The following is a 144179-nucleotide window of genomic DNA, read 5'->3' on the forward strand; positions in this document are numbered from 1 at the left end:
CGGCAGCGGCGCCAAAAACTTGATGTGTGCAGCGGGGTGTACGAAATAGTATTAAGTTAAATACGAAATACGACGAAATATTACACAAGTTTTAATTATTTATTTACAAAATGGATATAACTAAACCTTGCTACAACACTATAGGCAGTGTACCTAATCGTAGAGTAGTATAGTTTTTAGTAAGTCCGGTTCGTTCCACAGGGATCGGGCTTATTGCACACTATATTTTTAAACAATTATATTTGTATCAAAATATATTATATTGATAATATATAAAAAGGGGTTTACCGTTTAATGACTGGTTTGTCGATTTTATATTTTAAGTTTCAATTAAAACCTAATGCAAAATATAAATGACGATAATTAAAGTAGCGAAAAATAAATGACAATAAATAAATGACGTTAAATAAAATAGCGAGTAAATAAAAGTACGATGAAATATGAAATAAAATATATTATGCTTATTTAAACTTCCGTAACCATGATGGTTGACGTGTTGATTTTAATTTTATGCCCATGGGTTAATTGTCCTTTGTCCTGGATTATTTAATATGTCCGTCTGGTTTTTGTCCATAACAGTCCATCGGTCATAAATTTAAAGTGCGAGTGTCCTCGTCAAATTATCCTTATACCCGATGTCAAATATTCCAACTAATTGGGGACTTAAACTGTAACAAGGTTTTAATACTTTGTTTAATAATTACACCAGGATATCGACTGCGTGTAACCCAAGGTTTTAATACTTTGTTATCAATTATGCCAAGTGTCCTTGTACATAATTTCACCCTTGCTTTAATAATCCCATAGACTATTAATCCATTTCCGTGTCCGGTTAAATGAACGATTATTCGTACATATAAATATCCCGCCCATCGTGTCCGATTGAGTGTATATGGTTATTTATAGGGACGTCCAATTGTAAATCTTTATATTAAAATTAACAAACTATCATTTAGTTAAACAAATATAAAGCCCATTAATAGCCCATAGTCTAATTTCCACAAGTGTCGTTCTTTTGTCCAAACCCCAATTAAGGTACAAAGCCCAATTACCCCGTCTTTAATATTTAGTCCAACATAATGATTACTTTGGCTCAAATAAGCATAATAATAACTTAAGTACGAGACATTAATTTAAAAAGGAGAACATAGCTTACATTGATTATTTATCGCGTAGTGTTACACGGACAGAGCTCTGACATTAAAACCCGTAAAATAACCTTTACATAACCCGAACTAATCTAATATAAAACTACCCTATACTATATATATTATATATATATTTATTTATTTATTTATTACAGAGTATTATTATTATTATTTTTTATATTTTTAAACTCGGCAGAATGCATGGCCTTTTATAGGCATTTCTGATTTTTGCAGCTCCGCGAGTCGTGGAGTTTTAAGCCTGCAAACTCCGCGAGTCGTGGAGTTTGAAAATCCAGCTCACATAATTTTGGAACCTTGCTTGTCGACATATTTTATATATAAATATAAAATATAAATAATTAATATAATTATTTATATATTATATTATATTCTTGTGCATAGTAGACTTGTAATTTTTGGTCCATTGCGTCGGGCGTTGATAGTTGGCTCGGGTACCGGTTCCGGATTTTCGAACGTCCTTGCGTACAATTTAATATCTTGTACTTTGTGTTTTGTAACTTGTACTCTTGTCATTTTTAGACATTTTTCATCAATAAATTGAACCTTTTGAATTGTATCTTGTACATTTGAGCTTTTTGGACGTTTGTGTCTTCAAATCTTCGTTTTCGCCTTTTGTCTTCGCACTTATTTATTTAAACAATTACAATGAAAATATAATACAATTACATATGAAAACCTATTATTTAGGAGGGATATTGCTATGAAATATATGTTCCTTTTTAGCCTTATCATCCCCAAAACTCATTAAATCTATCCGACACACCGATTTGAACATAATCATAAGAAAACCATTCAATTAAGACTAGAACCCTAACGACCCGGCCAAATTGACACATCCCACACTTATCATTCAAGGCAAACCATTAATTAATAAGACCCATAACCAATTTCCCCCAATTACTCATCTCTAATTCAAAATCAAATTAACTATGAACCTTAGAATCAAAGATATGCATTAAAAATACTAAAAGATTATGAATTTCATTCATACTAATCATATTCAACAAATACCCATGATTAATTTAAGCATTCAAGACCAAAATTAACAACCCCACACTAATTCTCAACCTAATCCGAATTTAAACAACAAATAAGCATGCAATTAGGCAAGAACAAGATAAAGAAAGTCAAAATCGGACCTTTGGTGCCATGGATTAGAGATTTGATGAAGAAATTTAAGCAATGATTGAAGATTAAAGATTAGGGTTTGAGAGGTTTTTGAATCGTGCTTGATTAAGAAAAGATAAGTGTGTTTTTCAAACAGCAAATACCCCTAAATATGTTAAATTCCCGTCGGGTATAACCCTTGGGTCGGGTTTGACCCATTTCCTTTTATATAAAAAAAACGAATTTGGAATTCCCAACAGATGCGGACCTCGCCGCGGTCCCTATAGCCGCGCCGTGGCTTAAAACACCAAAAACTCCTGAAATTTTAAAAACTGTCGACCTGCAAATATAGTGTTAACCCGCGCTGCGGTCTCTCCAGCCGAGCCGCAGCTTAATGAATCAAAAACCCCTGAATTTTTAAAAACTGTCAACATTCATTTGAAGTGTTAGCCCGCGCCGCGGGGTCCCCTGCCGCGCAGCGGCTTAATACAGCCGGATTTTCCTTCACAAATTTTAAGTTTTTCCAACCAAAAACCCAATTATCCACAACCAATGCCTTAACCAATGATCATATTGTACCTGTTTCAAGCATGAAAAATACAAACTACAAAAATTATTATACAAGCTCTACAACAAAGGTTATAACCAAGATTTTCACGCATCGTTAGAGGTAAAGATGAGTTTAATCTCATCATCCACCTCTTGCGGTCCATCGACATAATGTTTTATCCGATGACCGTTCACTTTTAACTCTTCCCCTTTTGAGTTAACCAAATCAACTGCCCCATGGGGATAAACCTTACGAACAATAAATGGTCCCGACCACTTAGACTTCAACTTTTCGGGAAACAAACGGAACCGTGAATTGAAAAGAAGCACACGATCCCCTTCCTTAAATTCCTTAGGATCTTTTAAACGACTATCGTGCCACTTCTTTGTCCTTTCTTTACTAATCAACGAGTTTTCATAAGCATCTAGTCTTAACTCCTCTAACTCATTTAATTGGCTCAAACGAAGGAGACCCACCTCCTTAAGATCAAGATTGCTTGTTTTGAGAGCCCAAAAAGCTTTGTGTTCAATCTCTACGAGGAGATGACACGCTTTACCATAAAGTAGCCGAAAAGGAGTGGTTCCGGTTGGCGTTTTGTACGCCGTTCTAAATGCCCATAAGGCATCATCAAGCTTAAATGACCACTCCTTAGGATTAGAACCAATTGTCTTTTCAAGAATCCTCTTTAAAGCTCAGTTGGTGTTTTCGTCTTGCCCATTGGTTTGAGGATGGTAAGATGTGGAAACTTTATGGGTCACCCCATATCGTTTCAACACCTTTTCAAGTTGGGCATTACAAAAATGAGTTCCCCGATCACTAATTAAAGCTTTTGGGGCACCAAATCGAGAAAAGAGTTGTTTAAGGAACGAAACTACAACCCGTGCATCATTAGTGGGCAAAGCTTGTGCTTCGACCCATTTCAAAACATAATCGATGGCAACAAGAATATAGAGCTTATTATTGGATTTCGGGAACGGGCCCATGAAGTTAATCCCCCATATATGAAAAACCTCTCAAACTTGGATAATATTTTGAGGCATCTCATCTCGTTGGGTGATTTGGCCAGCCCATTGACAAGCATCGCACGATTGACATATTCGGTGGGCATCCTTGAAGATAGTAGGCCAATAAAAACCGGCCTCAAAGACTTTTCGCCCCGTAAATTGGGGACCATAATGCCCACCCGTCGGTCCATGATGACATTGGACAAGAATGCGCTCGCATTCGTCTCCGGAAACACATCGGCGGATCATTCCATCAGAACACCGCCTAAAGAGATAAGGGTCCTCCCAAAAATAATACTTAAGGTCACTAAAGAATTTCTTACGTTTATGATGTGACCAACCTTTTTCTAAGAACCCCCCAACCAAGTAATTAGCAAAATCAATGAACCAAGGGTCTTCACACTCCTCCACCTTCATGAGATATTCATCGGGAAAATCATCATGAATAGTAGTCTCATCCAGAACCTCACGGGACGGATTCTCAAGACGTGAAAGGTGATCTGCCGCTAAGTTCTCGGCACCCTTTTTATCCCGGATCTCAACATCGAATTCTTGCAAAAGCAAGATCCATCTAAGTAGTCTAGGTTTAGCATCCGGTTTAGCGAAAAGGTACTTTAGAGCAGAATGGTCCGTAAAGACTATGGTCTTAGATAAGACTAAGTAGGACCGGAACTTATCAAATGAAAAGACCACCGCAAGGAGCTCCTTTTCAGTGGTAGTATAATTCAATTGTGCTCCTTGCAAAGTCTTTCTTGCATAATAAATGGGTCGGAAATGTTTCTCGACCCTTTGACCTAGAACCGAGCCAACAGCAAAATTAGAAGCATCGCACATAAGCTCGAATGGAAGGGACCAATTTGGAGCAATTATGATAGGTGCATTGATCAGTTTCTCCTTAAGAAGATCGAATGCCTTTAGGCACTCTTAGGAGAAATTCCACGGTGTGTCCTTTTCGAGGAGTTTGTTAATCGGGTTAGCAATTTTAGAAAAATTCTTAATGAACCGCCGGTAAAAACCGGCGTGCCCGAGAAAACTCCGAACACCCTTAACATCGGTGGGAGGTAGAAGGTTCTTAATAGCTGTTACCTTTGCGGGATCCACCTCAATACCATCCCTAGAAATCTTGTGCCCGAGGACTATGCCTCCTTGTACCATGAAATGGCACTTTTCCCAATTGAGCACGAGATTAGATTTCTCACACCTTACCAACATCCGCTCTAAATTAAGAAGGCATGAATTGAAAGTGTCACCGAAGACCAAAAAGTCATCCATGAACAGCTCTATGCAATCCTCTATCATATCATGGAATATGGCCATCATACACCTTTGAAAAGTGGCCGGAGCATTACAAAGGCCAAAGGGCATGCGTTGGTATGAGAATGTGCCATACAGGCACGTGAAAGTTGTTTTCTCCTGGTCCTCGGGCGAGATAGGGATTTGAAAATAGCCCGAAAAACCATCAAGAAAACAATAAAAGCTATTTCCCGCTAACCTCTCTAGCATTTGATCCATGAAAGGTAACGGGAAGTGGTCTTTGCGTGTGGCGTCGTTCAACTTCCGATAGTCAATACAAACACGCCACCTGGTGACAGTCCGAGTGGAAATTAACTCATTTTTATCATTAGTGGTAACAGTCATACCACCTTTTTTAGGTACACAGTGTACCGGGCTAATCCACGGACTGTCAGAAATTGGGTAAATCAGACCTGCATCGAGGAGCTTAATGATCTCTTTCTTTACGACATCTTGCATGTGCGGGTTCAACCTCCTTTAACGTTGCACCACAGGTTTGGAGTTATCCTCCATTAAGATTTTGTGGGTTCAATAGGAGGGACTAATACGCTTAATGTCATGAATTTTTCATGCAATGGCCGGTTTATGGGCCTTTAGCATGGTCACAAGTTTAGTTTTCTGACCTGTAGTAAGAGAAGAAGAAATAATTACCGAGATCTTAGATTCCTCCTGCAAATAAGCGTATTCCAAATGATCTGGAAGTGGCTTCAATTCTAACTCGGGAGGTTCTTCAATTGAAGACTTGCTCTGGTAATCCACATCACGTTCGAGTTCCTTGAACTCCTCCTCAGTCAGCTCATAGCCGTTTTCCATCAAGGTGGTCAAAATATCCACCTCCTCAACCTGCAACTCTTCATCAATTTCAACCAATGAACATTCTCCTGAACCCTGTAACTCTGGGAATTCCTGCAAAAACTCAAACTGGACATTCACAGTGTTAAGAAAATAACATGTATCATCAGTGTAGGTGATGTTGTGCGAGGTGTATATAAAATAGCTATTATTTTTGCAGGAAAAACTATTAAATACGATACATTTTTACACAAGATATTTATTTATTTATAGAATGGATATACTTAAACCTTGCTACAACACTTATAGGCAGTGTACCTAATCGTACAGTAGTGTAGTTTTTAGTAAGTCCGGTTCGTTCCACAGGGAATCTTTTTAAACAAATCTTAACGCTATATTAGTTTACTTTTATAAAAATACAAATATATATATATAAGTAATATTATTATTATAAAAAGGGGGTTTTTACCGTTTAATGACCGGTTTGTCGATTTTAAAACTTTAGTCGCAGTTAAAACCAAATGTAAAATATTAAAAATAAATACAAGACTTAAATTAAAGCGTAAAGTAAATAATGATAATGACATTGCGAATAATAAAAGTGCGATAAAATAAACTTGCGATAATTAAAAAGTACGATAATTAAAAGTGCAATTAAATAAAATAACAATAAAAATGCGATAATTAGAAGTGCAATTAAATATAAAATAAAGGAAATTAAATATGAAATAAAAGAATTATGCTTATTTAAACTTCCGTAATCATGATGTTTGACGTGTTGATTTTAGTTTTATGCCCATGGGTTAATTGTCCTTTGTCCTGGATTATTTAATATGTCCGTCTGGTTTTTGTCCATAACAGTCCATCAGTCATAAATATAAAGTGCGAGTGTCCTCGTCAAATTATCCTTATACCCGAAGTTAAATATTCCAACTAATTGGGGACTTAAACTGTAACAAGATTTTAATACTTTGTTTAATAATTACACCAGGATGTCGACTGAGTGTAATCCAAGGTTTTAATATTTTGTTATCAATTATACCAAGTGTCCTTGTACATAATTTCACCCCTGTTTTAATTATTCTAGTGACTATTAATCCATTCCCGTGTCCGGTTAAATGAACGATTATTCGTACATATAAATATCCCGCCCATCGTGTCCGATCGAGTGTATATGGTAATTTATAGGGACGCCCAATTGTAAATCTTTATATTAACATTAACAAACTATCATTTAGTTAAACAAATATAAAGCCCATTAATAGCCCATAGTCTAATTTCCACAATTGTCGTTCTTTTGTCCAAACCCCAATTATGGTACAAAGCCCAATTACCCAATTTTAGTAATTAGCCCAACATCATGATTACTTCGTTTTAAATAAGCATAATAATAACTTAGCTACGAGACATTAATGTAAAAAGGTTGAACATAACTTACAATGATTAAAAATAGCGTAGCGTTACACGGACAGAATTTCGACTTACACCCTTACAATATTCGCTAACATACCCTTATTATTAGAATTATAATTAAAATTAAAATTAAAATATAAATTATAAATATAAATTTTACGTATGAATGGAGAGAAGAGAAAGATAGATGGATTTTGTGGTGCACCAAAGCTCGATTTTTATAGGCATGTGGGCTGGAACTGGGGCTCATGCGATCGCATGGATTTATGCCTTCCAGGCCATGCGATCGCATGGCCAGCTGGGGAGGCTCATATTTGGTTGTTTTCTTCTGCCGACGGTTTTATAAATAATATAATATATTAAATAATTATAAGAATTATTTAAATATTATATTATATTTATGTGCATAGTTGACTTGTAATTTTTAGTCCGTTGCGTCGAGCGTTGAGAGTTGACTCTGGTCCCGGTTCCGGATTTTCGAACGTCCTTGCGTACAATTTAATATCTTGTACTTTGCGTTTTGAATCTTGTACTCTTGTAATTTCAAGACGTTTCTTATCAATAATTAGAACCTCTTGGATTGTATTTTGTACTTTTGAGCTTTTTGGTCGTTTGCGTCTTCAATTCGTCGAATCTGTCTTTTGTCTTCACCTTTTATTATTTAAACGAATATCACTTGTAAATAGAACAATTGCAACTAAAAGCTTGTCTTTCTTGAGGAATAATGCTATGAAATATATGTTCGTTTTTAGCATTATCAAATATTCCCACACTTGAGCGTTGCTTATCCTCAAGCAATATCGTCTTGAAATACTAGAATCACTTCTTTATTCTTCACACTTTGTACATCAGTGATTTCTATACGGCGGTATAAACAATGGTAGGAACGATATGGTTTACAGTCCCACATGACTATAAAAATTTAGATCCATTAAGGAAATTGGATCTTTATGAAAACATTTGATCTTTTGAAAATTAAATCTAGTTTTTACCCTAGATAAGTTTTCCGGAATAACCCTTTACCGGTGTTTGCAAAATATTTTTGTGGTTTTGGTGGGTTTCAGATTTGAAAATTTTAGCTCAAAACTTGCGGTTTTGTGTCACCCACTTGCTAACCTTGTATTTGGAAAGCAACACATCCAGTTTACTTGTCCCGTATGTTACCTTTCGGTAAACTACCGTCCGGTTGTAAAGGAAAGTGTTGAACAAGCAACTGTTAAGGTAATGTCCCCTGACATGCTTTTAATTATGGTCTATAACGTGTCGGACGCAATTACTATCCTTGGTAGGAGCAATAGTAAAGTTCATCCTTATAATTTTTCGGTCTGGCACAAGGTCCTGTCTTTGACCATGCTATGCAACCACCGTTCTCACGGTTGACACCCGATTTGGTTCAGGTGACCTAATGAATTCCAGGTGAATTCCTAGGATTTTACGTTCAATGGTAATGAACGCATTGAAAATAGGGTTTTCAGAAAACAAATCGGTTTGTAATTTTGATCAAAATATTTTCTCGTTCAAGCTCGAGTTTAGATATCATTGAATTCCATGAGTTTGAATTCTCAATCTTTAAGGTCAATCTCTAGGATTGAGTAATATCAGGCTTAAAAGCTGATTTTTAATCTTTAAGGAGATTATCCTTTCTGGGGATCTAATTCATTAGTCTTATCAAGCTAATTTGCATGGTGCCCCCCATTGTACGAGATAAATCCTTTTCAAGGTTAGGATAAATCTGACCACTTGGCGACCCTGTTTAATGCTGAGGTCCGTGGATTTCCTGCTGATTTTAGTGATGACTTTTCTAGATTTTTTGTCAACCTACAGCTGGTCTGGACGACAACTTCTTGACCTAAATCAAGAAGCGCGTGTCTTTTTCGGAAGACTTTACTTCCTTTTAATGATGGAATTGATTCATCGTGTAGATCCATCTCTTTTTTCTTTCATTGGGTAAAACAGTTTAGTTTAGTCCAAAGCAAAAGTATTTTCAGTTATTTGTTACAGAAATATGTGACATATGTTTAAGATAACTTGGTAATTTTCCCACACTTGGCTTTTATTTTCCTTTTTATCGTCCTCTATTCCATTTTAAATGAATTTTAACATTTTGGTTTGTTTCTTAATTTATGTCCTTTCTGAGGTAACAATAATTTCGGTGTTAAAACCTAGTTTTATCGTTCATAAATATGTATAAACATGATTTTGAGTTCATTTAATTGAAAATTTTGAAAAATTTTACTAGAATTGGGTAGTCAGTATATAAGACTAGGGCTGTTCTTTATTATCAGAGAGCACTAGATTCTAATACAACTAGTGCTTTACTAGTATTTTTAATGGTAACCAAGTGTTTAAGATAAAAATTTTAAAATCCGAAAGAATTTAACCCCTTCCCACACTTAAGATCTTGCAATGCCCTCATTTGCAAGAAATCAATACAATTTAAATTATTGAGGGTGATTAGCGTAGAAATGATTAAATTTTACCAAAGTTTCCAAACATATTGGCGTTTGTTTGCTGAATGATAAATGGTGCATATCATTTGTTCATTTCGTCTTTTGTTACATCACATTTATTCGTCATCTTATCGTCAAAATTAGTAGCTTTTGCTGAACTTAATGCCAGTCTTTGAAAATGCGCTGTTTTACCCTGTTTTGTACAATCGACAATATACATACATACAAATATAATCATGCATGGCAATTTGAAATGGGACTTAATATCCCACTTTCAAATTCTAAATATGAAATATTAGTACACAATAATAATAAAATAATAAAAATTACACAAATATATCCAATAACATAAGTTTAAACATGAAAAAGTCAAAAGATAAAAACATAATAATCATAAAAATAACCAAATGGAACTAAATCAGTCTGGATAGGGGTTCCAGTTCATCTCATCGGGTGGGTTCCATTGTTGGTTATAGGTGTTCTGATAGGCTTGGTTATAGTCATATCGGTTAAAGGGTGGTCGGATATCGGGGCTATGTGGCGGAAAATGAGCAGGTCGAGTAGGTACATAGTTATTTGGTACCTGATATGATAGCTGGCTCATGATTTGGTGCTGATGAACTAACCAGCTATCGTGTTGGCGTCGCCTATAATCCTCGTATACTCGCTCGGAGTTCCACTGCTCATACATACTATGTCTTGCCGCGTTCGTCATTGCTTCCTCATCTATACGAACGTGGACGTCAAGAATAGCATCTCGAAAGACATCCCTAATGTCTTCCGCCTCCTCCATTTCCTCGTCTGAGCCTCTCTCTACCTGAGGATGAGATCCCTCATAGGGTACTTCCTGGTTACGTCTACTTTTCAATACCTTAGCACCCACATAAACTTTCAATCCTAAGGGCTCAACCTGTTCTCTACAAATCTGTAATGGACCCCCTTGGTTCCTATCAACACCTAAATACTCTCCAATGAGAGTAACAAAAATACCTCCTCCTATTATACTCCCGTCCTGCATTCCCTCTACCATTTTAGATAAATAAAAAGCAACACAGTAAGGGATATTGACAAAGCTTCTAGGATCCCGAATACACTTTAGGTAGAATAAATCATATAAGGTAATTTTTTCTTTATTATGACCTCTTTGTGTAATCGAGTTAGCCAAAAATCTATGAATAATACGAAGCTCGGCTCTGTCAATATGTGTATAGGAGTGTCCTCCTGCTCGTGTAAAAACATCAAAATGTGACATACGCCTCCAAATGGCGTCAGTGTCAAAGTTACTATCTACCCGTTCACCATAATGAATCAAGTTTGTACAATCGGGTAATAGCAATTCACCAGGAGTATATATCTGTAAGGCCCTGGCCATGTCCAGCATGGACATTCTGTACATCCTACCGCCAAGGATAAACCTAAGAAATCTTCTATCATCTATTCTAACTATATTTGTATCAAGTGATACAGTACTCATCAATTCAACACACCATTCCTTATATACAGGTCTACGAATGGTGAAAAGACGTTCCCAATCTGTAAAAGAAGAACTGCCATACCTTTGAACTAAAAGCTGTCTAACACGGTCAGCTAGATGGACCGTTTCCAAAGGGGCCCAATCGATTACCCTTGGCACCTCTACATTTTTTGTTACCAATTTGAATTTGTTCCTTTGATATGTCTCCTAATCTCTCCATCTTCTATCAAATCTCATATTAGGATGTAGAGTGTGCTCAGGAATCGTTGGGAATTCTACTGGCGGCCTCATTGGGAATACTATGAATTCATCAACAAACTGTACCGGATCATAATAAGGTATGTGCTGATCAGGCTGTTGTTGTTGTTCATGTTGTGGTTCTTGTTCGTGTTGCATTTCTGGTTCTGGTTCTGGTGCTGGTGCTGGTCGTCTAGATGATGATGCTCCTGAACCTCCAGTATCGGCTCTCTGTAAAACACATTAAACACAAAATTTGTGCATCCAAATATGCATTAGTGTTAGCAAAATAACAACTTAAAACAATCACTATAACATGTTAAATCAAAATTAAACTTATACACATTTTCACAATTTTTCACAATTCTACACTTTTCAAATAAGCACATATGAAAATGTATACAAAATTCATAAGCATTTAACTCAAATAACATGTCAAAATATTCATTACTAATAATTAAACAAGTCTCAAATGGTAAATATATCAAATTAATCAAGTTCATGAATTTTGGACTTAAAAAGTCCACTTTAATCTCCAAAAATCATGTTTAGGATCATTGTTTGGATCATTTAACTATCTAAACATGTTACACTACTCAATTTAGCAATAATTCATGACAAAAATCGGCCATAACCTGTTTATATCAAAAAGCCCCAAATTGCTCAAGAACACAAACCCTAGATTTCTAAAAATTTTGAAGTTTTTGGCTTCAAATCATGTTAAATAGCATCAATCTAGGTTATACATGCATAAAATACTAACAATTTAACACTAATTACACTAGAAATTAACAAAATTGCATTAGGTAAAAAATTGGTAATTATCACAAAAACTAGGAATTTATAGAGTTTAGGGATGTAATTTTTACCAATTTGCTGAAGAATGAGAATCTAGGCATGATTAGAGCAAGAAATTTGATGAATTACGGTGGAAAAATGGCGAAAATTAGTGAATTTTTGGAGTTGGTTCGTGAATGTGTGTGTGTTTTGTGGATGAAGAGCAGAACTCGCTGCTGTATTTGTTTCTGGCCTGCATTTGGTCCCCATGCGATCGCATGGGTTCCAAGTGCAAACCCCATGCGATCGCATGGGGTGCCGGCTACAGTGATTTCTATTTTTATTTTTTTTTTATAAAATCTTATACTTTATAAAACTTATAATTAATTAAATTTTAAAAATTTGATTTCCTTTAGGAGCGAGGGCGTTTCGGATCGTTGTCCTAGTCTGTCCCTCGATAAAATTTTAAAATTTGTCAAATCAAAGCGCGGTTTTTAAAAGTAAAGATTTTTGGGTTTTTTTTTTTTTTTAATGTTTTTGGCATACTTTAATTCAATAAGATTAAAAATAATGATAATAAAAGTTCTCGTCCCTCCCTCGGGTAAAGCAATTTCGGTTCAAAGACCTAGTCTTCAACTCACGACGAATTTTAAAAATCATATTTTTAACTTAATGAGATAAAGTAAATTTTTATTTTTAAATTCACACAATTTAAATATAAAATTCAAAATTAATATTAAAATTCATACCAAACTTAAAATTTAAAATGCATAAAATTAAAAATTCATATTTTAAAAATTAAAAATTCACACCAAACTTAATTTAAAAATTCAAATATTTACAATTTTAAAAATATTGTTTTTACAAAGTTTACAATATTAATTTAAGATTTAAATATTAATTTTGAAAACATGGTAAAAATAAAATTAAAAATCTTTTTGGCTTTTTATCCCACTTTAATCAATCAAATATTATCAAAAATATGCGCCCCTCTTTTCGGTAAAGTAATTTCGGTTCCAAGACCTAATTTAACTCATGACGAATTTTTGAAATATTTTGGGTTGATTGATTAAAGATATTTATACCTTAAGAATAAACGTTAAATTGTGCAGTGATGTAATAAATTTTTGAATGATATCAATAATTTCGGTCGCCAAACCTAATTTTATTCAATACCAATTTAATACTTTTTAGCGAACAAATTAGCGTTTATTATCAAAAGGTTAAAAATAAAAATAAAAATAAAAACTGTACAGACATACCTGTGAAATAGATTTCTTAGTTATATGATCTATCCCATTCATAAGATAGAAGGTTTAATTGGTTTTCCATAGCTACATAGGCGTAACCTCGAGCATCTAGTGTCTTTTCTTCTAAACATATGAACGGTCCGTCTCTGCATAAAGTAACAAATTTGGTATTTGAATAGGTTTGATTATTTGAACATTTACCTCCATGTGACCATTTTCCGCATTTGTGACATCTTTCTAGGTGTCGTGCTCTTCTTTTTGCTGTGGATTTTGATTTTCCTTTACCAAATTGTAACTTATTATCTTCGCATCTGGATTCTTTTCTAACTCCGTCCATTCTTTCTCTGATTACTGAGACTATTTCACTCGGTAGTATGTCATTATTACGTTTAGTGATCAAAGCGTGTAGCATTAGACCATGGTTTAGTTCACATGCAGTCTTCATTTTGTAAAAACCTAAAAAAAAATAAAAATTCAGAATGGGGGGAGAAGACTAGTTCTTTAGGGTCTGCTAGGGAAAGACCATTCGGGTTCCATTTTCGAGAACTACACGAAAACAGACAATCTAACTCTAACAGAAATACATATTATCCTTTAAAGACTTGATTCTCCCCACACTTAGTTAGCTGTGGTGTCGAAATTGTGATTAACTTCGTTGTCGACTTCCATCGGACCATGTATGTAATGTTTAACTCTGTGACCATTAACTTTAAATTCAATCCCATTTGAATTTATCAATTCTATCGTTCCGTATGGGAAAACTCTTTTGACTATGAATGGTCCAGACCATCTTGATTTCAATTTTCCAGGAAATAGCTTGAATCGTGAATTGAAAAGAAGAACTTTGCCTCCTTCTTTAAATTCTTTTGAACTTCTGATTCTTTTATCATGCCATTTCTTCGTTCTTTCTTTATAGATTAACGAACTTTCGTATGCTTCATGTCTTAATTCTTCTAATTCATTTAGTTGACTTAATCGTAGACGTCCAGCTTCATGTATATCAAGATTACATGTCTTCAAAGCCCAAAATGCTTTGTGTTCAATTTCTACTGGAAGATGACATGCTTTTCCATAAACAAGTCTAAAAGGTATGGTTCCAATTGGAGTTTTGTAGGCTGTTCTAAAAGCCCAGAGTGCATCCTCCAATTTAATGGACCATTCCTTTGGATTTGATCCTACGGTTTTCTCTAGAATACGTTTTAAAGCTCGGTTGGTATTTTCAACTTGTCCACTTGTTTGTGGATGATATGCGGTGGAGATTTTATGAGTTACTCCATATCTTTTAAGAACTTTCTCAAGTTGATTATTACAGAAATGAGTACCCCGATCACTTATCAAAGCTTTCGGTGTTCCAAACCTTGCAAAAAGACGTTTTAAAAAATTTACTACAACTCGTGCATCGTTAGTTGGGAGAGCTTGTGCTTCCGCCCATTTAGATACATAATCAATGGCTACGAGAATATAGAGATTATTATGAGATTTTGGAAATGGACCCATAAAGTCAATACCCCAAATGTCAAATACTTCACATACTTGGATGACATTTTGTGGCATTTCATCACGTTGACTTATTTTTCTGGCCCTTTGACAAGCATCACAGGATTTGCAAAGAAGGTGTGCGTCTTTGTAAATTGTAGGCCAATAGAATCCAGCATCATAAACTTTTCTTGCTGTTAGTTGAGGCCCATAATGCCCTCCTGTTGGTCCTGTGTGACAATGGTTTAAAATTTTACTAGCTTCATCTCCAAATACACATCGGCGTATTATTCTATCTGGACAACTTTTAAACAGATGTGGATCTTCCCAAAAATAGTGTTTTATATCACTGAAGAATTTCTTTCGTCTTTGGTACGATAATCCTTTTTCAAAGAATCCACAAACTAAGTAGTTTGCATAGTCTGCAAACCATGGAATTTCTTTATAATCTATCTTCAATAGATATTCATCAGGAAAGTTGTCTTGTATGGCCGATTCATTTAGAACTTCTAATTCGGGATTTTCAAGACGAGAAAGATGATCAGCGGCGATATTTTCTGCTCCTCTTTTATCTCGGATTTCAATATCAAACTCTTGTAAGAGTAAGATCCAACGAATTAATCTTGGTTTAGCATCTTGTTTTGAAAATAGGTATTTAAGAGCAGAATGGTCGGTATAGACCACCGTTTTTGCTAGAACGAGATATGATCGAAATTTGTCAAAAGCAAAGACAATAGCAAGGAGTTCTTTTTCAGTAGTTGTATAGTTTGTTTGTGCTCCTTGTAACGTCTTACTAGCATAATATATAGGTTGAAATCGTTTTTCAATCCTTTGTCCTAAAACGGCTCCCATTGCAAAATCACTCGCATCGCACATTAGTTCAAATGGTAGATTCCAATTTGGTGTTATCATGATCGGCGCATTTGTGAGTTTCTCTTTATTCATAGGAGTGGCAATTTTAGAAAAATCTTTTATGAAACGTCGGTAAAAACCGGCATGCCCTAGAAAACTCCTAACTCCTCTAACATTGGTGGGATGTGGAAGTTTAGCAATTACATCTACTTTAGCTCTATCCACTTCAATTCCTTCTTTTGAAATTTTATGTCCAAGAACGATGCCTTCTTTAACCATGAAATGGCATTTCTCCCAATTAAGAACTAGATTTGATTTTTCGCATCTAATTAGCATACGTTCCAGATTAACTAGACATGATTCAAATGTATCACCGAAGACTGAAAAATCATCCATGAAAACTTCCATGCATTCTTCTATCATGTCGTGAAAAATCGCCATCATACACCTTTGAAAGGTTGCAGGGGCGTTACAAAGTCCAAATGGCATGCATTTGTAAGCAAAAGTACCATAAGGGCACGTGAATGTGGTTTTCTCTTGGTCCTCGGGTGCTATTGGAATTTGAAAATATCCGGAAAATCCATCTAGAAAACAATAGTAACTATTTCCGGCTAATCTTTCCAACATTTGATCAATGAAAGGTAAGGGAAAGTGATCTTTTCTGGTGGCGTCATTTAATTTTCTATAATCAATACACACACGCCATCCTGTTACAGTCCTAGTAGGAATAAGCTCATTTTTCTCATTTGTAATGACAGTCATGCCACCCTTCTTAGGCACGCATTGAACTGGGCTTACCCATGGACTATCAGAGATTGAATAAATTAGACCTGCATCTAGCAGTTTAATAATCTCTTTCTTAACTACATCTTGCATATTAGGATTTAGTCTTCGTTGGCGTTGCACATACGTTTTATGACCTTCTTCCATAAGGATTTTATGTGTGCAATACGAAGGACTTATTCCTTTAATATCATGAATCTTCCATGCAATGGCTGGTTTATGAGCTTTCAACACAGAAATGAGTTGTGATTTCTCATTTTCAGTAAGAGAAGACGATATTATTACAGGTAATTCAGATTCACCATGTAAATAAGCGTATTCCAAATGGTTTGGAAGTGGCTTTAACTCTAATTTCGGTGGTTCTTCTATCGATGATTTATATCGATATCTGTCTTCTTCTTTTAGCATTTGAATTTCTTCTGTTGTTGGTTCATATCCATTAGCTATAAGTGTAGCTAACATTTCAGCTTCATCAATTGGTTCATTACCTTCTCCTAAAGAACATTCTCCTGTTCCTTGTAATTCTGGAAATTCTTCTAACAATTCTGCATGTGCATCTATAGTTTGAATATAATAACATGTATCATCTGCAGATTGTGGTTGTTGCATTGCTCTATCAACTGAAAAGGTAACACTCTCATCCTCTATACTTAGGGTTAATTTCTTACCGAACACGTCTATCATTGCTTTAGCCGTGTTTAAGAATGGTCTTCCTAATATGAGAGGAACTTGAGAATCTTCTTCCATGTCCAGAACAACAAAATCTACTGGAAATACTAAAGTACCAACTTTAACTAGCATGTTCTCCATTATCCCTCTAGGATATTTTATTGATCTATCGGCTAGTTGTATGCTTATTCTGGTTGGTTTCAATTCTCCAAGGTCTAGTTTAGCGTATAGTGAATAGGCATTAGATTTATACTAGCACCTAAGTCTGCCAATGCTTCTATTGAACTAAGACTACCCAGAAAATATGGAATTGTGAAACTTCCTGGATCAGATAATTTTTCTGGTATCTTATTCAACAGCACTGCTGAACAATTAGCATTCATAGTAACAGCCGAGAGTTCTTCCATTTTCTTTCTATTTGAGATTAGATCTTTCAAGAATTTAGCATATCTAGGCATTCCTGAAATCACATCAATGAAAGGAAGATTTACATTTATCTGTTTAAACATATCCAAAAATTTGGATTGCTCGGCTTCAAGTTTCTCTTTCTTCATTTTACTCGGGTAAGGAAGTGGTGGTTGGTATGGTTTAACATAAGGTTTAGCCTTAACTGTGTTATCTTCATTAACCTTTTCAACTACCGGTTCTTTTTCCTTATCTTGATCAGGTTGTGGTTCTTGTGGAGTAGGAATAGCTTCATTAGAAGTTACAGGTATTTCAGGTGGTTTAAGTGTTGTACCACTTCTTGTGGTAATGGCTTTAGCCGTTTCATTCCGGGGGTTAGCATTTGTATCACTAGGTAGACTTCCCGGTTTTCTTTCACCTATTAACCTTGCTAGGTTACTTACTTCTTGTTCCAGATTTTGAATAGAAGCTTGTTGATTTCTAAATGCTTGAGCATTTTGTTCATTGGTTTGTTTTTGAGATGTGAAAAACTGCGTTTGAGTTTCAACTAGCTTCGTCATCATATCTTTTAAATTCGGCTTTTTACCATCGGTTTGTTGTGGTGGTTTGTTTTGAAAATTAGGTCTTTGCTGATTGTAATTATTATTGGATACTTGTTGATTGCTAGGACCTTGTTGGTTGTTGTATGGAATATTTCGGTTATAATTCTGGTTTTGATTGTAAATCGGTCTTGGCGGTTGATAATTATTCTGATAATTATTTCCAGGCCTTTGGTTTATGTATGAAATATTCTCTCTTTGTTCCATTGTTAATTCAATACTGAGACAATCTTTTGTCAAATGTGGTCCTCCACACTGCTCACAACTAATTCGTATTGAGTGAATATCTTTAGTCATTTTTTCCATTCGTCTCTCCACAGCATCTATCTTTGCGGAAATGGAATCTAAGTCATGGCTAGAATCTGCTCTAGCTGCTTTAGATGATCTAACGATATCTTTTTCTTGGTGTCACTCATGTGAGTGGGAAGCAGTGTTATCAATAATTTTGTAAGCATCAGTTTCGGTTTTCTTCATAATAGAACCACCAGCTGCTATATCTATGTCTTTCCTTGTAGTGATGTCGCATCCTTGGTAGAATATTTGTACTATTTGACAAGTGTCTAAACCATGTTGCGGACATCCTCTTAATAACTTTCCATATCTTGTCCACGCCTCATATAGAGTTTCATTTGGCTTCTGTGTAAACGTAACAATTTCTGCTTGAAGTCTTACGGCTTTAGATGCAGGAAAGAATTGTTTAAGAAATTTTTCAACTAAAACATCCCATGTATCAATCGCCCCTTCAGGTAACGATTCCAACCAATCTTTGGCTTCTCCCTTTAAAGTCCAGGGAAATAACATGAGATATATCTGTTCATCCTCCACTTCTCTTATTTTAAATAGTGTGCAGATCCTATTAAAGGTACGTAAATGTTCATTTGGATCTTCCTTCGGCGCACCACTAAATTGGCATTGATTAGTCACCATGTGTAGAATTTGTCCTTCGATTTCATAATCTGGCGCATTAATGTCTGGATGAGTAATTGCGTGACCTTGGCCAGTGCATTTAGCTCTCATTCGGTCTTCCATACTTAAAGGTTCCAGATTCTCCATAATTGAATTTGTTGAATCGGAATCACTAGAGGATTCTGATTTAATGGTTCGTTCCTCAACAATCTCTGTTTGAATGATTGGTGGTTCCGGAGGAAAGTTTAGTGGTTCAAGATCTACGAATCGTTCCTGAATATTCTCCGGATTCTCAATTGTGAGGTCGGGTTCAAAAAATGGATTATCGGAAATTTGAACTGGAGTACTTGGTCGACTGGATGACGATTCTAAAGAGAAATCAACGACAGTAATATTTGCTAAATGTCTTGATCTAGTTACAGGTGGTGAACGTACAAAAGGTGGTGAACGTCTTGCTCGGTGCATTCACTGAATATCCTATTAGTTTTTAAAAGGAAAGAAAAATTATAATAAGTTATCTAATCAATAGTCTTTTCTGATTTTGCCCACGTTTCGAATAGCCAAAAGATGCAGCAGAGGGGCAGGATTCGTTTAGTCTCAATATAATTGAGGACTGTTTGGCTCCAATAACCCGGTCCACGTACAAATCCAACTATTACTACGAACCAGAAAATTTTGATGTCTATCAATTTAACCACTTAAAATAAATTTTCGTAATTTTAAGAAATTTAGATAAGAAGTAGAACAAAAATCTATGTCCTAAAACTAGAATAGCGAGAAATAAGAAAGAAAAAGAGTTCGTCGGAAAAAGGTTGAAAAAGAAAAATGGTTGAAAAATAAAAGGTGACGGAAAAATAAAAGAAACTTATAAAACTTAAAAATACTTGACTAACCTAACCTTATTACTACAACTAACTTAAAATTATAATCGCAAATTGAGATTACTAATTGGAATGATAATTGATACATAGGTAAAAGGCATCTAAAAATATTAAAGCTTACAGGAAAAACTAAATCCCAAATGAAAATAACTTAAAAAGGTACTAAAATCTAAAAACTGCGTCGCAAAATTCTAAAGCACTTAAATCTTAGTCTAAAGAAAAAGCACTTAAGGGATTTTACGGCAAAGCCTAAAAATCTAGAAGTAAAAATAACTATGGCAAAAACTATATTTAAAACTAATTATGAGCTAAAAATACAAATATTACGCTAAAACGATTAAAAAGGGACAAAATATAAAAATATACAAAAATTTGTAAAAAGTACAATTTTTATAAAAATATTATTTTTATATTATTTATTTTATTAAACTATTAATTTTGTAATTTATAAAAACTAATTAAAATTTTAAATACAAATTAATTAAAACTAATCTAAATAATAAAATAACCTAAACCCTAATTAGGGTTATAATTAATTATAATTAATAATTATACTCCGTAATGATTGCTGGCTGCAGTCTGGCGTGTCAGATGGGCTCATGCGATCGCATGAGTCCTCAGTTGCCCAGCCATGCGATCGCATGGGCTAGGGTTTCGGGCCACAGAGTGGGCTGCTACAGTACAGGCCGAATTAATAAATTTTTTTTTTCTGTTTTTGCTGTAAAATATAAAATATATTTATTAATTAAATAAAACTTATATTTTTACAAAATAAAAAAAATAGAAATAAAGAAACTTTATAAAACTTAAATATTTACCAAACTCTAAAAAAAAATATTTATATTTTTGTTTTTCTTTTAATATTTTTGAATATTTAAAACGTATTTTTACAAAAGCGTACTAAAAGTAAAAATCTTTTTTTTTATATATATTAGCGTTGCGCTTCCGGCATTTAAGCTAGATTGAGTCCCCGGCAGCGGCGCCAAAAATAACTTGATGTCGTGCGAGGTGTATATAAAATAGCTATTATTTTTGCAGGAAAAACTATTAAATACGATACATTTTTACACAAGATATTTATTTATTTATAGAATGGATATACTTAAACCTTGCTACAACACTTATAGGCAGTGTACCTAATCGTACAGTATTGTAGTTTTTAGTAAGTCCGGTTCGTTCCACAGGGAATCTTTTTAAACAAAGCTTAACGCTATATTAGTTTACTTTTATAAAAATACAAATATATATATATAAGTAATATTATTATTATAAAAAGGGGGTTTTTACCGTTTAATGACCGGTTTGTCGATTTTAAAACTTTAGTCGCAGTTAAAACCAAATGTAAAATATTAAAAATAAATACAAGACTTAAATTAAAGCGTAAAGTAAATAACGATAATGAAATTGCGAATAATAAAAGTGCGATAAAATAAACTTGCGATAATTAAAAAGTACGATAATTAAAAGTGCAATTAAATAAAATAACAATAAAAATGCGATAATTAGAAGTGCAATTAAATATAAAATAAAGGAAATTAAATATGAAATAAAAGAATTATGCTTATTTAAACTTCCGTAATCATGATGTTTGACGTGTTGATTTTAGTTTTATGCCCATGGGTTAATTGTCCTTTGTCTTGGATTATTTAATATGTCCGTCTGGTTTTTGTCCATAACAGTCCATCAGTCATAAATATAAAGTGCGAGTGTCCTCGTCAAATTATCCTTATACCCGAAGTTAAATATTCCAACTAATTGGGGACTTAAACTGTAACAAGATTTTAATACTTTGTTTAATAATTACACCAGGATGTCGACTGAGTGTAATCCAAGGTTTTAATATTTTGTTATCAATTATACCAAGTGTCCTTGTACATAATTTCACCCCTGTTTTAATTATTCTAGTGACTATTAATCCATTCCCGTGTCCGGTTAAATGAACGATTATTCGTACATATAAATACCCCGCCCATCGTGTCCGATCGAGTGTATATGGTAATTTATAGGGACGCCCAATTGTAAATCTTTATATTAACATTATCAAACTATCATTTAGTTAAACAAATATAAAGCCCATTAATAGCCCATAGTCTAATTTCCACAAGTGTCGTTCTTTTGTCCAAACCCCAATTATGGTACAAAGCCCAATTACCCAATTTTAGTAATTAGCCCAACATCATGATTACTTCGTTTTAAATAAGCATAATAATAACTTAGCTACGAGACATTAATGTAAAAAGGTTGAACATAACTTACAATGATTAAAAATAGCGTAGCGTTACACGGACAGAATTTCGACTTACACCCTTACAATATTCGCTAACATACCCTTATTATTAGAATTATAATTAAAATTAAAATTAAAATATAAATTATAAATATAAATTTTACGTATGAATGGAGAGAAGAGAAAGATAGATGGATTTTGTGGTGCACCAAAGCTCGATTTTTATAGGCATGTGGGCTGGAACTGGGGCTCATGCGATCGCATGGATTTATGCCTTCCAGGCCATGCGATCGCATGGCCAGCTGGGGAGGCTCATATTTGGTTGTTTTCTTCTGCCGACGGTTTTATAAATAATATAATATATTAAATAATTATAAGAATTATTTAAATATTATATTATATTTATGTGCATAGTTGACTTGTAATTTTTAGTCCGTTGCGTCGAGAGTTGAGAGTTGACTCTGGTCCCGGTTCCGGATTTTCGAACGTCCTTGCGTACAATTTAATATCTTGTACTTTACGTTTTGAATCTTGTACTATTGTAATTTCGAGACGTTTCTTATCAATAATTAGAACCTCTTGGATTGTATTTTGTACTTTTGAGCTTTTTGGTCGTTTGCGTCTTCAATTCGTCGAATCTGTCTTTTGTCTTCACCTTTTATTATTTAAACGAATATCACTTGTAAATAGAACAATTGCAACTAAAAGCTTGTCTTTCTTGAGGAATAATGCTATGAAATATATGTTCGTTTTTAGCATTATCAGTAGGCAGAGTATTTTAAAGCATGGTCGATTGAGAAAGTTGCATGCAAATCATCTATCCTAAGGGTCAACTGTTGGCCATAAACATCAATGATACATCTAGCCGTATTTAAAAATGGCCGACCCAAAATTAATGGAATCCTTTCATTCACTTCCATATCCAACACCACGAAATCCGTCAGGAAAACTAACGACCCGGTCTTAAATAGCATATTCTCTATAATTCCACGAGGGAATTTAATGGAGCGGTCAGCTAGCTGAATAGCCATACGCGTGGGTTTCAACTCCCCGGGGTCTAGCTTTAAATAAATAGAATAGGGCATTAAATTTATGCTAACCCCCAAATCTGCCAACGCCCTTATACAATCCAAATTACCCAGTAAACAAGGAATGGTGAAACTCCCAGGATCCTCAAGCTTCTCGGGAAGCTTGTTTGCAACTACCGCTGAGCATGCGGCATTCAACCTGACTGAAGACACGTTCTCCAGCTTTTTCCTGTTAGTTAGCAAGTCCTTAAGAAACCTTGCATACTTGGGCATACCTGCAATCACATCAATAAAAGGCAAATTTATGTTAACTTTTTTAATCAAGTCCATGAACTTGGACTTTTCTGCCTCTAGCTTCTCCAATCTCTGCTTATTTGGGAATGGGAGCGGTGGTTGATACTCTTTAACTACCGGTTTAGCAGCAACAGTTTCCGGTACCCTCACAACTTTCTCAATCACCTGTTCCGGCTCCTTTTTCCCTTCCGGTTCACTAACAACAACCGGATTACTATCCGTAACCAACGGCACTCGCAAATCATACTCATCGGGCTTCCTCGGTGGATCATATGCTAAACCACTTCGGGTGGTGATAACATTAACGTGTCCATTCTTCAGGTTATTATCTGTCTTACTAGGTAACTCCCCCGGTTTCCTCTCATTATTCTGATTAGCAAGTTGACCAATTTATTTCTCCAAATTCTGAATAGCTGCTTGTTGATTTCGAAACATTTGATCATTCTTCTCATTGTTTTGAGTAACAGTAGTAACAAGCTGAGTTTAAGACATCACAAGCTTTTCGATCATAGCTTCAAGGTTGGACTTTTTCTCTTCGGCTTGGGGCTTTTGAAAATACCCGGGAGCTTGCTGTTGATATCCTCCACTAGAACCTGGCTGGAACCTCGAACCTTGATTACCTTGAGGATTATAGGGATTGTTGAAATTCCTATTAAACTGCGCACATCCCTGAAACTGATTGTTATTCTGTTGACTAATATAAGCGATCTCTTCTTTCTGGTTCATAGTCAAACACGCATCACAATCTTTTCCTAAGTGTAATCCCCCGCAAAACTCACAACCAACCTTAATACCATGCATATCCTTCTCCAACTTCTCCAAGTGTCTACCAAACTTGTCTAACTTAGCATTAATAGACCCATAATCATCATACGCACCAGTGGTTTCGGTTCTCTTAACTGACGCTGAACGAGTTGACTCGTGATCTTGATGCCATTCGTGAGTGTAAGCAGCTTGCTTTTTAATATTATCTAGAGCCTCTTCTTCAGTTTTATCCATTAAAGTTCCACCTGCTGCTTGATCAATACTCTGACGAGTTGGTATGTCACACCCCTTATAGAAAATCTGGACCCTTTGTAAATCATTCAACCCGTGTTGCGGACACAAGTGTAACATATTAGAATAACGATCTCAAGCGTCAAATAGTGTCTCGCTGCTCTTTTGTCTGAATTGAGAAATATCTGCTTGAAGTCTAGCAGCTCGAGACGCAGGAAAAAACTTTGATAAGAACTTATCTACCAACGTATCCCAAGAGGTAATCGCTCCTTCTGGTTGCTTATCTAACCATCTCTTAGCTTCTCCCTTAGAGTCCAGGGAAAAAGCCTAGTCTTGATCGAAGTATCGGCAACCTTATGTAGCTTGAAAAGGTTGCAAACATCATTGAAAATACGAAGATGCTCGTTAGCATCCTCACTATCCTTGCCATGAAATTGGCAGTCAGAAGAAATCAAACTCAGAATCGGACCTGTAATTTGAAAAGGCTGAGTGATGTTCGGTTGAGTAATCGAATTGCCTTGGCCAGCTCGGGTGGCCTTCAACATTTCTACCATAGTCTGAGGACGATTTGGTTGATCAGCTTGGTCAGCCATATCTTCAGTCTCGAAAAGATCTAATGAAACGTAAGATTCTTCTTCTTCTCTGATTTCAGGTGGTGTTTCGGGTACCACAGTCTCAGAACTACTACCCAAATTAATTATATTAGCACTCGAAGAAAAAAGATGAATCCACTGTAGACTGTTGCTCTTGACTTAATGCTCTGAATAAGTCTCTTTCTAGTTCTGCAAATGGTTGAAGAATCGGAGAATTAGAAGAACGCGTATGTGGCATGCACTACCTGTTATCTGCGAAATCACAACTAACAACTGATTAAACGCACCGATTCAACTGAGAATAAATGAAAAGAAATAATAAACTATAACTAAAACTAAACTAAGAACAATTAGATAACAATCTTAATTTTTGACACAACTATCCCCGGCAGTGGCGCTAAAAACTAGATGTGTGAAATCGCGTCTATAATTTATAATGGGAAATACCGGTTCAAAAGATTACTATACACTAACGAGCAGTGTACCCGATCGTGCAATAGTATAAAGTTGGTAAATCCAAGATCTTTCCAAGGACAGGTTAGACGTGAAAATTAATATTGTAACTAATGGAAATAAACTAAGTTAATCTAGAAAATGGAAATTACTAGATAATAGTTTTGGTGGCTATTTAACGATTAGCCAAATCAAAGATAGCTTTAATTAATAACAAGAAAGAACAATATTTTTGGTATTTTAAGATTTAAGCTTTAAAGCAAACAAACAAGTAAAAATAAGATAGTTGTAAACAAATAGGAGAACGAATGCTTGTCTAGACCTTTTACACCTAGTATTAGATGCATTTAGATTAAGCCCCAACTATTATCTAACTTATGTGAATTATCTAGTCGGTTCACCTCGAATTCCCCAGTGCAAACACTTCAATTAAGATTACACGACACGGAATTCCCCGTAGCCTAAGACCTCCTAATTGTGACTAAATATTTCGACTGAGATGAAGACTCGAATCACAATCACACCAACTCTCGTTGCGTATAATTCACCCCTATCTCGTCTAGCCTTTTGAATTCAATTTACTCTCGTCTGCGAGTAAGCAAACAACCAATTAAGACAAACCAATTGTAAATTTATGTACTAAATTAATGAACTCTCGTCCTATCAAACAAGTACACAACCAATTGAATCGAAAAGTCTAGCTTTAATAAGAATTGTTCTTTAATTCAAACATTAAAACATCATAAATTAAACGAATAACTGATAAGTAGCATCCAACACATAGGTTTATAAGTCTAGAAAAACATTAAATAACTTAGCCAATAACCATGGCAACAACAGAAATCAAAAACAAACAATTAAGATAATTCATTATGGTTGATAAGAATTAAACCTAGTTGAAATCTTGATCTTGAACGATTGATGAATCAAACCGTGTTTCCGGAATGATTGAGTTGATTAGATGATGTTGGGATTCCCCAAAAATCACTAAAAATCGCCCCAAAGTTGCTGGAATTCATCAGGAAAAAAAGTGATAAAAAGTTAGGGTTTAATTCCTTATTTATAGCTCCAAAACTGACACAGTAATGACCCGCGCCGCCGGCCTTCGGGCCGCGCCGCGGCTTAACACTATCCAACACTCCATCATTTATCAATATGCTCGACTGCCAAATATAGTTATAATCCGTGCCGCGGATCTTCTGGCCACGCCGCGGCTTAATACATGCTCAGACTCATCTTCATTTTTCACCATAAAAATGCCCAAAACCAATTTGCTTCATCATATTAAGGCACCGCTGATACAATAACATAGAACATACCTCAAAATGATTAAAAAGGCATACAAAAGATCTTCTCGGCTCTCGAATCATAATCTCTCCAATTATCGCGAATAGAGACCAAAACCGTATCCGAATGGACTAAAAATGACGGATATTGCCATAATAAATTGTAAGACCCGAGTATTTTTCCTTGTACATACGTGTGTTTAAGATTCTTGAAGTGAAAGTTTTGTTGTACATGATTAAAATGCAAAAGAAGCTGAACTGGGCATATGGCGCACCGCGCGGCCTTATGGCGCACCGCGCTATTACGGGCTGACAGATTCTTCCTTCTTTTTAAATTAGATATTTTGTTGGAAATTTGGTAAAATCACTTTGAGGTCCGACTTTAAGGCCCCAAGTCAGTTATTGGAGTCTCCTTTACTCCATTTCCATCTACCTTATCACTTTCCATTAAATCCTAGAGAGAGAGGAAGTTTTAGAGTGAGAGAGCTCCATTAAAGGAAGAAGGAAGTTGAATGGGGTCCTAGTGCGAGTTCTAAAGTCGTTCATCTAGTCGCTAGCTACGTGGTGATTGTGTTGGTAAGATATAAAACCTAATTTCTTACTTTAATTGTATTAAGGGTTAGGGTTTGGGTTATTGGCACATAAAAACCCATTTGTTAGTGAATTAGGGGTTTTTGGGTGAATTTGGGTCTTGTAGACTCAAAGTTGACTAACTAGGGTTTTCTAAATACTAATCTATGTTTATGAGCTTAAATGAGTTAGTTAAATCACTAGCACACTTAAATATATGTAAAGGGGTGTTAAGTGGGTTAGTGGATGACCCGAAATGGGAGTATTGACTTTAAATGGTCAAAGGGTGTTAAGGGGTGTTAAGCGTCTTAGGACTTAACTTGGCTAATGATTAGGGTTTTGGGGATGTTAACCCAAATATTAGGGTTAGGGTTGCAAATGGGTCAAAATTGCACCATGGGTCAAGATAACCCTAGAACGAAGTTTTAGTGGGTTAACCGACTTGGCTTTGTGATTGAAAGGACCCGTTCATATACATTATAGACGATTCACAATAGTTGATTACATCGTGAGGTATTTGACCTCTATATGATACATTTTACAAACATTGCATTCGTTTTTAAAAGACAAACTTTCTTTACAACGAAAATTGACGGTATGCACACCATTTTATAATATATCCAACTACTTAATAATAATCTTGATGAACTCAATGACTCGAATGCAACGTCTTTCAAAATATGCCATGAATGACTCTAAGTAATATCCTTAAAATGAGCTAATGCACAGCGGAAGATTTCTTTAATACCTGAGAATAAACATGCTTTAAAGTGTTAACCAAAAGGTTGGTGAGTTCATAGGTTTATCATAACAATCATTTCAATATATTAATAGACCACAAGATTTCCGTTTATAAATATATGTACACTCGCAAGTGTATAAAAGTATTCTATAAGTTGTAGGCACCCGGTAACAAGCCTTAACATTCATGTTTTACCCTCTGAAGTACAGCAGATCAGGTGTGTTTAAAATAACCTCGAAGTACTAAAGCATCCCATAGTCAGGATGGGGTTTGTCAGGCCCAATAGATCTATCTTTAGAATTCGCGCCTACCGTACATAGACAAGTAGTTTAATGTTACCAAGCTAAGGGTATATTTCTGGTTTAAAACCACGTAGAATTAGTTTTAGTACTTGTGCCTATTTCGTAAAGCATTTATAAAAACAGCGCATGTATTCTCAGTCCCAAAAATATATATAAAAGGGAGCAAATGAAACTCACTTTTGCCTTGAAGGTATTTAATTCGACTTGGTCTCCGATAGATATCACGAACCTAACCATATATATAATATATCAACATATTTTCTTTTTTAAGTAATCGTTACATATATCTGTACTATTAATACTTTTAATATTTTCTTAGTCCGTAGTTAGCAGTCCGATGTTAGTGGTCCACAATTAGTTGCTTAAATAAAATAAATAAAGACCCCATCATATTCGCATTGATCAGAATTAATCTCGACCCATGGTACCATGTTGTCAAATGACGTGTTGCGTACATAAAGTACCGTGTTGTCTAATGACGTGTTGCGTACAATCATGAGGTCTTATGATTAATCTTCTCGTATTGTTTACGGGTGGTCCTGAAATATATAAAATCAAATCATAAGTAATTATATATAAAATATCATATTAATTAGAAAAGATATGATTAATTTACTTTTTCTCCAAATATTTTCGTAGCTAAACTAGCTTCGGATACCCAATCTTGTTTTAGTCGTAGTTTCTTCATTACAACTCCGTTTTTGTTGGTTCAACTTGCCACTTTATTGGATTGAGTCAAATTTTAATAATATGAACTGAAAATACCTTAGTTTGTATTCGAAATCATAGGTTATAGGTCAAACTTTGGTGAAACTTATGAAAGTGATCATTTTCCATCATAAAAACAACATTTAATGATCATTTTTCTAAAAATACTTACACTTTGAGTTAAACCATGAAATTTTTATGTGTTAACATATTCATAAGAAATATCATTTTTCCAGAACATAAACTTCCAATTCAAAGTTCAAGATGGTTTTTAATTATCCAACCCACAACAGCCCCCGGTTGCACTCCGACGACGTAGATTCAGTTTTTAAGATGTTCTTTGTAAAACCAAGTTATATCTTGTTAGGTTAGCATATCATTATGATATATTACAGGTCTTGAAGTGTTTTAAAAGTCAAGTTAGAAGGATCTATTTAGTTTGCGAACAAGTTTGAAATCATTCAAACTATGTTCTTGTTGTTAAAATTTTATACCACAAAATAAGATAGCTATATGAATATGAATTGAATAAGATTATGAACAAGGTTACTACCTCAAGTTACTTGGACAAAGTTACTGCAAAAGATAAGAAATAATCTTGGAATCAAAGAGTGGTGGAGTTAGATCAAAAGGTTGGAAGTAAACTTCTTCAAATGGGTGGTTATTTTTATATGTTCTTGAAAGAGTTTTCTTATGGTGTTTAAGGCTTGTAATTGAAGCTAAATGATGGGGAAAATGCTTGGAGATGATCAAGTATGAAGTTAGGAGTATTTTGAGAGAGAAATGAGGGTGTAGGTATGAGAAAATGGAGTGAAGAAATGGTGTTCATTTATAAAAACGTTTTTAGTTTATAAAGAAAGAAAAGGATTCCTAATTTTGTTTTCTTACTAATAATTCATACTACTTGACAAATCCTAGTTACCTCATATCTAGGGCAGTAATAATGTTGATTAGGATGTTGATTTGATGTGTATATAACAATAGTAAATATGTATAGAAGCTGGGTATGATACGGGTACATATACCCTAGATATACGTATAGAAATCTTGAGGAAACGGAACGAGAATTCAAATATAGCTATCTTTTGTGAATATACTTATATTGTTTTATGTATTTAAGTCCTTAAAAAGTGATTAAATACTTTATATATACGATACGTGTATAAGCATTATATATTATAAGTATCTATATCAAAGAATGTTACGTATAGTTATCGTTTTGAAAACTTAAGTTAGTAGTTTCAAAATATACTTATAACTCATTGTCATTAGTACCCAATGAGATGTTAAACCATCCTTAGATCATGTTAAATATATATAAATACATATATATCCACAAACGTATAATTATCGTATGTTATATAGTTCGTGATATCATCGGTCATATTGGACGGTCAAACGTTATGTAAAACTCTTTTCAAAAACACAAGTCTCAACAATTTGGATTGCTTATCATGTTGGTATGGTTTAATTTATGTAAATATTAATCTCATAAGTATAATTTGGTCGGAAAATTCCGGGTCATTACAGTACCTACCCGTTAAAGAAATTTCGTCCCCGAAATTTGATAGAGGTTGTTATGGATAACAATAAGAAGGTTTTCATGACAAATATAAGGTGATAATGGAGTTTTATCATCATTGAGTAATGTAGATAAAACGATTCGATTATGCGAAGAATATAAATGAGACTATCGTAAAAGAGTGAGATGAGTAAAATATATTCGTCTTAACCGATGACGTAGTTATGATTGATTTCCGGGATTAAAGGGATTTAAAGAGAATCTTACGTAACAAGATTTGGTTCTTTGGTGATTAAGGAAATCAGGATCTTCTTTGATTATATTCAATAATCTGTTTCGATTGCTCTGTCGGATATTTCACTATAAATTCACCCCTTCGTTTCCTTATTTTCCACGACTCACACCTTCTATTCTTTCTCCCTTGATTCTTACTTTAAAGCATTCGTCAATATGCTCCATCCAGTCCTAATTTTTGATATACTCCTAACTTTTATATCTGTCATTCTTCTTTTTCATCTACCACCAGAAGAATCTATTTACTTCTACTATACTCTTGTGTTTATAGTGTTTCTAATTCTCTCGTGTCTCTATATTGCTATCTGCATCGATATACATGGTTTGTAATTTCGGGGTTATTATCGGAGTTTATATTCTTCATTATTTTTCGGAGCTTCATACTTTCGTTTTCTCTTCCCGACTTCGAGTCAAGCGAGTAATGGTCCGGAATTCGTAGATATGAAATTCAGAATGAACATAGCTAATGCTCTAAGAAGAAAATGGTAATAGAACGATTTTGATTTGTTAAATTACCAGAATACCCTGGAGAAGACCGAGTCATCCAGAAAAATATTCTTTTGATATGTTTAGAGATTAGATAGAATGTAAGAGTCGTGTAAATGGCACATGATGACGGTACTGTGAATCATCATGCTTCATTAGAAACTCAGCATGACTTACTGTAATATAATGACGTTGATCAAGTGTCATTATATTATACTAATCCATGCTTCAGTTCCCAACACTACCTCAAAACATTCATATTTTAAACTCGAAGGTTTCAAAATTTAGAAACTAACACAGTTTCTTTTATGTTGCAGATATTACGGAGAGATAAATGATCTCGGATAAGAATAGGTGTGAAAATATCGCCAGAAATATGGAGGATATTTATAATAGAACATACGAGAATATCTTAGAATTTCTAATATCAATGGATGATGAAGAAGATTTGTCTGTGAAGGTTTAGAATGAGAAATAAGATGTTTGCTAATGATTTCAGCAGGCACAGAATCATTTGGATTCTTTGAAGGCAAACTTATTCTTTGTGATTTGTCCACAGCTTTCTTCATAGTTTCGCATAATCCGCTTTTCGGTACTAAATTTTCTATCGAGCGTTCCTAACACTCCTTTCTTTATCATCAAACTTTTGGCCATTAAGATCATCTACAACATGCTGCTTCGTCAGCATTTTCAAAGTTAACTGATCTGGGTCATCGGTTATCAAATCGAGGTAGTTTCAGGAGAATTGTGTTTTTAGAATGATTAATCGCTGATGGTAATATTGTGGAATATAAAAGGTTCCCCATTAACAATAAAGAGTAGCCATATATATCGCGGTTATAATAAAGTTGTTTCGGATGAAAAGTTGGAGTTGACTTGCTGGAGCTGTGACAAAATTAGCTACTTTGGAAAGGGATTGCAAAACGATCTTCGATAATAACAATGTCAAAGGAACTAGAACAGATACGTGTTAAACGTTTACTCAGTTTCCGAGGATTTTTCAGGTGCATAACTATATGCATCAATCTTTTCTTCCGTAGATGAAGTGCGGTTGGTTTATCCTCTCGATTGAGGTGTTTTTAAGAATCATGATAGATTTGAACGCAGATTGTAATCGTCGAGATACAATGAGGTTTAAGATGAAATCAAGTGGCAATCTTGAAGAAATGTTTAGTTTCATATGTTATAATCAATATTTTAATTCATTTTAATTGTCCAATGTCATTAGTCCACAGTCGATAGTCCACAGTAACAGTCCAATAATTCATATATAGTTTAATATATAATATACAAATTAATTAATACGTGTCATGACCCATATACGTCTCAGACTCGATCACAACTCAAACTATATATATTATTGTAGAATCAACCTCAACCCTGTATAGAGAACTCAATCATTACTGCATATAGAGTGTCTATGGTGATTCCAAATAATATATATAGATGCGTCGATATGATATGTCAAAACATTATATACGTGTCCCGATATTTAAAGTGCGTAAAATAATTACAGAAATTAAATGACGATAAATAAAAGTGCGATAATTAAATTGCGATAAATAAACTGCGATAAATAAAATGTAATCAGTTAGCTAGGAACAGTTAGCTGGAACAGTTAGCGTGGATTCTTAACAAAATTTTTCATAGTTAATTTGTTTGTTTCTAACAGATTTTATTTTGTCATATGTTTTCTTCATATGCCACTTGTTGGATTCTGGGAAGTCAAAATACAAATATGAAATTGAATGAAAATGGTTATTCTGCGGTGAACGGATATGTATATCGGTGGTTGTAAGTAGGATAGTAAATGACTGTTGAATCAGCTTCGACGAATGTACAATGTAACTTATTAAGATGAAATCCAATTATTCCTCGGGTATTACCTACCCGTTAAAAAAAATTTCACCATTAATATTTTGTACAAAAGAACTTTTAATTACAATCTTTATGAAAACATATATACATATATATTTTCTTCAGATGAAATCGTGAATTTAATGAGTTAATATGATATTAATCTCATTTGCTTTTCGGTTTGAGCTAGAATAAGAAATCTCTAAAACTTTTTGAAACCACATATTCTTCGCAGAACATCAATGAAGTTATGGATCAATACTTCATCGTTCATTATTGTTGGTACTCCTTGGTATCTATGGTGCGTATGATGTTGATGTTTGTGGGACAGATTATGATGTCGAGACGTGTGATGCGGATGTTGTTTGTTAGTGGTGATGATGGTATTGTTGATGTTATTGATGGTGGTGCTGATTATGCTGCTGGTGCTGCTGCTGGTGTTTGCAACCTTCGCACCATGTTGTCCAAAGCCGTCACGCAAGCGCGAAGTTCGTTAACTTCTGCTAGTACACCGGGATGATTGGCGGTTGGAGCGAGCGAATGAACAATATTTGTAATATGGGATAGTATATAATCGTGACGAGATACTCTAGAAATGAGAGAGAAAATGGTGTTTCGAATCGGTTCGCCGGTAAGTGCTTCAGGTTCATCGCCAAGAGGGCAATTTGGTGGATGGAATGGATCACCTTCTTCTTATCTCCAGTGATTTAGTATATTACGAACCCATCCCCAATTCATCCAGATTAGATGATGGGAAATTGGTTGATCCATTCCGGTGACGCTGCTTTCGGTGCCCGAATGGAAATCCATATCGGCATAACTGTCGGAATCTGAAGAATTCGAACTAGATGCGGAATCCATCTTGTATAATGGGGAAAATGAATTTTTGGTATGGAATAGATTATAGGAGTTAGATTTGGTACTCTTCAATACATAATTTACATATGTATATATAATACCAAAATCCCGTAAATTACGGAGAATCTTTGAAAAGATATCAGTCAAAGTTCGCAATAACAGATATGCTAAGATAAGTATTCGTCTATACACTATCAATGCAGTAAATGCAGTAAAACGTGTCTAGACTTATGAATGATAAGCAGGTAATTTCCTAAGGATGATAAGCAGATGATTTCCGACTAGAAATGATAAGCAAAACTTTTGACATGTAGACACGGTCGAAGTCCAGACTCATTAATGCATCCTAACAACTATTAATTAGACACACTAATGCAAGACCTGGTTCGCTACGACCATCGCTCTGATACCAACTGAAAGGACCCGTTCATATACATTATAAACGATTCACAATAGTTGATTACATCGCGAGGTATTTGACCTCTATATGATACATTTTACAAACATTGCATTCGTTTTTAAAAGACAAACTTTCTTTACAACGAAAATTGACGGTATGCACACCATTTCATAATATATCCAACTACTTAATAATAATCTTGATGAACTCAATGACTCGAATGCAACGTCTTTCAAAATATGCCATGAATGACTCCAAGTAATATCCTTAAAATGAGCTAATGCACAGCGGAAGATTTCTTTAATACCTGAGAATAAACATGCTTTAAAGTGTCAACCAAAAGGTTGGTGAGTTCATAGGTTTATCATAACAATCATTTCAATATATTAATAGACCACAAGATTTCCGTTTATAAATATATGTACACTCGCAAGTGTATAAAAGTATTCTATAAGTTGTAGGCACCCGGTAACAAGCCTTAACGTTCATGTTTTACCCTCTGAAGTACAGCAGATCAGGTGTGTTTAAAATAACCTCGAAGTACTAAAGCATCCCATAGTCAGGATGGGGTTTGTCAGGCCCAATAGATCTATCTTTAGGATTCGCGCCTACCGTACATAGACAAGTAGTTTAATGTTACCAAGCTAAGGGTATATTTCTGGTTTAAACCCACGTAGAATTAGTTTTAGTACTTGTGCCTATTTCGTAAAGCATTTATAAAAACAGCGCATGTATTCTCAGTCCCAAAAATATATATAAAAGGGAGCAAATGAAACTCACTTTTGCCTTGAAGGTATTTAATTCGACTTGGTCTCCGATAGATATCACGAACCTAACCATATATATAATATATCAACATATTTTCTTTTTTAAGTAATCGTTACATATATCTGTACTATTAATACTTTTAATATTTTCTTAGTCCGTAGTTAGCAGTCCGATGTTAGTGGTCCACAATTAGTTGCTTAAATAAAATAAATAAAGACCCCATCATATTCATATTGATCAGAATTAATCTCGACCCATGGTACCATGTTGTCAAATGACGTGTTGCGTACATAAAGTACCGTGTTGTCAAATGACGTGTTGCGTACAATCATGAGGTCTTATGATTAATCTTCTCGTGTTGTTTACGGGTGGTCCTGAAATATATAAAATCAAATCATAAGTAATTATATATAAAATATCATATTAATTAGAAAAGATACGATTAATTTACTTTTTCTCCAAATATTTTCGTAGCTAAACTAGCTTCGGATACCCAATCTTGTTTTAGTCGTAGTTTCTTCATTACAACTCCGTTTTTGTTGGTTCAACTTGCCACTTTATTGGATCGAGTCAAATTTTAAGAATATGAACTGAAAATACCTTAGTTTGTATTCGAAATCATAGGTTATAGGTCAAACTTTGGTGAAACTTATGAAAGTGATCATTTTCCATCATAAAAACAACATTTAATGATCATTTTTCTAAAAATACTTACACTTTGAGTTAAACCATGAAATTTTTATGTGTTAACATATTCATAAGAAATATCATTTTTCCAGAACATAAACTTCCAATTCAAAGTTCAAGATGGTTTTTAATTATCCAACCCACAACAGCCCCCGGTTGCACTCCGACGACGTAGATTCAGTTTTTAAGATGTTCTTTGTAAAACCAAGTTATATCTTGTTAGGTTAGCATATCATTATGATATATTACAGGTCTTGAAGTGTTTTAAAAGTCAAGTTAGAAGGATCTATTTAGTTTGCGAACAAGTTTGAAATCATTCAAACTATGTTCTTGTTGTTAAAATTTTATACCACAAAATAAGATAGCTATATGAATATGAATTGAATAAGATTATGAACAAGGTTACTACCTCAAGTTACTTGGACAAAGTTACTGCAAAAGATAAGAAATAATCTTGGAATCAAAGAGTGGTGGAGTTAGATCAAAAGGTTGGAAGTAAACTTCTTCAAATGGGTGGTTATTTTGATATGTTCTTGAAAGAGTTTTCTTATGGTGTTTAAGGCTTGTAATTGAAGCTAAATGATGGGGAAAATGCTTGGAGATGATCAAGTATGAAGTTAGGAGTATTTTGAGAGAGAAATGAGGGTGTAGGTATGAGAAAATGGAGTGAAGAAATGGTGTTCATTTATAAAAACGTTTTTAGTTTATAAAGAAAGAAAAGGATTCCTAATTTTGTTTTCTTACTAATAATTCATACTACTTGACAAATCCTAGTTACCTCATATCTAGGACAGTAATAATGTTGATTAGGATGTTGATTTGATGTGTATATACTAATAGTAAATACGTATAGAAGCTGGGTATGATACGGGTACATATACCCTAGATATACGTATAGAAATCTTGAGGAAACGGAACGAGAATTCAAATATAGCTATCTTTTGTGAATATAATTATATTGTTTTATGTATTTAAGTCCTTAAAAAGTGATTAAATACTTTATATATACGATACGTGTATAAGCATTATATATTATAAGTATATATATCAAAGAATGTTACGTATAGTTATCGTTTTGAAAACTTAAGTTAGTAGTTTCAAAATATACTTATAACTCATTGTCATTAGTACCCAATGAGATGTTAAACCATCCTTAGATCATGTTAAATATATATAAATACATATATATACACAAACGTATAATTATCGTATGTTATATAGTTCGTGATATCATCGGTCATATTGGACGGTCAAACGTTATGTAAAACTCTTTTCAAAAACACAAGTCTCAACAATTTGGATTGCTTATCATGTTGGTATGGTTTAATTTATGTAAATATTAATCTCATAAGTATAATTTGGTCGGAAAATTCCGGGTCATTACAGTGATTGATATTATGTATTATGTAATAGGTGCGTTACATTAAAGTTGAAAGCTCGGTTATCTCTCACCAAGGCGTTGAGGTGAGTGGAATAATTATATATGTATGTATATAGTTTATTTACTTCTGGGGTATGGGTTGAAGTCCGATGTTGACGGTACCATACCCTAGAGTATACTGTGTTGTTGATGAGGGTTTAAAGTTTGTGGTTGACGATACCTCACGTATGGAATTAAAGTTCAATGTTGACGATGCCATATGATTATTGTAGTGACATTGATGAGGGTTTAAAGTTCGTTGTTGACGATACCTCATATGTGGGTTTAAAGTTCGGTGTTGACGATACCACATTAATGTAGGCGAATGGGATTTAAGTTCGATGTTAACGATACCATTCTTTGGGCTAGCCTTGAGATCTTGAGTACTATGGATGTTGTGAACATCATCGTTATATTTGTGTTGTAGCATAGCGTATTGTTGTGTTATATGCTTTTGTTATACTAGTCTTGTGTTCGTGGTTCTTAGCGTTATACATGTGAAAGGTATGCTAAATATGTAGCTAGTATGTATGTGGATTTGGTGCAAGTGGTTGCAAGTAAGTAAGTTATATATGTATGTGTATAATTATTGCATTCACTAAGCTTTGCTTACCCTCTCATTGTTTACCTTTTTATAGGTTCGGTTGTGGACAAGGGTAAGGGCATCATCTTGGATTAGAGATCCCGTCGTTGCTAGAGAAGGCTTTTGGGCTATTTCGCTTTTGGAGTATTGACCGAGACTTGGGTAGTTTAATCCCAAACACCATGCTCGTAGTGTAGTTTGGTACTTAAACTTTTGATGGTCGAAACTCATATTTTGAATTAAAATCGTAAAACGGCCGATGTGGGCCCCGCTTCATAAAACTCATTTTTATTAATGGAATGTGTTAGTTTTACATATTTGAATATGTTGTTAAAAGCGTTTTGCCAAATTATGTCGGGAAGTAGCCAATCTTTTTAGCATTTCAAGACTTTTTGGACAGACCAGAACGGCGCGCCGCCTCTGGCGCGCCGCACCATATGCTGTTCCAGCAAAAAAAAAATTATTTGTTATTTTTACACGGGTTGTTCGTGGTTTGGTTTGGGTTTTTACAAGTGGTATCAGAGCATGGTCTAAGGGATTTAGGTGACTTGAGATAGGCGCCTAGACTTAGACTTTTTGTGTATGCGCGTTATGCGGGACTTGTAGGACTTTGGGTCGGATCGGGTCTTGGTTAGTGCATAGGTTTATGTGAACTAATCATGCGCTATTGTTTTGTGTGGTATTTGAAATTGTCAAGCGAGATAGACGTGGTACTAGTGAGTTAATGCGATGTGCTCGCGTAACAATGATTAGCTACCATTGTTACGGGTTCAAATCGTGTCAAACAAGCGATGTACGACGATTGTTGAGCAAGATGGGGTAGTGTGGTGTATATGTATATACTTATGGGTTAAGTCCTTTCGTTTTGTTGCTCAATTTACTTTGTTTTATAGAATGAAGATGAAAAATGGACACGACACCAATGACGGAGGTACGAGTGAGGACGTTGAACTCACGGCCAAGGTTGAGGCCATCTTTAAAACGCTAAAGAGGGATTTTCTTGACGATGTCCGAAAGGTCTTCCAAGAGTCGGTCGATGGACAAGTGGCCGAAATGATCAATGATCGAATGAAAACTGCAATAGAGGAGTCTTTAGAGGCTAGAAACATTTATCCTCGAGGCGAAGGGGGTGAAGGTAATGGTGGGGGTGGAAGGCGGGACTTCCACTACAAAAATTTCAAGGATACTCAACCTCCGATGTTTAATGGGGTGCGAGATCTGTTGAAAAGCACGTGTTGGATTTCCGATATCGAGGGGGCTTTCCGCACCGCGGAGTGTCCTCCCGAGAAAAAGACAAGGTATGGGTCTAGCATGTTGCGCGAGGAGGGCAAGTTGTGGTGGGACGATAAAATCAATTTATATGGTGAAGAGCAATGCATGATCTTGACATGGGAGGCGTTTAAGAAGGAATTTTTCCAAGAATACCGAACTTCTTCCGATCTTGATAGAATCCGTGACGAGTTGCACAATTTGCAACAAGGGTCAATGGACTTGGTCACTCTCAAGTCTACCTTCTTTGCAAAGACTCATTTTTGCCCGGAATATGTGGGTGATGATCACAAGCTAATGAAGGATTTCTACCGTACTTTGAATGATGAGTTCAAGGGTAAGATTAGTCGAGGTATGGCTAAGTCTTTTGATGAGTTATTCGAATTGGCTCGGGGTTTTGAGCCGGAAGTTCCAAGAAGGAGCGATTTCACGTTTTTCAAAAGAAAGTTTGAAGGTTCTAGTCATTCTAACTTTTCAAACAAGAAGAACAAGAACAAGAAGGGTTCCGAAAGTGTCAATAGTGTGAAGAAGGGCGCTACCGGGGGTTTTGGGAACTTTGTCCCTACTTGCTACAATTGTGGGGTACGTGGACATATGGTTCGAGATTGTCCGAAGCCAATTTCAACAAACAAGCTCACTTGTTTTAATTGCAATAAAGAAGGACACCGAAAGTCTGAGTGTCCTGATTTGCGAAACGATAATGTTAAGCATATAGAGAAAGTGGCGGGTAAGGGTAGGGGTCGCAACTATTTGATGTCCAATGATGAAGCCAAACAATCGAACGAAGTTGTCTCAAGTACTTTCATGGTTAATTCTAATTCGGCAAGGATTCTTTTCGATAGCGGTGCAAATTTGTCGTTTGTGTCTCCTAAATTTGTGCCTAAACTTAATAGACCGTTAGCTAAGTTAAGTCGTCCGGTAAAAGTTGAAATAGCGGACGGAAAGACGGTGCTAGTGGTCGATGTGTGCAAAAATTGTGATGTTGTATTTGGTGCCAAAAACTTTAAGATAGATCTCATTATGATGACTTTGGGCGACTTTGGTATTGTTGTGGGTATGGATTGGCTCGATCGTAATAGAGCCGATATTGCATGCCATGAAAAATTTATTCGTGTGAAGACCCCAAGTGGGGGAGAGTTAATTATTCACGGTGATAAGCGTAGAAGACTTGTGCCGATATGCACTTTTGCACGGGCACATCGTTTCCTTCTTAGTGGTGGCATGGATTTTCTTGCCCATGTTGTTGATACTCATGATGAGCCACCCCCCATTCGTGAAATTCCGGTTGTTAGTGAATTCGAAGACGTTTTTCCGGAAGAGCTACCGGGTGTTCCGGCGGAAAGACAAGTTGAATTTCGCATTGAGTTGGTTCCGGGAGCTATTCCCATTGCTAAAACTCCTTATCGTTTAGCGCCGACGGAAATGCAAGAGTTGTTAAATCAAACCCAAGAGTTACTTGAGAAGGGTTTTATTTGACCGAGTGCTTCGCCTTGGGGCGCTCCAGTTTTATTCGTGAAAAAGAAAGATGGAAGTATGCGGATGTGCATCGATTATCGGGAGTTGAATAAGGTGACGATCAAGAATCGTTATCCATTGCCTCAGATTGACGATTTGTTTGATCAACTCCAAGGTGCGACGTATTTCTCAAAGATTGACCTACGGTCCGGCTATCACCAAATGTGGGTCCGTGAGGAAGATATCGAGAAGACGGCTTTTCGAACACGTTATGGGCATTTTGAATTCGTAGTTATGCCTTTTGGTCTTACGAATGTACCGGCGGCATTCATGGATCTTATGAACCGAGTGTGCCAACCTATGTTGGACAAGTTGGTAATTGTGTTCATTGACGACATACTAGTCTACTCGAAAAGTATGAACGAACATGAACGTCATTTGATTGAAGTATTGAAGACTTTACGAAAGGAGAAGTTGTATGCTAAGTTCTCCAAATGCGAATTTTGACTAAGGGAGGTTCAATTCCTTGGCCACATTGTGAACAAAGACGCCATTCAAGTAGATCCGGGGAAGATAGAGACGGTGAAGAGTTGGAGACAACCGACTACGCCTACGGAGGTCCGAAGTTTTCTCGGATTGGTCGGTTATTATCGTCGGCTTATCCAAGACTTTTCTAAGATCGCTTCTTCATTGACGAAGTTGACAAGGAAGAACGCGAGGTTTAATTGGGAGAACGAGCAAGAAATTGCTTTTCAATTGTTAAAAGAGAAGTTGTGTCAAGCTCCAGTGTTAGTGTTGCCGGAAGGAGTGGAAGACATGACGGTTTATTGTGATGCATCATTAAATGGGCTCGGGTGTGTTCTAATGCAAAGAGGTAAAGTCATCGCTTATGCCTCGCGACAATTAAAGGAACACGAGACGAGATATCCGACTCATGATCTTGAGTTAGCGGCGGTTGTGCATGCGTTGAAAATTTGGTGCCATTACTTGTATGGTGTCAAGAGTACGATTTATTCGGATCATAAGAGATTGAAACACCTCTATAATCAATGAGATTTGAATTATCGTCAATGTAGGTGGATGGATGTGGTGAAAGATTATGATTGTGAAATACTTTATCATCCGGGCAAGGCGAATGTGGTCGTGGATGCGTTAAGTCGAAAGAGTCATCACCCATCGTTACGATTGGGATTGTTACGTATGATTATTACTAACGATTTTCTTGAAAAACTTGGTGTGATTCAAATAGAGGCTTACGTTCACAACAAGCATGCAGAGCGAATTGTGGGGCAATCAGAATTCATCACTATGGGCTCGCGTGGTTTGTTGTCTTTTCAAGGAAGGGTGTGAGTGCCTAAGATGGGTGATTATCGACAAGTGCTACTTGATGAAGCACATAAGTCAAAGTATTCCATTCATCCGGGCACGACGAAGATGTATCTTGACTTGAGGAAGGATTATTGGTGGTCGGGCATGAAACGTGATGTTGTGAAGTATGTTGAGCAATGCGTCATGTGTTTGCAAGTTAAGGCCGAGCACCAAAAGCCGTATGGTAAGTTACAACCGCTAGAAATCCCGAAATGGAAATGGGAGCACATTACCATGGATGTCATCACAAAGTTACCTAAAACGGCGAGAACCCAATTTGATTCGATTTGGGTGATAGTTGATCGATTGACGAAGAGTGCTTTGTTTCTTCCCATTAAAGAAGCGATATCGTCGGAGACTTTGGCTAAGTTGTTTATCAAGGAAGTCATCTCTCGACACGGTGTTCCTATATCTATTATTTCGGATCGAGATACCCGTTTTACATCTCGGTTTTGGGAAAAGTTTCATGAAGATATGGGTACGCAATTGAAATTGAGCACGACGTATCATCCTCAAACGGATGGTCAAACCGAACGTACGAATCAAACTTTGGAGGATATGTTACGGGCGTGTATTATTGATTTTGGTGATAGTTGGGACGAGCACTTACCTTTGGTGGAATTCTCGTACAATAATGGTTATCATACTAGTATCGGGATGCTGCCATATGAAATGCTTTATTATTGATTTTGGTGATAGATAGGTGTCGAACCCCGATTTGTTGGGGTGAAGTGGGACAAAAGGAAATCGGGAGTACCGATTTGGTTTTAGAGACGAATAACAAGATTGATATTATTCGAGATCATTTAAAGAAGGCTCAAGATAGACAAAAATCGTATGCCGATAAACGTAGACGAACGATCGAATTTCAAGAAGGTGACATGGTGATGCTTCAGGTTTCGCCATGGAAAGGTATTATTCGATTTCGAAAATAGGGAAAGTTAGCTCCTCGGTTTATTGGGCCATTTAAGGTTTTAGCTCGTGTTGGTGAGGTCGCGTATCGTTTGGAATTACCCGAAGAGCTTGCGGGGATTAATAATACATTTCATGTTTCCCATCTCCGTAAGTGTCTTGCGGATGATTCATCTTGGGTGCCATTAGACGAGATTGAGCTAAAAAATAAGTTAGAGTATATTGAGGAGCCGATTGCTATACTCGATGAGAAGGTCAAAAGGTTGAGGCATAAAGAGGTTAGGACCTTTAAAGTTCAATGGCGACGGAGTAAGGGTTCTGAGTTTACTTGGGAGCCCGAAGAGTTTGTGTTGGTTTATCTTCCTTCTTGTTATGCGGCTTGGATCGCGAGGACGCAATCCGAATAAGTGGGGGAGAGTTGTAAGACCCGAGTATTTTTCCTTGTACATACGTGTGTTTAAGATTCTTGAAGTGGAAGTTTTGTTGTACATGATTAAAATGCAAAAGAAGCTGAACTGGGCATTTGGCGCGCCGCGTGGCCTTATGGCGCACCGCGTGGCCTTATGGCGCGCCGCGCCATTACGGGCTGACAGATTCTTCCTTCTTTTTAAATTAGATATTTTGGGGGCAATTTGGTAAAATCACTTTGAGGTCCGACTTTAAGGCCCCAAGTCAGTTGTTGGAGTCTCTTTTACTCCATTTCCATCTACCTTATCACTTTCCATTAAATCCTAGAGAGAGAGGAAGTTTTAGAGTGAGAGAGCTCCATTAAAGGAAGAAGGAAGTTGAATGGGGTCCTAGTGCGAGTTCTAAAGTCATTCATCTAGTTGCTAGCTACGTGGTGATTGTGTTGGTAAGATATAAAACCTAATTTCTTACTTTAATTGTATTAAGGGTTAGGGTTTGGGTTATTGGCACATAAAAACCCATTTGTTAGTGAATTAGGGGTTTTTGGGTGAATTTGGGTCTTGTAGACTCAAAGTTGACTAACTAGGGTTTTCTAAGTACGAATCTATGTTTATGAGCTTAAATGAGTTAGTTAAATCACTAGCACACTTAAATATATGTAAAGGGGTGTTAAGTGGGTTAGTGGATGACCCGAAATGGGAGTATTGACTTTAAATGGTCAAATGGGTCAAAATGGTCCTAAGTGGGTTAATGTATGTGTTTGATGCATAAACCTTGTATTGAAAAGCGTCTTAGGACTTAACTTGGCTAATGATTAGGGTTTTGGGGATGTTAACCCAAATATTAGGGTTAGGGCTGCAAATGGGTCAAAATTGCACCATGGGTCAAGATAACCCTAGAACGGAGTTTTAGTGGGTTAACCAACTTGGCTTTGTGATTGATATTATGTATTATGTAATAGGTGCGTTACATTGAAGTTGAAAGCTCGGTTATCTCTCACCAAGGCGTTGAGGTGAGTGGAATAATTATATATGTATGTATATAGTTTATTTACTTGTGGGGTATGGGTTGAAGTCCGATGTTGACGGTACCATACCCTAGAGTATACTGTGTTGTTGATGAGGGTTTAAAGTTCGTTTTTGACGATACCTCACGTATGGAATTAAAGTTCGATGTTGACGATGCCATACGATTATTGTAGTGACGTTGATGAGGGTTTAAAGTTCGTTGTTGACGATACCTCATATGTGGGTTTAAAGTTCGGTGTTGACGATACCACATTAATGTAGGCGAATGGGATTTAAGTTCGATGTTGATGATACCATTCGTTGGGCTAGCCTTGAGATCTTGAGTACTATAGATGTTGTGAACATCATCGTTATATTTGTGTTGTAGCATAGCGTATTGTTGTGTTATATGCTTTTGTTATACTAGCCTTGTGTTCGTGGTTCTTAGCGTTATACATGTGAAAGGTATGCTAAATATGTAGCTAGTATGTATGCGGATTTGGTGTAAGTGGTTGCAAGTAAGTAAGTTATATATGTATGTGTATAATTATTGCATTCACTAAGCTTTGTTTACCCTCTCGTTGTTTACCTTTTTATAGGTTCGGTTGTGGACAAGGGTAAGCGCATCATCTTGGATTAGAGATCCCGTCGTTGCTAGAGAAGGTTTTTGGGCTATTTAGCTTTTGGAGTATTGACCGAGACTTGGGTAGTTTAATTCCAAACACCATGCTCGTAGTGTAGTTTGGTACTTAAACTTTTGATGGTCGAAACTCATATTTTGAATTAAACTCGTAAAACGACCGATGTGGGCCTCACTTCGTAAAACTCATTTTTATTAATGGAATGTGTTAGTTTTACATATTTGAATATGTTGTTAAAAGCGTTTTGCCTAATTATGTCGGGAAGTAACCATCTTTTTAGCATTTCAAGACTTTTTGGACAGACCAGAATGGCGCGCCGCGCCATATGCTGTTCCAGCAAAAAAAAAATATTTGTTATTTTTACGCGGGTTGTTCGTGGTTTGGTTTGGGTTGTTACATAAATATAAGAAATGCGCAATATCACAAACGTTTACAATACTTTAAGAAAACCAACAAAGTACTAATCAAAACCAAATGTATTTAAAATGAAAAGACATAATGCCACTATTAAAGTTTAAACAAATCTTCATTCCAAATGCATGACCTCTACAAGCTTACTAGCTAGAGCGGAAGCATTCCCTAATTACCTGAGAATAAACATGTAAAAATGTCAACACAAATGTTGAGTGAATCATAGGTTTAATTAGTATAAAGTGTAGAGTATAGACCACAAGATTTCGTTTGTATGCTTTGCCAGCATCGTTAAAAATATAAAAATATTCTATAAGTTTGAGCACCCAGTAACTAAGCCTTAACGTTTGTTCAGTACCCCTGTTTCTAAATACATTTAACCAATGTGTACTACCTCAAATAGTATACGCCCGTTTTGTGCTAGCGCGACTAGCCCAGACGGGGATGTCAAGCCCTATAGATCCATATACATCTATTCGCGCTCACCAGTTCATAAACTGGTAGTTACTAGTTACCAAAGCTAAGGGATTTTCAGTTATAACTCAGCATAGAATGAAAGTTTAGCACTTGTGTCTACTTGTAAAACAGAAAAAGACATGTATTCTCACCCCGAAAACAGTTTATAAAACAATTAAAAAGATGGGGCTATGACTCACCTTATAAGCGCAGTAAACCGTATGATAGTAAATAGCTACGGTAGTCCAAAGTTGTCAACCTATCATTATTAGGTTTAAGTTAGTTGGATCATCATGGTTATCATCATCATCATTATAGTTATGTGTTTGATATATATGTTCATATATATGACCGGTGTCCTTTCTGGAGTTTACAATGTTAATCATTCCCACAGTTTGGATGTTGCATAACTCAAACGATCCTCGTAGCTATCAAGTAAGTCAATGGACAACCAGATGTAACTGGGGGCCAGGACTCTTGATCCGACTATTAGTCGTGACATTCGAGATCCACAACCATATCCCAAACTGGAAACCTAGACACCATCCATGACTGTAAGTAGCAGTGAGTCTCGTGAAAGTCATACGTTATTTGTTTGTGATATTTAATTCCACGTATGTTCTAGTGAGTATAGGAATACATCACTTGTTTATTTCCGTTTTCGATATAGATCATATATTATATTATTCTTTAGTAATATTTAAGTCACATTATAATTTCTTATTTCTTTATATATATATTTACACACATACACGTATACTTCTAATTATGTGGTACGTATATATGTATCTACATTTATACATGCGTGCACTCATGTATACATGTATATCTACATATACGCATAAACATAATCTTCCATATATATCTATATGTTTTCATATATACACAATATCACATTCATATTAGGGTTTTACAAATCAAATATTTTCAAGTTATAATACACCATCTTTATCATAATGTCAAAATCATAATACTTTCATTCATATCCAGATTACCATTCAATAAGCTTATTATTATTACATAAACATCATCCTTTTATTCACAACTATATTATTAACCATCTTCATGTGTTTATTTATTTTCATGTTTATAATCATAAACTAATAACATAAGAATTAAAACAAAATAAAAGTATAATTAGTTTATAGTTTTTAGGGATACCTTAAGTGTATTAGAGCAAGAAAAAGAGGGTGTTTTGTTGGTTACAGGAAGACCGAACAGCAGCAGCGAAACAGGAGCAAAAACGCAAAAAAAGTGGTGGTTTTGGGTGTGTTTTGGGTTGTGGACAGCAGCCAAACAGCAGGGGCAGCAGCTACAGTGATGGTGGCGGTTTGCGGGGGTGTTCGGCGGTCAGACAGCAGCAAAAAGAAGCTGCAGCAGGCGGCGGTTGGACTGTAGAAAACAGCCTTCTTGCGGCAGTGGTGGTGGTGGTTTACAGCAGAAAATAGTGGCGGAGATGGGACGGTTGTGGTGGCCGAAGGCGGCGGTGATGGTGGCTTTGGGGCTGCCAAAAATTAGAGAGGGAGAGGAGAATTTTGGGAGCTTTTTGAGAGGTGAATTGTGAATGAGAAATATGGAACTAGGAGGTTCCTTTTATAGTGCATTTGATTAGAATTAGAGTATAACTCAAATAGTTCATGGAAAGATCTAGAGCTTTAGTGTTTGGATTAGGCTCAAATTACTTAAAGATAAACTAGAGAAAAGATTAGGATTAGGATTAGTGAGTTGGGATTAGATTAGGATTGCTCTTGATATTTATCATGTAAATGTATTTTATTTATTATTATTTTTTTAGCCGAATATATATATATTATTTATATTTTTTTTCGGTTATATATATATATATATATATATATATATATATATATATATATATATATATATATATATATATATTAATTTTTATCATTTTAATTAATGTACACTTTAGTCCCTGCACATTTTATTCGCGTTAGTCCTTCGTTAAATTTTTATTGATGATGACGAACCATGATCGTTAGTTTAGGTAAACTCATTACCCATTTCTCTATTTTCAATAGTTTCAAATTTCTAACCGAGAAAGTTTTCTTTGGACAACCTAAGTTTCAAGTTTGTTCATATAAAAATGATCGAAAAATTTGGGTTGTTATAACTATCTGTGTCACCCCTTGGTAAGAGAAGTCTATCGGATACAACGTAAGTTTGACTAAGGCACACCGGTTGTAGTAAGTCAACCGAGCCTTGAATTTCGACTGAGGACTCTTTCGTAGTGAAACATCTAACTAGACCCCTAGTACATTGTCGTTCCTATACCATACTAGTGTAGTATACGTGCACGCTGAAGCGCAACGGTTGTTGTAAGCTGTACCTCTGCTACGTAAGGCCATGGAACTCAGTCAGTGTTGATTCGTACACTTCACCATAACGCGGTCTCAAGCATTGCACCTCGCTTGAGGGATTCTTAGTTAATTAAGGAACTATTTGTTTAAAGACATAAAGGATTGGACCGTTAGGATAACTGAATGTGTTCATGGAAGTCAAACCTGACTTGGCCATGGTATTCTTTATGGTTGAACTCTTTTTAGGGCCTAACTATCTTTTAAACCCATCATTAACGAAAGCATTGAAACACATCACATCTCTCGAATATGGCAAACCCTGTATTCTATTATGCTTAAGAAAGTTTACACCTTTGTGGAATGTTAATACGTCACCCAACCGAGTCGCTCAATTGGATGAGCCATTTGAACATGTATGCTTGCTGTCAGACTGCACGGGCATCAGGGGTAAGGGACGTTGCTGTCTATTCAGAATCTTCAAGCCTAACACGTTACCCAGTGACATGTCTTATGACAGGAGCATTTAGGACTAGTGTAATGAATACATGGTCACTACCCATTCATAAGCCAACATTCCATAATCCCTGCAAATAAGTGATGAAATCATAGTATGCGCTTGTTTTAACCTTATCTGAATTACAAATTTTATCGCATTTACTTTACTTTATCTTATAAACTAGAAAACCCTAAATTAGGTAACAAACGATTACTCCTTCACTTTAGGATTATCCTAAGCTTTAATTATAGGTTCGATTCTACTGATATCTTAAAAATATGTCCCTAGGTCATACCTCCCTTACTCATAATAAGGAGTAGTAAGATTTAGGCCCCACGAAATATATATTTAAAACTATTGCTCTCTCTCTCTCTCTCTCTCTCTCTCTCTCTCTCTCTCTCTCTCTCTCTCTCTCTCTCTCGATAAGCCGTTTCCGATGCCTTGGGGCCTGACGACACCGCCTAAATAAAACCGTCCGTTTTGGCCATATCAGGAGAGGATAAGTTTTTGGCGCCGCTGCCGAGGAACTAGTATCAGACAATACTGCTTTTATCAAACTTATTCACAAGCATTTAGTGGTGTCTAAGAAAGACAATTATACACGGACTTAGTTGTTGGATTTTCTGAACAGTCTCCAATTATATTGGAACCAAAAGGATCCTGCCTCTCCGTAGTTGGCCTGGCCACTTGGTTTGTTGAATAGTTCGTGCGAAGCTCTGTTATTGAAATATCAGGAAATTAGTAGCAAGAACCAAAACATATTTAAACTTAGGATAATTAGATTAGATTACCTTAGATTAAATCTATCCTAGATTACCTTAGATTAAGATTACCTTAGATTACCTAAGATTAATTTAGATAAAATTTGTCTTAGATTGCCTTAGATTAAATTAGGAACTTAGCTTATCTACTTTAAATTTAAAATAAAAAGGCATACCTAGTGTATGACACAAACCTGATCTAGACCAGGGCCGTTGTTATTCGTACCTGATCCAGACGCAATAATCTCTAAAGCACGCAAAGAAGAACGAATCAGAAATCAAATGGCGTTACGTGTTACTTTAGCAGAAAACACCAAACCCTCGAGGAGGACCGATGAGATTCCCAGAGATTCAAGGACAGTCGTTCGAGTTAAAACATCACATTATACAGCTCATTCAAAACAGCTGCCAATTTCATGGATTATTGAATGACGATCCTAACTCTCACCTTGATAAATTCATATCTCTTTCGAACTCCTACAAACAGCCAGGGATAGGACAAGATATAGTCCGCCATACTTGTTCCCCTATTCTTTCACTCATCATGTACAGACATGGTTTGAAGGACTGGAAAAAGATTTCATCACGTCATGGACGGAGATGGCTACTAAATTACTAAGCAAATATTTCCCTCCTTCTAAACAAACCAAACTTAAGAATGACATCATTAACTTTAAACAAAGTTATGATGAATCTCTTTACACTGCATGGGAGCGATTCAAAACCCTACTGAAGAAATGCCCTAATCACCGGTTAGAACGGTCAGCTCAGATCGGTACCTTCTACAATGGTCTTACGGTAAATCATACGAGCTCAAGGAAATCTGATGAACCAAACCGCAGACGAAGCATGGGAATTGCTCGAGAACATGACAATGCATCATCATGACTGGAACAGTGGTGAAACAACTTGATCATCTGCCCTACTCTCCGTACTTAACAATCAAATGGAAGCCATTAAATCCCTCACGGATAAGATGGAATCTCTCGCCAAACAACTGGGAAAATTGAAGACGCAGCCGCAGCAGGTTGACCAGTATCAGGCTTATGTTAATTGTACCAACCCGCAACCCACTGAAGTATATCAAGTTGAGTACGAGAACCCTGAAGGTTCAGTCTGTTACATTCAATACCCAGCTCGTCAACCAAATCCCGAATTCAAGCAACAACCTAGGGTTAACCAGTTTCAACGAAACAACCAGCCTTTTCGCTATCGTTACCCACCTTATCCATCCCAACAATCTCAATTGACCTACGATCAACCACTTCCACTCACTGGTACACCAGGTGAGGAAAATTTCCCAACCACCCAAATTACAAAAGTAACCAACCCTACTCTCGGGACTGATGATCAATTAACTCAAGTCATTCAAGGACAACAACAGCTAAATTAGAGAACTGCATCTTGACGAGACTAGGCGGAGATACTCTTAAGAAATCAATTAGCTCTGACTCAAAAGTCTAGAGACGCAGCTTGGACAGTTATCACAACACCTTGAAACCCGACCACAAGGAAGATTACCTAGTAATACTATCCAAAATCCCCAATAGAGGAAGCTGAGAAAATGGACTCTATAATCCCAGAGGAAGAACCACAGAGAAGGTCAACTAGGCACAAGAACAAATCGGCATACACTCAGAAGCTGCCCACTGCAACTCTAGTTCGCGTACCATACCATGGAAAGCTACAGGAAGAACCATCCAAGCTTGATACCTACAAACTTAATGGAAGATTCCTGGACAGCATGTCTAAAGTTCCCAATCAGAAGAGATACATCCGAAGGCTTCTCTCTACAAAGGAAAGGATACCAGATTCTAACAAAATTCCACTAAGTGAAGAATACTCAGTATTGCTCAGAAACTCTCTACCGCAAAAGCTAGGAGATACGGGCCGATTCATCTTTTCGTGTTTAATCTACGAGTCTGGAACCATTCATGCACTAGCAGATTTAGGAGCAAGTATCAACCTAATCCCCTATTCTCTCTACAAGAGATTAGAGCTAGGAGACTTGTCACCCACTCTACTGACTATCCAGCTTGTCGATCACACAATTTGCCATCCTAAGGGCATAGTTGAGAACGGCTTGGTGAAAGTCGACAAATTCTTGTATCCGATAATGTTAGGAAGACCTTTCTTGAATACGGCTAGGACTGTCATTAATGTGTTCAATCAAACCTTGATCTTGCGATCACATGGGGAGAGCGTTACCTTCAAAATTGACCGACCTACCGATCTTTCTGAATAGGCAGAGATGTTTGCTATTTCCACTGGACTGATCACTTTCGATGATGGTCTCCACCACCAGCCAATGATATCGAAATGGGTGTCGAATCACAGTCTGCTGATGACCCAGAAATGGAAGAAGAGGATCCCAATGAAGAAATAGAGGAAGAGGAAGAACCTGAGGAGGAGGAAGGAATGGGAGACGTAAAAGAAAATGCGATAATACCCTCTCTAAGCTTGGAACGGCACGAACAATTAATGAGGCTCGAGACGGAAGATCACAGTTTAATCATTCATTTTAAGAAAAAGACAGATAAGGCTGAGATTAAAGATATAGAGATCGACCCTGCAAGTGTTGAAGTGAAGCACCAGAATACGGAAGAAGCCCGTTCATCAGATGAATCCACAGAAGAAAGTTACACCGACGATGACGAGGAAGAGCAACATGAAGACATTCTGGATGATTCATATTCTCCACCCGAACCAGATCAGGAGGAGCCAGACTCTTATTCAGATCGGATTTCGGTCATATCTAATCACGCCGACATGATAAATTTCATCAATGACACCGATGAATTTGAAGATATTCTCGAAGCCATCTGCAAATCAACAATTGATTTCACACTACGCTTAACAGAATGGATCATGGCTATCAAAGACAAATACAACCTCTACCTACAGAGAGAAGACAATAATGTTGAAATCTTAGAAGGGCGCATTCAAGACTTTATCAATACTCTTAACGATCATATCTACCATGAAGAAAGGCAACGAGAGCACAATTCAGTGGTTCGCACTATTCTCAAAACAAGATTCTGTCGAGACCAAAAGATCATTTACTCTAAGGTTTACAACGCCTTAGTTGGATCTGCACTTCCGTTCTCAGCCAATCAAGGAGCACTACTGACTCTCATCCGGAAGCATATGGATCTTTCCACCGGACGCCCAACATATCACTCTGATGTGCAAATGATCGAAAATATTCACAGCCTCTTCGCTCTCTTGGAAATAGATATCAAAAGCACACCAGACAAGCTAGTGATTTACGTAACAATTGATCACCACGGTGATCTGATTATCAAGGAGTTACGAGACGTAGTAGTAGAAGAAAGAAGACGAAACAATCCATTTTCACATCTTGAACCAGACCAAGTCAACATTGCCACCTATGTTACGAAGCAGATAGCACGTATCTTCTACGAATCCACATATCCTAGTTTTATATTTAAAGCTGGATGTCGGGAGATATACTCAAAGACAGTGACATTAATTCTTGGGTCAGGACTGCTTTTCACTTCTTTTCAGCTTCGCCTCTTGACCAATCTATGCAAGGCTACAGACTCCTACTGTGGAGATCACCGTTCAGAAGATTTTGAGATACTGAAGATACACTTTCTGACACTATTTGAAGACATCTGGAATTAGGATCTTATTAGAGAGATAATCACCACCAGCACTGCCTCAATGATTGACATTCATGGATCAATCAGCAGAGTCATGGATCATATTCTCATCGGACTTCAAGATCTGTCACGAGCCGAAATCGCACATTATCTCTCCTTCAGAAGATCTTCAAGAGAAGTACTGGATCTGCTACCACTTTTGGTCCGACACTTTCTCCGCATATATCCACCAAGACTCACATTCCCCCGAGAAGACCACGATTACAACTACCAGAGGGGAATGTATTCTTTTTAGGCATCATTACGGTCGAGCCAATGACCTTAAACAAAAGCACTTCTCGGGAGGCGACCCGTGGAATAAAGTAGATTAGAAGAATAAAGGATGACAAATGAGCCGATCAATAAAGGACGTAACTTCCAAGATTATTGAAACAACTTGTCCTCATAAGCCAAATAGTTTCTTCACCATCTGCTAGGGGTACTCCTTTCTTCCCGTTACTTGCTCAAATTTTAGTTACACCACATCCAAGTTTATCACTAAGTGTGGAATTTCAACCCAAATAAACACTAGACAAATATTCCCAAATCTTTAATTAAAACTCCTAAGTGTGGGATACACTAGGAACATTGAGGACAATGTTCGTCTAAGTGTGGGATGTTGGTATAATCTTTTGATGCTATATTTAAATAACCCATTACAAGGATTCCAAGTTCTTAAGCCAAATTTATAAATTTTTAACAAGAGAAAGCATTTCCGAAAAAATACTTTCGAAAACCTGAAACGTTTGTAAATAAAATTAAGGCTTAAGTAAGGAAGAAATCTTGTTGGGACGAACCGAATCTCTAATAGAGCATTGAATGACTAGGCATTATTGACCTAAACTGATTATGGTGAGGCACCCAAATAAGACCAGCATTCATCTTTAATGCTTCACTATTTTCCGTTGAGAGTGCCGATGTCTGCACTCAGAATCAGAACTTGCTCTAGATCTGCATCTCCAAGTAACGAAATGTGATTCGTGTATAATCAGAAGAGCTAGCCATTTGTCAAAATAAGCCTTTCACACCGTCACCACTTCTACCACATCAAACTCTCATCTACATCATCTTTACTATCACCCGAACAATCCAGAAAATGAGATTCCTTCCGAAAACCCGATGTTATAAACCTCTCAAGAATCATGGCAAAGGTCTTGAAAAAGTTTACCGGCAGAAAGTTTCTCGAGATAAAATCTCCAAAAAAATAATGTATGTTCAAAGTTCTGAGAAAAGGAGTAGAACTTATAAAGAGAAACACCGAAGAAAAACTTGAACGAAAACTGCCTATCACACCAAAGGAGGAAAGTTTGAAAAGTGCTTCTTAAAAGTATCAGCACTCCTATCTATCTTATTTTTCAAAATTTCAAATAAAAGTCTTTAAAAAGACTATATTACCCTTTTCTCACCCCTTAAAACAACTTCACCACCACTCCAAAATTCCTTTCCAAAATTCTAAATTGATAAATGACCTAGAAGCTATGGTTATTACTGTTTTCATATTAGTAGCAAGGATTTGAGTCTTTATCAAGCCTATGACGATGGGTGCAACATGAATGGCTATGAGTGAATTCATTTCTTAGATCAATAGGGAACCCTAAATAATTGAGTGATTTGAGTGACCCGTGAAAATTAGCCTAAGTCATGTAACCTCCTCGCATGCTTGCAAAGATAGTTTCAACCCTAACATAGATGACTCACCTTATTTTTTGTCCTTATAATAAAACGCAAACCGCTTAGGCTATTAGAAAAGAAACTCCGAAAAGATTTCTTAAGGTAAAAATGAGAAGTTTTCTTGAGGATAAGAAAAGTCTAAATGTGGGATATTTGATATCGGCTAAAAAGTCACGTTTTCACCAGGGTATTAAAGCCCAAAAACAATAAAGTTTCGAGCTTTATTGCTAAAATACCCACTTCATCGGTTAAAATTGAAGATCAAGTGATTACGAAGACGGTGCAAAAAGAATCAAGAGAATAGGAGCTAAAACGAAGATTCTAGAGCGAAAACGGTGAAAGACAAGAAACCAAGCTACGATCAAGGAAATCAAGTTATGATCCAGTGAATTCATCAAACCAGTGTAGGCCAAATGGCTTGCCAAACGGCCTGCTACAATGGAAAATGGCTTGCCAAATGGGCCAAGCAAAAGGGCATAAAAAGGGGCCACCATTGCAAACGGGCCCTGCAAACGGCTTGCCAAACGTCCTGCCAGCCGTTTGCAGGCAAATTTCACTTCTATTTAAAGGGTCTTTGTCATCTAATTTTACACACACTTCAATTCACTTCTTTCTCTCTCTTTCTACAATATTAGTCATACTTTCAAGGTCTTCGACTCCGTGCAGGAAACCTAGTACCCGGAGAAGAACGCCGAAGATTGTATTAGGAGCGGTCTGGAGTTTGAAGTTGTCACTTTTGTATTCGAAACTCGTTTAATCTACTGGTACTTCTATCCTTTGTCTTTATATAATGTCTTCCATTATTATGCCTTGTGATATTGTTGCCATGATTAGCGAGTAGTTATCTTTAGTGTATGCTATGATGTAGTCAGTTACAATTCCAAAATAATATTATGGTTTTTGTGTGTTGTCGAAATGCTTTCCGATAATGCTTTAAACTCAATCGCTTTTCCAACTAATAGAACGTAGTTATCGGCTCTGTTATTAGGAAGTCGCGAACCCCGATTCAGAGTACACTATCTATGTCACCCCTTGGTAAGAGAAGTCTATCAGATACAACGTATGTTTGACTAAGGCACAGCGGTTGTAGTAAGTCCACCGAGCCTTGGATTTCAACTGAGGACTCTTTCGTAGTGAAACATCTAACTAGACTCCTTGTACACTGTTGGTCCTATACCATGCTAGTGTAGTCACCAATCATATAAACTTCGTACGTGTACGCTGAAGCATAACGGTTGTTGTAAGCTGTACCTCTGCTAAGTAAGGCCATGGAACCCAGTCAGTGCTGATTAGTACACTTCACCATAACACGGTCTCAAGCATTATACCCCGCTTAAGGGATTCCTAGTTAATTAAGGAACTGTTTGTTTAAAACATAAATGATTGGACCGTTAGGATAATCGAACGTGTTCATGAAAGTCAAACCTGACTTGACCTTGGTGTTCTTTATGGTTGAACTCTTTTAAGGGCCTAACTATCTTTTAAACCCAATCATTAATGAAAGCATCGGAACACATCACGTCTCTCGGATATGGCAAACCATGTATTCTATTATGCTTTGAAAGTTTAGACCTTTGTGGAATGTTAATACGTCACCCAACCGAGTCGCTCAATTGGATGAGCCGTCTGAACGTGTATGCTTGTAGTCAGACTGTACGGGCATCGGGGGTAAGGGACGTTGCTATCTATTCATAATCTTCAAGCCTAATGCATTACCCAGTGACATGTCTTATGACAGGGGCGTTTAGGACTAGTGTAATGAATACAAGGTCACTACCCATTCATGAGCCAGCATTCCATAATCCCGACAAAGTAACTGATGAAATCATAGTATGCGCTTGTTTTAACCTTATCTGAATTACAAATTTTATCACATTTACTTTACTTTATCTTATAAACTAGAAAACCCAAAATTAGGTAACAAACCACTACTCCTTCACTTTAGGATTATCTTAAGCTTTAATTATAGGTTCGATTCTACTGATATCTTAAAAATACGACCCTAGGTCATGCTTCCCTTACTCATAATAAGGAGTAGTACAATTTAGGCCCCATTAAATATAAATTTAAAACTATTGATCTCTCTTGATAAGCCGTTTCTGACGCCTAGCGGCCTGACAAAACCGCATAAATAAAACCGTCCATTTTGGCCATATCAGATACTCATGCGAAACCAATTGGCTCTGCTCAAAAGTCTAGAAACGCAGCTCGGACAGTTATCGCAACACCTTGAAACCCTACCACAAGGAAGATTACCTTGTAATACTATCCAAAATCCCCACATAGAGGAAGCTAAGCAGAAAGATTCCATAATCCCAAAGGAAGAACCACGGAGGAGGTCAGCTAGGCTCAAGAATAAATCAACATATACTCAGAAGTTACCCACTCAAACTCTAGTTCATGTACCTTATCCTAGTAGGCTACTGGAAGAACCGTCCAAGCTTGATACCTACAAACTTGACGAAAAATTCCTGGACACCATGTTTAAAGTTCCCAACTAGAAGAGATATATACGAAAGCTTCTCTCTACAAAGGAAATGATACCAGATTCCAACAAAATTCACTGAGTGAAGAATGCTCGCCATTGTTCAGAAACTCTCTACCAAAGAAGCTAGGGGATACGAGCCAATTCATTTTTCCATGTTCAATCTACCAATCTTGAACCATTCATGCGCTTGCAGATTTAGGAGAAATTATCAACCTCATTCACTATTCTCTCCACAAGATATTAGAGCTAGGAGACTTGTCACCAACCAAAATGACAATCAAACTTGCCAATCACACAATCCGATATCCTAAGGGCATAGTTGAGAACGTCTTGGTGAAAGTTGACAAATTCTTGTATCCTACAGATTTCGTAGTGATGGATATTAAGGAAGACCTACATACGCCGATAGTATCAGGAAGACCTTTCATGAACACTGCTAGGACTGTCATTGATGTGTACAATCAAACCTTGATCTTACGATCACGTGGGGAGAGTGTTACCTTCAAAATTGACCGACCTACAGATCTTTCTGGACAGGCAGAGATGTTTGATATTTCCACCATACGGATCACTTCCGATAATGAGTCCCCACCACTAGCTGGTGATATAGAAATGGGAGTCGAATCACATTTTGATGATGACCCAGAAATGGAAGGTGTGGATCCCAGCGAAGAAATAGAAGAAGAGGAAAAATCTGAGGAGGAAGAAGAAATGGGACACGTAGAGAAAACTGCGATAGTACCCTCTCTAAGCTTAGAAGCAAATCACAAACGTCACGAAGAATTAATGAGGCTAGAGACGGAGGACCATAGTTTAATTATTCGATTCAAAAAGAAAACTGATAAGGTTGCCGAAGTTAAGGATATAGAGATTGACCATGCCAGTGTCGAGGTGAAACACCAGAATTCTAAAGAAACCCGTTCATTAGACGAATCTACAGATGAATGCTATACCAATGATGACAAGGAAGAAGAGCAAAATGAAGACATTATGGATGATTCATATTCTCCACCAGCAGTAGCAGATCAAGAGAAGCCAGACTCTTCTTCAGAACACTCAAAGATACCGGTCATATCTAATCACGCCGACATGATAACCTTTATCAATGATACCGATGAATTTGAAGATATTCTCGAAGCCATCCGTAAATCAAAAATCATTTTTACACCTCGTTTAAAGGATCGAATCAAGGCTATCCAAGATGAATACCACCTATATCTACCAAGAGAAGATGATAATGTTGAAATCTAAAAGGGCGCATTCAAGACTTTATCAATACTCTTCACGATCATATCTATCATGAAGAAAGGTAACGAGAGCACAATTCAGTGGTTCGCACTATTCTTGAGACAAGATTTTATCGAGATCAGAAGATCATTTACTCCAAGGTTTACAATGCCTTAGCCGGATCTGCACTTCCGTTCTCAGCAAACCAACGAGCACTACTGACTCTCATCCGAAAGCATATGAATCTTTCCACCTGACTCCCGACTTATCACTCTGACTTGCAAATGATCAAAGATATTCACAGCCTCTTCGTTCTTTTGGAAAGGGATAATTTCAAAAGCACACCAGACAGACTAGTGATTTACGTAACAACTGATCACCACGCTGATCTTATTATTAAGGAATTGCGAGATGTTGTAGCAGAAGAAGGAAGATGCAATAATCCGTTCTCACATCTGGAACCAGACTGAGTAAACTTTGCCACCTTTGTTACGAAGCAATTTGCACGTTTCTTCCACGAATCCACGGATCCTAGTTTCACATTTAAAGCTGGATGCCGGGAGATATATTCCAAGACGGTGACATTAATGCTTGGGTCAGGATTGCTTTTCACTTTTTTCCAGCTTCGCCTCTTAACAAATTTGTGGAAAGCAACAACTCCTTCTGTGGAGACCACCGTTCAGATATAATTTTTGACACTATTTGAAGACCTCCAAAATGAACATCCCGTCAAAGAAACAATCACCACAAGTACGGCCTCGATGATTGACATTCATGGATCAATCAGCAGAGCCGTGGACCATGTTCTCATCGGACTTCAAGATTTATCACGTGCTGAAACCGCCCATTATCTCTCCTTCAAAAGATCTTCAAGAGAAATACCGAATCTTCTACCACTCTTGGTCCAACATTTTCTCAGAATCTATCCACCAAGACTCGCGTTCCCTCAAGAAAACTACGATTACAACTACTAGAGGGGAATGTCTGCTTTTTAGGCATCATTATGGTCGAGCCAACGACCCTGAACAAAAGCGCTTCTCGGGAGGCAACCCTTGCAATAAAGTAGGGTAAAAGACAAATAAAGGATGACAAATGAGCCAATCAATAAAAAGCGTAACTTCCAAGATTGCTAAAACAACCTGCCTACACAGCCAGCCAGTTTCTTCAAAGCAACCTCGACAATCCGCTGGAGAGTATTTGTTCCTTTCCACTAGTTACTAGCTCAAATTTAAATTATGCCACATCCCAGTTTATCACTAAGTATGAGATTCCAACCCAAATAAACACTAGACGAATATTCCCAAAATATCTTTAACTAAAACTCATAAGTGTGAGATACACTAGGAACATTGGGGACAATGTTCGTCTAAGTGTGGGATGCTGGTATAATCTTTTTATGCTATATTAAAATAACTCCATTACAAAGATTCCTAGTTTTTAAGCCAAATTTCAAAAATTTTAGCAAAAGAAAGCCTTTCCGAAAAAGTACTTTCAAAAAACCAAAAACGTTTGTAAATAAAAATCAAGGTTTAAGTAAAGTAGAAATCTTGTTGGGACGAACCGAATCTCTAAAAGAGCATTGCATGACAAGGCATTATCGACCTAAACTGATTATGGTGAGGCACCCAAATAAGACCATATAAGCATTCATCTTTAATGCTTCACTATTTTCCGTTGAAAGTGCCGATGTATGTGCTCAGAATCAGAACTTGCTCTAGATATGCATTTCTGAGTAATGAAATGTGATATATGTATAATCAGAAGAGCTAGCCATTTGTCAAAGAAACCCTTCACACCTTCCACCTCTACCACATCAAACCATCATCCACATCATCTTTACTGACACTCGAAAAATCCAGAAAATGAGATTCCCTCCGAAAAACCCGATGTTATAAACTTCTCAAGTATCACGGCAAAGGTCTTGCAAAAAGTTTACCGACAAAAAGTTTCTCAAGATAAAATCTCCAACAAAAAAAAATTCAAAGTTATGAGAAAAGGAGCAGAACTTATAAAAGGAGAAAGAAACGCCGAAGAAGAACTCGACCAAAAAATGTCTATCACTCCAAAAGGAGAAAAGTTTGAAAGTGCTTCTTAAAGGTATCGGCACTCCTATCTATCTTTCATTTCCGAATTTCGGAATAAAAGTCTTTTTAAAGACTATTTCACCCTTTCACAACTTCACCACCACTCTAAAATTCCTTTTTCATCCTTCCAGATTGACAAATGAGCTAGAAGCTATGGTTATTACCGTTTTTGCATTAGTAGCAAGTGTTTGAGTCTTTATCAAGCCTATGACGATGGGTGCAACATGACTGCCTATGAGTGAATTCATTTCTTAGATCTATAGGGAACCCTAAACACTTGTGTCATTTGAGTGACCCGTGATAGATAGCCTAAGTCATGTAACCTCCCCGCATGCTTGCAGAGATAGTTTCAACCCTAACATAGAGGACTCACCTTATTTTTCGCTCTTATAATAAAAAACAAACCGCTTAGGCTAATAGAAAGGAAACTCCGAAAAGATTTCTTGAAGTTAAAAACAAGTAGTTTGCTTGAGGACAAGCAAAGTCTAAGTGTGGGATATTTGATATCGGCAAAAAAGTCACATTTTCTCCCCGGTATTGAGTCCCCAAAACAATAAAGTTCCCAGCTTTATCGCCAAAATAATCGCTTTGTCGGTTAAAATGAAGATCAAGTAACAAAGACAATGCAAAAAGAATCAAGAGAATCGGAGCTAAAGCGAAGATTCTAGAGCGAAAACGGTAAAAGATAAGTTACGACTTCGGAAACCAAGTTACGACCTGGGAACGAGCAAAACGATCCAAGAAAACAGCAAGACCAGAAGCCAGAACCGCCTTGCCACACGGCCTACCCACCTGCTTGCCATATAACTTGGTACCGATCACTAAAAACAGTTACCAAAAATGGCTTGCCTTTGGCACCGGCCACACAAAACGGCTTGCCCACCGGCCTGCCAAACGGCCTGCTAGCCGGCTCCAGCCAAAAATTCAAGTATAAAATGAGGCCATTCGTCATCCATTTTTCACACACTTCAATTCACTTCTTTCTCTCTCTTTCTACAATAATTAGTCATACTTTCAAGGTCTTCGACTCCGTGCGGGAAACCTAGTACTCGGAGAAGAACGCCAAAGATTGTATTAGGAGCGTTCTGGAGTTTGAAGTTGTCACTTTTGTATTCGAAACTCGTTTAATCTAATTGTAATTCTATCCTTGTCTTTACATAATGTCTTCCATTATTATAATTTATGATATTGTTACCATGATTAGCGAGTAGTTATTGATGTGTCAAAAGTGTGTGCGGTAGTGCTTAACTTATCTTTCAACTTTTATATTTATAAAACCTTTATTTCATACACTTTAACACCCTAACGAGCAACAAAACCCGATCAGATGTAGTATTTTAGGTTATCATTCCAAGAGAGCGTAGATGCGGATAAGAGTTGTTTTATTATTTAATTCTTATTAAAGAATTAAAGATATATTTTTATGTCTTTTTATGGGATAGATTCTTATCTCTTACGAAAGAGATGCTTTATAGATAAACAATACAATAAAGTAAGCAAGGAATTGAAGATTCAAAATAAACAAATAAAAGTAAAAGCAGTTACATGAACAACCAACTCATACGGGAATCATATTAGGCAAGTTTCATAACTTATATTAACACAAAGTAGAATAATAATCATAGATCAACTATTATCCCTTAATAGGTTAAGCTAGTGTCGCATATCATTCAACAAGTAGGACTTAAAGCATATGCTAGATATGTGATGTGCATAACTAACATCATAATTCTTCATATTCAATTCAATTACATGATACACATTAATCTTGTGATGAGGATCAATATGCAAATAGACTGACAAATCATATAAGCTATTAAACACCAAGTAGATCAACTCAAGTTACTAGTTGAAAGTCAATTACTACTAAGTTCTCATGCAATCATCAATTAAACAAATTCAAACAAAGGTTCTTCGATTAAGCCTAACAATATCAAATTCTATTATATAAGCGTAACTTCAATTTAAACAAGTTTATCATTATTAAGCTTTTTACCTTAGTTACATGCAATTCAATTTAACAAGTTTGATGGACTAGATCTAAACAAGTAGCATGAATTGAATAATAGATCATCGGATCAAGTACTAATCAATCCTAAAATCATGTTATTTAATCATTAAGCATGGCAAACATATGTATTTAAGCAAAACAGATTCGAAACAATTCAAACATCATTACCGAAACTCGACCATACAGATCTGGAAAAGAACCAGGAACTGTACAGATAAAGCACATGAAGTCGGCGGCTTCCTTCCAACCAAGCCGACGACTTGGATTGGTGAGGTCAGCGGCTTCATCTGATTCCCAGATGAAGTTCAGTTTTCGTTCACGTAACCACTATGAACGTTTAGTTCATAGCAGAAGATTAACAGAAACAATTGCAGTAAATAAAATACATTAAACAATAAAATAAAGATAGAATCATACCTTAAAAAGGTAGATTCAAGATACTTGAATTAAAAACTCGAATGATTCTTGATTACAATGAATAAATCTAAGGGTTTAGAGAAAACCCTAAAAAGAAAAACGAACTAAGCAGAATTATTGAATTCTGAAAACTACATATGAAAACTGAGACCAGAGGCCTTTATTTATAATGTTCAAAAACAGTGGCCAAGCCGGCGGCTTCAATGGGAAGCTGGTGGCTTGCCTTAGGTCGGTGACTCTTTCTACAAGTTTAACTTAATCCGCAAGCACAAATATTTTAACTGTCATAATTAAGCCGGCGGCTTCAGGGAAGGCCAGCGGCTTCAATGATTCGCCAAATCTTTCTGATTTTGTTTCCATTTTTACTTGAACTTGGTCGACAAGTTGAGAAACCGTGTTCATTAGGACGAGGGCTTCAGGCTGAAGCCGGTGGCTCCTATAACGACCCGACTTTTTCGACTTGTTTCTGTGCCTTGAGATTTTAGCAAAACTACGTATTTGTGCGTACTGTGCTACTTTATACTCTGGAATCTTTATACATATGGCTTACTTTCATTTATGTGTTAAAACATGCCTTTAAGTACGTAGGTTACTTAACTTGATCGCCGGAAACCTTTATGACCGTTAGTGTCACTTGACGTTACGAACAAACTGCGTACTGCGTACACGTTTAACTTTTGTCGTAATTGGGATATTATGACTACGAAATCTTAATTATTATTTTATAACAATAATTACTTGGGTTTATGGATGCTTAATTACGCGTAGTAATTTAATTATGCTTACTAGTTAGTCTTGTTGGACTTTCTACCTTGTTGGGCCTTAGCCCACCCTACACTAGTTAGTGGACTATTTAATTAGCCCAACTATTAATAACTAGTGACCCACTAATATGTAAGACAAATGCCCATTTATTAGAGGGAACATGCTAGCATTTATGTCAAGTATTATCCTTAATGTTGCATGGGATCCCAACATAAGCACCAACTTTAGACAACCATTAACCAAAAAGCAAACTTTTGTCCCCCTTGTCCCCCCTCCTAATTCACGGCCACCTTCACCCCTCCCCTCCCTCATTCACCTATAAATACTAGCCGTATTTCATCCATTTTACACTTGCTTTCATTTGTAATTCACACACACACACTCTCTAATTCTCACTAGTTCTTTCTCTCTCTAAAAGTGTAAGTATTTGAATTCTTCTTCTTCTTCTCCTTCTCATCATCATGAATTCATCATCATCATCATCATCATCATGGGTCTAGCTTTTTAGCTTTGATCTTGATTACATCTTGTAGATTCAAGCATGAATCCTTCAAGAACATGGAAGATTCAAGCTTTCTAACTTTGAATCTTCACCTACTTTATAGATCTACATCTTTTAGCTTTAATCTTGTTATTTTGTTGTAAAGATTCAAACTTTTGTTTGTAATCTTCATGTAACTTAAAGATCCAAGCTTTATGCTTCAAGATCTTCAAGAACACCAAAGGTTCAAGCTTTCTAGCTTTGTAACCTTGCAACTTGTGTGAAAAGGATCCAAGCTCTCTAGCTTAGGGTTCCATCACCTCATTTGACTTAGATTATATTCATACTTGTTTGATTGATGTAAAGTTTGTAGCTTTAGTTGTAAATGTAACTTGTAATTGTGTTAAGACTAAGGATATGATGTAACCTTGGTTCATCATCCATCTAAGACTCTTAAATGAGTTGTGTTGTTACTTGGTCTTAACATATTGTGTGTTGATGGTGGAATCTTGGTCAAGGTGATGGTAACCCATCAAAGAGTTGTACACTTGAAGCTACAAGCATCAAGGATGAGAACCGTGATGAGGATCAAGCACCAAGAACCCCACTGGAGCATTTGTTTACTGTTTTTCGGGATCTGATCAGTAACCTAGGCTACTTTAAAGTTGATTTTCAGTTATTTCGGTTCGAGTATATGATTTTCCGTTTAGGCCTCGTCTTAATTCGAGTTACGGTTTAGGATTTATGGCCCTCCGAAAGTCACTACGCCCTTGTAACATTGTGCTGAAACTTCTGACCTACTCGCACTTAAACCATCGCCACGGTCAAACGAAGACGAGTTAGGTTTTGCAAATTGGTAAACGGTTAGAGGACTCACATACGGAGCCATAGCCACTGACTACGCGTCTTTTCGATTTACGTAGAGGTCGTAGCAGCTGATCCAATTCAGCCTATTGTTTTGACCTCTATACTTGATTAACTTACTTAGCTTTTATGATGATGAATGATGATGATGGTGACAAACTTATTTTATGCACTAATAGAACTTATAAAGACAACCTACTGACCTAGTAACATTTGATTTAGGTTGACGACCTTTCGGACCGACTTACTACTTGCACACTTTCGTATCTACTTGTATTGCTTATTCACTGTGAGTTATAGCTTCCCTTTTTACTTATACTATTTTTGAGACTGAGAATACATGCGCTTTTTATGTTTTACTTACTTGACACGAGTACTTAAACTTTATATATGTGTGGGTTATATAACGGCATAAAGATTCCCCTTAGCACGGTAACGTTTAATCATTGGTTTTTGAACCGGTGAACGCGAATATTAGATATGGATCCATAGGGTTTGACATCCCCACTCTGGCTAGTCGCGCTAGCATTTAATGGGTGTTTAATACTTCGAGGACATACGCACTCGCCAGGTGTACTTTTAGGGGTGATATTTATATTTACGTTAAGTCTAGTTACCATGTGCCCACGGTTATACATATACTTTTCATACTGTTTTGAAACATTGAAATCTCGTGGTCAATCTTATATTAATGTTACAATTTAAACTATAGCTCACCAACATTATTGTTGACGTTTTTAAGCATGTTTTCTCAGGTGCTTAGAGGTTTGTTGCTTCCGCTGTTTAGACTTGTTGTCTTGATGTTTAGACTTGCTGTCTTGATGTTTAGACTTGCTGTTAAGGACCTGCTGTGCTAGAATTCCGCTGCATAATCTTAGAGATGTCTTAATCATGGAACTTTACTTTTGCATTCGTAGTTTATGTTACTTTCAAATAATGACTCTCTAACGACCTTTGTGTCACGTTATCTTTTGTAAACGCTATGTCTTTTATGAATGCAAAACTGGTTTTCAAATAGCATGTAGTACTTGACCGTGTAAAGATCTTGTTGTTGACGAATCGTACACGATGGTTTTGTACGGGGCGTCACATTTGGTATCAGAGCATTGGTTGTAGGGAATTAGGTTGCATTAGTGAGTCTAGACTAGGCCAAGTAGGATTCACTAATAGGACTAATCTATAACTTGCTCGTCTACCTGTTACTGTTTACTACTGCATGCTACTATGTTGTATTACTACATGTCACTGTTACTACTGCTGCATGCTACTGCTTACTTATACTGCCATATGATCTTGCTGTATGCTTACTCTTACTGCTATGTGAACTTACTGCATGTTGCTACTTATTCTCGTTACCGCATACTACTACCTACTTTTGCATGTTACTTCTGTTTAGAACTGCTTTCGTTGCCATGCTATGCACTGCTGTAGACGACCAAGGTTGTTGTAGTGCCAGATTACGTGCTTGCTACCCGTCTGCTTTTCGCTGTACCGACTTGGAGAATTTATCCTTCCTAGTTCAGATGTTTTTCTGAACCCTTTTCCCACTCGTCTAACCCTAAGGATTAGTATTATAATCCACCTGTTACTACCGTTCCACCGTTCCAGAGATCGAAACATTACTTCACGAAATCTACGAAGAGCACCCCTCGGATTACACGCCCACTAAGGTTGATCCTCGGAGGAGGAGATATGCGAGGACTTGTCGGAGTAACCGCACCCCGAAGCTCACCCTAATTAGCCACGTATGATGTATGACCATTAGAAGGTTGTTCAGTTTCTGCAAGTTGACCGTATTCCATACGCTTTCATGACCGTCACTTATCTCTTTCATTCTACACTACTACTCGACGATCTAACGACACTTCTGAACTTAGGTCCCCAACTCTTTTAGGAATTGGAGAAGTCGGGAGGACATCTCCTTTCACAAGGTCAGAATGCCTTCTACCGATGCTCGACCATACCCGAAGACTTGGGAGTCGCCTCAAACATATCGTATTACTACTTGCTACACGTACAACTCGACGCGAGACTCCAGATTGAATTTCTAGAAAGGAACCTAACGACATTACCTAAACCCGAACATTTTGGAGAAATTTCGGGACATTTAGGCATTGATGCATGACCTGCGGAACCTACGCACCCGCACCGAGAAACCTTGAGATTAATTATGTAGATTTTGTTTTGAGATAGTATAGATAAAGCACTGTTAAGTGAAATTGAGTAGGACTTGAAGTGAACACATTACATTGACCATATGGAGTGATATTGGAATGAACGTACGATTTAATACAATATAATGACGCTAGGCCAGCGTAATTATATTGACGTAAATCATGCAGAAGTCCCAATGTTACTATATAAGGAATATGAAGCAATTCAAAGGAAATTTTGGTAGGAACCACTTGAGTAAACGCATTATGGTCTGTTAGAGGTAGGGAAGGAATGACCACGTAGCTCAGATACTATACAGAAAGGGGCCTTGATTGCAGAATTGATAACCCGAAAAATTTTTAGATATAGACACCCTGTACATTTAAGGAAAAAGTTCTCAAACAGAAAAAACTTTGGATTTACTTGTGATAGAGCAATTGTTATCTCAGCTATAGAGACTCGCGTGGATTCTGGTTTTAGTTAGGGTATGTTTCGTCACAATGTTTACTGTCTCGAAGTTGTTTAATACTAGAGCGATAGAAACCTTATATCTAAGAACCTCAGTGTTATGACTAATAAGCCATTAACAACCATGAGAGTTAAGTATTCTATAGGACAAGCTAATGGTAAGCAGGCAGAGATAGAGGGGTGATTTAAAGTAGTACCTTAAAATTAACAGGTGGGTCATTTGGAGATGACCTCATGCCAACAAAACTTGGAAGTTATATAGTAGTAGTTGGAAGGGATTAGTTACATGCGCACAAGCAGATGTTATTTGAGAAGGTTGATAAAATTTTCACGGCAGTATAATAAGATTTGGTTGGAATGGACCTTAAGATTAACCTAATACTCATCAAGTTAGGAAGCTTGATGTAAAAGTTGGAATGAACTTTAGGGTTAACCTAATACTCATTGAGTTAGGAAGCTTTGATGAGATAGTTGGAATGGACTGGCTTTCAAGGATGAAAGCAAAAGTTATTTATAGTAAGAAGATTATTCGTATACCTCGCGAGGATGGTGAGCCAAAAGTCATCTGGGTTACTTCAACAACCCGAGATCCCACAATGGAAATGGGAAGGGATGACGGTGGATTTCATCCCGAAACTACCGAAAACAATAGACAGTTATGACACTATCTGTATTATCGTTGACCGCCTCACTAAATCTGCTCACTTTCTAACCATGAAAGGAACTGATACAATGGACAACGATACATAAAGGAAAATGTATCCCGTCACTTCAGCAATTCAAATTCTATACTACCCAAGAATCGTATTTGATGCTCATTCTTACGCAACTCTTAATCCTACCTTATTCCGAGAGAATTCGTAATCGATGATAATCACACCATCACCCTTCTTATGTCAATATTAGTCATACCAGTTCAAAATTTCCAAAATCAATGGGTAGTTAATTTCCATCCTCATACTCTCCCATTCGTATCTCAATTATAAGCAACAACTTTACACTTAAGCATTTTTGATCAAAGGACTTATGCCCTACTAATAACCATCAACCACATTTAAATTAAATAGTTTTCGTTACCTCAAATATCACTCGAAATCTTCAAAAATCTTTTACTCGATTCTCAACAATCTTTTTCCAACTTGTAACCTCCGAAATATGAAAATTTTAATTACCAAAATTTTACACACACTATTTTACTGAGCGATCCTCTCATAGTTTTATAAAAAATAAATTTATTTTATTTGCCATTCGCGCAAATTTTTGAAATCGTATATGTTATATAAAATAAAGTAAATAATTACTTATTTTTGACTAAGACATATGAAATTTTACTTTCACTTTTACAAACCAAATCTTTCATTCAAAAGATATTTTACTTTGAATGGTACATGTTATACATAACCCTAGTTTACTAAGAACTTCGTTTCTTTTCTTACATTGTCACCTTAAACGATTTCTATAAAATTTTCGTTGCTTATTATATAAAATTTTTCGTTGCTTATTCGTATCCAAGTCATCATGAAGACTTTACAACCGTCGAAATTGAGAGATTCATGTGTGTGTATGTGATGAAGGCACTTACTACCACGTCATGCAGAGCCTTCGGGATCCGCTAACACTTAAACCATTCAAAATTATCGCGTTACCCCGAGGATCTTATTTGCCACACCTGTTGGAGCGATGCTCTTTCTTACATAACTATAAGTCCTGACTTATTCTAGGGGATTCTCATTTAGTGATACTAACGCCATCAGTATTTAGACTTTAGTATTAGCCATAACCTGTTTGGCATTTTGTAAAGTCAAGAAGCGATTAACTTCTCATCCTCATGCTCTATCCTTCATACCTCACTTTTAACAACGGCTTTGCACGTGAACGTTTTTGGTCCAAAGATTTGTGTCCTGATAATTATCAAAACTACATTTAATTCATTAGTTTTCATTACCTAGTAACGTGTCACCCGATGATTCAAGGATTTTCCACTCAACCTTTTTCAACTCGTAACCTCTGAAATACGAAAAACTATGTTTATCAAAATTTTTACACGCTGATTTTTACACGTTGTTTATTTGTGCGGTCCTCACGAGATTATGGACAAATAAAAGTAATAAAATTTTTCTATCACTTATGCGACTTATAAAATCATATATATATATATATATATATATATATATATATATATATATAATTAAATTCATAGATTTACCCTTACTTATTTTAGTACACACGAAGTTATACCTTCAAATTAGTCAAAAATCTCTCCTTTATTGAGTTGTTTAACTTAAGTCAAATAGTTTTGTACAAAATAGTACACGTTGTACATACTTCTGAATTTACTAAGAACTTTGTTCCGTTTATGTTGTCACATCAAACGTTTAAAGGTTTTTAAAAACTTCCTTGGTCGATTTTACTAAAGGTTTTCCTATTAGACTACACCATGTATGGACCACACTTTTTCTCGCCTCCCGTTAGGGATGAAACTTACTATTAAGATCTTTGTTAAAAACTCTTGAGCCACTTCGGGTGGCAGTTTTATAAAATTTGTTAAGAAGTCTTTGTGCTCATGAAATGTTCCTCTTAACGTTAGACTTGGCAAAAAAACGCGGGCCGATAAATCAGTTTTCTGAGGTACACTCAGTGGTCACCCCATTGTAGGAAGGGCACAAGGTGGGTTTTTATTCTTAATATTTCACAACTAATTGCAACATCCTCATAAACATCATCTCTATGAATCAGTAGGTTGAGGTACCTTTTCACTTAGGGTAAATCGTTCTTTACGACCAAGGGTCTACGTATCTTCTCATCTGCACATCCCCTTAAGTATAAGGATAAATTCAGAACAAACCACTCGAAGAGTTCACCCTGCTTCAAAGATCACACCTTTCGTGCAAATTTCTTTCGGAAATGTAATGTGGAATACTTTAGGAATCTAGGAATCTTGTTATCCTCTTGGAAAAGGACTGCTTAAAACATCTACGACACTGAAATGGTTACTCTGCACATTCCTTCCTTCATTGATTGCAACTATATGTTGCTCTAGTTAATGTTAACCCATGGAACTGTGCTTTCATTCCATCTAAGGATAAGTTCACCTGCAGTATGGTAAACTGGGTGATATCCTTCATTGTTCGTTCAGACCGTCCTGAAGGCACTATAAATAATTATGGCTTGCATTGCATATAAGTCCGATTAGTCACTTTCAGCAAAAGTTTCAATTCATATAGTCAAATGAAACGTTCTTAAATATCGAGTTCTTTATGCCTATGGTCTCCTTCCGAAATCAAGGGCTTAGTAAAATCCGTGGCTAACGCTATCCAGACATCAAATCGCATGGTTATGATCACCATGTTTTCCATCCTATCTGTCAGCTTTGTATTGCGACATAAGTGCTTAATGTTTTAGATGAGTTTGGTAACATTCATGATGCATTCCATGCATCCAGCTTACTGAAGATGCCTGTAAGGCTAAAAACATCATCTTTCCTTTTGTGGGTATATATATTCAGATGGAATACACCTGTTAACCAGAAACGAAATCAATTTGTTGATCTCTTAGGACAAGAGACTTAATTAATGGCATATACCTATTCTTACTTTTATGTACCTTTCAAGGTAAATAGCTCACTTCAGAGCTCACGAGTCCCTCGAAACTTTGATACGCTCCTTCTTATCCAAACACGGTACCAATGTTGGTCACTCCTCAAATTTCAGGACGCAATTTCCATTAACAGGTGGGTAATGTAACGACCCGACTTTTTCGACTTGTTTCTGTGCCTTGAGATTTTAGCAAAACTGCGTATTTGTGCGTACTGTGCTACTTTATACTCTGGAATCTTTATACACATGGCTTACTTTCATTTATGTGTTAAATCGTGCCTTTAAGTATGTAGGTTACTTAACTTGATCGCCGGAAACCTTTATGACCGTTAGTGTCACTTGACGTTACGAACAAACTGCGTACTGCGTACACGTTTAACTTTTATCGTAATCGGGATATTATGACTACGAAATCTTAATTATTATTTTATAATAATAATTACTTGGGTTTATGGATGCTTAATTACGCGTAGTAATTTAATTATGCTTACTAGTTACTCTTGTTGGACTTTCTACCTTGTTGGGCCTTAGCCCACCCTACACTAGTTAGTGGACTATTTAATTAGCCCAACTATTAATAACTAGTGACCCATTAATATGTAAGACAAATGCCCATTTATTAGAGGGAACATGCTAGCATTTATGTCAAGTATTATCCTTAATGTTGCATGGGATCCCAACATAAGCACTAACTTTAGACAACCATTAACCAAAAAGCAAACTTTTGTCCCCCTTGTCTCCCCTCCTAATTCACGGCCACCTTCACCCCTCCCCTCCCTCATTCACCTATAAATACTAGCCTTATTTCATCCATTTTACACTTGCTTTCATTTGTAATTCACACACACACTCTCTAATTCTCACTAGTTCTTTCTCTCTCTAAAAGTGTAAGTATTTTGAATTCTTCTTCTTCTTCTCCTTCTCATCATCACGAATTCATCATCATCATCATCATCATCATCATGGGTCTAGCTTTTTAGCATTGATCTTGATTACATCTTGTAGATTCAAGCATGAATCCTTCAAGAACATGGAAGATTCAAGCTTTCTAGCTTTGAATCTTCACCTACTTTATAGATCTACATCTTTTAGCTTTAATCTTGTTATTTTGTTGTAAAGATTCAAACTTTTGTTTGTAATCTTCATGTAACTTAAAGATCCAAGCTTTATGCTTCAAGATCTTCAAGAACACCAAAGGTTCAAGCTTTCTAGCTTTGTAACCTTGCAACTTGTGTGAAAACGATCCAAGCTCTCTAGCTTAGGGTTCCATCACCTCATTTGACTTAGATTATGTTCATACTTGTTTGATTGATGTAAATTTTGTAGCTTTAGTTGTAAATGTAACTTGTAATTGTGTTAAGACTAAGGATATGATGTAACCTTGGTTCATCATCCATCTAAGACTCTTAAATGAGTTGTGTTCTTACTTGGTCTTAACATATTGTGTGTTGATGGTGGAATCTTGGTCAAGGTGATGCTAACCCATCAACGAGTTGTACACTTGAAGCTACAAGCATCAAGGATGAGAGCCGTGATGAGCATCAAGCACCAAGAACCCCACCGGAGCACTTGTTTACTGTTTTTCAGGATCTGATCAGTAACCTGGGCTACTGTAAAGTTGATTTTCAGTTAGTTCGGTTTGAGTAGATGATTTTCCGTTTAGGCCTCGTCTTAATCCGAGTTACGGTTTAGGATTTATGGCCCTCCGAAAGTCACTACGCCCTTGTAACGTTGTGCTGAAATTTCTGACCTACTCGCACTTAAACCGTCACCACGGTCAAACGAAGACGAGTTAGATTCTTAAAATTGGTCAACGGTTAGAGGACTCACATACAGAGCCATAGCCACTGACTACACATCTTTTCGATTTACGTAGAGGTCGTAGCAGCTGATCCAATCAGCCTATTGTTTTGACCTCTATACTTGATTAACTTACTTAGCTTTTATGATGATGAATGATAATGATGGTGACACTTAAACTTATTTTATGCACTAATAGAACTTATAAAGACAACCTACAGACCTAGTAACCTTTGATTTAGGTTGACGACCTTTCGGACCGACTTACTACTTGCACACTTTCGTATCGACTTGTATTGCTTATTCACTGTGAGTTATAGCTTCCCTTTTTACTTATACTATTTTTGGGACTGAGAATACATGCGCTTTTTATGTTTTACTTACTTGACACGAGTACTTAAACTTTATATATCTGTGGGTTATATAACGGCATAAAGATTCCCCTAAGCACGGTAACGTTTAATCATTGGTTTTTGAACCGGTGAATGCAAATATTAGATATGGATCCATAGGGTTTGACATCCCCACTCGGGCTAGTCGCGCTAGCATTTAACGGGTGTTTAATACTTCGAGGACATACGCACTCGCCATGTGTACTTTTAGGGGATGATATTTATATTTACGTTAAGTCTAGTTACCATGTTCCCACGGTTATACATATACTTTTCATACCGTTTTGAAACATTGAAATCTCGTGGTTAATCTTATATTACTGTTACAATTTAAACTATAGCTCACCAACATTATTGTTGACGTTTTTAAGCATGTTTTCTCAGGTGCTTAGAGGTTTGTTGCTTTCGCTGTTTAGACTTGCTGTCTTGATGTTTAGACTTGCTGTCTTGATGTTTAGACTTGCTGTTAAGGACCTGCTGTGCTAGAATTCCGCTGCATAATCTTAGAAATGTCTCAATCATGGAACTTTACATTTGCATTCGTAGTTTATGTTACTTTCAAATAATGACTCTGTAACGACCTTTGTGTCACGTTATCTTTTGTAAACGCTATGTCTTTTATGAATGCAAAACTGGTTTTCAAATAGCATGTAGTACTTGACCGTGTAAACATCCTGTTGTTGACAAATCGTACACGATGGTTTTGCACGGGGCGTCACAGCTTCCTTTGCTTTTTACTTGATCAACAAGTTCTTTCAATTTTACAGAGATTCTGGAACATTCTGGCGTATTCAACCCCAGGCCGGTGGCTTCCTTGTATCCATTGTGACAACCCGGAAATTTCCAACCAAATTTAAACTTTAATCTTTATATGTTTCCGACACGATAAGCAATATTTGTTAAGTTAAATTTCAAGAATTTTAAACTATGTTCATACATTCATTCAACCTCGACCAAGTTCCAACGATTCACGAACCATTAAACGAATATGATTATATATGTATATGTGTATATATATTATAACTTGAAACGTAAACAAAATATTAGATTAAATACTTTATATGATTGTATCTGTTTCAAAATGTTTATCAATGGAATTAGAAGATAAGATCAAATGATTGAATTATTAGATATATTGAATTATGATTACAAGTCTCTGTTGAAAGGCCCACGTTGATTTGAGAAATCTTTCTATTTTAACAATATTCGAAAAATGGTAAAGTGATTTATAAATAAGAACAAATTGTTAATCATTGAGAACTAGACAAAGGATAGTGAAAGATTGAATCTCATAAAGACTCGATTGATCTATTTAGTTTCAAACGTACAAAAACGTTTTCAGTTTATAAAGAACTTTATTATTAAAACGTATATAACTTTTATAAATATCTAGAATCACTTTTGACAACTCATTATTAACTAGTATGATAAAGATAATGATATTTATATTTTATTTTATTAAATATATATAATGATTTAAATTAATATTATATATATTTATACGCGTATTATACGTATTATGTAGTTTTATATTTTTACTATACTTAAACTTTACCTTTACTTTATTTTTACTTTACTTTAACTTTAATAATTCACTTTAATAATTCATACTTTAATAATTCACTTTAATAATTCATACTTTAATAATTCACTTTAATAATTTATACTTTAATAATTCACTTTAATAATTCATACTTTAATAATTCACTTTAATAATTCATACTTTAATAATTCACTTTAATAATTCAAAAATCTATTATAAATAGAATTCAATAGGTTTCATTATTTCATAGAAACTTGAAAATATTTTTCTCTAAACTCTCTCAATCGATTTACATATATATATTTACTCCGTATTATTTCAAGATATTATTAGTATACATAAAATATTATGACGGAGTGCTGTCCGAGTGATTTCGAAATTGTTTTTCGAGTGGGATAGGATTAAGGAAATTATGGGTTATAGCTATGGAGGTGATTGAGTATGGTTCATGGGTATGCTCGTGAAGTCAATATAGTGTTTATCATTTCCGTTGCGTCTACGTACCTTTCCTGCAATATTGAATCTCAATATTGATACGTGAGTACTCATAATTTAACTTTTACATACTAATAGTGTATCCCTGACTAGTGCTCGAGTATTTAGGATTATGCATGCTTGTACTTTTGATATTGCCCTTAGACAGGTTAGGTTGAATCTTGAATTAGTTACACTTGCGGTTGAGATAAGATATAAGATATGCATATCCTTAGAAAGCTAGCGAAAAATTAAGAACTTTTCCTTTAGATATCGAATGGTTTCGATGAACGGATTAGAAGTTATAATCAATTGAATTTGATATTTTTATTAAAAATGATTATTATTATCGTCGTTTTTATCGTCGTTCTAGTTTTATCTTATTATTATCATTATTATTATCTTTATCAATAAAAGGGATTTATCATTAAAAATTGTTATTTTTTTATTACTATCGTTATTATCGTTAAAGTTATAATTAGTATTATTATTATTATCCAATTATTATTATTATTATTATTGGTATTATTATTATTATTATTATCATTATTAATATATATATCATTATTTAAAAATAGTTATTGTTATTGTTATTATTATTATTACTATATTATCATTAAGATAATTATTAGTATTATCGTTAATAATGTTATAGTAACTATCATTATTAATATTAGTGTAATTAAAACAAATATTTGTAACACCTAATTATTTTGATTACTATTATTATCATTATTATGAACACGATATAAAAGATGATTAAAAGCTATTAAACGAAACGATTAGGAAATAATGGGTAAGAGTTTCATGATGAAATTAAAATATTATAAGATATTGATTTAGATAAAATTATCGTTCTTATTATTTTTATCATTACTATTATTATTAAAAGTATCGTTAGTATTAAAACTATCATTTTAACAAAAATTATCATTTTAATAGAAATGTCATTGTTACTATAAAATATCATTATTATTATTATTTTAAATAGAATTATTATTTTAAAGATAATATTAAAAATTATCGTAAATATTAAAGTTATCATAATTAGAATTATCGTTTTATCATAATATCATCTTAGTAATTATAAATATTGATATTTTTATAATAATAATTATTATTACAAAATAATACAACTTTTACTTACTATCATTATAGATATTATTTTATCAAATAAATATGTGATACAAACATATTTTACTACGTGTAATAACTTACTTTAATAATACCTATCATATTATCTTTATAATATTAAATGAACCCTATAAATTTTATTACTTAAATATATATAAAAGTATATTTTATTATATAAATTTAATATAAAATTTTATTTATTAATAAATAAATTATATTATTTACTCTAATAAATCTTTTAAAAATATTTAAAAATATAAAACGACGATATTTAAACTATATATTAATCATGTATAGATTTTTGGAAATTATTTTGAGTCAAATTTACTTTTGTTGACTTTTGCATATTAGTCTCGAGCATTAGGATTGTGGTACACTATGACTTGACCTAATTTGTTAGACAAATATTGACCAACACATAAATATATATAATTAATTTAGGTTCGTGAATCCGAGGCCAACCTTGCACTTGTTCAATGACGTTATATGTATTTTTACTACGAAATACAGTATGGTGAGTTTCATTTGCCTTTTTACCCTTTATATTTTTGGGACTGAGAATACATGCGCTTTTATAAATGTTTGACGAAATAGACACAAGTAATTGAAACTACATTCTATGGTTGAATTATCGAAATCGAATATGCCCCTTTTTATTAAAGTCTGGTAATCTAAGAATTAGGGAACAGACACCCTAATTGACGCGAATCCTAAAGATAGATCTATTGGGCCTAACAAACCCCATCCAAAGTACCGGATGCTTTAGTACTTCGAAATTTATATCATGTCCGAAGGAGGATCCCGGAATGATAGGGGATATTCTTATATGTATCTAGTTAATGTCGGTTACCAGGTGTTCACCATATGAATGATTATTTTTGTCTCTATGCATGAGACGTATATTTATGAGAACTGGAAATGAAATTCTTGTGGTCTATTAAAATGATGGAAATAAATGATTATGATAAACTAATGAACTCACCAACCTTTTGGTTGACACTTTAAAGCATGTTTATTCTCAGGTGTTAAAGAAATCTTCCGCTGTGCATTTGCTCATTTTAAAGATATTACTTGGAGTCTTTCATAGCATATTTCGAAGAACGTTGCATTCGAGTCATTGAGTTCATCAATGATTATTATTAAATCAATTTATAGTTGGATAGTGGATATTATGAAATGGTATGCATGCCTGTTAATTTTCGATGTAAAGAAAGATTGTCTTTTAAAAACGAATGCAATGTTTGTAAAATGTATCATATAGAGGTCAAATACCTCGCAATGTAATCAACTATTGTGAATCGTTTATAATGTATATGAACGGGTCCTTTCAGTTGGTGTCAGAGCGGTGGTCTTAGCGAACCAGGTCTGCATTAGTGTGTCTAACTGATAAGTCGATAGGATGCATTAGTGAGTCTGGACTTCGATCGTGTCTGCATGTCAAATGTTTTGCTTATCATTTTGTGTCGAAAATTAACTACTTATCATCCTCAGGAAATTACCTGCTTATCATTTTTAGTCTAAGATACGTCTTGCTACATTGATTGCATGAATAGTGTATAGACAAAAATTCATATCTTAGCATATCTGCTAAATCATATCTTATCGTATCTGTTACTTTAAACTTTGCCTGACATATCCCGCAAAGTCCTCCGTAATCTACGAAATCTTTTGATCTATATATATATATATATATATATATATATATATATATATATATATATATATATAAATATATAAATATATAAATATATAAATATATATATATATATATATATATATATATATATATATATATATATATATATATATATATATATATATTCTATGTAATTAGAATACCATTCGATAGCCGAAAAATCATTTCATATCGAAAAACCCTTTATTCAATCGTACGAAATGGAATTCGTCATTAGTTCAAGTTCCTCAGATTATGAAATGGAATCCCACTCAAGCTCCGAAAGCAGTGTGACCGGAATGGATCAATCAATCAGTCATCACCTATTCTGGATGAATTGGGGATGGGTTCGTAGCCTCCTCAATCATTGGAGACAAGAAGAAGGTGATCCCTTCCATCCACCACATTGTCCTCTTGACGAAGAACCTGAAGCACTTACCAACGAACCTGTCTGAAACACTATTTTCTCTCTCATTTCCAGAGTATCTCGTCACGATTATATACTACATCAAATTCTAGATTTTATTTATCCGCTTGTCCGAACCGACAATCATCCCGGTGTAATAGAAGAAGTCAACGAGCTTCGCGCTCGGGTAGTGGCTTTGGAGAATATGGTGCAAAGGTTACAAACACCAGCAGCAGCACCAGCAGCATAATCAGTACCACCAACATCAACGTCAACAATACCATTACCACCCCCAACCACAACCGTGTCGTAAACCTCAACTCCACAATCTGTCCCACGAGTATCAAGGTCATACGTCCTATAAATAACATGGAAGACCAACAACAACAAACGATGAAGTATTAATTCATGACTGCATCGGAGAAATATTTTACGGTGATTATGTAATCTCTAAAATTTTAGAGATTACTTATTCTAGATCTAACCATAAATCAGATGAGTGGACCGAAATGATAAAAGAAATCCTGACCAGAATGGTGCACGATTTACAAACTAGACTTGTTTTACCAACAGCATCAACAGTACCGCCAGCATCACCAGCATCGTCAGTGTTGTCAGCATCAGCATTAGTAGCACCTATAACCTCACAAGCTCCGTCAGTTCAAGAATCACCGCGGACATCATTATGAATCAACAACGAGTATATTGTATCAACGAGTTATGAAGAATTAACTCATTTCCACTGAAGGATTTATATGTATATCTTATATATAAATCTTTAAACCATAATAAATCTTTCCGTACTAAGCTATTATGTGTGAATCTTAACTACTCGGTTAATTCATATTACTAATATGCAATAATGCACGTCCTTCGTCCGCAACTTAACTATCGTTAACTACAACCTCTGTCTCAATTCAATAAATTCCAATTCATAATAAATCAAGTGTATTATTCAAATATATGTTGATTTTACACTTTCGTCATCAATGTACTCGAAACTTTTCAGATAACATCATTCGTACTTTGCGTAGTTCACAAGAATTTAATGAAAACCAACATCATGCCCCAACAAATAACGAAGTATTGATTCATAATTTCAATATTATTGAAGTAATACTTATGTAATCTCTAAAGCCTTTAAGGGATTATTCAATTCTAGTTTCAACCGTAAATTAAATGAGTTTAATTTAATATTAACTCATTAAATCGATATTACATCTGAAGAAAATATATATATATATATATATATATATATATATATATATATATATATATATATATATATATTTTCAAAAAGACTGTAATAAAAATTCTTTTGTACAAAATATTAATTGTGAAATATTTTTTTAACGGGTAGGTAATACCCGAGAGATATATAAATTCACAATTAATATGTTACATTCTTCGAATCTGATTCAGCAATCATCAACTATACTCACTATTTTCTCAAACAATATATATTCTTTTATAGAAATCAAAACAACCATACTCATTCAAAATTTAATTGCATATTCTGATTTTGAAATCTCAGAATTCAACTCGAGATATGACCGAAATCATCACTCTTAGATTCTTACATCTTTCACAAGCTATACTTTGACTTCAAAACTGTGTTAGAACATCATATGTATATTAACGATTACAATCTATGTTCAAAACCCTTCAAAATTCCTGAAGACACTTCAAATAATAAACAATCGAGATGATGATCCAATCACATATTAACCACAGTCTTGCATCTGAAAAGCTCTCGAAACCAGAGTCATAATTTAACACATATCCGTGTCAGACCCTTTGGCATTTATTAGCAAAAATAACTTTGCGATTCCTTTTCAAATTAGTCAGTTTTGTCACAGCTTTAGCAAGTCAACTTCGACTTTTCAGTTGAAACAGTCTTATTATAACCTTGATATAGACGTTGCCCTTTCGTCATCGTTACCGGAGAACCTTTTATGTCTCACCACATTAAAAATAAACTTACCAACAACTTCACTGATCTTTGACTTTCTGAAAAGTCATTATATTTATCGAAACCCCATCATTTACTCATCCGCATCTTGTAACAAGAATTGTCATGCCAATTACTGGCAATCAGCAATTAGTATTTTGAAATCTTGCAGCATGTCTCTGCCAACAGTTATAGGTGTATATATAACGTCTATCTCCTAGACTTATATACTTTGAATGTGAAGTATCTGAAAAACACCCTAAACTGCGAACTAGTTCTTCGAAGTTTGGAAAATGCTGATGAAGTAGCAAAAACTGTAAACGACCTTAACAGTTAAAAGTTTGATAATAAAGGATAGTGTGTTGGAAAAGCTTAGAAAAAGAGAAGGTTTGGAACTGAAAAACGGATTAAGCAAACCATGAAGGAGGCTATGGACAAATCACAAAGAATAAACCTGCCTTCAAAGAATCCAAATGATTCAGTGTCTGCTGAAATTATTATCAAATACCTTACTCCTGACTCTAAACCCTTGTGAATAATATTCTTCATCATCCTTTGATCTTAGATATTCTAAAATATCATCATATCTTTCATTATAAATATCCTCCATATTTCTGAAGATATTTTCTTATTTTTTCTTATTTGAAATCATTTACCTCTTCGCGCTATCTGTATTACATCATAAAAGAAACTATTTTAGTTTCTAAATTCTGAAACATTCAAGTTTAAAATAGAAATATTTTGAAGTAGTGTTGGGAACTGAAGCATGAATTAGTATAATATAATGACACTTGATCAACGTGATTATATTACAGTAAGTCATGCTGAGTTTCTAAATGGAACGTGATGATTCACAGATCATAACATCATCATGTGCCATGTTATACGACTCTTGTATTCTATTTAACCTCTAAAATATCAAGAAAATATTTCTTGATGATTCGGCCTTTTCCAAGGTATTCTAGTAATTTGACAAGTCAAGATCGTGCCATCACAATTTCCTTCCAAGAACATTAACAATGTTCATTTCGAAATTCATATCTGTGAATTCTGGACCATTACAAGCGGTGCTTAATCACAAGAAGAAGAAACGAAAGGACAAAACTCCGAAATAGAAATTGGGGTATAAATTGCAGCAAATAAAAGAGAGCATTAATTGTGAATGATAATGATTATAGAAGACAGAAGCAGAGACTTTGAAATATAAGGGAACATATAAAGCCCAACGATAAACCATAAATTATAAACCATATATATCGATGCATATAGCAATATAAAGACACGGGAGAACTAGAAACACTATAAACCCAAGAGTATAGTAGAAGTAAATAGATTCTTCCGGTGGTAGATGAAAAAGAAGAATGACCGATATGAAAGTTAGAAGTATATCGAGAATCAGAACTGGATGGAGCATATTGATGAATACTTTAAAATATGAGTTGAGGGGGAAAGAATAGAAGGTGATGAAACATGACTAGGATCTTAGAAATCAACAGATTTAACTCACACAATGGCGGAATAAGTGAATCAAATCCTCTAGTGAATAGGTTAAGTTTTTTTTGATTAATTTAGTCAAATCACAGCTATATCAAGTGTGATTAGATCAACACCTAGAGCTATTATTCACCACCTGGGTGATTTGGACTGAGAGAGAATCGGAGGAGCTCACTAGATCTGAGTGTGTGTAACAAATGAGAGGCTTAACCTAAAATGAAGAACATAAGACTTTATATACCCCTGCTGTTGACTCGCCCATACGATTCATTCATCACACGTACGAGTTGGCTTCATCAGCCGTACGGGTGATCACTCACTCGTGTCTTCTTATTTAGGTCGTAATTGTGACTTAGCTCAGCATCAACCATGCGTATGAGCCTGTCAGCTGTACTAGTGAGGCTTCACTCGTATGTCTGACTAAGTCTAACATAGTCAAACATCTTAATCTCGTTCCTGCAGTTCCTGTAACCACATACAAACACGGATAGTATAATAACGAACAATCATGGTGGCATGTAAACTGTTGTACCTACAATGGACGTGGGTAGATGTCTAGGGACTTGCATAAAATGCATCAACAGAAGGTGTGAGTTGTAAGGAAACGAAGGAGGTGAATTTATAAGAAAATCTCCGACAGAACAATTAAAATAGACGATCGCATTTAAAGCGGATCCTAATTCCCTTGATTACCGGAGAGTCAAATCTTATTAAGAAGATTTTCTTCAAATCCCTTGAAATCTGGGAATCAATCATATCTACATCAAATGATAAGATGAATCTACACTTACTCATTTCACTCTTCTATGTTAGCTTCATTCGTACTCTTCATATAAATGGATTGTTTATCCAAATTATTCGCTGATAATAAAACTCTAATTTTCAGCCTGTATGCATCATGAAAACATACTTATTATCATTCACGACCTTTCCACTCAAATTTAGGGACGAAATTTCTTTAACGGGTAGGTACTGTGACAACCCGAAAATTTCCAACCAAATTTAAACTTTAATCTTTATATGTTTCCGACACGATAAGCAATATTTGTTAAGTTAAATTTCAAGAATTTTAAACTATGTTCATACATTCATTCAACCTCGACCAAGTTCCAACGATTCACGAACCATTAAACGAATATGATTATATATGTATATGTGTATATATATTATAACTTGAAACGTAAACAAAATATTAGATTAAATACTTTATATGATTGTATCTGTTTCAAAATGTTTATCAATGGAATTAGAAGATAAGATCAAATGATTGAATTATTAGATATATTGAATTATGATTACAAGTCTCTGTTGAAAGGCCCACGTTGATTTGAGAAATCTTTCTATTTTAACAATATTCGGAAAATGGTAAAGTGATTTATAAATAAGAACAAATTGTTAATCATTGAGAACTAGACAAAGGATAGTGGAAGATTGAATCTCATAAAGACTCGATTGATCTATTTAGTTTCAAACGTACAAAAACGTTTTCAGTTTATAAAGAACTTTATTATTAAAACGTATATAACTTTTATAAATATCTAGAACCACTTTTGACAACTCATTACTTAACTAGTATGATAAAGATAATGATATTTATATTTTATTTTATTAAATATATATAATGATTTAAATTAATATTATATATATTTATACGCGTATTATACGTATTATGTAGTTTTATACTTTTACTATACTTAAACTTTACCTTTACTTTATTTTTACTTTACTTTAACTTTAATAATTCACTTTAATAATTCATACTTTAATAATTCACTTTAATAATTCATACTTTAATAATTCACTTTAATAATTTATACTTTAATAATTCACTTTAATAATTCATACTTTAATAATTCACTTTAATAATTCATACTTTAATAATTCACTTTAATAATTCAAAAATCTATTATAAATAGAATTCAATAGGTTTCATTATTTCATAGAAACTTGAAAATATTTTTCTCTAAACTCTCTCAATCGATTTACATATATATATTTACTCCGTATTATTTCAAGATATTATTAGTATACATAAAATATTACGACGGAGTGCTGTCCGAGTGATTTCGAAATTGTTTTTCGAGTGGGATAGGATTAAGGAAATTATGGGTTATAGCTATGGAGGTGATTGAGTATGGTTCATGGGTATGCTCGTGAGGTCAATATAGTGTTTATCATTTTCGTTGCGTCTACGTACATTTCCTGCAATATTGAATCTCAATATTGATACGTGAGTACTCATAATTTAACTTTTACATACTAATAGTGTATCCCTGACTAGTGCTCGAGTATTTAGGATTATGCATGCTTGTACTTTTGATATTGCCCTTAGACAGGTTAGGTTGAATCTTGAATTAGTTACACTTGCGGTTGAGATAAGGTATAAGATATGCATGTCCTTAGAAAGCTAGCGAAAAATTAAGAACTTTTCCTTTAGATATCGAATGGTTTCGATGAACGGATTAGAAGTTATAATCAATTGAATTTGATATTTTTATTAAAAATGATTATTATTATCGTCGTTTTTATCGTCGTTCTAGTTTTATCTTATTATTATCATTATTATTATCTTTATCAATAAAAGGGATTTATCATTAAAAATTGTTATTTTTTTATTACTATCGTTATTATCGTTAAAGTTATAATTAGTATTATTATTATTATCCAATTATTATTATTATTATTATTGGTATTATTATTATTATTATTATCATTATTAATATATATATCATTATTTAAAAATAGTTATTGTTATTGTTATTATTATTATTACTATATTATCATTAAGATAATTATTAGTATTATCATTAATAATGTTATAGTAACTATCATTATTAATATTAGTGTAATTAAAATAAATATTTGTAACACCTAATTATTTTGATTACTATTATTATCATTATTATGAACACGATATAAAAGATGATTAAAAGCTATTAAACTAAACGATTAGGAAATAATGGGTAAGAGTTTCATGATGAAATTAAAATATTATAAGATATTGATTTAGATAAAATTATCGTTCTTATTATTTTTATCATTACTATTATTATTAAAAGTATCGTTAGTATTAAAACTATCATTTTAACAAAAATTATCATTTTAATAGAAATGTCATTGTTACTATAAAATATCATTATTATTATTATTTTAAATAGAATTATTATTTTAAAGATAATATTAAAAATTATCGTAAATATTAAAGTTATCATAATTAGAATTATCGTTTTATCATAATATCATCTTAGTAATTATAAATATTGATATTTTTATAATAATAATTATTATTACAAAATAATACAACTTTTACTTACTATCATTATAGATATTATTTTATCAAATAAATATGTGATACAAACATATTTTACTACGTATAATAACTTACTTTAATAATACCTATCATATTATCTTTATAATATTAAATGAACCCTATAAATTTTATTACTTAAATATATATAAAAGTATATTTTATTATATAAATTTAATATAAAATTTTATTTATTAATAAATAAATTATATTATTTACTCTAATAAATCTTTTAAAAATATTTAAAAATATAAAACGATGATATTTAAACTATATATTAATCATGTATAGATTTTTGGAAATTATTTTGAGTCAAATTTACTTTTGTTGACTTTTGCATATTAGTCTCGAGCATTAGGATTGTGGTACACTATGACTTGACCTAATTTGTTAGACAAATATTGACCAACACATAAATATATATAATTAATTTAGGTTCGTGAATCCGAGGCCAACCTTGCACTTGTTCAATGACGTTATATGTATTTTTACTACGAAATACAGTATGGTGAGTTTCATTTGCCTTTTTACCCTTTATATTTTTGGGACTGAGAATACATGCGCTTTTATAAATGTTTGACGAAATAGACACAAGTAATTGAAACTACATTCTATGGTTGAATTATCGAAATCGAATATGCCCCTTTTTATTAAAGTCTGGTAATCTAAGAATTAGGGAACAGACACCCTAATTGACGCGAATCCTAAAGATAGATCTATTGGGCCTAACAAACCCCATCCAAAGTACCGGATGCTTTAGTACTTCGAAATTTATATCATGTCCGAAGGAGGATCCCGGAATGATAGGGGATATTCTTATATGTATCTAGTTAATGTCGGTTACCAGGTGTTCACCATATGAATGATTATTTTTGTCTCTATGCATGGGACGTATATTTATGAGAACTGGAAATGAAATTCTTGTGGTCTATTAAAATGATGGAAATAAATGATTATGATAAACTAATGAACTCACCAACCTTTTGGTTGACACTTTAAAGCATGTTTATTCTCAGGTGTTAAAGAAATCTTCCGCTGTGCATTTGCTCATTTTAAAGATATTACTTGGAGTCTTTCATAGCATATTTCGAAGGACGTTGCATTCGAGTCATTGAGTTCATCAAAGATTATTATTAAATCAATTTATAGTTGGATAGTGGATATTATGAAATGGTATGCATGCCTGTCAATTTTCGATGTAAAGAAAGATTGTCTTTTAAAAACGAATGCAATGTTTGTAAAATGTATCATATAGAGGTCAAATACCTCGCAATGTAATCAACTATTGTGAATCATTTATAATGTATATGAACGGGTCCTTTCATCCATGCCTGCGGCTTCCTTAGTCTTTCTGCAGTTTTCTCTGTTTTTGATCCTGTTTGATACATAACTTTGATAAAATCATTAGAAATACCTTTTTCCCTATTTTACCCATTTTAGTGTGCTTTAGTATCAAAATGACTTTAAAATACCAAAATAACTCCTCAAAATGTATTTAAAAATATGTATAATTTAGGAGTTATCAGTTATCTTTAGTGTATGCTATGATGTAGTTAGTTATAATACTGGAATAATGTTATGGTTTATGTATGTTGTTGAGATGCTTTCCGATTATGCTTTAAAATCAATCGCTTTTCCAACTAATAGAATGTAGTTATCGGCTCTGTTATTGGGAAGTCGTGAACTCCGATTTAGAGTACACTATCTGTGTCACCCCTTGGTAAGAGAAGTCTATCGGATACAACGCAAGTTTGACTGAGGCACATCGGTTTTAGTAAGTCCACTGAACCTTGGATTCCGACTAAGGACTCTTTCGTAGTGGAACATCTAACTAGGCCCATAGTACATTGTCGGTCTTAGACCATGCTAGTATAGTCACCAAGCATATAAACTTCATACGTGCATGATGAAGCACTTCGGTTGTTGTAATTTGTACCTCTGCTAAGTAAGGCCATGGAACCCGGTCAGTGCTAATTAGTACACTTCACCATAATGCAGTCTCAAGCATTGCACCCCGCTTGAGGGATTCTTAGTTAATTAAGGAACTGTTTGTTTAAACACATAAATATTGGAGCGTTTGGATAACTGAACGTGTTCATGGAAGTCAAATTGACTTGGTCATGGTGTTCTTTATGGTTAAACTCTTTTTAAGGGCCTAACTATCTTTTAAAACCCTATCATTAATGAAAGCATCAAAGCACTTCACGTCTCTCGGATATGGCATACCTTGTACTTCACTGCGCTTAAAAAAGTTTAGACCTTTTGGAACGTTAATACGTCACCTAACCGAGTCACTCAATTGGATGAGCCGTTTGAACGTGTATGCCTGTAGTCACACTGCACTGACATCGGGGGTATGGGACGCTGCTGTCTATTCAGAATCTTCAAGTCTAACGCATTACCAATTGAAATCTCCCGTTCATATTGATTATAAACGTTCCATATTAATTGATTTCGTCACGAGGTTTTGACCTCTATATGAGACGTTTTTCAAAGACTGCATTCATTTTTAAAACAGCCATAACCTTTATTTTATCAATAAAGGTTTAAAAAGCATTACGTAGATTATCAAATAATGATAATCTAAAATATACCGTTTACACACGACCATTACACCAATGACATGTCTTATGACAGGGGTGGTAGGACCAGTGTAGTGAATACAAGGTCACTACCTATTCATGAGCCAGCATTCCATAATCTCGGCAAAGTAACTAACAAAATCATAGTATGCACTTTCTTTAACCTTATATGAATTACAAATTTTATCGCATTTACTTTATTTTATCTTATAATCTAGAAAATCCAAAATTAGGTAATATACAACTACTCCATTACTTTAGGATTATCTTAAGTTATAAATATAGGTTCGATTCTACTGATCTCTTAAAAATTCGACCTTAGGTCATACTTCCCTTACTCACCATAATAAAGAGTAGTACAATTTAGGCCCCGCTAAATATAAATTTAAAACTAATGTTTCCTCTCCTGGTTGCTGATTATGACATCTTGCGACCTAACGACACCGCATAAATAAAACCGTCCGTTTCAATCATATCGGGGAACACTTGATGTCGCGCGAGGTGTACTAGGAAATAGTATTATTTTTACAACGAAATACTATTAAATATGATACAATTTTACACAAGATATTTATTTATTTATAGAATGGATATACCTAAACCTTGCTACAACACTTATAGGCAGTGTACCTAATCGTACAGTAGTGTAGTTTTTAGTAAGTTCGGTTCGTCCACAGGGAACTCTTAAACAAGCTTAACGCTATATTAGTTTTAAATTTATAAAAATACAAATATATATATATATATATATATATATATATATATATATATATATATATATATATATATATATATATATATATATATATATATATATATATATATAAGTTATATTATCATTATAAAAGGGGGTTTTTACCGTTTAATGACCGGTTTGTCGATTTTTAAAACTTTAGTCGCAGTTAAAACCTAATGTAAAATATTAAATAAATAAAAGACTTAATTTAAAGCGTAAAATAAATAACGATAATGAAATTGTGATAAATAAAAGTGCGATAATTAAAATTGCGATAATTAAAGAGTACGATAATTAAAAGTGCAATTAAATACAATGACAATAAATAAAAGTGCGATAATTAAAAGTGCAATTAAATATGAAATAAAAGAATTATGCTTATTTAAACTTCCATAATCATGATGTTTGGCGTGTTGATTTTTAGTTTATTCCCATGGGTTAATTGTTCTTTGTCCTGGATTATTCAATATGTCCATACGGATTTGTCCATAATAGTCAATCAGTCATAATCATAAAATGCGGAAGTCTTCGCCAAATTATTCTTATTCCCGAAGTCAAATATTCCAACTAATTGGGGATTTGAATTGTAACAAGGTTTTAATACTTTGTTTAATGAATACACCAGGTTATCGACTGCGTGTAAACCAAGGTTTTACTACTTTGTTAACAATTATACCAATTACCCTTGAATATAATCCACCCCTATTTCATCAAGTCTATTAATTATTAATCCAGTTCCGTGTCCGGTAAAATGAACAATTATTGGTATTTATAGATATCTTGCCCACCGTGCCCAGTCAAGCGTATGTGGTTATATATAAATACGTCAAATTATAAGTCTATATATTAAATTAATGAGGTGTCGTTTAGTTAATATAAAGCCCATTAATAGCCCATAGTCTAATTTCCACAAGTGTCGTTCTTTTATTCAAACCCCAATTATGGTACAAAGCCCAATTACCCAATCTTAATATTTTTAGTCCAACATCATGATTACTTCGTCTTAAATAAGCATAATAATAACTTAGCTACGAGACATTAAATTAAAAATAACATTAACCATAACTTACAGTGATTAAAAATAGCGTAGCGTTACACGGACAGAATTTCGACTTACACCCTTACAACATTCGCAAACATACCCTTATTATTAGAATTTAAAATTAAAATTAAAATTATAATATAAATATAAATATATTTACGTATAGATAGAGAGATGGATATATGATATATAAACTGAGCCAAAACACGCGAATTTATAGGACCAGGCCTGGATTTCAGGGCCATGCGATCGCATGGCTTTTGTGCCTCCAGGCCATGCGATCGCATGGGGGTAGGTAGTAGCTCACAATTCTTTGTTTTCTTGTTTGTCGACTTTTTATATATAATATAATATATATATATATTAATTTTAAGAATTAATTATATATTATATTATATTCATGTGCATAGTTGACTCATAATTTTTAGTCCGTTGCATCGAGCGTTGAGAGTTGACTTTGGTCCCAGTTCCGGATTTTCGAACGTCCTTGCGTACAATTTAATATCTTGTATTTTGCGTTTCGCTTCTTGTACTCTTGTAATTTTGAGACGTTTCTTATCAATAATTGGAACCACTTTGATTGTATTTTGTACTTTTGAGCTTTTTAGTCGTTTGCGTCTTCAATTCGTCGAATCTGTCTTTTGTCTTCACCTTTTATTATTTAAACGAATATCACTTGTAAATAGAACAATTGCAACTAAAAGCTTGTCTTTCTTGAGGGATAATGCTATGAAATATATGTTCGTTTTTAGCATTATCAAATATTCTCACACTTGAGCGTTGCTTGTCCTCAAGCAATATAGTCTTGAAATAAAAATACTAGAATCACTTCTTTATTCTTCACACTTTGTACATCAGTGATTTCTATACGGCGGTATAAATAATGGTAGTAACGTTGTGGTTTACAGTCTCACATGACTATGAAAATTTAGATCCATTAAGGAAATTGGATCTTTTATGAAAATATTTGATCTTTTGAAAATTGAATCTAGCTTTTACCCTAGATAGTTTTTCCGGAATAACCCTTCACCGGTGTTTGCAAAATATTTTTGTGGGTTTGGTGGGTTTCAGATTTGGAAACTTTAGCTCAAAACTTACGGTTTTGTGTCACCCACTTACTAACCTTGTATTAGGAAAGCAACACGTCCAGTATACTTACTCCGTATATTACCTTTCGGTAAACTACCGTTCGGTTGTAAAGGAAAGCGTTGAACAAGCAACTGTTAAGGCAATGTCCCCTGACATGCTTTTATTTATGGTCTATAACGTGTCAGATGCAATTACTATCCTTGGTAGGAGCAATAGTAAAGCTCACCCTTATAATTTTCCGGTCTGGCACAAGGTCCTGTCTTTGACCATGCTATGCAACCACCGTTCTTACGGTTGACACCCGATTTGGTTCAGGTGACCTAATGAATTCTAGGTGAATCCCTAGGATTTTACGTTCAATGGTAATGAACGCATTAAAAATAGGTTTTCAGAAAACAAATCGGTTTGTAATTTTGATCAAAATATTTTCTCGTTCAAGCTCGAGTTTAGATATCATTGAATTCCATGAGTTTGTAATTCTCAATCATTAAGGTCAATCTCTAGGATTGAGTAATATCAGGCTTAAAAGCTGAATTTTGATCTTTCAGGAGATTATCCTTTCTGGGGATCTGATTCATTAGTCTTATCCAGCTAATTTGCACGGCGTCCTCCCCATTTTACAAGACAGATCCTCTCATGGTTAGGATAAGTCTGACCACTTGGTGACCCTGTTCGATGCTGAGGTCGGTGAATTTCCTGCTGATTTTAGAGATGACTTTTCTAGATTTTTCGTCAACCTACAGCTGGTCTGGACGACAACTTCATGACCTAAATCAAGAAGCTCGTTTCTTTTTCGGAAGACTTTACTTCCTTTTAATGATGGAATTGATTCATCGTGTAGATCCATCTTTCTTTCAAATATATTACAGTAAATTGGGTAAAACTGTTTAGATTAGTCCAAAGCAAGAGTATCTTCAGTTATTTGCACAAAAATATGTGATATATGTTTTAAATAACTTGGTAATTTTTCTCACACTTAGCTTTTATTTTCCTTTTTATTGTCCTCTATTCCATTTTAAATGAATTTTAACATTTTGGTTTGTTTCTCAATTTATGTCCTTTCCGAGTAACAATAATTTCGGTGTTTAACACCTAGTTTTATCGTTCATAAATATGTATAAACATGATTTTGAGTTCATTTAATTAAAAATTTTGAAAAATTTTACTAGAATTGGGTAGTCAGTATATAATGAAATGTCCCGTTCTTATTGATTAAAAACGTTCCATATTAATTGATTTCGTTGCGAGGTTTTGACCTCTATATGAGACGTTTTTCAAAGACTGCATTCATTTTTAAAACAAACCATAACCTTTATTTCATAAATAAAGGTTTAAAAAGCTTTACGTAGATTATCAAATAATGATAATCTAAAATATCCTGTTTACACACGACCATTACATAATGGTTTACAATACAAATATGTTACATCGAAATCAGTTTCTTGAATGCAGTTTTTACACAATATCATACAAACATGGACTCCAAATCTTGTCCTTATTTTAGTATGCAACAGCGGAAGCTCTTAATAATCACCTGAGAATAAACATGCTTAAAACGTCAACAAAAATGTTGGTGAGTTATAGGTTTAACCTATATATATCAAATCGTAACAATAGACCACAAGATTTCATATTTCAATACACATCCCATACATAGAGATAAAAATCATTCATATGGTGAACACCTGGTAACCGACAATAACAAGATGCATATATAAGAATATCCCCATCATTCCGGGACACCCTTCGGATATGATATAAATTTCGAAGTACTAAAGCATCCGGTACTTTGGATGGGGTTTGTTAGGCCCAATAGATCTATCTTTAGGATTCGCGTCAATTAGGGTGTCTGTTCCCTAATTCTTAGATTACCAGACTTAATAAAAAGGGGCATATTCGATTTCGATAATTCAACCATAGAATGTAGTTTCACGTACTTGTGTCTATTTTGTAAATCATTTATAAAACCTGCATGTATTCTCATCCCAAAAATATTAGATTTTAAAAGTGGGACTATAACTCACTTTCACAGATTTTTACTTCGTCGGGAAGTAAGACTTGGCCACTGGTTGATTCACGAACCTATAACCATATATACATATATATATATCAAAGTATGTTCAAAATATATTTACAACACTTTTAATATATTTTGATGTTTTAAGTTTATTAAGTCAGCTGTCCTCGTTAGTAACCTACAACTAGTTGTCCACAGTTAGATGTACAGAAATAAATTGATAAATATTATCTTGAATCAATCCACGACCCAGTGTATACGTATCTCAGTATTGATCACAACTCAAACTATATATATTTTGGAATCAACCTCAACCCTGTATAGCTAACTCCAACATTCACATATAGAGTGTCTATGGTTGTTCCGAAATATATATAGATGTGTCGACATGATAGGTCGAAACATTGTATACGTGTCTATGGTATCTCAAGATTACATAATATATAATACAAGTTGATTAAGTTATGGTTGGAATAGATTTGTTACCAATTTTCACGTAGCTAAAATGAGAAAAATTATCCAATCTTGTTTTACCCATAACTTCTTCATTTTAAATCCGTTTTGAGTGAATCAAATTGCTATGGTTTCATATTGAACTCTATTTTATGAATCTAAACAAAAAAAGTATAGGTTTCTAGTCGGAAAAATAAGTTACAAGTCGTTTTTGTAAAGGTAGTCATTTCAGTCGAAAGAACGACGTCTAGATGACCATTTTAGAAAACATACTTCCACTTTGAGTTTAACCATAATTTTTGGATATAGTTTCATGTTCATAATAAAAATCATTTTCTCAGAATAACAACTTTTAAATCAAAGTTTATCATAGTTTTTAATTAACTAACCCAAAACAGCCCGCGGTGTTACTACGACGGCGTAAATCCGGTTTTACGGTGTTTTTCGTGTTTCCAGGTTTTAAATCATTAAGTTAGCATATCATATAGATATAGAACATGTGTTTAGTTGATTTTAAAAGTCAAGTTAGAAGGATTAACTTTTGTTTGCGAACAAGTTTAGAATTAACTAAACTATGTTCTAGTGATTACAAGTTTAAACCTTCGAATAAGATAGCTTTATATGTATGAATCGAATGATGTTATGAACATCATTACTACCTTAAGTTCCTTGGATGAACCTACTGGAAAAGAGAAAAATGGATCTAGCTTCAATGGATCCTTGGATGGCTCAAAGTTCTTGAAGCAAAATCATGACACGAAAACAAGTTCAAGTAAGATCATCACTTGAAATAAGATTGTTATAGTTATAGAAATTGAACCAAAGTTTGAATATGATTATTACCTTGTATTAGAATGATAACCTACTGTAAGAAACAAAGATTTCTTGAGGTTGGATGATCACCTTACAAGATTGGAAGTGAGCTAGCAAACTTGAAAGTATTCTTGATTTTATGAAACTAGAACTTTTGGAATTTATGAAGAACACTTAGAACTTGAAGATAGAACTTGAGAGAGTTCAATTAGATGAAGAAAATTGAAGAATGAAAGTGTTTGTAGGTGTTTTTGGTCGTTGGTGTATGGATTAGATATAAAGGATATGTAATTTTGTTTTCATGTAAATAAGTCATGAATGATTACTCATATTTTTGTAATCTTATGAGATATTTCATGCTAGTTGCCAAATGATGGTTCCCACATGTGTTAGGTGACTCACATGGGCTGCTAAGAGCTGATCATTGGAGTGTATATACCAATAGTACATACATCTAAAAGCTGTGTATTGTACGAGTACGAATACGGGTGCATACGAGTAGAATTGTTGATGAAACTGAACGAGAATGTAATTGTAAGCATTTTTGTTAAGTAGAAGTATTTTGATAAGTGTATTGAAGTCTTTCAAAAGTGTATAAATACATATCAAAACACTACATGTATATACATTTTAACTGAGTCGTTAAGTCATCGTTAGTCGTTACATGTAAGTGTTGTTTTGAAACCTTTAGGTTAACGATCTTGTTAAATGTTGTTAACCCAATGTTTATAATATCAAAAGAGATTTTAAATTATTATATTATCATGATATTATGATGTACGAATATCTCTTAATATGATATATATACATTAAATGTCGTTACAACGATAAACGTTACATATATGTCTCATTTCAAAATCATTAAGTTAGTAGTCTTGTTTTTACATATGTAGTTCATTGTTAATATAATTAATGATATGTTTACTTATCATAATATCATGTTAACTATATATATAACCATATATATGTCATCATATAGTTTTTTTACAAGTTTTAACGTTCGTGAATCACCGGTCAACTTGGGTGGTCAATTGTCTATATGAAACCTATTTCCATTAATCAAGTCTTAACAAGTTTGATTGCTTAACATGTTGGAAACATTTAATCATGTAAATATCAATCTCAATTAATATATATAAACATGGAAAAGTTCGGGTCACTACAGTACCTACCCGTTAAATAAATTTCGTCCCGAAATTTTAAGCTGTTGAAGGTGTTGACGAGTCTTCTGGAAATAGATGAGGGTATTTCTTCTTCATCTGATCTTCACGCTCCCAGGTGAACTCGGGTCCTCTACGAGCATTCCATCGAACCTTAACAATTGGTATCTTGTTTTGCTTAAGTCTTTTAACCTCACGATCCATTATTTCGACGGGTTCTTCGATGAATTGGAGTTTTTCGTTGATTTGGATTTCATCTAACGGAATAGTGAGATCTTCTTTAGCAAAACATTTCTTCAAATTCGAGACGTGGAAAGTGTTATGTACAGCTGCGAGTTGTTGAGGTAACTCAAGTCGGTAAGCTACTGGTCCGACACGATCAATAATCTTGAATGGTCCAATATACCTTGGATTTAATTTCCCTCGTTTACCAAATCGAACAACACCTTTCCAAGGTGAAACTTTAAGCATGACCATCTCTCCAATTTCAAATTCTATATCTTTTCTTTTAATGTCAGCGTAGCTCTTTTGTCGACTTTGGGCGGTTTTCAACCGTTGTTGAATTTGGATGATCTTCTCGGTAGTTTCTTGTATAATCTCTGGACCCGTAATCTGTCTATCCCCCACTTCACTCCAACAAATCGGAGACCTGCACTTTCTACCATAAAGTGCTTCAAACGGCGCCATCTCAATGCTTGAATGGTAGCTGTTGTTGTAGGAAAATTCTGCTAACGGTAGATGTCGATCCCAACTGTTTCCGAAATCAATAACACATGCTTGTAGCATGTCTTCAAGCGTTTGTATTGTCCTTTCGCTCTGCCCATCAGTTTGTGGATGATAGGCAGTACTCATGTCTAGACGAGTTCCTAATGCTTGCTGTAATGTCTGCCAGAATCTTGAAATAAATCTGCCATCCCTATCAGAGATAATAGAGATTGGTATTCCATGTCTGGAGACGACTTCCTTCAAATACAGTCGTGCTAACTTCTCCATCTTGTCATCTTCTCTTATTGGTAGGAAGTGTGCTGATTTGGTGAGACGATCAACTATTACCCAAATAGTATCAAAACCACTTGCAGTCCTTGGCAATTTAGTGATGAAATCCATGGTAATGTTTTCCCATTTCCATTCCGGGATTTCGGGTTGTTGAAGTAGACCTGATGGTTTCTGATGCTCAGCTTTGACCTTAGAACACGTCAAACATTCTCCTACATATTTAGCAACATCGGTTTTCATACCCGGCCACCAAAAATGTTTCTTGAGATCCTTGTACATCTTCCCCGTTCCAGGATGTATTGAGTATCTGGTTTTATGAGCTTCTCTAAGTACCATTTCTCTCATATCTCCAAATTTTGGTACCCAAATCCTTTCAGCCCTATACCGGGTTCCGTCTTCCCGAATATTAAGATGCTTCTCCGATCCTTTGGGTATTTCATCCTTTAAATTTCCCTCTTTTAAAACTCCTTGTTGCGCCTCCTTTATTTGAGTAGTAATGTTATTATGAATCATTATATTCATAGATTTTACTCGAATGGGTTCTCTATCCTTCCTGCTCAAGGCATCGGCTACCACATTTGCCTTCCCCGGGTGGTAACGAATCTCAAAATCGTAATCATTCAATAATTCAATCCACCTACGCTGCCTCATATTCAGTTGTTTCTGATTAAATATGTGTTGAAGACTTTTGTGGTCGGTATATATAATACTTTTGACCCCATATAAGTAGTGCCTCCAAGTCTTTAATGCAAAAACAACCGCGCCTAATTCCAAATCATGCGTCGTATAATTTTGTTCGTGAATCTTCAATTGTCTAGACGCATAAGCAATCACCTTCGTTCGTTGCATTAATACACAACCGAGACCTTGCTTTGATGCGTCACAATAAATCACAAAATCATCATTCCCTTCAGGCAATGACAATATAGGTGCCGTAGTTAGCTTTTTCTTCAATAACTGAAACACTTTCTCTTGTTCATCATTCCATTCAAATTTCTTCCCTTTATGCGTTAATGCAGTCAAGGGTTTTGCTATTCTGGAAAAGTCTTGGATGAACCTTCTGTAGTAACCAGCTAGTCCTAAAAACTGGCGTATGTGTTTCGGAGTTTTCGGGGTTTCCCACTTTTCAACAGTTTCTATCTTTGTCGGATCCACCTTAATACCTTCTTTGTTCACTATGTGACCGAGGAATTGAACTTCTTCCAACCAAAATGCACACTTTGAAAACTTAGCGTACAATTCTTCCTTCCTCAATACTTCTAACACCTTTCTCAAATGTTCACCGTGTTCTTGGTCATTCTTTGAGTAAATAAGTATGTCATCAATGAAAACAATGACAAACTTGTCAAGGTATGGTCCACACACTCGGTTCATAAGGTCCATGAACACAGCTGGTGCATTAGTTAAACCAAACGGCATGACCATAAACTCGTAATGACCGTAACGTGTTCTGAAAGCAGTCTTTGGAATATCATCTTCTTTCACCCGCATTTGATGATACCCGGAACGTAAGTCAATCTTTGAATAAACAGACGAGCCTTGTAGTTGATCAAATAAGTCGTCGATTCTCGGTAGTGGGTAGCGGTTCTTGATGGTAAGTTTGTTCAACTCTCGGTAGTCGATACACAACCTGAATGTACCATCTTTCTTCTTGACAAACAAAACAGGAGCTCCCCACGGTGATGTGCTTGGTCGAATGAAACCACGCTCTAAAAGTTCTTGTAATTGGCTTTGCAGTTCTTTCATCTCGCTGGGTGCGAGTCTGTAAGGAGCACGAGCTATTGGTGCAGCTCCTGGTACAAGATCTATTTGAAATTCAACGGATCGATGTGGGGGTAATCCCGGTAATTCTTTCGGAAATACATCAGGAAATTCTTTTGCGACGGGAACATCATTGATGCTCTTTTCTTCAGTTTGTACTTTCTCGACGTGTGCTAGAACAGCATAGCAACCTTTTCTTATTAGTTTTTGTGCCTTCAAATTACTAATAAGATGTAGCTTCGTGTTGCCCTTTTCTCCGTACACCATTAAGGGTTTTCCTTTTTCTCGTATAATGCGAATTGCATTTTTGTAACAAACGATCTCCGCTTTCACTTCTTTCAACCAGTCCATACCGATTATCACATCAAAACTCCCTAACTCTACTGGTATCAAATCAATCTTAAATGTTTCGCTAACCAGTTTAATTTCTCGATTCCGACATATATTATCTGCTGAAATTAATTTACCATTTGCTAATTCGAGTAAAAATTTACTATCCAAAGGCGTCAATGGACAACTTAATTTAGCACAAAAATCTCTACTCATATAGCTTCTATCCGCACCCGAATCAAATAAAACGTAAGCAGATTTATTGTCAATAAGAAACGTACCCGTAACAAGCTCCGGGTCTTCCTGTGCCTCTACCGCATTAATATTGAAAACTCTTCCACGGCCTTGTCCATTCGTGTTCTCCTGGTTCGGGCAATTTCTAATAATGTGGCCTGGTTTTCCACATTTATAACAAACTACATTGGCATAACTTGCTCCGACACTACTTGCTCCGCCATTACTCGTTCCGACACCATTTGTTCCTTTCGTTCTATTAACCCCTGGTCCGTAGACCTCACACTTCGCCGCGCTATGACCATTTCTTTTACACTTGTTGCAAAATTTGGTGCAGAACCCCGAGTGATTCTTTTCACACCTTTGGCATAGTTGCTTCTGATTGTTGTTGTTGTTGCGGTTATTATTGTTGTTGGGATGATTGTTGTAGTTGTTGTTGTTGTTGTTGTTGTTGTTGTTGTTGTTGTTGTTGTTGGGCCGTTTGTTGTAGTTGCGATTGATGTTGCGATTGTTGGGATAATTGTTGCGATTATTGTTGTAATTGCTGTTGTTGTTGTATTGGTGATTCTTATCACCGTTTTCCTCCCACTTTCTTTTGACTTGCTTCACATTGGCCTCTTCAGCAGTCTGTTCTTTAATTCTTTCTTCAATCTGGTTCACTAGTTTGTGAGCCATTCTACATGCCTGTTGTATGGAGGCGGGCTCGTGTGAACTTATATCTTCTTGGATTCTTTCCGGTAATCCTTTCACAAACGCGTCGATCTTCTCTTCCTCATCTTCGAATGCTCCCGGACACAATAGGCACAATTCTGTGAATCGTCTTTCGTACGTGGTAATATCAAATCCTTGGGTTCGTAACCCTCTAAGTTCTGTCTTGAGCTTATTGACCTCGGTTCTGGGACGGTACTTCTCGTTCATCAAGTGCTTGAATGCTGACCACGGTAGTGCGTACGCATCATCTTGTCCCACTTGCTCTAGATAGGTATTCCACCATGTTAACGCAGAACCTGTGAAGGTATGCGTAGCGTACTTTACTTTGTCCTCTTCAGTACACTTACTTATGGCAAACACCGATTCAACCTTCTCGGTCCACCGTTTCAATCCGATCGGTCCTTCGGTTCCATCAAATTCCAAAGGTTTGCAGGCAGTGAATTCTTTGTAGGTGCATCCTACACGATTTCCTGTACTGCTAGATCCAAGGTTATTGTTGGTATGTAGCGCAGCCTGTACTGCGGCTATGTTTGAAGCTAGAAAAGTACGGAATTCCTCTTCATTCATATTCACGGTGTGTCGAGTAGTCGGTGCCATTTCCTTCAAAATAGTTAAATGGAACAAGTTAATCATACAGAATATTAAGAGTAGTTAATAGTATTTCGTAGCATAATATGAACTCATTTATAAAAGCTTTTTCTTCATATTAGCGTTTTATAAGTTTAAATTCGGGTAGTACCTACCCGTTAAGTTCATACTTAGTAGCTAATATACAATTCAACTACTACAATTCTATATGACAAACTGATTGTAATAATATTTCGCGTTCAAACTTTTATACAATATTTTACAAACTTACAATACCGCTTATTTTACATAAAGCATGAAATATAGCACACAATAACTTTGATACAAGATAGTTGTGAAGACAATTCTAGCTAGTACACAAGTCGTTCAGCAAAGGCAATAAAGACACGTAATTCATACGTCCAGAAACAAGTCATGCATTCTGGTTTTACTAGGACTACTTCCCATCCTTGGTCTTGTGCAACATAACCGTTATGGCCGTTGATAAGACAGCGTGTTGTAACGTCGTCAAAGGGACGAGGGTTACGTAATGTCCAACAGTCCCGTAATAATCTAAAAACCTCATTTCTTACCCCAATTACCGACTCCGTCACTTGTGGAAACGTTTTGTTTAATAGTTGTAGCCCAATGTTCTTGTTCTCACTTTGGTGAGAAGCGAACATTACTAATCCGTAAGCATAACATGCTTCTTTATGTTGCATGTTAGCCGCTTTTTCTAAATCACGAAGTCCAATATTCGGATATATTGAGTCAAAATAATTTCTTAACCCGTTGCGTAAAATAGCATTTGGGTTCCCCGCAATATATGCGTCAAAGTAAACACATCGTAACTTATGGGTTTCCCAATGTGATATCCCCCATCTTTCAAACGAAAGTCTCTTATAAACCAAGACATTCTTGGAACATTCTTCGAATGTCTTACAAACTGATCTCGCCTTAAATAGTTGTGCCGAGGAATTCTGACCGACTCTAGACAAGATTTCATCAATCATGTCTCCGTGTAGGTCTCTTAAAATATTGGGTTGTCTATCCATTTTGTGTTTTTAAACTGTAAAATAGACAAGAGTTAGATTCATAAAAAAAATACTTATTAATACAAGCAATTTTTACATATATCATAAAGCATAAGCACACTATATTACATATATTACACCACACGAATACAACTATCTTATTCCGACTCGCTCGTTTCTTCTTCTTCGGTTTTGGTTCGTTTTGCCAGGTTTCTAGGGATATATGATGTTCCCCTAATACGAGCCGTAATTTTCCACATTGGTTTAGAAAAACCTGGTGGTTTAGAGGTTCTCGGGTCATTGTTACAACTTAAGGACTTCGGGGGTTGACGATACATATAAAGTTCATCGGGGTTGGAATTAGATTTCTCTATTTTTATGCCCTTTCCCTTATTATTTTCTTTTGCCTTTTTAAATTCAGTTGGGGTAATTTCTATAACATCATCGGAATTCTCGTCGGAATCCGATTCATCGGAGAATTGGTAATCCTCCCAATATTTTGCTTCCTTGGCGGAAACACCATTGACCATAATTAACTTTGGTCGGTTGGTTGAGGATTTTCTTTTACTTAACCGTTTTATTATTTCCCCCACCGGTTCTATTTCTTCATCCGGTTCCGATTCTTCTTCCGGTTCCGATTCTTCTTCCGGTTCCGACTCTTCTTCCGGTTCCTCTTCGGGAACTTGTGAATCAGTCCAAAAATCATTCCAATTTACATTTGACTCTTCATTATTATTAGGTGAGTCAATGGGACTTGTTCTAGAGGTAGACATCTATCACATAATATCAAACACGTTAAGAGATTAATATATCACATAATATTCATATGTTAAAAATATATAGTTTCCAACAAAAATGTTAAGCAATCATTTTTAATGAAAACACGGTCGAAGTCCAGACTCACTAATGCATCCTAACAAACTCGATAAGACACACTAATGCAAATTTTCTGGTTCTCTAAGACCAACGCTCGGATACCAACTGAAATGTCCCGTTCTTATTGATTAAAAACGTTCCATATTAATTGATTTCGTTGCGAGGTTTTGACCTCTATATGAGACGTTTTTCAAAGACTGCATTCATTTTTAAAACAAACCATAACCTTTATTTCATAAATAAAGGTTTAAAAAGCTTTACGTAGATTATCAAATAATGATAATCTAAAATATCCTGTTTACACACGACCATTACATAATGGTTTACAATACAAATATGTTACATCGAAATCAGTTTCTTGAATGCAGTTTTTACACAATATCATACAAACATGGACTCCAAATCTTGTCCTTATTTTAGTATGCAACAGCGGAAGCTCTTAATAATCACCTGAGAATAAACATGCTTAAAACGTCAACAAAAATGTTGGTGAGTTATAGGTTTAACCTATATATATCAAATCGTAACAATAGACCACAAGATTTCATATTTCAATACACATCCCATACATAGAGATAAAAATCATTCATATGGTGAACACCTGGTAACCGACAATAACAAGATGCATATATAAGAATATCCCCATCATTCCGGGACACCCTTCGGATATGATATAAATTTCGAAGTACTAAAGCATCCGGTACTTTGGATGGGGTTTGTTAGGCCCAATAGATCTATCTTTAGGATTCGCGTCAATTAGGGTGTCTGTTCCCTAATTCTTAGATTACCAGACTTAATAAAAAGGGGCATATTCGATTTCGATAATTCAACCATAGAATGTAGTTTCACGTACTTGTGTCTATTTTGTAAATCATTTATAAAACCTGCATGTATTCTCATCCCAAAAATATTAGATTTTAAAAGTGGGACTATAACTCACTTTCACAGATTTTTACTTCGTCGGGAAGTAAGACTTGGCCACTGGTTGATTCACGAACCTATAACCATATATACATATATATATATCAAAGTATGTTCAAAATATATTTACAACACTTTTAATATATTTTGATGTTTTAAGTTTATTAAGTCAGCTGTCCTCGTTAGTAACCTACAACTAGTTGTCCACAGTTAGATGTACAGAAATAAATTGATAAATATTATCTTGAATCAATCCACGACCCAGTGTATACGTATCTCAGTATTGATCACAACTCAAACTATATATATTTTGGAATCAACCTCAACCCTGTATAGCTAACTCCAACATTCACATATAGAGTGTCTATGGTTGTTCCGAAATATATATAGATGTGTCGACATGATAGGTCGAAACATTGTATACGTGTCTATGGTATCTCAAGATTACATAATATATAATACAAGTTGATTAAGTTATGGTTGGAATAGATTTGTTACCAATTTTCACGTAGCTAAAATGAGAAAAATTATCCAATCTTGTTTTACCCATAACTTCTTCATTTTAAATCCGTTTTGAGTGAATCAAATTGCTATGGTTTCATATTGAACTCTATTTTATGAATCTAAACAAAAAAAGTATAGGTTTCTAGTCGGAAAAATAAGTTACAAGTCGTTTTTGTAAAGGTAGTCATTTCAGTCGAAAGAACGACGTCTAGATGACCATTTTAGAAAACATACTTCCACTTTGAGTTTAACCATAATTTTTGGATATAGTTTCATGTTCATAATAAAAATCATTTTCTCAGAATAACAACTTTTAAATCAAAGTTTATCATAGTTTTTAATTAACTAACCCAAAACAGCCCGCGGTGTTACTACGACGGCGTAAATCCGGTTTTACGGTGTTTTTCGTGTTTCCAGGTTTTAAATCATTAAGTTAGCATATCATATAGATATAGAACATGTGTTTAGTTGATTTTAAAAGTCAAGTTAGAAGGATTAACTTTTGTTTGCGAACAAGTTTAGAATTAACTAAACTATGTTCTAGTGATTACAAGTTTAAACCTTCGAATAAGATAGCTTTATATGTATGAATCGAATGATGTTATGAACATCATTACTACCTTAAGTTCCTTGGATGAACCTACTGGAAAAGAGAAAAATGGATCTAGCTTCAATGGATCCTTGGATGGCTCAAAGTTCTTGAAGCAAAATCATGACACGAAAACAAGTTCAAGTAAGATCATCACTTGAAATAAGATTGTTATAGTTATAGAAATTGAACCAAAGTTTGAATATGATTATTACCTTGTATTAGAATGATAACCTACTGTAAGAAACAAAGATTTCTTGAGGTTGGATGATCACCTTACAAGATTGGAAGTGAGCTAGCAAACTTGAAAGTATTCTTGATTTTATGAAACTAGAACTTTTGGAATTTATGAAGAACACTTAGAACTTGAAGATAGAACTTGAGAGAGTTCAATTAGATGAAGAAAATTGAAGAATGAAAGTGTTTGTAGGTGTTTTTGGTCGTTGGTGTATGGATTAGATATAAAGGATATGTAATTTTGTTTTCATGTAAATAAGTCATGAATGATTACTCATATTTTTGTAATCTTATGAGATATTTCATGCTAGTTGCCAAATGATGGTTCCCACATGTGTTAGGTGACTCACATGGGCTGCTAAGAGCTGATCATTGGAGTGTATATACCAATAGTACATACATCTAAAAGCTGTGTATTGTACGAGTACGAATACGGGTGCATACGAGTAGAATTGTTGATGAAACTGAACGAGAATGTAATTGTAAGCATTTTTGTTAAGTAGAAGTATTTTGATAAGTGTATTGAAGTCTTTCAAAAGTGTATAAATACATATCAAAACACTACATGTATATACATTTTAACTGAGTCGTTAAGTCATCGTTAGTCGTTACATGTAAGTGTTGTTTTGAAACCTTTAGGTTAACGATCTTGTTAAATGTTGTTAACCCAATGTTTATAATATCAAAAGAGATTTTAAATTATTATATTATCATGATATTATGATGTACGAATATCTCTTAATATGATATATATACATTAAATGTCGTTACAACGATAAACGTTACATATATGTCTCGTTTCAAAATCATTAAGTTAGTAGTCTTGTTTTTACATATGTAGTTCATTGTTAATATAATTAATGATATGTTTACTTATCATAATATCATGTTAACTATATATATAACCATATATATGTCATCATATAGTTTTTTTACAAGTTTTAACGTTCGTGAATCACCGGTCAACTTGGGTGGTCAATTGTCTATATGAAACCTATTTCCATTAATCAAGTCTTAACAAGTTTGATTGCTTAACATGTTGGAAACATTTAATCATGTAAATATCAATCTCAATTAATATATATAAACATGGAAAAGTTCGGGTCACTACATATAAGACTAGGGCTGTTCTTTATTATCAGAGAGCACTAGATTCTAATACAACTACTGCGTTACTAGTATTTTTAATGGTAACCAAGTGTATAAGTCAAAAAATTTTAAAATTCCGAAAGAATTTAACCCCTTCCCACACTTAAGATCTTGCAATGCCCTCATTTGCAAGAAATCAGTAACAATTTAAATTATTGAGGGTGATTAGCGTAGAAAAATGATTAAATTTTACCAAAGTTTCCAAACATATTGGCGTTTGTTTTAAAAGCAAATATTTTTGGTTTTTTTAAATGTTTTTGGCATACTTTAATTCAATAAGTTTAAAAATAATGATAATAAAAGTTCTCGTTCCTCCCTCGGGTAAAGCAATTTCGGTTCAACGACCTAGTCGTCAACTTACGACGAATTTTAAAAATCATATTTTTAACTTAGCGAAATAAAGTAATTTTTTTTTTTTAAATTCACACCAAACTTAAATTTAAGATGCATAAAATTAAAAAATTCATATTAAAAATTCACACCAAACTTAAATTATATTTTTGTTTTTATGCATACACACTTATATTAAAAATATTAATTTTGTCAAATATTTATAATTTTAAATATATTGATTTAAAAAGTTTACAATATTATTTTTAATATTAATTTTAAAAACAAAGTAAAAATAAAATTAAAAATCTTTTTGGTCTTTTATCCCACTTTAATCAATCAAATATTATCAAAAATATACGCCCCTCTTTTCGGTAAAGTAATTTCGGCTATATTACCTATTTTTACTCCTGACGAATTTTTAAAATATTTTGGGTTGATTGATTAAAGATATTTATACCTTAAGAATAAACGGTAAATTTTGCAGTGATGTAGTAAATTTTTGTATGATATCAATAATTTCGGTTACAAAACCTAATTTTATTGAGTACCAATTTAATACTTTATAGCGAACAAATTAGCGTTTATTATCAAAAGGTTAAAAATAAAAACTGAAAACTGTACAAACTTACCTGTGAAATAGAATTCTTAGTGACCTTCTTTAGCCCACTCATAAGATAGTCGGACTAATTGGTTTTCCATAGCTACATAGGCGTAACCTCGAGCATTTAATGTTTTTTCTTCGAAACATATGAACGGTCCATATCTGCATAAAGTAACGAATTCGGTATTGGAATATGTCTGATTCGTCGAACATTTTCCTTCGTGTGACCATTTTCCGCATTTGTGACATCTTTCAAGGTGTCGAGCTCTCCTTTTCGCTGCGGATTTTGATTTTCCTTTACCAAACTGTAACTTATTATTTTCATTCCTGGATTCTTTTCTTACTCCGTCCAATTTACCTCTGATTAATGATACTATTTCACTTGGAAGGGTGTCATTATTACGTTTAGTGATCAAAGCGTGTAGCATTAGACCATGGTTTAGTTCACAGGAAGTCTTCATCTCGTAAAACCTAAAAAAAATAAAAATTCAGAATGGGGGGAGAAGACTAGTTCTTTAGGGTCTGCTAGGGAAAGACCATTCGGGTTCCATTTTCGAGAACTATACGAAAACATAAAATCTAACTCTAACAGAAATACATATTACCCTAAAAAGATTCGATTCTCCTCACACTTAGTTGAAATTGTGATTAACATTATTTTCTATTGGATCATCAACAACTTGTATATCTCTGACTTTTACTTCAATCCATTTGTTGATTTCCTCCGTAACTTTCACAAATTCAACTAACATCGCCTTTTCTTTTGGCGATAAATTGGATATTAATCGGTTACATAACTTAAAGTTTCCCTTAATCTTAGCATCGTGAATCCGTTTATAAAGTTTCTTCGTTGAACTGTTAAAAACGGGTTCATCTAATTTCTTATCATCAACGGGGTTCTTTGTGATCGGATCATCATTAAGTGTTTCTTCATTTTTCCCGCACTTATGCATTTTTATTGGTTTAACAGTTTTGGTTGGTGGAGATCTAAACTTTCAGTTCACAAAGGTGATCGATTTATCACCATCCCTAAGTGTCATTCTTCCTTCTCTTACATCAATGAATGCCTCGGTGGTTGCTAAAAATGGGCGACCTAAAATTAGAGGAATATCAAGGTTTTCCTCCATATTAATCACTATGAAGTTTGCAACAAAGGTCAAACTTCCCGCGTTAACAAGTAAATTATTTGCTATTCCAACCGGGTGTTTAATGGTTAGGTTAAATGATTGAACACCTATTTTGGTTGGTTTAATTTACCCATACCTAATCTTTTATATAAGGAAAGAGGCATAATATTTGCACTTGCTCCTAAATCTGCGAGTCCATTATATACAGCACCATCATTAAGCAAGCAAGAAATGATAAATTCACCCGGGTCTCCTGCTTTAGTAAGTCGAGTTGGTTTGTAAACCTTTTTCAGATGTTCTTTTCTTGGTTCTTTCACTTCTATTTGAACTTCTTGTTCACATTTTTCTTCGTTTCTTGGAATGGGAGGTTTGTATAAGAATTCTTCTTCATCACTCCAATTTGAATCCTCCCTATTTTCCAATTTTGATTTTTCATATGTTGTTGATAACATATTTATGTTTTCATTTTGAAGATTTTCTTGGGTGGTGAAATTATGATTGACTTCATTGTCAACTTCCATCGGACCATGTATGTAATGTTTAACTCTGTGACCATTAACTTTAAATTCAATCCCATTTGAATTTATTAACTCTACTGTTCCGTATGGGAAAACTCTTTTGACTATGAATGGTCCAGACCATCTTGATTTCAATTTTCCAGGAAATAGCTTGAATCGTGAATTGAAAAGAAGAACTCTGTCTCCTTCTTTGAATTCTTTTGAACTTCTGATTCTTTTATCATGCCATTTCTTCGTTCTTTCCTTATAGATTAACGAATTTTCGTATGCTTCTTGTCCTAATTCTTCTAATTCGTTTAGTTGACTTAATCGTAGACGTCCAGCTTCATGTAAATCAAGATTACATGTCTTCAAAGCCCAAAATGCTTTGTGTTCAATTTCTACTGGAAGATGACATGCTTTTCCGTAAACGAGTTTAAAAGGTGTGGTTCCAATTGGAGTTTTGTAGGCTGTTCTAAAAGCCCAGAGTGCATCCTCCAATTTCATGGACCATTCCTTCGGATTTGATCCTACGGTTTTTTCTAGAATACTTTTTAAAGCTCGGTTGGTATTTTCAACTTGTCCACTTGTTTGTGGATGATAAGCGGTGGAGATTTTATGAGTTACTCCATATCTTTTGAGAACTTTCTCAAGATGATTATTACAAAAATAAGTACCCCGATCACTTATTAAAGCTTTCGGTGTTCCAAACCTTGTAAAAACACGTTTTAAAAAGTTGACTACAACTCGTGCATTGTTAGTTGGGAGAGCTTGTGCTTCCGGCCATTTAGATACATAATCAATGGCAACGAGAATGTAGAGATTATTATGAGATTTTGGATATGGACCCATAAAGTCAATACCCCAAATGTCAAATACTTCACATACTTGAATGACATTTTGTGGCATTTCATCACGTTGACTTATTTTTTCGGCCCTTTGACAAGCATCACAGGATTTGCAAAGAAGGTGTGCGTCTTTGAAAATTGTAGGCCAATAGAATCCAGCATCGTAAACTTTTCTTGCTGTGAGTTGAGGCCCATAATGCCCTCCTGTTGGTCCTGTGTGACAATGGTTTAAGATTTGACTAGCTTCATCTCCAAATACACATCGACGTATTATTCCATCGGGACAACTTTTAAACAAATGTGGATCTTCCCAGAAATAGTGTTTTATATCACTAAAGAATTTCTTTCGTTTTTGGTACGATAATCCTTTTTCAAGGAATCCACATACTAAGTAGTTTGCATAGTCTGCAAACCATGGAATTTCATTATAATCTATCTTCAATAGATATTCATCAGGAAAGTTGTCTTGTAAGGCCGATTCATTTAGAACTTCTAATTCGGGATTTTCAAGACGAGAAAGATGATCAGCGGCGAGATTTTCTGCTCCCTTTTTATCTCGGATTTTAATATCGAACTCTTGTAAGAGTAAGATCCAACGAATTAATCGTGACTTGGCATCTTGTTTTGAAAATAGGTATCTAAAAGCAGAATGGTCGGTATAGACCACCGTTTTAGCTAGAACAAGATATGAATGAAATTTGTCAAAAGCAAAGACAATAGCAAGGAGTTCTTTTTCAGTAGTTGTGTAATTTGTTTGTGCTCCTTGTAACGTCTTACTAGCATAATAAATAGGTTGAAATCATTTTTCAATCCTTTGTCCTAAAACAGCTCCCATTGCAAAATCACTTGCATCGCACATTAGTTCGAATGGTAGATTCCAATTTGGTGTTATCATGATAGGCGCATTAGTGAGTTTCTCTTTAAGTATATTAAAAGATTTGATGCATTCATCTGAAAAGATGAATGGAGCATCCTTTTCTAGGAGTTTATTCATAGGAATGGTAATTTTAGAAAAATCTTTTATAAAATGTTGGTAAAAACCGGCATGCCCTAGGAAACTCCTAACTCCTCTAATATTGGTAGGATGTGGAAGTTTAGCAATTACATCTACTTTAGCTCTATCCACTTCAATTCCTTCCTTTGAAATTTTATGGCCAAGAACGATGCCTTCTTTAACTATGAAATGGCATTTCTCCCAATTAAGAACTAGATTTGATTGTTTGCATCTAATAAGCATTCGTTCAAGATTAACTAGACATGTTTCAAAAGTATCACCGAAGACTGAAAAGTCATCCATGAAAACTTCCATGCATTCTTCTATCATGTCGTGAAAGATCGCCATCATGCACCTTTGAAAGGTTGCAGGGGCGTTGCAAAGTCCAAATGGCATGCGTTTGTAAGAAAACGTACCATAAGGGCACGTGAACGTGGTTTTCTCTTGGTCCTCGGGTGCTATTGGAATTTGAAAATATGCGAAAAAACCATCAAGAAAACAATAGTAACTATTTCCGGCTAATCTTTCCAACATTTGATCAATGAAAGGTAAAGGAAAGTGATCTTTTCTGGTGGCGTCATTTAATTTTCTATAATCAATACAAACACGCCATCCTGTTACAGTCCTAGTAGGAATAAGCTCATTTTTCTCATTTGTAATGACAGTCATGCCACCCTTCTTAGGCACGCATTGAACTGGGCTTACCCATGGACTATTAGAAATTAGATATATTAAAGCTGCATCCAGCAGTTCAATAATTTCTTTCTTAACAACATCTTGCATATTAGGATTTAGTCTTCGTTGGCGTTGCACATACGTTTTATGACCTTCTTCCATAAGGATTTTATGTGTGCAATACGAAGGACTTATTCATTTAATGTCATGAATCTTCCATGCAATGGCTGGTTTATGAGCTTTTAGCACAGAAATGAGTTTAGATTTTTCATTTTCAGTAAGAGAAGACGATATTATTACAGGTAATTCAGATTCACCATGTAAATAAGCATATTCCAAATGGTTTGGAAGTGGCATTAACTCTAATGTCGGTGGTTCTTCTATTGATGATTTGTATCGATATCTGTCTTCTTCTTTTAGCATTTGAATTTCTTCTGTTGTTGGTTCATATCCATTAGCCATAAGTGTAGCTAACATTTCAGTTTCATCAATTGGTTCAGTTCCTTCTCCTAAAGAACATTCTCCTGTACCTTGTAATTCTGGAAATTCTTCTAACAATTCTGCATGTGATTCTATAGTTTGAATATAATAACATGTATCATCTGCAGATTTCGGTTGTTGCATGGCTCTATCAACTGAAAAGGTAACACTCTCGTCCTCTATACTTAGGGTCAGTTTCTTACCGAACACGTCTATTATTGCTTTAGCCGTGTTTAAGAATGGTCTTCCTAATATGAGGGGAACTCGAGAATCTTCTTCCATGTACAGAATAACAAAATCTACTGGAAATACTAAAGTACCAACTTTAACTAGCATGTTTTCCATTATCCCTCTAGGATATTTTACTGATCGATCGGCTAGTTGTATACTTATTCGTGTTGGTTTCAATTCTCCAAGGTCTAGTTTAGCGTAGAGTGAATACGGCATTAGATTTATACTAGCACCTAATTCTGCCAATGTTTCTATTGAACTAAGACTACCCAGAAAACATGGAATTGTGAAACTTCCTAGATCTGATAATTTTTCTGGTATCTTATTCAACAGCACTGCAGAACAATTAGCATTCATAGTAACAGCCGAGAGTTCTTCCATTTTCTTTCTATTAGTGATTAGATCTTTCAAGAATTTAGCATATCTAGGCATTCCTGAAATCACATCAATGAAAGGAAGATTAACATTTATCTGTTTAAACATATCCAAGAATTTGGATTGCCCGGCTTTAAGTCTCTCTTTTCTCATTTTACTCGGGTAAGAAAGTGGTGGTTGGTATGGTTTAACATAAGGTTTAGCCTTAACTGTGTTATCTTCATTAACCTTTTCAACTACCGGTTCTGTTTCTTTATCTTGATCAGATTGTGATTCTTGTGGAGTGGGAATAGCATTATCAGAAATTACAGGTATTTCAGGTGGTTTAAGTGTGATACCACTTCTTGTGGTAATGGCTTTAGCTGTTTCATTCCTGGGGTTAGCATTTTATAACTAGGTAGACTTCCCAGTTTTCTTTCACCTATTAACCTTGCTAGGTTGCTAACTTCTTGTTCTAAATTTTGAATAGAAGCTTGTTGATTTCTAAATGCTTGAGCATTTTGTTCATTGGTTTGTTTCTGAGATGTGAAAAATTGAGTTTGAGATTCAACTAGCTTCGACATCATGTCTTCTAAATTTGGCTTTTTATCATCGGTTTGTGGTGGTTTATTTTGAAAAATAGGTCTTTGCTGATTGTAAGTATTATTAGATACTTGTTGATTACTAGGACCTTGTTGATTGTTGTATGGAACATTTCGGTTATAATTCTGGTTTTGATCGTAGCTCGGTCTTGGCGGTTGATAATTATTCTGATAATTATTTTCAGGCCTTTGGTTTATGTATGAAACTGATAAGACTAAAAAGGAACATATATTTCATACCAATATCCCTCCTAAATAATAGATTTTCATATGTAATTGTATTATATTTTCATTGTAATTGTTTAAATAAATAAGTGCGAAGACAAAAGGCGAAAACGAAGATTTGAAGACAAAAACGTCCAAAAAGCTCAAATGTACAAGATACAATCCAAGTGGTTCAATTTATTGATGAGAAACGTCTCAAAATGACAAGAGTACAAATTACAAAACGCAAAGTACATGATATTAAATTGTACGCAAGGACGTTCGAAAATCCGGAACCGGGACATGAGTCAACTATCAACGCCCGACGCAACGGACTAAAAATTACAAGTCTACTATGCACAAGAATATAATATAATATATAAATAATTATATTGATTATTTATATTTTATATTTATATATAAATTATGTTGACAAGCAAGGTCCCAAAATTGTGTGAGCTGGATTTTCAAACTCCACGACTCGCGGAGTTTGCAGGCTTAAAACTCCACGACTCGCGGAGTTTGAAAAATCAGAATTTCCCTATAAAATGAACGAGCTTCGGCCGAGTTCAACCATCCCCAATATCAATCTCTCTCTGATATATAATATAATATATATATATATATATATATATATATATATATATATATATATATATATATAATATAAATTATTTTAGTTTTATGTTAGATTAGTTTGGGTTATGCAAAGGTTATTTTACGGGTTTTAAAGTCGGAGCTCTGTCCGTGTAACACTACGCGATAAATAATCAATGTAAGCTATGTTCTCCTTTTTTAAATTAATGTCTCGTACTTAAGTTATTATTATATTTATTTAAGACGAAGTAATCATGATGTCGGGCTAAAAATATTAAAATTGGGTAATTGGGCTTTGTACCATAATTGGGGTTTGGACAAAAGAACGACACTTGTGGAAATTAGACTATGGGCTATTAATGGGCTTTATATTTGTTTAACTAAGTGATAGTTTGTTAATTTTAATATAAAGATTTACAATTGGATGTACCTATAAATAACCATATACACTCGATCGGACACGATGGGCGGGGTATTTATATGTACGAATAATCGTTCATTTAACCGGACACGGGAATGGATTAATAGTCACTAGAATTATTAAAACAGGGGTGAAATTATGTACAAGGACACTTGGCATAATTGTTAAAAAAGTATTAAACCTTGGATTACAAGCAGTCGATATCCTGGTGTAATTATTAAACAGAGTATTAAAACCTTGTTACAGTTTAAGTCCCAAATTAGTTGAAATATTTGACTTCGGGTATAAGAATAATTTGACGAGGACACTCGCACTTTAAATTTATGACCGATGGACTGTTATGGACAAAAACCAGACGGACATATTAAATAATCCAGGACAAAGGACAATTAACCCATGGGCATAAAACTAAAATCAACACGTCAACCATCATGGTTACGGAAGGTTAAATAAGCATAATATATTTTATTTCATATTTCCTCGTACTTTTATTTATTGTCATTTTAATTATTGTTATTTATTTTATATTGTTATTTAAATATCGTCATTTACTATACGCTTCGCTTAAAATATAAATCGACAAACCGGTCATTAAACGGTAAACCCCCTTTTATATATTATTATATATAATTATATATATTTTGTACAAATATAGTTGTTTAAAAATATAGTGTGCAATAAGCCCGCTCTCTGTGGAACGAACCGGACTTCCTAAAAACTATACTACTCTACGATTAGGTACACTGCCTATAGTGTTGTAGCAAGGTTTAGGTATATCCCATTTGTAAATAAATAATTAAAACTTGTGTAAAATTGTAGCATATTTAATAGTATTTCCTAGTAAAAATATAAACTATTTCGTACCCCCACGCTACGACATCAAGTTTTTGGCGCCGCTGCCGGGGACTTCGGCGAAACGCTATATTTTTAATTTATTTTTGTATAAATATATTTATATATCATTTTAGAAAAACAATATAAAACTAAAAAAAACGTCTTGCAAACTCCGCGACTTGCGGAGATTTTCTGCTACGTGGCACCGCGACTCTCGGAGCCACCCTGACAGGCGCACCCAGGAACCCTTCTTCGCATTTATTACGGAATATTATTAATTATTATTATTTTAAAACCCTAATTAGGTTTAATTAATTTAATATTTAATTTTTAGTTTTAATTAAATTTGTAATAATTACTTTTAATTAGTTTTATTATATATAAAAAATAATACTTTTATAAAATAAAAATATAAAAATAATATTTTTATAAAAATTGTACTTTTTACAACTTTAAGTTTATTTTTATTTTTTTTGTTTATTTTTATTTGTTTTTAGCATAATATTTGTATTTTTATTGTTCGTAGCTAGTTTTAAATTTAGTATTTTGCCGTAGCTTATTTTTATTTCTAGATTTTTAGGCTTTGCCGTAAAAACCCTTAAGTACTTTTTCTTTAGATTAAGATTTAGGCGCTTTAGAATTTTACGACGCCGTTTTAAATTTTAGTGCCTTTTAAGTTATTGCCATTTTGGATATAGAATTCCTGTAAGCTTTAATACCTTTAGGCGTAACTTTTAGATTTAATTTTTAGACTTTTAAGTTTTGACGTTTTTCTTTCTTATTTTTATTTTTCGACGTTTTTCGACGCGCACTCTTTTTCTTTCTTATTTCTCGCCACGCTAGTTTTAGGACTTAGAAATTTTCTCTACTTCTTCTTTAATAATTCAAAATGAAAAATTATTTTAAGTGGTTAAATTGATAGACATCCAAATTTTCTGCTTCGTAGTAATAGTTGGATTTGTTAGTGGCTGAGTTGTGAGCTTCCGATTTAAAGGGTTCTGGCTCCCTGCTGCATCTATTGGCTATTCGAAACGTGGGCAAAAGCAGAAAAGTCTATTAATTTGATAACTTATATAATTTTTATTTTTTATTTTTATAACTAATAGGATAATTAAGTAAATGCACCACATTGTAGCTAAAATTTGGTAATAAGCGCATTATGAAAAATCTCGAGAATATTTTGGAAACTCTTTATGACATCCGAAATCAATTTAATCAATACTCTCAAACGGGTGTTGATGACAATTCGTTCAGTTAATCTTGGATCACGAATGACGAAACAATAACTGGTTGTGAAATCTGTGGAGATTATCACTCAACATGGGAATGTTATTATTACGTTCCTATGGAAAATTACGCACCCACGGAACCCGAATAGAATGATTATGAAGAATACAATTCAAATTTGGATTATTCCCAAGAATATTTCCAAACTCAACAACCAGTAGACGAGGAAAATTACGTGTCTGAAAATTTATTAGACAATATGAAAATCAAACTCGAAGAACTCAATGCTCAAAATGAACAAATGAGAGAGTTTGTAAATCGGCAAGCTGAAACTCTATCAGACTACACACCTGTTGATCTGAGGAGTATTGTGCAAGAAAATCTCATATCATCGAATTTTGATTAATTCGAGAGCTCCGAAATCACCAACTATCCCGATGATACTTTTTATTCAGTTTTACCAATTTCACAACATATCGACACATTAGCCTCTATGGATGAAGAAGAACTAAGGGTGACAAATTGGTACTCTTGGGAAAACGATAACGTTGAAAATTTTACCCCCGAGACCAAAGTGGTGGGACCGATAAGTACCGTTAATGAAGAAGAATCTACTCCAATCCCGAAATTCACCATTCCACAACCTTCCAACCCAATATTCTCAATAGACGAGTCATCCACTGGAAATGAACTACGAGCTGTAATAGATAATGACACCTCGAATTTCACCCAATTTGGTAATAGAGGTGAAACCTTTGATCCCGAGAATGAACGGAAGGAAATGTTAGGAATTGTCCGCCTTATAATATGTATGTTGATGTATATCGATCCATTTGACCAAGAACCAGAAAAGAGACATATCCATTTATTAAAAGCTATACTTAAAAAAGAATTAAGTAGTGATATTCGGGTGGGTCTAAACTTTAAACCCATTGATATATTTTATACCACCCGAGATGTAAATAACTGGCTCACTATTTTAATTCGTGGAACTTATTCTACCGACTTCACATGTCGTCAGCTAAGTGTGGGGAAGTCTAACCCCACTTAACGTTAAATTAGGGGTTCGGGTTAGTGCATAACTCGTTAATTAAAATGCATGATGAGTTAGGGTAAAAGACGTATTTTCAAAACTTAGATAACAGTTCAGAAAAGCAACCGTTTTTGAAGAAAAACATGTGTGATAAAACACGAAGGAATGAACGATGAGGCGAACCATCTATCATTCGACGAGCTTTGTAATTACAAACTGGGTATTTTCAATCACTTTTCTACACTAATCACCCTCATTAATTTATAATTAGAGTCTGATTTCATGCAAATGAGGGCATTGCATGATCTTAAGTGTGGGGAAGGATTATAAATTCTCTCGGGTTTACACTTGGTTTTATTTGCCAAATTTTGTGAAAATTTGAAAAATTTTAAACTAAATGAATTCAAAATCATGTTTATACATATTTATGAACGATGAAAATTAGGTGTTAATACCAAAATTATCGTTACCTCGGAAAGGACATAAATGGAGAAACACCCTAAAACGCTTGAATTCATTTAAAATGGAATAAAGGAGAATAAAAAGGCAAAGAAAGAAACTAAGTGTGGGGAGAATGTACCTAGTTATTCAATTAAAAACTATCTGGCACATGTTTCTGTAAAGTTTATTGCAGGTGCTTTTGTTTTGGACTAAATTAACTATTTTACCCGATGAAAGAAAAGAAAAGATGGACCTACACGATGAATAAATTCCATCATTAAAAGGAAGTAAAGTCTTCCAAAAAAGACACGCGCTTCTTGATTTAGGTCAAGAAGTTGTCGTCCAGACCAGCTGTAGGTTGACGAAAAATCTAGAAAAGTCATCTCTAAAATCAGCAGGAAATCCACGGACCTCAGCATCAAACAGGGTCGCCATGTGGTCAGACTTATCCTAACAATGAGAGGATCTGTCTCGTAAAATGGGGAGGGCGCCGTACAAATTAGCTTGATAAGACTAATGAATCAGACCCCAGAAAGGATAATCTCCTTAAAGATTAAAAATCAGCTTTTAAGCCTAATATTACTCAATCCTTGAGATTGACCTTAAAGATTGAGAATTACAAACTCATGGAATTCGATGATATCTAAACTCGAGCTTGAACGAGAAAATATTTTGATCAAAATTACAAACCGATTTGTTTTCTGAAAACCTATTTTCAATACGTTCATTACCATTGAACGTAAAATCCTAGGAATTCACCTGGAATTCATTAGGTCACCTGAACCAAATCGGGTGTCAACCGTAAGAACGGTGGTTGCATAGCATGGTCGAAGACAGGACCTTGTGCCAGACCGAAAAATCATAGGATGATCTTTACTATTGCTCCTACAAAGGATAGTAATAGCATCCGACACGTTTTTGGACCATAATCAAATGCATGTCATTAGACATTGCCTTAACAGTTGCTTGTTCATCGCTTTCCTTTACAACCGGACGGTAGTTTGCCGAAAGGTAATATACGGGACAAGTGAACTGGACGTGTTGCTTTCCTAATACAAGGTTAGCAAGTGGGTAACACAAAACCACAAGTGTTGAGCTAAAATTTTCAAATCTGAAACCCACACAACCCACAAAAATATTTTGCAAACACCGGCGAAGGGTTATTCCGAAAAACTTGTCTAGGGTAAAAGCTAGATTGAATTTTTAAAAGATCAAATGTTTTCATAAAGATCCAATTTCCTAACGGATCTAAATTTTCATAGTCATGTGGGACTGTAGACCGCCTTTCAAATGTGCACTTTACTTTAGAAACCGAAAGTAAATCGGCTATTTGATTGCAAGTGTCGTTGACCTAAACCCGAGGCAACTGTGGATGACACACCCACCTTTAACCATGGTTCTATCGTTACTATCATTGTTTATACCACCATATCAAAATCACTAATGTACAAAGTGTGATGAATAAAAAAGTTATTCATGTATGTTTTTATTTCAAGTTCTGTATTGCTTGAGGACAAGCAACGCTCAAGTGTGGGGATATTTGATAAGACTAAAAAGGAACATATATTTCATAGCAATATCCCTCCTAAATAATAGGTTTTCATATGTAATTGTATTATATTTTCATTGTAATTGTTTAAATAAATAAGTGCGAAGACAAAAGGCGAAAACGAAGATTTGAAGACAAAAACGTCCAAAAAGCTCAAATGTACAAGATACAATCCAAGTGGTTCAATTTATTGATGAGAAACGTCTCAAAATGACAAGAGTACAAGTTACAAAACGCAAAGTACATGATATTAAATTGTACGCAAGGACGTTCCAAAATCCGGAACCGGGACATGAGTCAACTATCAACGCCCGACGCAACGGACTAAAAATTACAAGTCTACTATGCACAAGAATATAATATAATATATAAATAATTATATTAATAATTTATATTTTATATTTATATATAAATTATGTCGACAAGCAAGGTTCCAAAATTGTGTGAGCTGGATTTTCAAACTCCACGACTCGCGGAGTTTGCAGGCTTAAAAATCCACGACTCGCGGAGTTTGAAAAATCAGAATTTCCCTATAAAATGAACGAGCTTCTGTCGAGTTCAACCATCCCCAATATCAATCTCTCTATGATATATATATATATATATATATATATATATATATATATATATATATATATATATATATATATATATATATATATATAATATATATTAGTTTAGTTTTATATTAGATTAGTTTGGGTTATGCAAAGGTTATTTTACGGGTTTTAAAGTCGGAGCTCTGTTCGTGTAACACTACGCGATAAATAATCAATGTAAGCTATGTTCTCCTTTTTAAATTAATGTCTCGTACTTAAGTTATTATTATGTTTATTTAAGACGAAGTAATCATGATGTTGGGCTAAAAATATTAAAATTGGGTAATTTGGCTTTGTACCATAATTGGGGTTTGGACAAAAGAACGACACTTGTGGAAATTAGACTATGGGCTATTAATGGGCTTTATATTTGTTTAACTAAATGATAATTTGTTAATTTTAATATAAAGATTTACAATTGGATGTACCTATAAATAACCATATACACTCGATCGGACACGATGAGCGAGGTATTTATATGTACGAATAATCGTTCATTTAACCGGACACGGGAATGGATTAATAGTCACTAGAATTATTAAAACAGGGGTGAAATTATGTACAAGGACACTTGGCGTAATTGTTAACAAAGTATTAAACCTTGGATTACAAGCAGTCGATATCCTGGTGTAATTATTAAACAAAGTATTAAAACCTTGTTACAGTTTAAGTCCCCAATTAGTTGGAATATTTGACTTCGGGTATAAGAATAATTTGACGAGGACACTCGCACTTTAAATTTATGACCGATGGACTGTTATGGACAAAAACCAGACGGACAAATTAAATAATCCATGACAAAGGACAATTAACCCATGGGCATAAAACTAAAATCAACACGTCAACCATCATGGTTACGGAAGTTTAAATAAGCATAATATATTTTATTTCATATTTCCTCGTACTTTTATTTATTATCATTTTAATTATTGTTATTTATTTTATATTGTTATTTAAATATCGTCATTTACTATACGATTCTCTTAAAATATAAATTGACAAACCGGTCATTAAACGGTAAACCCCCTTTTATATATTATTATATATAATTATATATATTTTGTACAAATATAGTTGTTTAAAAATATAGTGTGCAATAAGCCCGCTCCCTGTGGAACGAACCGGACTTCCTAAAAACTATACTACTCTACGATTAGGTACACTGCCTATAGTGTTGTAGCAAGGTTTAGGTATATCCCATTTGTAAATAAATAATTAAAACTTGTGTAAAATTGTAGCATATTTAATAGTATTTCCTAGTAAAAATATAAACTATTTCGTACCCCCACGCTACGACATCAGAAACATTCTCTCTTTGTTCCATTGTTTTTCAATACTGAGACAATCTTTTGTCAAATGTGGTCCTCCACACTTCTCACAACTAATTCGTATTGAGTGAATATCCTTGGTCATCTTTTCCATTCGTCTCTCGACAGCATCTATCTTTGCATAAATGGAATCTAAGTCATGGCTAGAATCGGCTCTAGCTGCTTTAGATGATCTAACGATATCCTTTTCTTGGTGCCACTCATGTGAGTGGGAAGCAGTGTTATCAATAATTTTATAAGCGTCAGTTGCGGTTTTCTTCATAATGGAACCACCAGCTGCTATATCAATGTCTTTTCGTGTAGTGATGTCGCATCCTTGGTAGAATATTTGTACTATTTGACAGGTGTCTAAACCATGTTGCGGACATCCTCTCAATAACTTTCCAAATCTTGTCCACGCCTCATATAGAGTTTCGTTTGGCTTTTGTGTGAACGTAACAATTTCTCCTTGAAGTCTCACGGCTTTAGATGCCGAAAAGAATTGTTTGAGAAATTTTTCAACTAAAACGTCCAATGTATCAATCGCCCCTTCTGGTAACGATTCCAACCAATCTTTGGCTTCTCCTTTTAAAGTCCAGGGAAATAACATGAGATATATCTGTTCATCCTCCACTTCTCTTATTTTAAATAGAGTGCAGATCCTATTAAAGGTACGAAGATGTTCATTTGGATCTTCCTTCGGTGCACCACTAAATTGGCAATGATTTGTTACCATGTGTAGAATTTGTCCCTTGATTTCATAATCTGGCGCATTAATGTCAGGTTGAGTAATTGCGTGACCTTGGCCAGTGCGTTTAGCTCTCATTCGGTCTTCCATACTTAGAGGTTCCAGATTCTCCATGATTGAATTTGTTGAATCTGAATCACTAGAGGATTCTGATTTAATGGTTCGTTCCTCAACAATCTCTGTTTGAATGATTGGTGGTTCCGGAGGAAAGATTAATGGTTCAGGATCTCGAAATCGTCCCTGAATATTCTCCGAATTCTCAATTGTGAGGTCGGGTTCAAAAAATGGATTATCGGAAATTTAAATTGGAGTATTTGGTCGACTGGATGACGATTCTAAAAAAAAATCAACGGCGACAATATTTGCTAGATGTCTAGATCGAGTTACAGGTGGTGAACGTACAAAAGGTGGTGAACGTTTTGCTCGGTGCATTCACTGAATATCCTATTAGTTTTTAAAAAGAAAGAAAAATTATATAAGTTATCCAATTAATAGACTTTTCTGATTTTGCCCACGTTTCGAATAGCCAAAAGATGCAGCAGAGGGGCAGGATTCGTTTGGTCTCAATATAATTGAGAACTTTTTGGCTCCAATAACCCGGTCCACGTACAAATCCAACTATTACTACGAACCAGAAAATTTTGATGTCTATCAATTTAACCGCTTAAAATAATTTTTCGTAATTTAAAGAAATTTTAGAGAAGAAATAGAAAAAAAATCTAAGTCCTAAAACTAGAATGTCGAGAAATAAGAAAGAAAAAGAGCGCGTCGAAAAACGTCGAAAAATAAATGGCGTCGAAAAATAAAAATAAGAAAGTAGTGCGTCGAAACTTAAAAAGGAACTAAAAACTAAGAATTAAAAGTTGCGTCTAAAAATATTAAAGCTTAAAAGAAAAACTAAATCCAAAATGGAAATAACTTAAAAAGGTACTAAAATTTAAAAACGTCGTCGCAAAATTCTAAAGCACCTAAATCTTAGTCTAAAGAAAAAGCACTTAAGGGATTTTACGGCAAATCTTAAAAATCTAGAAGTAAAAATAACTATGGCAAAAACTATGACTTGAAACTAAAAACGAGCGAAAAATACAAATATTACGCTAAAATAAATTAAAAAGGAAAAAAATATAAAAATATACTTAAAGTTGTAAAAAGTACAAGTTTTATAAAAATATTATTTTTATATTATTTACTTTATAAAACTATTAATTTTGTAATCTAAATAAACTAATTAAACTTAATAAATAAAAATAAAACTAAATAATATTAAAAACTAAACCCTAATTAGGGTTTTTAATTAATAATAATAATAATAATAATAATTAAACCCTAATTCGATGGATCAGATGTTTCAGACCTGTCTTTTCTAATCATGCGATCGCATGAAAACTCAGTTATACAGCCATGCGATCGCATGGGCCTCGGATCCAGTTCAGTTGTTCGGCTGCTACAGTGTAGTGGCCCGAATGTTTTTTTTTTTTTTTTTTTTTCTGTTTTTCTGTTTTAAATATATAGAATATTTATATAAAACTTATATTTTTAAAAAATAAAAATAAAGAAACTTTATAAAACTTATATATTTAACAAACTCTTAATAATATTTATATTTTGTTTTTCTTTTATATTTTTGAATATATTATTTAAAACGTATTTTTACAAAAACAAATTTTTATAAAAGTAAACTTAAAAATTAATAAAAATCTTTTTTTTATATAGCGTTGCGCTTTCGGCGTTTAAGCAGAATTGTCCCCGGCAGCTGCGCCAAAAATACTTGATGTCGCGCGAGGTGTACTAGGAAATATTATTATTTTTATAACGAAATACTATTAAATATGATACAATTTTACACAAGATATTTATTTATTTATAGAATGGATATACCTAAACCTTGCTACAACACTTATAGGCAGTGTACCTAATCGTACAGTAGTGTAGTTTTTAGTAAGTCCGGTTCATCCACAGGGAACTCTTAAACAAGCTTAACGCTATATTAGTTTTAAATTTATAAAAATACAAATATGTAACACCCTGTTTTTGCTTCTGATTTTGTAGTAGGTCGGGACGCCGTCCAGATAGGAGGGACGCCGTCCAGCAACAAAAGGTGGGACGCTGTCCCGATAGGGGGGACGCCGTCCAGCAACAAAAGGTGGGACGCCGTCCAAAGTTTGGGACGCCGTCTAAACGGTCTGTCGAGCCAGCTGTTTTAATTATTTTAAAAGGGGTAAAATGGTAAATTCACTTGGATGCCGGTTTGGAGCCTTCAAGGCTGGTTCCTTGGTCATTTGTGGATGATATTTCATCCTCACAAACACTCTCAACCTTATCTAGAGAGAGAGGAGGGTTTTAGAGAGAGAGAGAGAGGTGGATTTGGAGAAGAAGGAGTCGGATTCTCGCAAAAGCTCGGGTTCTAAAGTTGTTCATCTCGCTCCTAGCTACATTGTGGTGGTATTGGTAAGCTCAAACTCCGAATTTCATTTGTTAGATTTGATGTTCAAGTTAGGGTTTTGAGCTAGATTGTTATGAAACCCTTTTAGATGATGAAATGGGTTTATGGTGACTTGTTGTTCTTGTCACTTGGCGGGTTTTGGGTCGGTTGACGATTTGGCCTTGTTTAGGGTTAGATGGTGAGTTTAATCACTAGGTTTAGTGATTATGGAAGTGTTGGAACACTTTTGGGTGTGTTTGGTTGCCTAATTTTGAAATGGGTCAAATTAGGGTTTTGGTGTCAAAATGGGTATGACACGTGTTTAACATTTGTGTTCGGGTTTAATTGGCGTGTTAGGACCATATTCACTTGTGTTAGTGATTATTGGTTAGTTTGGGCACGTTTTGTGCTTGGAAGTGCATTCGGGTCGAAATTGCACTAAGTATAAATTGGGTTGGTTTGTAAGGCAACCCTAATTGTGCTGTTGTATTTGTGATAATGGAGTAGGTACTTTCCATTGGCGCGTGGCGGATTATTTGGAAGCATTCATCAAGGTGACAAGGTGAGTGTTAATATCCTATGTGCCTATGTATGTGTAGGATGGGTGCGGGTCGGGTGAAGTGATTCTCGGCTATAGAGCTCACTTCACATATAGGTGGACTTGATGGGCTTTTGTATGAGTCCAATTGGCACGGTTGTGCTTTTTGGTTGATCACCTTTGGCGTGATGCACGTTTTGTGTGCACGTTATCACACGTAGTTGTAATTTGGATGTTATAACCCCAATGGCGAAGGGTTGATATTGTTGTGATGTGGATGATCCCGATGTGGTGGATTTTATAATCCCATGACCGTGGGTTTTGGTATTGAGAGGTGAATCTCGGGTAGTGCGGATTCATGATGACTCGGGTTGTGCGGTCATCTTATTGATGAGGTAATGAATTTCGGGTTGTGCAAATTCATTAAGGCTCGAGTGGTACGGCCAACCTCGGTTGTTGAATTGGTGGAGGAGTGAATTTCGGGTTGTGCGAATTCACTAAGGCTCGGGTTGTTCGGCCAATGTTCGTATGATTGAGGTTAAGGGGTTAACCTTGTAGTTTGGTTACCCATTTATGTACGCGTATTTACTTATATTGTTGTAACTAATCTTGCGGTTTGACTTGGTGGTCCGTTAGGTATAACATTGCTTAGTTATGTTTGGATTGCGGTATGTGACTCGTATTTGTGTGTTAGCGATGCGCATTTCATTTTATGCATATATATGTATGTAGTATATTCTCACTCACTAAGCCTTAGCTTACCCTCTCGTTGTTTACATTTTTATAGATTGCATGGATGCGGTGGCTCGGGTAAGCGCATGGACTAGTGGACTTGCGTAGTTGCTTTAGAAGACTTGCTTTTGGATTTGATTAGGATTGGGTAGCGTATCCCCAATCCCATGCTCGGTCCATGTTTTGTATAAACTAATGGGTCGAAATAGTCACTTGTGGTGTTTTGGGTCGATGTGGGCCCGGTGTCGTAAAACTCGGTTTTTATCGTGAAAAACTCTTAGTTTAAACTATTGTAATATATTGTGAAAGTGTTTTGGTTTAAAAGTGTCGGGAAGCGGGTTTTTCACCCGTGTGTAAAACGAAAAACTGATCAGAATGTTTTAGTACATCTGGACGCCGTCCCAGATGGCTGGACGCCATCCTAGTCTTAAGAGCTGGACGCCGTCCAAGCTTTTGGACGCCGTCCAGATCAACTGCTCCAGAAATATTTTTTTTAGGCACATTTTCGGAAGGTTAACGGGTTGGGTTGTTACAAAATATATATATAAGTGATATTATTATTATAAAAGGGGGTTTTTACCGTTTAATGACCGGTTTGTCGATTTTTAAAACTTTAGTCGCAGTTAAAACCTAATGTAAAATATTAAATAAATAAAAGACTTAATTTAAAGCGTAAAATAAATAACGATAATGAAATTGCGATAAATAAAAGTGCGATAATTAAAATTGCGATAATTAAAGAGTACGTTAATTAAAAGTGCAATTAAATACAATGACAATAAATAAAAGTGCGATAATTAAAAGTGCAATTAAATATGAAATAAAAGAATTATGCTTATTTAAACTTCCATAATCATGATGTTTGACGTGTTGATTTTTAGTTTATTCCCATGAGTTAATTGTTCTTTGTCATGGATTATTCAATATGTCCATACGGATTTGTCCATAATAGTCCATCAGTCATAATCATAAAATGCGGAAGTCTTCGACAAATTATTCTTATTCCCGAAGTCAAATATTCCAACTAATTGGGGATTCGAATTGTAACAAGGTTTTAATACTTTGTTTAATGAATACACCAGGTTATCGACTGCGTGTAAACCAAGGTTTTACTACTTTGTTAACAATTATACCAATTACCCTTGAATATAATCCACCCCTATTTCATCAAGTCTATTAACTATTAATCCAGTTCCGTGTCAGGTAAAATGAACAATTATTGGTATTTATAGATATCCCGCCCACCGTGCCCAGTCAAGCGTATGTGGTTATATATAAATACGTCAAATTATAAGTCTATATATTAAATTAACGAGGTGTCGTTTAGTTAATATAAAGCCGATTAATAGCCCATAGTCTAATTTCCACAAGTGTCGTTCTTTTATTCAAACCCCAATTATGGTACAAAGCCCAATTACCCAATCTTAATATTTTTAGTCCAACATCATGATTACTTCGTCTTAAATAAGCATAATAATAACTTAGCTACGAGACATTAAATTAAAAATAACATTAACCATAACTTACAGTGATTAAAAATAGCGTAGCGTTACACGGACAGAATTTCGACTTACACCCTTACAACATTCGCAAACATACCCTTATTATTAGAATTTAAAATTAAAATTAAAATTATAATATAAATATAAATATATTTACGTATAGATAGAGAGATGGATATATGATATATAAACTGAGCCAAAACACGCGAATTTATAGGACCAAGCCTGGATTTCAGGGCCATGCGATCGCATGGCTTTTGTGCCTCCAGGACATGCGATCGCATGGGGGTAGGTAGCAGCTCACAATTCTTTGTTTTCTTGTTTGTCGACGTTTTATATATAATATAATATATATATTAATAATTTTAAGAATTAATTATATATTATATTATATTCATATGCATAGTTGACTCATAATTTTTAGTCCGTTGCGTCGAGCGTTGAGAGTTGACTTTGGTCCCGGTTCCGGATTTTCGAACGTCCTTGCGTACAATTTAATATCTTGTATTTTGCGTTTAGCTTCTTGTACTCTTGTAATTTTGAGACGTTTCTTATCAATAATTGGAACCACTTTAATTGTATTTTGTACTTTTGAGCTTTTTGGTCGTTTGCGTCTTCAATTCGTCGAATCTGTCTTTTGTCTTCACCTTTTATTATTTAAACGGAAATATATGCAACTGTGATAGAACAATTGCAACTAAAAGCTTGTCTTTTTTGAGGGATAATGCTATGAAATATATGTTCGTTTTTAGCATTATCAACACTCCGAGCCCTATCAATTAACATGAATAAAGAGAGGTAATCATATCAAGGTCACTAAACGATGACAGGTTTAGTTTTCGATAGGCAAAAAGAATAGTAACGAAGTATGGTGCGAAGTCATACCCATGGACGCGTGCCACATATTACTTGGACGACCGTGGAAATTTGATCGTAAAACACGTCATGATGGTTTCGTAATACATATACCTTTCAGAAAGATGGCGTTACAATCACTTTAGCACTGTTGAATACACATCACAAATCAGAGATTGATTCTTCATTTTTTTAAAACAAGACCGAGATCTTGCAGGAGTCTAAGCGTAATTCGGTTATGTTCGTGCTACTTGTAGAATAGGTAAACCAGACGATCAATAATGTTCCAGAACATGCCGCCCCTTTGCTCGAAGAGTTCAAGGACTTGTTACCTGATGAAATCCCGTCAGGGTTACCATTGCTACGAGACATTCAACACTGTATCGATATTGTTCCAGGAGCCTCGCTACCAAATAAGCCTACATATCATATGAACCTATCAGATTATGAGGAATTACAAAGACAAGTCAAGGAACTGTTGGAGCAAGGACTAATTCGTGAAAGTATGAGCCCATGTGTTGTTCCGGCATTACTCATACCAAAAAATGGAGGGACAATTCGGATGTGCATAGATAGCAGGGCTGTCAACAAGATAACGATTAAATATTGTTTCCCATTCCCCGTTTTCACGACCTGTTAGATCGGTTACATGGGGCTACGATTTTTTCAAAAATTGATTTGCGGAGCGGTTATCATCAAATACGTATGCAGCTCGGGGATGAATGGAAAACCGCATTTAAAACACGTGATGGATTGTATGAGTGGATGATGATGCCGTTTGGTCCTTCTAATGCCTCAAGTACTTTCATGTTGTTAATGAACCAAGTATTCAAGACGTTTATCGGGCGTTCGTACTGGTCTACTTCGATGACATACTTGTGTATAACATCTCTGTTGTGCAACTTTTAGATCATCTACAACAGGTTTTTGTGATTTTAAGGGAACAACGGTTATATGCCAACAAAAAAAAATGTCACTTTCTTTCATCAGAGGTTACCTTTCTGGGTTATATTATCTCGGGACATGGCATTCGGATGGACCCGTCTAAGATTGAAGCAATTATTACTTGGCCTGTACCGACTACATTACACGAGGTGCGAAGTTTTCATGGACTTGCCTCTTTTTATCGCCGGTTCATCAAGAACTTTAGCACTATTATTGCTCCCATCACCGAATGTATGAAAGAGGGTCGGTTCTCATGCATACTAGAAGCTACTCAGCCCTTTAACGACTTGAAAACAAAGGTAACTCAAGCACCCATTTTGGCTTTACCTAAATTTAAGGATGTTTTTCAGGTGGAATGTGATGCTTCGGGGGTTGGAATTGGTGGTGTTCTAATCCAAAACAATCAGCCTTTTTCAGGTGGAATGTGATGCTTCGGGGGTTGGAATTGGTGGTGTTCTAAGCCAAAACAATCGGCCTGTTGCATACTTTAGTGAGAAATTAAATGATGCCAGGTGAAAATATTCAACATACGACTGTAAATTTTATGCTATCATCTGTAGTCTTGAAACATGGAGGCATTATTTATTGCCAACCGAATTTGTTTTATACTCGGATCACGAGTCACTCAAGTACATTCATGGACAACATAAGTTGATCCCGCGACATGCTAATTCCTATTTTTATGTTGCTATTATTTGTTAGACACATTCTAGCCGCCCGTCAGATCCATCCGTCTGTCCACATAAAACTGACGGGACATAACGCGACGTCAGTTTTAATTAGTATGGGCGTCAGTTGGCCCATTGACTCAAAACAAAAACGTTAGAAACATGTACCCAACGTATATGGAATAGAGGACGAGATCAAAACATTATCAAAAAGTAATAACTGGGCGGTGCACGATCAACTTCCCGAAGATTTAATCGAGCATATATGGAATATTCCAACAGCATTTCAACCTATAAATTAGTGTCTATTTATGTAATCTTTATTTTTAATATTTTTAGTTTATCTTTAGTTTTTATATAATTTGTAGTCGTTAATTATTTTCTATTGTTGAATTTTAATCAAAAGTATTTTAGTTTTAATATTGCATGTATTTTATTTTATTTATGTAAAAAAGAAATTAATTAAATCAAAAACTGGTGGACCCTACAGAAAAACTAACACAAAAAGCTGACTCAATAGTTATAAAATGTCAGAAACTAACATTGTCAAATCACAGACAGTTTGCACTTTTCGCCAAAAAGTGCAACTCACATGCACCATTATGAATGGTCTTATAACTTACTCCAAAGTCACAGTGAAACGTGATATGGACCACTCCCCTCGTTAGACTGATAATAAAGCAGCGTCAATTTGATCTCGTCAGATGAGGTGGAGCTTTTTGACGGCCTTTGACGCCGTTAACCCGGCGTCACTTTTTGACGCCAACTTCCGTCAGTTTGTTTTTTGACGGTACAAAGCATATCCGTCAGATTTGGTATAGCCAATCACTGTTGTTTGTCATTTTATATTTATATTTAATTTAATTTTTTTCCCCACCCAATTTTCAATCAGATTTTACCACCTCACCCTCCAAATATTTGACACAAAAACTTGACATTTTGGGTTAACGGGGGTCAAATACAGTCACAGTCAAAAACCCACTTTTTCACCAAAAAGTGCACAATCCGACTCTGACGTCACAGTCAGGGTTGGAAACAGTCTTAATTACTATGATTCGGTCCAGTTTTAATAAATGAACTATAACTATTATTGTTATATGATTTTTTAAATATTTGTATTCTATAAATAATTGATCAACTATACAAAGTTACTTACACGAATCCATTTATTCAGTGTGGTATCAGAATCTAATGATTCATACAAGATTATGATCGTTAACTACACAAGTGATATAACGATTCGGTGGTTGTTTGAATCCTCCAAGTAGGATTTATTCATTTTACAATCATTTACTGTTATAACGAGGGTTTTTGCTGCCGAATTTTTCACTTCGACGGAGTAAAAAAACGAAAATTATAAATTAAGAAATGAAAAATAAAAAATAAAAAAGTTTAGGAGAAAAATTATGAAAGTAAAACTGAAAGGGTAAAAATTAAAAATAAAATTTTTTGAAGAGAGAGATTATGAAATCAATAACTTAAACGGTTTAAATGATCAATCAATCAATCAATAGTTAATATAAAAAAGAAAGAATGAGGGCCTCTCACCCTTGAAGTGTAAAGGTCCAAATTTTTTTTTTTTTTTTTTTTTTTTTTTTTTGAAAAGCAGAAATGCAGAATATATTAAAACTCAAAAGTTCAAAGCAATGTACAAGTCCTTCGCACGGTATTTACGACCATAGAGATACCGAGCTAGCATCCTATGCTACGTTAAAATTTTAAAATACTTCACACTAGCAACACTTGTGGACTATGTAACCAAACATGTCATTCGATTTTCTTTTCTTTACATCTCTTCGCAATCCAATCATAGATCTTGACTTGAATCTCACTAAGCGCAACCGGGGGTGACCAACATGAATTTTTGAAAACCGTGAAGGTCCAATTAACTAAGCTAGAATACATGTGTTTTAATAGTTGTTTATTATATATAAAAATTTATAAACAACTATAAGTAACAAAAAAAATAGAAAAATGTGAAAAGATTGAACTATTTTATGAATAGTAACGAAGAACGAAGATTTCATGATTAGCTAGTAGATGTATATAATAAATTATTAATTATAACGTTAAATAGGTTGACCCAAGTTTAATTTTGAACATGAGTGGATTTAGGGATCTTTAGGGTTTCTTAGTTACTTGTAATTTATACATCGTGAATCAACAAAACGTAATAGTTTATGGAGTTTATATCATTGCTCAACTATAATTACGACACGACTCACGAGATTATTCAAAAACAATCACATAGGGGTATTAAACATACAAAGTTGCAAATTACAGTCGTAGGCCTAATCAGAATCATTTATAAATAATGAGGCACTATTTTTTGAAGTTCGATATTGGCCCCAAATGGTATTGCCTTTTGACTTGAAAAGCTTAATTAATGTAAATTAGAAAACAAGTAAAGTTGGAAAGCCAAACTTTGCAACTTCTCAAGCATTTGTTTGGTCAACTAGAGAATTCAACTTTACTTATGTATTCAATATTCTATCCTTCTCATATTAATAGTTTCAGAAAACATACAATTTACAAAATTTTAGCATTAAATGATATTTTTATTTTACTTTACAATTTTACGTCATATTTTTTTATCTTTTTGTTTTATATGCAAAAATTAAAGATATAAAAAAACTTACTTTATTATTCTTATCTATTTATGAAAGAGACTATTAATTATAGACATTACAAAACGAAATTTGACTATCAATATGGAACGGAAGTGTGTTTCGAATTATTATCTACTACTATTTCATCATTAATGATAGATTTAAAAACATCGAAAAAAGGTTCATGAGTATAGCCGTAATGCTAGGTCATACCATACTATATATATATATATATATATATATATATATATATATATATATATATATATATATATATATATATATATATATATAGTCTAATAAACCTCTAAAATGATGACATCATCACTAAGCTAATTTATCTTTTACTTTTCATAATTATGATGTCATAATTATATATTAATTTAATTAAAAAAATAATACAAAATCTTTTATAAAAGGAAATATTAATATCTCATAAATTGTAATTTTATTTTTCTAAAAAAATGTAAAAGAAATTTTTTATTAATAATAATAATAATAATTATTATTAAAAATATAAATATAAATATAAATATTCAATTTTGAGCGAACTTTATGTTTGTAAAATCAACGACAAGTTTCTTAGTCGGAATCCGTGGTTCCACGGGGCAATAAACTAAATGACTTTAACATTTACATTCACTTAATACCTACGTATCATTAAACTTTTTCGTTTGAACAAACCCGTATTTTCATGTGTCATTTCACTAGTGTGTGTGTATATATATATATATATATATATATATATATATATATATATATATATATATATATATATATATATACACATACATACATATATACTAGGTTTTTGAGCCCGTGCGTTGCACGGGTGTGTAAGAAACCGTGTAAAAAAATGCGATGTGCAGTTCATATTGGTATTTATATAGCGATACTAAAAAAACAAAAAAAAACATAAGAATTATTTAAAATCCCGTGGTATTGACAAATTTTAAAAATTCTTTTGAGTTTAAGAGCTCGTGCGTTGCATGGTGGGTAAATAACTGTGCAAAACCAGTTGAGTTTATCAAACAATTACAGAATATTTTTTAGAGCTAACAGTTTCAATAAAATGATAATAATGATAAAATTACTAAATTGCTAACACTTTATAAAATAGTTAGTGTATGGAGCCCGTGCATTACACGGTACTTAAAATAATAGTTAAAAATCACTTTGCAATTTTGCTGTAATAGGTAAATAATTTTGCAAAATTAATTGATTTTTCCAAACAAGTATTCTTTTGAGTTTAAGAGTCCGTAGTATTAACAAATTATAAAAGTTTTTCTGAGTTTAAGAGAGCTCGCTGTATTGATAAATTTTATCATATAACATTGATATAAAAAAATAAATTAAATTATACGTCTACAATGTATATGGAAAAAGTAATACACTTACATAATCTATCTATAATCTATAAATTAAACTATCATATAATATAAAGATATTAAGGGCCAATATATAATATTAATACATATAGACATATAACGGAGGATATCATTTGGAACAATGTAAAGGAAGGCAAAGGTGGCCAGACGAAATTTTGTGGATTATAGTGGTGTTATAACAATCCACACTTGGCTCCTGTTATCCATATACGGAGTATATAATTATTGTTATTAATGTTGTGTTTTCCTCATAAATATTAATTACTATAAGGAGTATGAATTATTATAAGCAATAATATCTTTACGAAAACAAATGTTAAAATCATTAATTACCTAATATATTTGGCAATATATATATACGTACGGGTTTTTGTTTAATCTATACATATAATATAATATATACATATAACCATTCATAAATAACTTTCAACTATAATCAAGAAAATACTTTTGGGTTATATATATATATATATATATATATATATATATATATATATATATATATATATATATATATATATATATATATATATATATATATATATATATATGTTTTCGGGAAAAAAAAAAAAAAGGATAAACTTTTTTTTAACAAAAGAAGGTTAATCAAAAGAATGAGACCTCCTATAACTTACAAACCAAGAGACCCGAACATAACTAAACTAAACCAAAAAAAGCTCGCTAAACTAACTACAAAGCCAAAGAGCCTACAAAGCGCTAAAGAACACGACTACATAATGAAAAAGATGATAACCAATCTAACCAAAAATCGGAAAATTAAGAATCATCTAAATACCAAAAGGACAACCGCCATCACACGAAACAAAAATGCTCAAGCGTCTTTGATAAATGCGTTAAACACTTTCAACTCCTCGTCATGAGACAATTTCTGTTTTCTTACCTTTCTCGGCCTTTTAACATATGTCGATTCGGAAGGCGGGTGCCTAAAATTAAAAATGACTCCCTTTTGAGCGCCTTCCATCTTGTCCATTACTTCGTTGAAAGCCGCAAAGGATTGCGGATTTAACGGTTTTTTACCCATGAATTTATCGAAATTGGACGCAACGGATTGAAAATCACTATCATCCTTGACAAATCCTTCCTTTGCTCCACCAACATCACAAAGACTCGGCCCAGCAGTGGAAGAGCCCCAAAGCACAAGCACATGAGCCAAACAAACCTTCGACCCAATAAAAGCTTATTTATTTATAACAACAACATTATCGGTAACTACCTTCGACACCGACTCAGGAACCAAATCTACCAAGTCATCCTCAAGCTCGTCAACAGAGTTGAAAGCCGAAAGAATCCCATCAATAGATGAAAATCATAACTCGATTATCACTAGCATGAACCGATTCAAAAGCATACGGAGTGGGAATGCGACTTAACCAACAAAAAAATCATTAGACCCCGACAAAATCGATCTCTGGACAAAACCGTTCCGCTCATCAACATTAACAGAAGATTTGAGAGCCAAACAGCTAAAGGTAACATTTGTAACGACCCAACCCGATATATGACACAAATTTTTTTTTTACTACACATGGCTGTCAGCATCAAGGCGCGGCGCGCCTTTATTGGCCGCGGCGCGGCACACCAGAATTACTGAAGGTCAGCCTCAGCCAATAATTCTATTAACGAAATGCACTATTTTCCGCGGGGCGGCTCTGTAGTGACCCGAACTTTTCCATGTTTATATATATTAATTGAGATTGATATTTACATGATTAAATGTTTCCAACATGTTAAGCAATCAAACTTGTTAAGACTTGATTAATTGAAATATGTTTCATATAGACAATTGACCACCCAAGTTGACCGGTAATTCACGAACGTTAAAACTTGTAAAAACGACATGACGATATATATATGGATATACATATGGTTAACATGAGATTATGATAAGTAAGTATCTCCATAAGTATATTAACAATGAGTTATATACATATAAACAAGACTACTAACTTAAGGATTTCGAAACGAGACATATATGTAACGATTATCGTTGTAACGACATTTAAATGTATATATATCATATTAAGATATATTAATATATCATAATATCATGATAATATAATAATTTAACATCTCATTAGATATAATAAACAATGGGTTAACAACATTAATTGAGATCGTTAACTTAAAGGTTTCAAAACAACACTTACATGTAACGACTAACGATGACTTAACGACTCAGTTAAAATGTATATACATGTAGTGTATTTAGATGTATTAAAATACTTTTGGAAGACTTCAAGACATATATCAAAACACTCATACTTAACGAAAATGGTTACAGTTACTTTTCCATTCTTTTCTTTCATCAAGAATTCTAGTCGTATTCTTACCCGTATTATACACAGCTTCAAAACGTACTTACTATGGGTATATACCAATAGGAACTAGCATGGGATTCCACTATTGATTATGTCATGTATGACTAATCAATTTTAACTTCTACCATGAGCTATTCAACTAACTAGAACTCCTTTTAACCCCACTCACCACTCACCAATTACCACTCATCATTCACTCCATTTCACTTCCAATTCTCTTTCTAATTCTCTCTCAACACACACACATATTATGAACGTATTTTTCCAGTAGTTAATCATCATCTTCATCAAAAATCACTTCAAGAATCAAGCTATAATCATCATAGGAAGAACACTTCAAGAACACTTCAAAAATCCCTTCAAGTTTACTAATTTACTTCCAAGCTTTCTAATCCATTCCAAGTAATCATCTAAGATCAAGAAACCTTTGTTATATACAGTAGGTTATCTTTCTTATTCAAGGTAATATTCATATTCAAACTTTGATTCAATTTCTATAACTATAAACTATCTTAATTCGAGTAAAAATCTTACTTGAACTTGTTTTTGTGTCATGATCCTACTTCAAGAACTTTCAAGCCATCCAAGATCCTTTGAAGCTAGATCATTTCTTGTCACTTCCAATAGGTTTACCTACTAAACTCGAGGTAGTAATGATGTTCATAACATCATTCGATTCATATATATAAAACTATCTTATTCGAAGGTTTAAACTCGTAATCACTAGAACATAGTTTAGTTAATTCTAAACTTGTTCGCAAACAAAAGTTAATCCTTCTAACTTGACTTTTAAAATCAACTAAACACATGTTCTATATCTATATGATATGCTAACTTAATGATTTAAAACCTGGAAACACGAAAAACACCGTAAAACCGGATTTACGCCGTCGTAGTAACACCGCGGGCTGTTTTGGGTTAGTTAATTAAAAACTATGATAAACTTTGATTTAAAAGTTATTATTCTGAGAAAATAATTTTTATTATGAACATGAAACTATATCCAAAAATTATGGTTAAACTCAAAGTGGAAGTATGTTTTCTAAAATGGTCATCTAGACGTCGTTCTTTCGACTGAAATGACTACCTTTACAAAAACGACTTGTAACTTATTTTTCCGACTATAAACCTATACTTTTTCTGTTTAGATTCATAAAATAGAGTTCAATATGAAACCATAGCAATTTGATTCACTCAAAACGGATTTAAAATGAAGAAGTTATGGGTAAAACAAGATTGGATAATTTTTCTCATTTTAGCTACGTGAAAATTGGTAACAAATCTATTCCAACCATAACTTAATCAACTTGTATTATATATTATGTAATCTTGAGATACCATAGACACGTATACAATGTTTCGACCTATCATGTCGACACATCTATATATATTTCGGAACAACCATAGACACTCTATATGTGAATGTTGGAGTTAGCTATACAGGGTTGAGGTTGATTCCAAAATATATATAGTTTGAGTTGTGATCAATACTGAGATACGTATACACTGGGTCGTGGATTGATTCAAGATAATATTTATCGATTTATTTATGTACATCTAACTGTGGACAACTAGTTGTAGGTTACTAACGAGGACAGCTGACTTAATAAACTTAAAACATCAAAATATATTAAAAGTGTTGTAAATATATTTTGAACATACTTTGATATATATGTATATATTGTTATAGGTTCGTGAATCAACCAGTGGCCAAGTCTTACTTCCCGACGAAGTAAAAATCTGTGAAAGTGAGTTATAGTCCCACTTTTAAAATCTAATATTTTTGGGATGAGAATACATGCAGGTTTTATAAATGATTTACAAAATAGGCACAAGTACGTGAAACTACATTCTATGGTTGAATTATCGAAATCGAATATGCCCCTTTTTATTAAGTCTGGTAATCTAAGAATTAGGGAACAGACACCCTAATTGACGCGAATCCTAAAGATAGATCTATTGGGCCTAACAAACCCCATCCAAAGTACCGGATGCTTTAGTACTTCGAAATTTATATCATATCTGAAGGGTGTCCCGGAATGATGGGGATATTCTTATATATGCATCTTGTTAATGTCGGTTACCAGGTGTTCACCATATGAATGATTTTCATCTCTATGTATGGGATGTGTATTGAAATATGAAATCTTGTGGTCTATTGTTACGATTTGATATATATAGGTTAAACCTATAACTCACCAACATTTTTGTTGACGTTTTAAGCATGTTTATTCTCAGGTGATTATTAAGAGCTTCCGCTGTCGCATACTTAAATAAGGACGAGATTTGGAGTCCATGCTTGTATGATATTGTGTAAAAACTGCATTCAAGAAACTTATTTTGTTGTAACATATTTGTATTGTAAACCATTATGTAATGGTCGTGTATAAACAGGATATTTTAGATTATCATTATTTGATAATCTACGTAAAGCTTTTTAAACCTTTATTGATGAAATAAAGGTTATGGTTTGTTTTAAAATGAATGCAGTCTTTGAAAAACGTCTCATATAGAGGTCAAAACCTCGCAACGAAATCAATTAATATGGAACGTTTTTAATCAATAAGAACGGGACATTTCAGTTGGTATTCGAGCGTTAGTCTTAGAGAACCAGAATTTTGCATTAGTGTGTCTTATCGAGTTTGTTAGGATGCATTAGTGAGTCTGGACTTCGACCGTGTTTAATTGAAAAATGATTGCTTAACAAATTTTGTTGGAAACTATATATTTTTAACATGTGAATATTATGTGATATATTAATCTCTTAACGCGTTTGATATTATGTGATAGATGTCTACCTCTAGAACAAGTCCCATTGACTCACCTAATAATAATGAAGAGTCAAATGTAAATTGGAATGATTCGTGGACTGATTCACAAGTTCCCGAAGAGGAACCGGAAGAAGAATCGGAACCGGAAGAAGAATCGGAACCGGATGAAGAAATAGAACCGGTGGGGGAAATAATAAAACGGTTAAGTAAAAGAAAATCCTCAACCAACCGACCAAGGTTAATTATGGTCAATGGTGTTTCCGCCAAGGAAGCAAAATATTGGGAGGATTACCAATTCTCCGATGAATCGGATTCCGACGAGAATTCCGATGATGTTATAGAAATTACCCCAACTGAATTTAAAAAGGCAAAAGAAAATAATAAGGGAAAGGGCATAAAAATAGAGAAATCTAATTCCAACCCCGATGAACTTTATATGTATCGTCAACCCCCGAAGTCCTTAAGTTGTAACAATGACCCGGGAACCTCTAAACCCCCAGGTTTTTCTAAACCAATGTGGATAACGACGGCTCGTATTAGGGGAACATCATATATCCCTAGAAACTTGGCAAAACGAACCAAAACCGAAGAAGAAGAAGAAACAAGCGAGTCGGAATAAGATAGTTGTATTCGTGTGGTGTAATATAAGTAATATAGTGTGCTTATGCTTTATGATATATGTAAAAATTGCTTGTATTAATAAGTATTTTTTTTATGAATCTAACTCTTGTCTATTTTACAGTATAAAAACACAAAATGGATAGACAACCCAATATTTTAAGAGACCTACCTGGAGACATGATTGATGAAATCTTGTCTAGAGTCGGTCAGAATTCTTCGGCACAACTATTTAAGGCGAGATCAGTTTGTAAGACATTCGAAGAACGTTCCAAGAATGCCTTGGTTTATAAAAGGCTTTCGTTCGAAAGATGGGGGATATCACATTGGGAAATCCATAAGTTACGATGTGTTTACTTTGACGCATATATTGCGGGGAACCCAAATGCTATTTTACGCAATGGGTTAAGAAATTATTTTGACTCAATATATCCGAATATTGGACTTCGTGATTTAGAAAAAGCGGCTAACATGCAACATAAAGAAGCATGTTATGCTTACGGATTAGTAATGTTCGCTTCTCACCAAAGTGAGAACAAGAACATCGGGCTACAACTATTAAACAAAACGTTCCCACAAGTGACGGAGTCGGTAATTGGGGTAAGAAATGAGGTTTTTAGATTGTTACGGAACTGTTGGACATTACGTAACCCTCGTCCCTTTGACGATGTTACAACACGCTGTCTTATCAACGGCCATAACGGTTATGTTCCACAAGACCAAGGATGGGAAGTAGTCCTAGTAAAACCAGAATGCATGACTTGTTTCTGGACGTATGAATTACGTGTCTTTATTGCCTTTGCTGAACGACTTGTGTACTAGCTAGAATTATCTTCACAACTATCTTGTATCAAAGTTATTGTGTGCTATATTTCATGCTTTATGTAAAATAAGCGGTATTGTAAGTTTGTAAAATATTGTATAAAAGTTTGAACGCGAAATATTATTATAATCAGTTTTTCATATAGAATTGTAGTAGTTGAATTGTATATTAGCTACTAAGTATGAACTTAACGGGTAGGTACTACCCGAATTTAAACTTATAAAACGCTAATATGAAGAAAAAGCTTTTATAAATGAGTTCATATTATGCTACGAAATACTATTAACTACTCTTAATATTCTGTATGATTAACTTGTTCCATTTGACTATTTTGAAGGAAATGGCACCGACTACTCGACACACCGTGAATATGAATGAAGAGGAATTCCGTACTTTTCTAGCTTCAAACATAGCCGCAGTACAGGCTGCGCTACATACCAACAATAACCTTGGATCTAGCAGTACAGGAAATCGTGTAGGATGCACCTACAAAGAATTCACTGCCTGCAAACCTTTGGAATTTGATGGAACCGAAGGACCGATCGGATTGAAATGGTGGACCGAGAAGGTCGAACCGGTGTTTGCCATAAGTAAGTGTACTGAAGAGGACAAAGTAAAGTACGCTACGCATACCTTCACAGGTTCTGCGTTAACATGGTGGAATACCTATCTAGAGCAAGTGGGACAAGACGATGCGTACGCACTACCGTGGTCAGCATTCAAGCACTTGATGAACGAGAAGTACCGTCCCAGAACCGAGGTCAATAAGCTCAAGACAGAACTTAGAGGGTTACGAACCCAAGGATTTGATATTACCACGTACGAAAGACGATTCACAGAATTGTGCCTATTGTGTCCGGGAGCATTCGAAGATGAGGAAGAGAAGATCGACGCGTTTGTGAAAGGATTACCGGAAAGAATCCAAGAAGATATAAGTTCACACGAGCCCGCCTCCATACAACAGGCATGTAGAATGGCTCACAAACTAGTGAACCAGATTGAAGAAAGAATTAAAGAACAGACTGTTGAAGATGCCAATGTGAAGCAAGTCAAAAGAAAGTGGGAGGAAAACGGTGATAAGAATCACCAATACAACAACAACAGCAATTACAACAATAATTGCAACAATTATCCCAACAATCGCAACATCAATCGCAACTACAACAAACGGCCCAACAACAACAACAACAACAACAACAACAACAACAACAACAGCAACTATAACAATCATCCCAATAACAATAATAACCGCAACAACAACAACAATCAGAAGCAGCTATGCCAAAGGTGTGAAAAGTATCACTCGGGGTTCTGCACCAAATTTTGCAACAAGTGTAAAAGAAATGGTCATAGCGCGGCGAAGTGTGAGGTCTACGGACCAGGAGTTAATAGAACGAAAGGAACAAATGGTGTCGAAATGAGTAATGGCGGAGCAAGTAGTGTCGGAGCAAGTTATGCCAATGTAGTTTGTTATAAATGTGGAAAACCGGGCCACATTATTAGAAATTGCCCGAACCAGGAGAACACGAATGGACAAGGCCGCGGAAGAGTTTTCAATATTAATGCGGCAGAGGTACAGGAAGACCCGGAGCTTGTTACGGGTACGTTTCTTATTGACAATAAATCTGCTTACGTTTTATTTGATTCGGGTACGGATAGAAGCTATATGAGTAGAGATTTTTGTGCTAAATTAAGTTGTCCATTGACGCCTTTGGATAGTAAATTTTTACTCGAATTAGCAAATGGTAAATTAATTTCAGCAGATAATATATGTCGGAATCGAGAAATTAAACTGGTTAGCGGAACATTTAAGATTGATTTGATACCAGTAGAGTTAGGGAGTTTTGATGTGATAATCGGTATGGACTGGTTGAAACAAGTGAAATCAGAGATCGTTTGTTACAAAAATGCAATTCGCATTATACGAGAAAAAGGAAAACCCTTAATGGTGTACGGAGAAAAGGGCAACACGAAGCGACATCTTATTAGTAATTTGAAGGCACAAAAACTAATAAGAAAAGGTTGCTATGCTGTTTTAGCACACGTCGAGAAAGTACAAACTGAAGAAAAGAGCTTCAATGATGTTCAAATTGCAAAAGAATTTCCCGATATATTTCCGAAAGAATTACCGGGATTACCCCCACATCGATCCGTTGAATTTCAAATAGATCTTGTACCAGGAGCTGCACCAATAGCTTGTGCTCCATACAGACTCGCACCCAGTGAGATGAAAGAACTGCAAAGCCAATTACAAGAACTTTTAGAGCATGGTTTCATTCGACCAAGCACATCACCGTGGGGAGCTCCTGTTTTGTTTGTCAAGAAGAAAGATGGTACATTCAGGTTGTGTATCGACTACCGAGAGTTGAACAAACTTACCATCAAGAACCGCTACCCACTACCGAGAATCGACGACTTATTTGATCAACTACAAGGCTCGTCTGTTTATTCAAAGATTGACTTACGTTCCGGGTATCATCAAAATGCGGGTGAAAGAAGATGATATTCCAAAGACTGCTTTCAGAACACGTTACGGTCATTACGAGTTTATGGTCATTCCATTTGGTTTAACTAATGCACCAGCTGTGTTCATGGACCTTATGAACCGAGTGTGTGGACCATACCTTGACAAGTTTGTCATTGTTTTCATTGATGACATACTTATTTACTCAAAGAATGACCAAGAACACGGTGAACATTTGAGAAAGGTGTTAGAAGTATTGAGGAAGGAAGAATTGTACGCTAAATTTTCAAAGTGTGCATTTTGGTTGGAAGAAGTTCAATTCCTCGGTCACATAGTGAACAAAAAAGGTATTAAGGTGGATCCGACAAAGATAGAAACTGTTGAAAAGTGGGAAACCCCGAAAACTCCGAAACACATACGCCAGTTTTTAGGACTAGCTGGTTACTACAGAAGGTTCATCCAAGACTTTTCCAGAATAGCAAAACCCTTGACTACATTAACGCATAAAGGGAAGAAATTTGAATGGAAGGATGAACAAGAGAAAGCGTTTCAGTTATTGAAGAAAAAGCTAACTACGGCACCTATATTGTCATTGCCTGAAGGGAATGATGATTTTGTGATTTATTGTGACGCATCAAAGCAAGGTCTCGGTTGTGTATTAATGCAACGAACGAAGGTGATTGCTTATGCGTCTAGACAATTGAAGATTCACGAGCAAAATTATACGACGCATGATTTGGAATTAGGCGCGGTTGTTTTTACATTAAAGACTTGGAGGCACTACTTATATGGGGTCAAAAGTATTATATATACCGACCACAAAAGTCTTCAACACATATTTAATCAGAAACAACTGAATATGAGGCAGCGTAGGTGGATTGAATTGTTGAATGATTACGACTTTGAGATTCGTTACCACCCGGGGAAGGCAAATGTGGTAGCCGATGCCTTGAACAGGAAGGACAGAGAACCCATTCGAGTAAAATCTATGAATATAATGATTCATAATAACATTACTACTCAAATAAAGGAGGCACAACAAGGAGTTTTAAAAGAGGGAAATTTAAAGGATGAAATACCCAAAGGATCGGAGAAGCATCTTAATATTCGGGAAGACGGAACCCGGTATAGGGCTGAAAGGATTTGGGTACCAAAATTTGGAGATATGAGAGAAATGGTACTTAGAGAAGCTCATAAAACCAGATACTCAATACATCCTGGAATGGGGAAGATGTACAAGGATCTCAAGAAACATTTTTGGTGGCCGGGTATGAAAGCCGATGTTGCTAAATACGTAGGAGAATGTTTGACGTGTTCTAAGGTCAAAGCCGAGCATCAGAAACCATCAGGTCTACTTCAACAACCCGAAATCCTGGAATGGAAATGGGAAAACATTACCATGGATTTCATCACTAAATTGCCAAGGACTGCAAGTGGTTTTGATACTATTTGGGTAATAGTTGATCGTCTCACCAAATCAGCACACTTCCTACCAATAAGAGAAGATGACAAGATGGAGAAGTTAACACGACTATATTTGAAGGAAGTCGTCTCCAGACATGGAATACCAATCTATATTATCTCTGATAGGGATGGCAGATTTATTTCAAGATTCTGGCAGACATTACAGCAAGCATTAGGAACTCGTCTAGACATGAGTACTGCCTATCATCCACAAACTGATGGGCAGAGCGAAAGAACGATACAAACGCTTGAAGACATGCTACGAGCATGTGTTATTGATTTCGGAAACAGTTGAGATCGACATCTACCGTTAGCAGAATTTTCCTACAACAACAGCTACCATTCAAGCATTGAGACGGTGCCGTTTGAAGCACTTTATGGTAGAAAGTGCAGGTCTCCGATTTGTTGGAGTGAAGTGGGGGATAGACAGATTACGGGTCCAGAGATTATACAAGAAACTACCGAGAAGATCATCCAAATTCAACAACGGTTGAAAACCGCCCAAAGTCGAAAAAAGAGCTACGCTGACATTAAAAGAAAAGATATAGAATTTGAAATTGGAGAGATGGTCATGCTTAAAGTTGCACCTTGGAAAGGCGTTGTTCGATTTGGTAAACGAGGGAAATTAAATCCAAGGTATATTGGACCATTCAAGATTATTGATCGTGTCGGACCAGTAGCTTACCGACTTGATTTACCCCAACAACTCGCGGCTGTACATAACACTTTCCACGTCTCGAATTTGAAGAAATGTTTTGCTAAAGAAGATCTCACTATTCCGTTAGATGAAATCCAAATCAACGAAAAA

At 34.7% G+C, this 144179-nt stretch overlaps 1 non-coding gene across 1 annotated transcript; it reads right to left on the bottom strand.

The window, feature by feature from the left end:
• Positions 1 to 50311: 50311 nt before the first annotated feature.
• Positions 50312 to 50418, bottom strand: LOC139856636 (small nucleolar RNA R71). The gene has a single exon (XR_011762104.1). It is a non-coding gene; the product is annotated as a small nucleolar RNA R71 (small nucleolar RNA).
• Between the last annotated feature and the right edge of the window lie 93761 nt (positions 50419 to 144179).

Source organism: Rutidosis leptorrhynchoides, chromosome 6 (genome assembly GCF_046630445.1).
Source record: "Rutidosis leptorrhynchoides isolate AG116_Rl617_1_P2 chromosome 6, CSIRO_AGI_Rlap_v1, whole genome shotgun sequence".
Lineage (NCBI taxonomy): Eukaryota > Viridiplantae > Streptophyta > Magnoliopsida > Asterales > Asteraceae > Rutidosis > Rutidosis leptorrhynchoides.